Source organism: Emys orbicularis, chromosome 8 (genome assembly GCF_028017835.1).
Source record: "Emys orbicularis isolate rEmyOrb1 chromosome 8, rEmyOrb1.hap1, whole genome shotgun sequence".
Lineage (NCBI taxonomy): Eukaryota > Metazoa > Chordata > Testudines > Emydidae > Emys > Emys orbicularis.
The window spans coordinates 90,672,063-90,816,241 of NC_088690.1; the positions used below are offsets into that span (position 1 = coordinate 90,672,063).

The window sequence follows — 144,179 nt, forward strand, 5'->3', positions numbered from 1 at the left end:
AGTACCCAAATGGAGGATGTATCAGATATTAAAACTAATGCAACAGATTTTTAGCCAAAATGCCAAGATGCAGCAATTGGATGTATCTCAGCTTGGATCCACAATTCTACTAAACCTCATAATTGCTCCTCGCTTCCTCCCCTTTGTGTCCAATCACTCCCAAATTCCCACTCCATCTGACTTCCTTTTACTGCAGAGCAGAGGACATAAAATGAGCTGTTTTTCAAACTCTTATGCTACTATTAAAGTCAACTTTCCAGGCACAGTAAGCACCTTCAAACTGAGAAGTTCCTTAGTATATACCCCTTGCCCACTCCTATGTCAGATCATTATTCTTCTGTTTTTCATCCCTCTCTTCTCATTCCCGCCCCCCATGTATCAACTGATTTTCTCAAGCTTCCCTTCCCCTCTCTTCTCTGAAGTTACTTCTTTTCAGCAACAGCCTCAGGGCTTAGGCCCACCCATCGTCTTTTCTGTTAATCAGGATGTATTGTTTAAGGCATTGTGTTGGAGGGAATGGAAAACATATGTTTAGCTATCTAAAGCAATTCTAGTCTGAGCAAGCTCCAGCAGGATTGTAAAGAGTCAGTACAACTGGGCAAGTTTTGTTGGAACCTCCTTCGCTTTCCTAACCAGACCTAAATGGCAGGTGCACCTATACTAATAACACTGAATCTTTGTAATACTCTAAGTGCTTAGCTACTGGCGATGGTGTTGTAGAAGAACTGTTTATTGCTTGGATTGCTTCTGTTCAGTTGCCATTTTCATCTGTGTGTTGTGGGGCAACTGCAGACTGTGAACCAAGTGGTTGCTGAAAGGCAACATGTTCAGTAGCTTTATTTTTGCTGCTCCATTGCGTGCTTTCAGTTCTCTGTAGCCAAGTACAAATGTGTTGACACTTTTGAGTTGTATATCAGTGAGCTATACATGGTCCCAAAGGCATTGTATATTAATCATTCCCATTTGATTAACAACCCCTAAGCTTCTCTGAAAATTTAAATTAATGCTTGATGTTGGAAGTGGGTGATATTTATGAGGGGTCTGTTCACTTGCATATGTTTTATAACAATTTTAAGACCGCCCTCCACCCCCCGGCTTCTCTTACTGTGGAATGCACCAAATGTACAGGTGAAACAATAACTGTTCTGACCACCTCAGATTCTGCTTGCCACATATGCAATACTCTGGAAGAAGTTTAACCCTTTTCCCTTTCTCTCCCCTTTTCAGCTCAGAGACACTAGGCACCTGCTGTTTTTATGGAACCTCACCACACTGCCACGAAGAACACCAGCTCATCAGGAATGACAAAAATTTGAGACTGAATTGTCATATTTTTCCTCTGAAATCTTAAACAGAGGGAAGAGAGGGCAGGGTGAATGTGTTAAACAAACAAAACCACCCCCACTAATCCTATTGGGGCACCTGTGTCTATTGTACATTTTCTTTGAAATTTAAAAAGATGTTAGGAAATATTTTATAAAACTTTTTTGCAATAAATGACGCATGAGATGGGGAGAGATTATACGAAGTGTTCATGGAAGGAACCACTTGAATTATTAGTATGAAGAATCACTGCGAATATATTTTTTTTTAATGTGACAGTCTAATCAATATGTTTGACAGGCCCCAGTGATGGAGCCAATTGCCTGGAAAGTTGACTGTAACTTTTGAACTTTTGTTTTGATTCTTAACTTTAGCACTGCATTTTCCATTCTCCAAGGCTTAGTTAGTATTTAGTATGGGTGTTAGCAGAGCTATAACCTGTGATCTAAAGCATGTCCGAAAGCAGCTGTATTGTAAAATATGAACAGTCTTGTTAAATGAGACCAATGTTTCCCAGAGAGGTGATGGGCAGGATGACAGCAGTAACTCCATGTATCTCTAATTTATGGGAAAAATCTTCCCCTGTGAAAATGGTTGTTCTATTCTTATGCTGATGTAACATTTTGGGAATTGAGGATTGTTGGAAACGTATCAAGAAAGGCTACATCTCTGACAGCATAGTCATTTCGATTTGCTTGTAATGCTATAGCAGTATGGGATTCAAGAATGGCTACTGCTAAGATAGGATAGCAGTCGTTTGCCAGGTCATTGTTCTCCCCCCCTCCCCCCCCCCCCAGCCCAGAATAGAGCTCGTGCAGGCAGCTAGTACAGCAAGAGTTTCCATTAGTGGTTCTAATGGTAGTTGATTTAATAGAATCATAGAAATGTCGGGCTGGAGGGGACCTCGAGAGTCCAGCCCCCTGCTCGATTCGCATTGCCTCAACTTCTTTGGATACCATTAAATCAAAATTAGAAGGTCAAATCTTTAATCCTCTTTCTTCCTTTCTCCAAAAGATGTTTAGTAATAGTTATTTCAGCTGAAGCTAGTGAATGTTGACCATACTGCTAGAATACTGGCTTGTTAATTTATTTGCCACTGATTGTTTTAATATTGTGTGCACATTTTCTTGACAATATGGTTTCCTGTGCTATTCTTAATGATAGAAGGGGATTCACTGGATGCCTGACTTGGGAGAGTAAATATTTATTTTGGAGAAATGAAAATGTGCACATAATCTAAAGTTCTAATAAAGTACAAGTTCCTCTTTCGATGGAAATGCAAAGACTTGTACTAAACTCTTTTCCTATTTACAAATATTCTGATCTCATCAGGGAATGTAAAATATCTTTCTACAGGTTATCTGCAAAGAGAGCACCTTTTCCAAAAGTCTCTGGTTTCCAAAGGCACAAATATGGTTTCATAACCTGTGTGCATGGATTAAGTAACCTTTGATTTCAAATCATGGTAACCATAGATGTATATTTTTTCCCCGTTGCTTTGGTATTTGGTAACAAATCCATATTTTTAGCAGAGCAGGGGAAACAATAATCCATACCCATGAAAGATATATTGGTAGTACATATAGTCAAAGGCAGTTCTATATTAGAGATTTAGTAGTTACTTTAGTTTGATTAGTGGTAACTTCATAATTTATTTATAAAACCAGAAACCGAAACCATAGCACCTATTTCTTTCAAAAACTATTTTAGCTGCACATTGCTGTTGTACAGTAGATTCAAATTGTGCTACTTTTCATAATAAACTGCAGATTTTTTTTTTTTTTTTTAAATAGAGAATAGTAATTATTGTTCTGCAGTACTCTTCCTTTCTAATGTAGTCAAAGCAGAGGGTCAGCAGTCTGGTCCTGCTCCACTGCCCAAAATGTGACCAAGATTTATTATAAATTAAAGCATCTCACTCTTAGGGTATGTCTACACCCAGCCGCTAGTTCGGCGGCTGGGAATCGAAGTTCTGGGTTCGACTTATCGCGTCTTGTCTGGACGCGATAAGTCAAACCAGGAAGTGATCGCCGTCGACTGCGGTACTCCAGCTAGACGAGAGGAGTACCGCGGCGTCGACGGGGGAACCGCGGCGTCGACGGGGGAGCCTGCCTGCCGCGTGTGGACCGAGGTAAGTTCGAACTAAGGTACTTCGAACTTCAGCTACGTTATTCATGTAGCTGAAGTTGCGTACCTTAGTTCGAATTGGGGGGTAAGTGTAGACCAAGCCTTAGATTACATCTGCACTATGAGCTAGGTGTGTGATGTACACATCCACGTGCTAATTCTCATGGAGCTAGCGTGAGTATAAACAGCAGTGTAGCCGCAGTAGCATGGGTATCAGCAGCAGAGCCATAGCTTAGTGGGGCCTAGACTGTACCCACCAGTCTCAAGCAGGTTTGTATTCAGCATAGCTAAGCTATGCTGCCACTACAACTACACATGCTACCACAGCTACACTGCTATTTATACTCACGCTAGCGTAGTGACACCTCATGCAAAAATGTGTAGGCAAGTTGGGATCACACCCCTAGGTCGTAGTGTAGACATAGCCTTAGAGAGAGAGGGGGACAGGGTGCAGTGAGTTAATGTGCTAGCCGTTTACCTCTGGAGACCAAACCCTGATTGTATTACAAGTAGATGGGGGTCTCATCCCCACTGGGGGAGTCACTTTTATCCACGTGAAAACAAAAAACAAAACCATACCAGACAACATGGCACAAAACAGTTTCTGCTCAGGAAAAAGGCCCAGGACTGTAATAGCAGGGTTATTCCATGCTGGGATTGAAATGATTGACGTTGTGTGTGGAAGCCAGTAGTGCCTGCCTATATGACATCTGACTCTTAACCAGTGCTCTTATTGCCTCTCCTGCAAGAGCACTAGCACACATCAGTTGGAGTATACAGAACATTCTAGTTTGAGAGAAATGCAGGTCTCTGCATTGGAGTATATGGGTAAATTAAGCAAATAGAAAGCTTAAAAAATAGACAAGGTAGCAAACTGTATTTGCTCATAAAAATGAGTTTATTTTCATGGGAAGTAGTGCAGCCATTTTGTTTGAAACCAGATTTTCATTTTGAAGTGAAACTGTCAGGGATATTTTAATGACTGAGAAGTACAGTAATGTATTGCTTTTCACTTTTTGGCTTTAGTTGCTTAATATTTAAGCTTTGCTCCATGCTACCTTTTTGTCTGTATATTGAATGGTCACTATGCCTCCTTCATTTTGTAGACTTGAATGAGGAGGGAAAAAATGATTCACTTTTAAGGTTTGCTCAGAGGTAAATGTTAAAGAATGTTGTGTAACATTTATTCAAATAAAGCCTTGATTTTTTTTTCAGCACTTGTTGAAGGGAAATGATGTGGAACATTTCTATGCTATAATTTTCCTTTATATTTCCTTTTCCTTTCCTAAACCAGCAAGTTTTGATTACATCTTATGTCTGTTACATTTTCTGAATTAAAGTGAGGATGCTGATCTGCTCTTGAGAGTGCATCCTCCAGACTAAATTCCTACTTGACTAACGCTGTCCAACCTTGAGTTTGGCCCATGGTGGCTGGTTCATGTTAAATCTTCCTTGACCAGTTGGATGCTTTCCACAAGAAATAGTAAAAGCCCCCACGTAGACAATGAGAAAAGATACTGTGCACCATGAAGAGGCAGAGACAAAGAAAACATGACTGTAATCCATGGCTGCAGTCAAGGAGCACTGGATACAGCTCACGATGGAGGCACACCATGGCAGATGGGGGTTGCTGTAGCTGAAGGACACAGTGGCTATACCCCCTGCATTGGCCATAGCAATAGGGAGTGGCATAAGAGCTCTGTGCCACCCGGGAATCCCCCTATGGAGTGGGGAATCGTCTGGTGACCAGCTAATGCTGTCTTTGGTACCACTTTGTTCTGACGGCGTTGTACAAAGTAGCTGGAACGCAGGAAAGAGCTGAGGCCTTTGAAGAACAAGATCTGCATGCTATTCAATCACTGGTTCCTTGTGATATTAACAGCTTCAGACAAATCCATCTGTTGCAGGTAAGGGTAATGGAATCTTTCTCCATTTAGGGAGGAAACTCCCCCACATTGAGTTGCATAATCTCATAATTTTCCCTGAAGGAGGTGAACTGGTTATGCCAAAATGGGTAATTCACTTTAAAAAAAGCACAGCATTTGTAGCATTGGGTCAAAGCAGGGTCAAGTTGTTGCGTATCTCCTCAAATTCCAGAATCTATAGGAGCTGCACTGTCTGGTAAAAGAAAAAAATGCTCTCAATTCCTGCAAATTAAAGCTTCCATACTTAGGAAAAACTAGCACATCTTTTATTTGTGTCTAGGTTAATCAAATATAAAGTAGATAAGAAATCTATTTGGAAATGTTTATTAAGCATGTTACTGACTAAGCATTTTCCTCTTTCAATGGTGTACAATTTGTCTGAAGGGACAGATCAACTGTGCAATACAGTTGGTAATAGTCTCAGCCAAATACCTTTCCAAAGTATTAAAACTAATTTGTTGGAATTAAATGATTGTGCAGATGCACTGAGTCTGTTGTGACAGCTACCTTGGATCTATCCTCCATGCTATTCAGACATTTTTGGTCCAGTATAACTGCAAAGTGCATCATATATTCTCTCCTCGAGTCTCTTGTGTGGAGCAGAAATAGGGCATATGCTTTTTCTGTTCGTTTTATAAATGTTCCATTTTCTACTCCTGTTTTGATTATAGGAACTTCCTTCTTCTATTAGTCATTCATTCTTGCAGCAGTCTCTCCGGTGGTGGTTTTCTCTCATTAGGCTTATAGGTGGAAAGAGGAAATCATGCTAAAATGTAATTGATCACTAATAACTTCATGACATTGGCTCTATAGCTCCTCACTGTGGGAGTCATTTGCTTATGCTACATGGCCGTGGAACCTATGAGAGTAATTAACTATATTTCACAGAGTTCTACAGATATACTGATTAATCCTCACTACAGTAGCACTATAATGAAGGTATAAAAGTAACACCATCCCTACCACTGCTGATGTCATGTAGACTCCTGTTTATTACTCCCTGGAAGCATCAACAAGGTGATACTACTCTTCCCTCATTAAGCATGTGTCACAGCTCCTTAATGAACTTCATGATCCAGGAAGATTTTATAAGCACTTGCCAGTTAAATAGTGGGAAGCAGGTATAAAGGGGTACAATTTCCTCTGAGGGAAAGCGGGAAATGGATTCCATCAAGGCCAGCCTTCAGTCATGCAGGAGGAGTTATAGAAAGAGAGGGACTATGATAAAAGTCAAGAGAATATTGGATGACCTCCATACACCCAAATTAGAGATCATCTAGTGAACACTACAGTACCAGAATTGCATTCTAGAAATCTTCATCTATACTCTCAGATGCCACCAAGAAACTCACAGGAGAGGGAGGAGGTACAAAGGTGGCTTTACATTACCTTTGTGCTCTGTGATCTTGGGCTGGGTTAGTTCCAGTGGTGCCAGCAGTAGGAGGGGCTACCCATCTGCATGTGTGCCCAGTGTCTTGGATGGGTACAGAGTCAGGGCACCTAGCCCCTCCAACCACCACAGCTACACTATATTTTTTAGCTTACTATCTTGACCAGATCTAGTGGAAGTTTGTCTTCTCAACCTGGGAATTGCATCCCTATATCCAAGTGCAGACATACCAACACTGGTTAGTTCCCCAGCATAGGTGAACAGTCTGGCTCCTGGTGACCTGATGGAGTGGTCAGCCTGGTGATTGCTGAGATACATTAAAGCCATTTCCATGCCCCCTTTTCCTCAGCCATGCCCTCCTCTCCAGCTGTAGGGGATAGTAGCTATTATGCCTGTTCTTTACTTTTGGAGGACCGTGTTTTCCCCTGATTGAGGTGAATAGCCCATCGTTGGTTATGGCAGCTTTAGGGCTGCTTTGCATAGAGCAGTCCTAATGCAGAGGAGAATTTGGGCCATTTTTTCCAGAAACCATCTTTTCTCTCTTCATCCTCAGTCGGGTGGCAGAGAAATACACACATTGACAAATGCTAAGTGTGCGTGCGTGCAAGAAAACTGAGAATGTCAACAGAATTACATAGCAGTGTTAGCAGCCCTGCAAGCAGCTGTTGGAATATCATCAGGCCAACGTGAACTTTCATATTAACTGCCACTCCCTTTTTTTCCCCCTTGCTTGCTTGTCCTCCCTAAAGTTGTTTTCAAATGGACTTGTCAGTCACCTTCTCACTTATCTCTTCATGCAGGAAGACTGTGTAATAATGACTCTTGAAAGGAAGTGGACGTAGAGATACAGCATGCTGTATGTCACAAGAAAAAGGAACAAACTAATTTCCTCTTTTAGACAGCGCACTGGCAGCTATAATACTTTAAGTGCTGTCTGTAGCCCAGTTTCTGTGTGCCTCTATCCCATGCCCTGGTGTTTCAGTGCTCTTAGGCTGTGAGTCTGCAGCATAAGCAAAGACGATCTTGAAACACAGGCAGTGGAATTTGCAAAGGGAGCAATTTGAATTTGTAACAGGGACCATATATGCTTTTTAGGTTTTGGTGATTCTGAAATTAGGATGAGTTTTCAAAGCCAAGGATTAATGGTGGCAGCTCTGAAATTCTACCCTTCAGCTAAGGCCTGTGACTCCAGCCGAGGGTTCAGGAACTTGATTTTCAAAATGCAGCTAAGTAATTACTGATACCTAGCTGCAGATGTGCTCACTTTTTGGTAAATGCCAGGGCTCTGGGCCCCAAGTAATGAGCAGGGAAACAAGCAGGGACTGTGTGGAATCCATTGTGTAATAGGAAGAATCCACACAGAATTAAGGTGACTGCAAGACATCAGCAATACCGACACTGCTCATATTGTTACTCATGGGTTCACATAGGAAAGAGAAATGGTACAGACTAAAGGCACCATATATTGGGCCACTGTGCCATGCTTTGATCTCAAAATGATGCAGTTTTACTGGAAATGTCAGATCACATCAGAAACCATCCCTTACCAGCAGTGTCTTGGCTCAGTGACTGCGATACTACCCCAGGGAGCACAATCCTACTCACATCAGGGCAAGTTCTGATCTGTGAGCTGCAGTGGGAGAGGGAAACGGATGCTGCTTGTATTAAGTGTTTTGGGATAGAAGTATACATTTGTATTATGTATAGTAGTCACTGTGAACTTGCAACCTCTCTTCTACAGCTAACTGAACCCACGCTGAGAGAAGTGCCAGAATCTAAAATCCCCACACTGAAATGAAACTGTTTGGACATTTGTAAGCCGTGCGCTAGGTCTAAAAGACGATGCACTGGAAAAAGTAACACTGAGAAAGCATTTAGATAAATAGAATGCAAACCTCCCCATCCCCACCCCCCCTCCCTGTGCGTGTGTACACACACACGCACACTTTCCCTCTCTCTCTGCTTTTGGTGGACATTTTGACACTGGGTATCGGTCAGCAGAAGTCTGGGAATGAAATAGGCCTAGATGCTGTACATTCAGAAAGCTTTTCTAGCAGCTAACCACAAAACAGCGATCAGTCCACAGGCCCCTGTCAGTTGATGGATGAGTCAGTCTGAAGCTACTGTGTTATACTACTAGAGCCACAGCAGGACGTAACATATCTTCCTACATCCAAGGCTCTAGCTAAAGGACACATGGCATTTTACATTCTAATACCAGAAGCTGCTGCTTAGAAAAAAAATCCTTGAACAATGTGTAAATATTTATATCAGATCAACCACCATGGTTAATGCTGGGGATTTGAAAAGGCTTCTTGCACTGCAGCTGGCTGCTAATGAGTCACATTCTTTGTCTGCTGTAGTTTGGGAATCACGTTTATATGGGACTGTTAGTCAATCCAGTCACCTAATAAAGGGCTGAAGGACTCACCATGATGCAGACAGCAAGTAGTACAAAATGAAATCCGGTTTTCTAGTCCTGCCCAGGAACAGACTGGATTAATAGTCTTAGTAGAGCTAAAAAAGGTAAACCCATTTCAAGCCCCCAAGCCCCATGTTCAGTTAAATGAGTATCAGCTTTTTAAATTCTCTCTCTCAAGGAGCCAACAGTTAGAGAGAGAGAAAACTGAAGTATGGATTTCCAATGTTGAGTCTCCATTGAAAATGGTCACAGGTATAGTTGGAAAGATTACCCGCCAAACACCCACTATTAGAAGTGAGGTTAATAGTTTTCAGCTGTTTTAAATGTTTAATACACAGGTTTTGCTTTGTCAAGATAGGCTGTAATGACTCTGATGGCTTAAAGCCCCACAAGCCTAGAACCTGACAATTTATGGTGTCTCAAGAAGCTGTTTCCTTGACAAACCCACAGCTAGTCATAGTAGGAGCTGGAAAAGATACTCCCTAGCAATTACACCCTTTGGAGTAGAGGGCTGCACACATAAAAAATAATTAAACATGAACAAGGAAGTCAATGGTGGGCTTATTCCAAAAGAGATGCAAAGCAATTGAATGACCCATGTATTAATGCTGCACATTAAATAAACCTGTGCTAATTTCACCTACTGTTCAAAAGTTAGCACTTTAATGTAATTGGTTCTCAGCTGCAGAAGCCAGCAATCAAACTCAGTTATCAGAACAATCTCTTAAGGCTGGCGTAGCTAATTAAAAGCTTGGGAACGTGTACACTAGCAGTTTTTCCTTCCTGTATGGTTATGTTAGAGCTAATTAGAAAAGCCTCATTGAAGTTCTATTCTGTCTGATAGTGCCATGCAGTCTGGGCAGGATGCTTTGGACCCAGAGCTCACCTCAACCAGTGAGGAACTGGTGTAACTCTGATGGCAATAGTTATTCCCAATTTACTACCCTAGGAGAGGAGAATCAGACCCTTAATCTCATAGGCCCAGATCAGTAAAGGTAGTGAGGTGTTGCGCCACTCACTGTTGCAACATATAACCGGTTAGGTTGTCTGCCACTCAGGGGAATTTCCAGCCCCAAGCTAAATGACCAGGCTCCCCATACAACGTATGGGGATAATTAAGCACCTAAAAAAGGGATTTTCAGATGGTGGGGCAGCAGCCTAAACTAGCCAGGAATGAAATGCCACAACAAGAGGAGAGAGGTGTGGGCACCTAAACAGCTGACCTGGTGCACCTGGCTGACAGGTCAGAGGCAGGCACCTCCCTCCACTTAAGAACCTCAGCCATGAACCCTTGCCTGGCGTTGGGCACCTAAGCCCTAGGAGCTGACATTTTCAAAGCTGCTGCTCAACTGTTGTCTAACTTGGTTGGCACCAATGTCCCCATGAGTTGGTATTTGCAATTCTGGTTAAGTGTTGAGGCCAAGCTCACGGCTAACAAACTGCTCAGCGCCTCAAACCCTCCGAGGCACCGCAGCAGCCAGGCGTTCCCCCTCACTTAGTTTGACAATCTCACCACCCACTGGGCCCATTTCCAGAGTTGTGCTCTGAGCATGCCTGGCACCTGTTACTTGCCAGCCCCAACAGCAGGAGGGCTGGAGGTAGACCATCAATAGGTGGAGGGGGCGCAGAACACCCGCACACCAGCTGCACAAGTCAATGTGGGGAGAGCTATCCAGCAAGAGACAGAACCTTTCACGTACCTTAATGGCAGACTTGTCACCTAACAGGCAGATAGGCATGGAGGGATTTTTAAGGATCTAAGCCTTTGTGCCTCTGTTTCCTTACCTCTGAAATGTGGGTGCTGCTTCTAGCACCTGCTTCATGCACTGGTGCTTCACTCATGTAAATTAATTATCAGCCACGTGTGTATGATGGAAGTACAGCTAAGCTGCCTGTGCCTTAGCGCCGTGTCCAGAGTCTAATAGCCAGATCCTCAGATGGTGCAAATTGACCGTTTCATTGGTCAGTAGAGCTCTGCTGATTTACAGCAGCTGAGGATTGGCTTTAGTGGAGTCCTGCCTGAGCCATTTCATCAGGACAGGGTGGTACAGCCTCTGTGATGCAGGCTGGGCCCTGTGGTGCACAGGTGCTCACAAAGCAGCCCAGCTGTGTGCTAAAGGGCAGTGGGGTCCAGGGCCGGAACTGCCGCCTGGCCCCACACACTGGGATCAGGGTTGCCGGCTGGCCCCACACAGCAGTGGTCAGGGTTGGGGCCGCCGCGCTGCAGCGTCTGGGGTCGGGGCCGCCGCACGGCAGCATCCGGGATCGGGGCTGCTGCCCACCCCACACAGCAAGGGTCAGGGTTGGGTTGGGTCTGCCACCTGGCCTCACACAACAGGGTCCAGGTTCCCTGCCACCAGGGCTCTGCTCCTGGCCCCACTGTATGGAGGGGTCTCCAGGCTGGGGGCACTGGGCATAGTGATATGGGGTTGGGGGCCTGCTGTGGTTCTCAACCTGTGGCCCAGGTAACACACTGTGGGCCACACATTAAGTTGAGAACCACTGCTCTAGTGTGTGCAGTTTGCTCACATGAAGGGGCAGTGGGTAGTAGGGTAAAAAGGGCAAGGGAGAGGGAGGTTGGTGGGAAGCTGTTTCACAGGCTGGGCTTTGAAACACTAGGGGGTGCCCTGCATTAGGGCAGTCAGATGGGAGTGTTGGTGTAAAGATACAAGGCCTGCATACCAGGGCTCAGTACTTACCTTTTGTGAGAGAGGGGGAATACTGCAGCGCTCAGAGAGCTGGAGGCAGTCACACTGTCTGCAGCCTGTAAATGCACCTCGTCTTGCACTGAAGCCTCAGCAAGACAGGAGGAGTTTGAATAGGGCAGTCCCACTCCATCAGGGGAGAGAAAGGAGGTAAGACTATGGAATGGAAGAGAGGGGGGCAGCATCACTGTTGTCTTGTTTACTAGAACTGTTCATAAGTGAGAAGGACCCAGGGAAATGCATCCTCTCTCTCTTCCTTTGTCAAGACTCTGGGAGGCATGAAGGAACCAGCTAGGTTAGAACTGGAGAAGAGGACTGAGCAAGGCCCCCATGCGTGCAGCCTGAAGGAGGCAAAGTGAGCAAGCAGTCAGACTGTTAATCTCAGCATGATAAATAGACAATCATTTTGTGCCGGGGTTGGCTGGGAGCTACAGCTTATTATGTTGGAATTCTCTCCCACCTTGGGCTGCACAACCTGGTGCTACAGGATGAGGGATTAGGAGAGGGAACTGTTGAAGGCATTGAGAGTCCCTCTGGTTTTCTACATTAAGCTACAATGGAGGGTGCTCTTTAAATTGGAATGAACACATTTTGATAAAGTGTTGTACAGCCTGCGATAAAGCTGTTTGCACAGTTGTCTCCAGAGTGTACAGAAGGCTCGTCAAATGGTGCCTTTTCCCATGGTTAAATGGGATTACAGAGTATTTCTCAAAGAACTCACGTGCATCTTAAAGCCCCTCCAAAGATTAACTATTACATTAATTTAGAAAGCCCCATGTGCCTTTCAGTACAGTATCAGTCACCAGCCCCACACAGACTGGGAGACTTGGGAATGGTGTGCTGTCTTCACGGAGCAAAAATTAGAGATGTAACTGCAAGATTGGGCAGGATCATGCACTCATCTGGCAAGTCTCCACTAGTGACGATACACATTAGAACTAATGACGCATCATCACATAGAACTACACAAATGATAGATTACTGAAGTTGTCTTGAAAGAGAGCTTAAGAGGAGGAAAGTCCAAGTGATCTTGGAGATTCTTGTGGCCTATGCACGAAAGGCAGAAAATACCGGAGGGGAACCACTGACTCTGCAACTGGTGTGAAGCTGAAGGTTTTGAGGAACATTGGGACACATTCCAGTGGGAGGGGAGGGTGTACGAATGGGATGGCTTGCATCTCAGAGATGAGCGAAGGGGAGTTAATCATCTCAGTTGGAGCAGCCAAGCGGCCATTAACTAGCCCTACAAGGGAAGGGAGCTAAGACAACAAATTCAGCTCAAACTCAGCATATTGTAAACAAACTCCACTGACATGGCAAAGAATGTGAAATGACAACATTTTTTAGTTTCTTATATACCTATGCTAAGAGCCTGGTAACAAGCAAGACGAAATGGAAATTCTCACTGATGAGAAGAAAGTTAATATAATTGGCATCACTCAAACCTGGATGGACAAGTCACATGACTGGAATATTAAAATCACTAGTTATAGAGCTTGTTCTAGGTTAGAAGGGGAGGGTGGCACTACATTAATACAGTTAGTAGTTTTATTTAGTTATCAATAACTTGAGCCACAGCATCTTGATTGTAGGTGTAGCAACATATGACTACAAAGATCAGGAAGAAGTAGTGGCTGTGGCCTGTTACAGACCATAGAATCAAACCAGAGACCAGGATGAATTACTATTGAAACATTTGGCTAATGGGTGGGCAGAAAAATTGTGTTGTGGGGGAACTTCAATTTTGGCAGATACATGTGGGAGGTGTCATGCAGGCAGTAGTAAAATGTCCAACTTAACACTTTAAATAATTTTCTAACACAAAATATTGCACCTGAGTGAAACACCAGGTAACTATTTTAGACCTCGTTATGATAGAAAATGGGCAGCCACCAACTTCCAGTCCAGTGATTAATGCATCTAAGCACCAATGATCCTCATTATGTTCAGTATCAGCAACCAGCGGCCAGTCCCACCCACTGCTTCAAAAGGGAAATTTTTTCAAAACTGAGGAAAATTATGAACAAAATTGATTGGAAAGAATAAATTGAAACAGAAAAATGTGATTCTGAAAATTGGGAGTTCTTTAAAAAATTGAAATTCTTTATTAGATGACCAAAAAGCCATAATTTCACAATCAAGAAAGAGGGTACCTTTAGCTAAAAGCCCATCCTGCTCCAGTGGTAACAGCAGCAATTAGAAATAAAAAAAGCAATACATAAGAAATGAAAGCAAGGGGGAGAATAGATAGAAATATAAATGAGAAGTTGTGAAATATAGAAAATTGATAAGGTGTGAAGCTAAAGACCTCTGGGAAAAAAATCCATGGCTGGCAGGGTTAAGGACAAGAAGTATGTTAGGGACAAAAGAAATCCTATAAATGGTAGAGGCCCAGGTATAGCAAGAGATGTTAAAATTAAAAAGGCAGAAGTGTTCAATAAATTTCTGTTCTGTATTTAGAAAGAAGTAGGACGATGTTTTTATATCCCATAAGGATGATGAAGTACTTTCCAGTCCATTGGTACTCAGGTGGATAAAAACATCATCTACTAGGGCTAAACATTTTTAAAATCAGCAGGCCTGATAACTTGCAAGCAGGAGTCTTAAAAGAGTTGGCTGAGGAGATTTCTGGCCCGCAGATGTAAATTTTTAATAGATCTTGGCATACCAGCGACATTTCAGAAGATTGGAAGAGCGCTAATGTTGTGCCAATATTCAGAAAGAACAAATGGGATGACCCCAGTAAGTATAGGCCAGTTGTCTGGGATTGATGTCAGGCTAAAATAATGGAAAAGCTGATAGGGGATTCCATCAATATAGCATTAAAGGACAAGAATATAATTAATGCCAGTCAACATGGTTTTATGGAAAATAGGTCTTGTCCAACAAACCTGATTTCATTCTTTCATGCTTCACATTTACAGTCCTTTGTGGAAGTTATTTAAATACCTACATACTGTAACTTACATTTTAAAAGCTTATTCCATGTTCCACGAGTTCATGGTGACTGTGCACTTGCAAAAACCAAAACTAGTAGCATCAGGTAGTCATTCAAGTTTTGTTTTTTACCTTTGTTCTGTAAGGTAAATAATTTCCCCTCATGCATGTAAAATATTTGCCACCCTTTAAAAATCTGAAGCAGGAATATAATGCAGAAAGAAATCTACGCCTTAAATAGTTTGTAAGACAAGGCATCAGGCAGTTAAATCACTGACTGTGCCTTTACACATCTGATGTACATTTGTGAGCACCAGTGTGTTATTTGTTGATTAATCAGCCAGTCAAGAAAAAAGTAAAATTTCAAATGTCCAGAATCAGTTTGGGATGCTCCAGTTTAAAAGTCTACTTTATATTTACAAAAGGTTTGTTATTTTTTCCCTCTAAAGTGGTAGCAGACTGAAGCCTCGGGGTGCAAACTTCAACCCCATCACATCCTCTTTGCATTGCTCTGCTAGTGCAAATAGGCTGTCAATCTTGTTTACACAACTAGCAGAGGAATCCCCTGTTTTAGGCGGAATCTCCAGATGACAAAACCAGCCTAGCACGTTCTGACATCCCCCTCAAACCCTGGCAAAAGCTCTCTGGGGCTGTTGCAGCCAAGTTATAGTTAAAAGCAGCCCTATGGCTGCTCTCAATTACACCAGGATCAACCAGCCCCTTCAGAGCTCCTTCACCTCTGCTGCACCTAACAGAGACTGGGCAGAGGACTGAGCCTTCTGTGAGAAATAAATCCCCATTCCACTAGCGCAATTCATGACTAATGTTTAAACACATGGAAATCCTAGCGGCTGTTTTCTGTTGTTTAGTTAAGTGACATTTTAATTATGCACAAGAACTTAATGTCCGCACAGGCCTCAATGTGAACCACGGCCTTTTCCATTGACAGCTTGGTCCCCATGGACTTCATACACATTCACTGCAGATGTGAGGTAGTTTGCAACAGATGCTACATGGACAGCATGTACCAGGTAGCCAGAGTCAAAACTAGCCCATGAACCTTGCATGGCAGCAGGACAACTTTTATAAATAGCTAAGCAAAATGCAAATCTTCCCAAACACAAGGAAATCAGCAGCACTTAAAAACCCAACAATAAAAGCTAGGAAATAGCTTGAGGGACTGCCCCCTTCCAGCATGTCACTGGAAATGGGTCTCAAGATATGCGAGTACTAAAGTAATCTATGGTGACAGGAAGCTGAAGTCAAGTGCACGCAGCTAGCAAGTTTCAGGAATAAGTTAAAGGAGAGAACTGAAAATAAGTAAATAGCTATCACTCAGTTTTAATTTAATATTTTAAATAAGTGATATTTTCAAATCAATGGCAATTTAAAAGCTCCATCCAGGTTTTGGCCTTACTATTATAAAACTGGGTCAATACAGAAAAAAAACATGCTTAGCTACAAGCTAGCAAAAATACCACAACCCTATCCCAATTCAAACCCCACAATATTTGAATAGTACGTCTGCAGAGATATTTTAAACCTTTCCTAGATTCAGAGACTCCAGTACAGCTTGAGGACCTTTTTGCAATCACTTTAACATAAGGTGACCAGATGTCCCGTTTTTAAAGGGACAGTCCTGTTTTTGGGGACTTTTTCTTATATAGGCGCCTATTACCTCCCACCCCTGTCCCATTTTTCACAGTTGCTATCTGGTAACCCTACTTTAACATCAAGGATATTTGCATCTCATTATCCTAGCACCAGAAAGCTACTTTGTGAAACCCACAACATGTACTGAACCAGGCAGGTGAATTTTACTGACCTCACAGTAAAAGTTAACATACCAAAAATACTAAGGCAGTTTGCAAGTAGCTTCCAACTAGTCTCCCAAGGGTATCAAGATAAAGTCAAGTAGTAAACCTCTGGTGCCAGGGTGCCCAAGAAAAAAATAATGATATAAACTCTATAATAAGACAATGTTAAGATTAAAAGCCTTGCAATTTTTTTTAAACCAGTCTCTTGCAAATTTGCTTTCTTATTTGTAGGTTACTTATGTTTATATTCATTTAAAAATACCATCATTCGAAGGTTACCTCTGGTGAGAGGCCAAAATACAGGACAAAAATCACAAATTAACCCAACAGAAACATCAAGCCTTTATTACAATGAAGATAAATTATACCACAGAGGTCAGCTTGCTTCCACGGCCACTGCCTGTCACACTCACTGGCTGAGTGGAGAGACGCACTTCTGATAGATTTACTAACACCACAAGACACCCATTGGACACACCTGTAATTTGGGTTACAGGCATGTGAGCATTTTGATCCAACTGAATTGCTTGCTAGACTGATGTTGCTGAGAATGAATGGGCCAGGGTAACCAACTTCCTTATTAGGGAAGACAAATAATGCACTTGAAAAAAAAAAAAAAAAACGACTCTCGGCATAAAGCTGTCACCGCAAAAGGGAAATCAAATGACTTGTTTTTTCATCCACATTTTAAACATCTCACCAAAGTGGAAATGTATACCCTCAAGTCTATTTTCATTTGGATAAAGTGATTTTACATGCTAAATGATTGGCTGAACCCTTTTATTGGTAGTTGCAAGCATGGTGTCACAAAGCTTGAAAGCCAGCTTTTTAATAGGAGCAGGCCTAGCTCATGCTATCTGTTGTTATTGTTTGGATTTTGAACAAAGTTGATGGAGTATGAGCCAGTTGAGGAATCCTGTTTGACCTGGAAATTTTCTGTCGACAGGCCAAAGGGTCGAAGAACCAAGTTCCCAAGATCTTTCAGCTTACCTGAAATGCAAAATTAAAAAAAATATTAAACATATAACTCCAGCCTGGGTGTATAGGTGGGTTGAAAGATACAGACGCTCCCCGAGTTACGTAAACCCGATGTACACAAATCTGAGCTTACGGGGGGGAAAAACAGAACGCTTGCGTAAGTCGGGGAGCATCTGTACTGAATTCTCCATAGCTCCACAGGCTGGTTATACTGTCTGAGACAGATGCAGTAGAAATCTCCACAGCCCATTCAATCCTTAGCCTTTGAGACCAATACTTTTTTCCAATTATTGAGATGTAGTCACTTGTCCACTAGGAACTAAAAACAGACCAGCAAGCCAATTGCATATTGTGTCCCCAAGAGCCTGATTCTCAGACACTGGAGACATGGGGATTATATTTTAACTGGCTCTGTTTTCCCTTCCCAATCCTCAAGGCAAGACATTACTTTAGGGCTTGGCTACACTTGCAAGTTAGAGCGCATTAAAGCAGCCCCGGGCTCCCTAACTCCCCGATGTGTCCACACTGGCAAGGCATGTAGAGCGCCTGGACTCTGCAGCTGGAGCGCTCCTGGTAATCCACCTCCACAAGAAGCATAAAGCTTGCTGTGCCCGGCTGAAACACCCGGGCGTCAGTGTGGACGAGGTGTTGCATTACTGCGCTGTGATCAGAAAGATCCCATAATCCCCTGATTCCAGTGGCCACTCTTCTCATTGTTTTGAAATCGGCTGCAGGCATGCAGATATCCCCTTTCAAAGCTCCGTTTCTGACAGCTGGCATGCTTATCTGCTCCGGGACAAAGCAAACCATTACTGTGGAATGCTGCCGTTGTGGGTGTGTGGGTGTGTGTGAGGGGGAGGGATCTGCTGCTGTCTGAACTTACTAGACAGCATGCTGAGACACACTCAGCCCCCCAAAACACACTGTCTCTCCCCCCACATACATACAACACACTCCCTGTCACACTCCATCCCCCCCGATTGAAAAGCATGTTGCAGCCACTTGCACACTGGGATAGCTACCACAATGCACTGCTCATTGTGGCGTTGCAAGAGCTGCTAATGTGGCCACGCCAGTGCGCTTGCAGCTGACAGTGTAAACACACGGCAGCGTTTTCCCTGCTGCAGTCTCCAAAGGCCGGTTTAACTCCCAGCACTTTACATCTGCAAGTGTAGCCATGCCCTAAGACAGCAACAGCGAAGTGCTGCTCTCTCTCCAGCACTTCTATGTGGATTTAACTCTGATAACTGCACCATTTGTTGTTCCATTTCTGATCATTCTGAAAATTCTCAATTCCCACCTGGCTGTCAATTGAAACATCTTCAGTTTAGAAATAGGCTACATAAACATTCATTTAACTTTCTAACTAACCCCAGAGTGCACATAAATCAGTAAAACTGTGTAAATATACCCTTCTCAAAAACAGGTTTTGACAGTTCTCTCATTAGCTGGCAAACAGTGTAATTCCCTTGACTGGATTATGTTACACAGTGTTACTACAGTTAAATTATCCCTCTGGCCAATTAAGGAGCAGCATTAAACGATTTTGAAGAGAGTTCAATCCAGTCCTATTCTAACAAAGAAAATGGCCAAAATCAGAGGCCAATAGGACAATGGAAGGCGTAATAAAGCTCAGAAGACTTCATAAGGATCCTCAGATTTTCAAAAGGAACAGCCACAGACTTCAAACTCATATTTACTCCTTATTTGTGAACTATGATAAGAATGTACATGTTCTAGATAAGTATAGCCATGTGTAATGAACGAACGAAGAAAAGGGAACCTGGTCTGTACATACAAATGGATTTGCACATGCAGACTGAGAATTTAAGTTTCAGTGTATAACCGCTTACTGATCATTTTGTCTGTAAAAGCCTGGTATTTGGTCACGTAAGTAAGGACACGTAATTGCATTCCCACTGTTGAAAATAAGGCCCTCTGTAGCCAACTTTAAAAACAAACAAATGAACAGACAAAACTAACATCACCAGCTACTGTAACTGCAGTGCAGGTAGTAGAACAGTAGTGTAACAGGTATTATATTTGGTACCAAAGTTAATACAAACTAGGGGTTTCTCCTATTGATTTAGTACTAATTTTTCAAGAATTAATATGTTTTGACTTCAGATTCCTGAAACTATTAGTATAATTGGCACCTCAGAAAGATGGTGAATGTGTTTAAGGGCTTGATAGTATCTCCTGAAAGTTTTCTTTACGGACAACAGGTAAAATCAGGCAAAAAAAAAAAAAAAAAAAAAAAAGGATGAAATTAAACAGACAAAAGGGAACAATACCCAATACTGGCCTAGTAACACCAGGCAGAGCCACTGGAATGACGCTTAGACAGCTGCAGGATCAGCAGTAAGCCAGGCAGTTGATGTAGAAAGCTGGTTGGCTTTGAAGGAGATAAGAGGGCAAAGTCTATGCTGAATGATAAATGTAGACTGCTCCCCAGATAGCAAACAAGTTAAGTTTGAAGCCAGCGCTGGGTTTGGAGTAACAGGCTATTTACCCTCTTTAGAAGGGTTTTCTATCACTACATCTAATCATTATCAGCACAGCTTTCCAAACAGACAATGGACATTATTCCAGGAAAAATAGTAAGTGGTGGAACAAAGGAGTTGGGAAAAGAACCACTACTACTATTTTTATTCATGATCCTGTATTTAAGAAACTTACAAATACTGCCCACACCACTACTTGCCAAGAAGTGTACGGATTCAGACTCCATTTTTTTCAGCTAATACCAGTCATAAGAAACGTTCTGTTCTATGCTATTCAGGTTCTTCTTCACTCATAGAGAATATGGTTCATTACTATGCATGGAAGTTTAAAAGCATTCAAGATATGGCCAAGTATGGGATCTTGGAGTCTGATACTAGACTACCATGGACACCATATTTGGCTTCTTCTCTTCTGTTACAGAAAGGGGAACAAGCCTCTGCTTTTTAACATGTCCTGGAAAGAAGTCTTCTGCGCTAACTCCCTACTTTTCCCAAGCAGTGTAAACCTCATCTCTGCCACTTAAAAGTTCCTCACAACAACGTGCAAGACTTTGCCCAATAGTTAGGGCTTTACTATTGAGCCTGATTGTTACAGTGAAGCAGTAACTTCACAGAGTGCAGAGTTTGGCACCTAATGCATTTAGCATTTGTCAAAATCATCATATTAAAGGAGCCCATGATAGTGAACATTGCCTTGTCTGAGAAATGTTACTTTATCTTTGAATTTCCTAGGTTCTAACTTTAACTCCCATTCTTGGAAGGTAACACGCACACTCCACAAATACGCACCTGCAACCTTAACTTCCTCATCACACAGGTGAGTGCGTGGGGTGGTGGGGCATTTCTTAAACATACTTAAATATATCCCTTGCATCAAGGATGTGCAAGCTAGCCTGAGACAAGCTATTCTTATGCTGCACATTGCTAATAAGCAGCAAAGAGAAATTTGATAGCACTTTCAGTCCGAGCTCTCAGTTTGAGTACAACTTCTGCACATCGTTTCAAGACATCAGTAGCAATAAACTACAAAGGTCACGAATGTAATTGCTGGTGAATATGGAGCTCTGCAGGAGAGTACCCAGAGTAATTTCTGGAAACTGTTCAGATCTTCTTTCAGTTTCAATGAAAATGAAAGTTACCACCACTAGTCTTGTCACACTATCCCACTAACAATATTGGTCAGCAACCACAATGGTTTATTACTGTCTGTTTATCACAGTCTGTTTAAGCAGGCTTACATGCATAAGCAGACACTCTTCTAGATATATTTTGTTTAGCATGCTGCAAGTCAAGAGATCAGGCACAGATTTTACAAGGAGGGGAGTCAAAATAAGAACATACACAGACACCAAAATTATTCTCTCACTATGATTTAAGAACTATTGTACAAATTCATAGATTATGAACCCAGAAGGGGCCATTGTGACCACGTAGCCTGGCTTCCTGTATAACACAGGCCATGGAACTTCCCTGAATTAATTCCTGTTTGAACTAGAACATCTCTCTTTATTATATCTATGTCTGCTAGAACGAAGAGAAAATTTCGGTTCTTCATGTAGATATTTAAAGACTATGAACAAGTCGCCCTTAACCTTCTCTTTCTTAAGCGAAGTATATTGAGCTCCTGGAGTCCATCACTATAAGGCAAGTTTCCAATCCTTTAATCAATCTCATGGCTCTTCTCTGAATGCTCACCAATTTATCAATATCTTTCTTGAATTGTGGACACGAAGATTGGACACAGTGGTGGTCTCATCAGTCCCAAATACAGAGGTACCATAACCTCCCTACTCCTCAAGATTCCCCTGTTTATAACATCCAATGATCACATTAGCTCTTTTGTTAAATGACTTCACCACCTCTAAACGACAACAGTCTCATATTTTGCACTGTGCACAATGAAAATGATGTAGCAGCACACAGATCTAGGCAGGATCAGGGCCGCAGTGTGCTATGCACTGTACAAACACCTGATAGTACAAAGTAGCTCATGTATAGTACATTAGATCTCAAAATGCTTTACAAAGTAGGGAAGTATTATCTCTATTTTAAAGATGGGGAAATAGGTGGAAAGAGATGACGCAGCAAGACTATGACAGAGGTGGGAATAGGACTCCGATCTCCTGAGTTCCAATCAAGTGGAACTAAAAGGACTGCTGTATGCTATGACAGTATTTCAGATCAAATTAAATTCCATCTATAATAAACCAAAAATGCAGCACTGTTTCCACTGTGATTTAATCAATCTCAGAGGATTTAGGGTTTCGGGGGGGTGATGGGGAACAGAAAGGAAAGGTAAAGAAAGTCAGTTGCTTGAGCACATCTCCATTCCATGCAGTGGCTGGTCTTTCAGAAGTATAACTGAAGAAAATCATCATTACTTCTACATCTATCCTCCTATTTTCTATATAATTCAGATCTCAGTTCAAAAGGCTAATTCACTAGTGGATATTCCTTAAAGAATTTAGGAATTTAGGTCTTTGGAGATCAACATCAAAATTCTGCAGTCCTGGGATAACTATACTTATACAGAAACGATGCCAGTATTATCAGGCTTTCAGCTTATTTTATCCAGAAAGACCTAGTCTATATCAGAGTAGCTGGTTTTCAGGGCAATCTTTCCATTTAATTCAATTTTCCATCTGGATTAATTGAGACAAGGAGGTCAAGTGAATTGGCTAAGGTCACTCAGTGAGAGGCTCAGCTAGATTAGCTTCCTGGTACCAGGCCTTTGCTTTAACCCCACTAATGAACTATTAAGACAAGTAGTTTATAATTTACACTGCATCCTGAAAGCTTTTTGGTCATAGAACTTGGAAGTTCTTCATAGTGTCTATGTCATCAGGATAAATAGCTACTATTGTATTTGGAAACAAAGAATTGGTCATTGCTTAGCTTCAATCTTTTGGGTGAGCAGTGTCTTTGTCTAATAGTGGAAGAATCTTGGCATAGTTTGGATCTCTGGCACATTCTTGGAGCCAGTTGTAAACAATTTACGAATCATCCATGCACTGCAGCTGGCTCAGGAGCATGCAGATAAGTCCTGTGTCAGGAAACAGTGAAGGGCCTTTTCTAATCAGAGTTAGTGTGTTGGCTCTTTTCCGGTCAGACTGAAGCCAACAAACAGAAAATAACTCTCTTGGTATTCTTATTTGCAAGCTAAGCCATTTGTTTTGGAAGCCAGATGCTGTGTGATATATCTGATATTTCAAGCCCTCTCTCTCTAGAAATCTGCTCAATCATTTAAGCAGTAGTTGGGTCACAGTCCACTTTCAGATTTAGTCTTTTTGAGACATCCATAGCGGCCTCTTTTGTTGCTACTAATTTAAGTCTAAAATGAAGTGAAAGAAAGACTTACTTTTTCCAGGAACTCTGGCCCAGACACAGTTCCTTCTGCTTACAGCACATAAACCCATCATTGTAGCAGGACACTCCGCCCCCTCCCCCCCACTACTGGATTAAGGTTTGTATGTATCTCTCTCTCACACATGCGCACACGCACACAATCTCCTAAAGAATAACTGTGCTTGAAAACACAAGTGACTCAGCCACAAAGGGCATGGCTACACTTGCAGATGTAGAGCGCTTTGAGTTAAACCAGCCTTTGTAGAGCGCAGTAGGGAAAGCGCTGCAGTCTGTCCACTCTGGCAGCTTCAAGCGCACTGGCGTGGCCACATTTGCGGCACTTGCAGCGGCATTGGGAGTGTTGCATTATGGGCAGCTATCCCAGCATGCAAGTGACTGCAACATGCTTTTCAAATGGGAGGGATGGGGTGGAGTGTGACAGGGAGTGTGTTGTGTGTATGTGGGGGGAGAGAGAATGGGTTTTTGGGGGGCTGAGAGCATGTCAGCATGCTGTCTTGTAAGTTTAGACAGCAGCAGACCTCACCCTCACCCCCCGCCTCTCTCTCTCTCTCACACACAGCATTCCACAGTAATGGTTGCTTTGTCTCGGAGCCGGCTGTCAGAAATGGAGATTTCAGAGGCCATATCTGCATTCCTAGGCGAGTTCAAACAATGACAAGAGTGGCCACTTGACTTAAGGGGATTATGGGACGTTTCCGGAGGCCGATCAGAGCGCAGTAACGCAACACCTCATTCACACTGACGCCCGGGCGTTGTAGCCAAGGCGCAGCAAACGTTATTCCTCTCGCCGAGGTGGAGTACCAGCAGCGCTGTAGCCGTGGAGTCAGAGCGCTCTACGTGCCTTGCCAGTGTGGACGGGGAGTGAGCTAGGGCGCCCGGGGCTCCTTTATTGTGCTGTAACTCGCAAGTGTAGCCAAGCCCAAAGTGTTCTTACCTCTCAGCAGTCAAGTGCTTATTTGTCCTGGAGCAATGTCAGGTTCTCCTTTCAGAGAGTTAGTGTTTGCTCACATCAAGGTCATTTTGATGGACATCAGTCTTGACATTTTAAAAAGCATCATTCACACATACTCTACTGTGTCCACTCTCTACTTGGAGTTTAACCATAAGCATTTATTACACAATACATTATAGCTATTTACAGATTCCCCATTAATCTCTCAAATACTGCTGAAATCAACAAATGAGGCGTAGAAATGTGTGTAATCTATTATCATTCAGCTAGATGAAATTTAACTCCCCCTGGCAATCATGATCAGTAGACAGATACACAGGAGTATACTTTGTTAGTTTGTTTATGAACAGTTCTGATATTCATCACTATTGAGTCTTGTAATTCTTCTAATATGAATCTGCCAATGTTACCTGTTTTGTTTAGAAATCAAAAGATAAGCAGAATAGTGCTTTGAAATTTCTCCTGTTCCACATAGCAAACATAATATTAATGGATTTAAAAAAACAAGGCATATTAATTTGCACGATGAGTTTTCATCCGTGAGCAAACTACTGCATTTCTAACAACATAAGCGAACAAGTTAAAAAGAGCAGGGCAAGTCTGCTCCCCTCCCCCAGTCATGCGTTAAAAATGAAGCAAAAAGCAAGCTCACAACTGATGTAGATTTAGTTGCTGACTATTTCACATGATCTCACATTCTCCATACCTGTAATATCAGGGCTTAGCAGACTAGTCAGAACTTCATCAGAGCTTGCCTTCTAGCAGAAAGGAGCAATTTTCATTCTCTTAGGCACTAAATCTAATGAACGTTTGCTGATCTCATATAGCTGGCAAAAGAAGAGGTGCTGAGGAAAGCTTGTGAGAAAGGAGGTCAGGTGCTCTGTTTTGATAGGCTTTCCTACTGGTTAATAATGTGGTTATGCACTAAGCACACTTTGCAGTTTTCTGGTGTGCTCCCATGTATGCCCTTTACACAGAGGTATCCATTACTTTTTATACGATTTGACAAATTTAATGAACAGGAGGAGTTGGGTCAAATAGATTGGCCAACAGTGCAATCTATACAATACTGCCTGCAGATTGTATAGATAGTTTGATACTTCTCTTTTCTTTTTGTGGTACTACGCAGAAAACCTGTACTGCTACCACATAAACTGCAAACTGCTCAAAAAACAGCATTTAGCTCTTAAACTTCCAGTAAATAGGTGGGTTATGGTTATCATCAATGAATCAATCAAAAGAGAAGCAGCAAATAAAAACAAACTGAGATGGGTTACTGCATGTTCATGTCCTATGCAGTACAGTTGTAACTATGTCTGTCCCAGGGGTGAGGTAATATCTTTTATTGGACCAACTTCTGTTGGTGAGAGCGAAAGCTTGTCTCTCTCTCATCAACAAAAGTTGGTCCAATAAAAGACATTACCTCACCCACCTTGTCTCTCTAATGTTCATGTCCTGGCAATTTAAGTTAGGCATAAGGTGTTCACATTGAGGAAGTCAAAAGGAAATAAAAGTCATGCAAATATATTGTAGATCTGCAAAGATTTGCATAAGTTAAGCTTTTGCCATGTTTGTGAAATTGAAAAATAAGCAGAAGTTAGTTTCAAGTGATTATTCCAAACAGGCAAGAGGCAGCAGTCATCTGCAGAGGCTGTCTGGAAGCATGAAAATCATTTAATGTGAATGCCAGTCTTTAAGTAGTTCTACAGTAGTTTAAAGCTTTAAAGAGAAACAGGCATAGTCTGACACCAAAGTGGTTTTTATGTTCCCATCTTTATTGGGTCAGTGGTTTACTGCCACATGCACCAACAGGTTCACATGCAAAAATTCCCAGCCTGGCAATCCATAAGAAAAATCCAGGGAAAAATGTGTACACTGATTTATTTATACACAACTGATTAAGATGCTGTGGTTTTGCGCTCCTGGTACATTGTGCTGTAACAAGTTGTAGCAGTGGAATAAGAGTAAGCTGGAAACACTCTATGCAACACCTGGGAAAGGAGCAACTAACTCTACATATTAAAATGTTGAGGTTTGTTTATACCTACATGTAGCTTTCAAGACAAGGTGTTAGTTTGCTGATTTAAATCTATCCTTGGGGACAGAGTATATTTCTAACTAGAAGAATAAAAACCTAGGAAATTGATGTTACTGGTGGCTTTATCCATCTAAAGTGAGAATTCACTGTGGTGGACAGAATTTAATCTGTAAAACCACATGGAGAATCCCTACCAAAGAATGTGGTTAGCTGCTCTCCAGTACCCTGATCTTGCAGAGATTTAAGTGCATACTTAGTTTTTACAGGAAAAGGGGCTAAGTTGCCAAAGCTTTGAAGAGATGCACTAAATACATTGCACTCTCTTTGACAGCCCTTGAGAAGAGGACTGGGGCAGGGGCCTTCTCATTTCTAGCACGCAAGGTGATCTACCATGTACTCACTGTGTAAGTGCCCTAAGAAAAGTGGTGAAGAAAACAGTTGTCAAAGTAGCTACAAATATGAGAAATTTTCAATCCCTAAAATAATGAAAAGCTTAAATTTAAAAAGTTATTTTTAAAAAAGGACCAAAGCTCTTTTGTTGATGCATAATGTATGTTTGACAGGCAGAGCAAAGAGTCATGAAAACTAATTTATGTTTCAGACAGATGAGGATTGGCTGGGTGAGATTTGATGTAGCTAAGTCTACTGCGCTTAAGAATAGGACTGTCTTGCAACAAGTGAAAGAGCTTGAGCCTAGAAAGCACATACAGGAGGAAGGGGCTTCAGGTCCCCCTCTAATTTCATACTCACTAATTGTAGTAACACTTATCTATCCGGAGTAACTCTGAAAAGTCAGGGTATCTTGTGTACACATTTTAAGTGTATGACTGCAGCACATCCTTCAAATGGCCATGCCTCAAGACTCCTATTCCCAGCTGGGGTACAAGGAACTTTACTGTGAAGTGGCAAGTTCAGGGGACTAGCCTGATCAAAAATCAGTATTCCAAATTTAGTTTTTAACTCTCCTATTGTGCCTATGTATTACAAGGATTCTCCAAACATATCTGCTGCAATAGTGATTGCAAATGGAACAAATAAAATAATACTTACGTGTTACAGAGTACTATTCATGACACAAGACACTATGTCAAGCTCACAGTTTGTCAAGCCCTAAGACTACTATACTATTGCGGATGATACCAAACTGGGAGGGATTGCAACTGCTTTGGAGGACAGGGTCATAATTCAAAATGATCTGGACAAATTGGAGAAATGGTCTGAGTTAAACAGGATGAAGTTTAACAAAGACAAATGCAAAGTGCTCCACTTAGGAAGAAAAAAAATCAGTTGCACACATACAGAATGGGAAGAGACTGTCTAGGAAGGAGTACGGCAGAAAGGGATCTAGGGGTTATAGTGGACCACAAGCTAGATATGAGTCAACAGTGTGATGCTGTTGCAAAAAAAGCAAACATGATTCTGGGATGTATTAACAGGTGTGTTGTGAGCAAGACACGAGAAGTCATTCTTCCGCTCTACTCTGCTCTGGTTAGGCCTCAGCTGGAGTATTGTGTCCAGTTCTGGGCACCGCATTTCAAGAAAGATGTGGAGAAAGTGGAAAGGGTCCAGAGAAGAGCAACAAGAATGATTAAAGGTCTTGAGAACATGACCTATGAAGGAAGGCTGAAAGAATTGGGTTTGTTTAGTTTGGAAAAGAGAAGACTGAGAGGGGACATGATAGCAGTTTTCAGGTATTTAAAAGGGTGTCATAAGGAGGAGGGAGAAAACTTGTTCACCTTAGCCTCTAAGGATAGAACAAGAAGCAATGGGTTTAAACTGCAGCAAGGGAGGTCTAGGTTGGACATTAGGAAAAAGTTCCTAACTGTCAGGGTGGTTAAACACTGGAATAAATTGCCTACGGAGGTTGTGGAATCTCCATCTCTGGAGATATTTAAGAGCAGGTTAGATAAATGTCTATCAGGGATGGTCTAGACAGTATTTGGTCCTGCCATGCGGGCAGGGGACTGGACTCGATGACCTCTCGAGGTCCCTTCCAGTCCTAGAATCTATGAATCTATGAATCAAATCAGCGTCTCTTGCACAAGTAAATTTACTGCATGTAGGGTTGGATGCCTCACCACATCTCCCAGGAATCCAGTCAGCACTTGGCTGCGTACATCCATGCAGCTGTATATGACTGCTGATGGACTTAAGTCATTGCTCAGCTCTGAGACTAGGGACTCTACTCCTCATTTGGAGGTAAAACTCCCAACAAAGGACCAGAGTCTGATCTCGGTTACACCAGTTTAAATCCAAAAGCCAAAACTTCACTGGATTTAGTGAGATCAGATGTGGCCTGAAGTCTACTCTCTGCGCAGGATAGGGCTTATAATGATGGCTTATGTTGCTAAGTCTATTGTTTTAACACAGCCTCAGATGATTAGCAATGAAATCTTTCTGCCATCAGTACCATTAGCAATAATTCTGACAGAAAAACAAGTCCCAAAAAGCTCCAGAGACCTTTTTCACAGATAGATATCTAACTTACTATACTCGAACCTAACCCCAAATCCTGAAAGCAAATATCTTCCTTCTCGAATTATCCACCGTTGTAATTTATTTAGATCAGCACCACACTTTATATTTTATTGATAAATGTTTTCAGCCTCTTACAAATATGGCTGATGAAACTGGTGATGTGCAGCAGCTCTAGAAATCCTTATTATGTGCAACTTCACTTAAGCCTACTGGGAATAGACAAGTACAGAGCGGGAGTAGCTTGAGGACTCAGCTTTCAGCCTCACTGCTCTACAGAGAAGAGTTCAATTTAAGAAAACACTGACTTCAGCAGCAGCTCTTGAAACAATCCTTCCTTCCTAATTTTTTCAGGGATTACACAGTCACACAGCGCACAAGACAGATGGAATGTTTTTACCCAGGCTCTTACTAGATTAGTCAAAGGATAGGGGCCACTTTAAAAAAAAAAAATCACACATGTATGAGAACTTTTTAGCTACTATTGTCAATCTGAGGCTGTCTAACCAGATTAGTAAAAAATTGTTTCTAGATTTTTCAGTCTGTTTTGTGCATTCAACGGCACTGTGTATAGTCAGTTTCAGTTTGTGCCCTGTGTGATCACTTGCCCTTTTATGTATGCATCTTCCAAACAACATTAATAATAAAAGGAGAGAGGATTTTTTATAAAAATAATAAAATAAGGAAAATAAAATTATAAAAGCACCAAAAGTGTCTGGACAACTCTGGCAGGGGCATAGTGCCTACCAACTGCTACCACCTTATTTTCAAACCGACTAGATTTCAATTGACAGTATCCTTTAAATACAAGAGAAAATGCAATATTTGGGCTGCTGAAAATTGCATCCAATATTCTAATTACTATTTTTAAAAAAGTATTCTAAGCATCCAATTTTCATCTGTGTTGAGCCAGGGAACTAGACTTCATACAAGAAGATTACTTACACTCATGAATACCACATTTGAAAACCAATCATACTTGACCAATGTGTACTAAAATAATAATTCTATTTTTTGTGTGTGTGCCATTTCCTTATTTCTGATAATTGCATGCAGGTGCTCAGACACTGCAATCACAGGGGCATATAATTACTTAGGATCTGATTAAATCAATGAGATGACTGTTTTCCCTGAACAATTTCATTAACAGTATCCTTTGGCATAGATTTATCTGAGAGGCAGCATGGTCCAACGGATAGAGCATTGGGTTGGAAGTCAGGAGACTGTTCTATTTCCAGAGAGCTTAATGACCTGCTGTGATGCTTTGGGTAAGTCACTTCACCTTTGTGCCTCAGTTTTCCCATGTGTAAAATGGGGATATTGATATTTACCCGCCTATTTGAGATCCTCGGAGATCTATGGATGGAAACTGTCACAGAGCCAAGTACTTTCTCCCAGCCATTCTTTTATGCACAACAGATTCAGAGATGCATAGGCACTAGAGCTGGCAAAACAGCTTTGTTTGAAAAATTGACACAAAACTGCCTCTAAGAAAAAAATGTGTCCCTGCCAAATTTGTTTTTGAAATTTTCCAGTTTAACAAAAATGGAAAAATGCAGTTACACTGCATTGGCTCTATGACATTGGGGCACTGGGCAGCTATGTGCCCCAACTCCCCGCACCCATAACACCTATAATTGCTTCTAGTCACTCCCCTATCACGTGGGTTAGGGGGTTTAGTCCCAGGGTTCTCCCCACTTAGGCCTTCCTCTTCCTTCTGGGTTCCTGACTGGTTTTTGACCTCCCTCTTCTTCCATCTAGGACTTCCTGGGGGTTTGGCCACCCGACCCGCCGCAGTCGGGGTCGAGTGTTTGATTCGTGAGGGGCCTTCCTTGGGTAGTTGGGTTAATTCCCTGGCTGTCATCCATCTTTCCACCAATGTGATCATTTCATCGTAGGTAGATGGATCATTCTGGCATACCCATTTGCGGAGATCTGGTGGCAGTCCCCGCATGTAATGGTCTATGACCAAAATCTCCTCTGGGCTGCATGCCTCAGGCCATAACCACTTCCGAGCGAGGTGTATGAGGTCGAATAGTTGGGACCTTGGAGGTTTGTTCTCCCTGTATTTCCAGTCCTGGAACCTCTGGGCCTGTACCGCTATCGTCACCCCGGATCGTGCTAGGATCTCTGCCCTCAGCCGGGAATAGTCAGCGGCATCCTCAGTGGGCAGATCAAAGTAGGCCTTCTGGGCCTCTCCGTACAAAAAAGGGGCGAGAATGCTGGCCCACTGCTCCAGGGGCCACGCCTCACGCTGAGCAGTCCTTTCAAATGAGAGGAGATACGTCTCTATATCATCGTCTGCCGTCATCTTTGGCAGACAACTGGTGGCCCTCAGGGTTCACGTCCCATTGGACCCCCAGGCCTGGGTGGTGAGGATCTTCAGTTGGTCCACAACCTCGTGCAGGAAGGCTCGAGCTTGGGTCGCCTGGCTCATTAATAATTGGTTGGTTTCCTGCTGTAACCTCATGGACTCCTGTTGCCCCATCGCCTGAGCCCGGGTTGCCTCCTGCTGGGCTGCTGTGGCTTGCACCAGTGCTCTCACCACCTCCTCCATGGTGGTACAAACAAAAACCCAAAACCCCAGTGCATTTTTTTTTTAAGTAAAAACCTCTTTGTTCCGCCACGCTGTGAACAATCACGATCCCACCCCTGACACCAGTTGTGGCAGAGCTCTGACTTTGTCCCCATGGGTCCTGCGCTTCTAGGCGGTATATGCTAGCCTCAGTGGCTCTCTGTGACCCTCCACGTAGCCCTTCTCTCTCTAGGGCCAGGGTTACAGTCTACTGAGCCCTTTTCATCATAAGCCAGCAAGGAGGTTGGTGAGAGAATTCCCACAGTCTCTGTTGTCCCTAGGGCTTGTTTTAGAACAGTTTAGCCTCCTGTCCTGACAGGGGCCTGACTTCCCCTCCCAGGAGGTGTTCCTGTAGTGGTGGGTTGAGGGGAACCCGGGCCCGCCCTCTACTCCGGGTTCCGGCCCAGGGACCCTAATAGTAGCAGCTGTTGGCAGCCAACCTTTCACTGCCAGAGTTGCTACATTTCCCTGGGCCACTTCCCCACAGCTCTCCTGCTTCTCCCTTACCTTAGGGCTCCCTTATTAATAACTTGAGGGTGTCTTCATTGACCAGTCCTTCAGCCGCACTTCCTCTCCTCTGGCTCCCTGGCTCTCCTCTGCCTGACTGGAGTGAGCCCTTTTTATAGTATCAGTGGGGCCTTAATTAGAGTCAGGTGGTCACATTAGCTTAGTGGCCTCACCTGACTCTTTGCAGGTTAATTGGAGTCAGATGTTCTCATTAGCCTGGAGCAGCCCCTGCTCTGGTCAGTCAGGGAACAGAAAACTGTTAATCCAGTGGCCAGTATATCTGCCTTCTGCTATACCCAACTGGCCTGGGTCTATCACAGTGTGGAAAATACTTCACATTTTTGGACCAGCTGGAATATGCACTTTACAAACAAGATTTGGGTAATTTTAAAAATGTCATCCCATTAGGAAACTGGTAGAAATAGTCTTTTAGGTCTGAAGGGAAAGGAAATTTGGTATTTTTATAGTCCCTTGTTCACATTTATCTTCAGAGTTTGGTATAAAAGAAAACTGACGTTCTTTACGCAGAGGAGACTGAGTTCTTTTCTAGCAGGACAGGTCAGAAGTGTGACACGTCGGCAGCCCTATGAGGTGAAAGACTGCATGACAGAGCTACGTGTAGCACAAGCAAGGAAGAGATTCACTTTTCACAAGTACTAAAAATTTAATTTTTTCTTGTTGAGTGTCTTGGACAGTTGCTTATTTAATTCCTCAATAATGGTTTCAGCAAGGCAATTTCTAGCAGCAGAGTTTTCCATGACTGGGGAGGAGGGAGAGGAGAGAACCGAAAAAAACAAAACAAGCCCCTCTCCCCAAAACAGACATCTAGTAAGATTTTTTCCCCCATTTAAACAACAAGTGCTTTGGGAGACTTGCCCACTTTTGTCTGCAAAGAATTTTACCTAGTCATGCAGTTTTGTTATTTCTACAAAACTTGTCATAAATTTTACTATGCATACAAATTATATGCATGAATTACTTACCTAACATTTCTGACTTTAATCTTTCATTCCGCTCTTCAATCTGTCTAGGTAATCGCTGAAAGAGTATAAGAGAAGACCAGATTCAGAAGGATGCTTTTGGCAATCTTGTCAGATAAACGTATATACTGTATTTTGCATACACATAGCCAGGACATAGACCCACTACTTATGGTCTAAAAGAAATGCAGATGTTAAACAAAGACGCTTTCATCTTGTTTAGAAACCTAACGTCTGCCCTATTAGATAGGGGGAAAAGTGCAATGTTCATTTATAAATCATTTTTCATTTCTATGTTAAGGCAGTGAGATGGTGCCTATTTGTTTTCTAGTATTTTAACTGAAAAGCAAATAGAATTAAAAAAAAAAAGACAGAATAAAAATCTATTTTTAGCTACATCTCCAGCGTGGTATTTATTAGTCTTAATAAAAGAGACTATAAAAAGCCAACTGCAAGCAGGCACCATGTTTAAGTTATGAACACAGACATATTAGGGGTGTGTGTGTGTGTGTGTGTGTGTGTGTGTGTGTGTGTGTGTGTGAGAGAGAGAGAGAGAGAGAGAGAGAGAGGGGAGATTGCTGGGAATCTGGGTCATTTACATGAGATTGTAGAGAACTTCCATTTTATGAAACATTAGAAAATTTCAGATGCTGCTTTTGCCAATGTTCTTTAAATTTGCTATTTATGAACCTCAGGATCTCTTGTTTTAATGAAGAAGCACCTTGTTATGCAAGACATGACACAACCAAATCTGAGAGATGACAGAATGTTAGAGATCAAGGACTCTATCCTGCACGTTCCTCCATGGTGGAGGGGAACTCCAGCACCCATGTGAAGCCCCACTGTGCAGGATCTGGGTCCTAGTTACATACTCTTCTTGCCATTGGTGCAATCCTCAACAATAAAAGCTTGCAAGTTTATTTTAAAACAAGTATATTAGACAATTTTACACACAGTCTTAAATGTCTCTAGCAGTTAAGGATTTCTTTAAATTATGCCTAAAACAGTTGCTAAGCGATCAAGTCAGCTCACACCCTTATAGTGCATTCTACGAGCTCTTGCCAGATGAATACCATGAAAATATAAATGAGAATTTTGTTTCATTGTAAGTGTATACAGTACTTCACCAAGACAGAATTAAGGGATTCAATTTACCACTTTAGTAAAGAAAACGAGGAACAGTCTAATGTACATTGATTCATAGAACCATCACTGTTGGATACATTTTAATTTTGTTATAACAATGTAGTATGGAATACATCCATTCATTGTACATCACATATATATTCCAAGGGTTTTTTCTTGATATTTTTCTGTTGGGCTCATCAGCTTATAACTGAGCATTTGAGGGAGTAATTCTATGCATTGAAGAACTGCAATCACAGCTCTTAATGCTAGCAGCTCTTCTTGCTGGAGACAGACCTATGAAGGAGGAGAGATAGAATAGCTCCAGCGGTAGCCTCCACAGATGCATAAATAACAATCACTGCTTATGATAACAGGGGAGGAATTCACTTCCCACCTGCTCCTGGAACTCTAGAGATCACCTTTATACATATAATTCACTTTTCAGGGGGGATAAGTGAAAACAGCCCCTTCCCTGCAAGTATAAACAGGAGTTGGGAGTGAGTGAATGGGGTATTCGGAGGTAGTGGAATCTCAGTTTCAGCAAAGGGCGGAGATACCAGGTAGGAGGGAGGGTACAGAGTGTTCCAGATTCCCCTAACTATAGGTAGTAGGTTCCATGCATAGTTGTAATATGTCATTAGCAATTCCCTCACCTAGGTAAGCATAGTAGATCCCTAATACTAGCTTTGACATAGACTTAGTTTATTAAGAATCCATATGACATAATGATTCTGCAGCCACAGAGATGAGTGCACAAGAACATCTACAGTAACAAAAGTTGCTATTTATACGCTATTATAAAATTATCAGAACATGTTTTAAAAGATCCAGACCTCTCCAGTTAGAACCTGGCACAGCACATTTGAACTGTCGGAGAATTTTGTGTTTTGTTGGTCTGGATTATTTCTATACACCACCACCATAAAAAACTCTGAAAATAGGGTTACAGTTTCAAAATGCTGGATTTTAAATTATTCTTTTCTTGTAACAGTTTGCTTCTGAAGTTGGATCAAGAACTAGAACTGAAGTTTGCTTCCTTTGTTACATTCTATAACTTAAAGCCTTTCTGAGCCATTATATGTAGGTTTGCTATCCTGACATTCTTTTTATATCTCTCTATAAATAAATATTTATTTATAACAAAGAAAGAAGCTCCTGTAGAGAGAGAGACACTTTTAAAGATTTCTTTGCAGACTGGTAAAAACATGAGATTACAAATAGCATTGGATTGTTTGTTCTGTTTTTGTTTGTTTTGCTTTTAAAAGAATGTCCTTGAAAACTCTAGCTGCCTTTACTGTGCTGTATTAGAGACTTGGCAGGTATGTGGGGGCAAAGATGCCCCTCTGAGTTTCCACCATTACTGCACACATGGAAGAGTGTCTTGCTATGCCAGAGCTTCAATACTAATGAGAAAAAAATAGGCTTAAAAAAAAATCAGAAAAACTGCAGCAGAGAGAAGTCTGTTAGGGTATGGAATAGACTCATTTTCTAGAAGCCCCATTGCTCATTTACAGCTAGATCAGACAGCTGTGCAGGATAATGCACCAAAAACTAGCCAGAAAGGCTTTTCAACAGATATCCTCCAGGGAGTGGCTCCCAAAGAGGAATGCAAAAACCTAAACTCCCTTCCCGCCCCTCAATGATACTGATCCCCACTGAACTAGTTATTTCTGCTAAAGTGAGTAGCAGTGTTAATGAAAGACCCAATGTTAACATTAAAGTGTGCCACTGCAGTGGTGTGTAGACAAGCCCTCAGTATCTTGCAGTACTGCAAATTGGACTAAAGTAAGATAGGTGACAGAACAGGGTATGTAGGCATCACTTAACTTCTCTTTACTTCCTAACTACAAAAATAAGGATAATTATCCAACATTTAAAGCACTTTTGAAAGCTACACATCAAAGAGAGCACTGTGCCCATCCCTGACCAGTACAAGGTGTTGAGTGTCTCATGCAGTCAGGTTCTATGGGCATTACGTACATTTTCACTGGCAAAGGTCTTTTGTGATTCTGAAACTCACATTAGATTGGTTTTGCAGACAGTACATTAGTAATGAGAACCAATTTCTATGGCCTAGTTTACACTTAAAAGTTTTCCTGGCATAGTTATGGTGGTTAGGAGTTTTATTTTTTTCTCAAGTCACCCCCCTACCTGACATAGCTATTCCAGCAAAAGCCCCACTGTAGATGCAGTTATACCAACAAGAGGCGGTCCTTGGGGCAGTATAGCTTATTTTATTCAGGGAACTGGTTTAAGCAATACCGGCAAAAGCATTCTTTAGCTAGTATAAACTGCATCACCGCTAGCTGCTAAACCAGCAAACCCTTTCTAGTGTAGGCAAGACCTGTGACCATTTAAATAAGAGAATTTTCAACCAGCCAAAAAGCCTTCTTTCTTTTTTTGGTAACATACAGTTAAATTTAGCATTAATGATGGCCAATGGTTCACCAACCCTGGTCTGTGGAACACTTGTGGTGGTCTATTGCCACCTGGCTAGTTATATGGCTCCTCTCTGTTTTCAGCTGAGAAACTGCATCTTGATTCATTAGGAGGGCTTTTGACAGACCCACATGACACACTCATAAGCAAACTAGGGAAATGCAACCTAGATAAAATTACTATCAATGTGGGTTCACTACTCAGAGTAGTTCATCAATGGTTTGCTGCCAAACTGTGTGGGTGTATCTACTGGTATCCCATAATGATCAGTCCTGGGTCCAGGTCATTAATGACTTGGATAATGGAGTGGAGAGAGTGCTTATAAAGTTTGCAGATGAAAACCAAGATGGGAGGGGTTGCAGGCACTGTGAAGGAATGGATTAGAATTCAGAACGACCTTGACAAGGTGGAGAATTGGTCTGAAATAAACTACAGACAAATGAAAAACCAAATACACACCTAGCCAGTTATTCCCCAATTTGTAGTTAGTAATACTGCCGAAGAGGATCTGGGGGTTATAGAGGATTACAAATTGAATATGAGTCAGCAATGTGAAGCAGTTGTAAAAGGCTATATGATTCTGGAGTGTATTTAACAGGAGTGGGTCGTGTTAAACACAGGAGGTAATTGTCCGGCTCTACTTGGCACTGGTCAGGCCTCAGCTAGAGTACTGTATCCAATTCTGGGTGACTTACTTGAGGAAAGATGCGGACAAATTGGAGACAGTCCCGAGAAGAGCAACAAAAACAATAAAAGGTTTAGAAAAGCTAACCTACGAGGAAAAGTTAATGAAGCTGGGTATGTTTAGTATCAAGAAAAGAAGACTGAATCTGGGACCTAATAATAGTCTCAAACAGGTTAAGGTCTGTTATGAACAGGACTGTGATCAGTTCTCCATGTCCACTGAACGTTGGACAAGTAGCAATGGGCTTAATCTGCAGCAAGAAAGATTTATGTTAGAAAGTTTTTCCTAATATTTATCTGTAAGGGTAATTAAGCTCTGGAAGCAGCTGCCAAGAGACTGTGTGAAATCACCATCATTGGAAGTTTTTAAGGATAGGTTGGACGAACACCTGTCAGGGATGGTTTCAGTTTACTTGGTCCTGCCTCATCACAGGGGGCTGGGCTTGATGACTTCTTGAGGTCTCTTCCACCCCTACATTTCTATGATTCTGTCATTAAGATGCATTTAGATACACCTTATATGCTTTCTTAATATTACTTTCCCATATAACCAACTGCAGTAGGTATCACACAGAGAGGTTATACAATTTTGAAGGGGAAGTGGTCTACAGAGTCTTGAATGGAAGAAGCGTCCATGAAACGTTCTATAGAGATGTGGTGTACTATATCAGAGTTTGAGAAACTTTGCTATCGCACATTAAGTTTTTGCACAGATTATGTTTTATAATAAGCTGTCTTACCAGGAAACCAGAACTGCAGTATGTACCAGACATTAAATCAGTGAAATGCAGACACTTTAGAGAAGTAAAATACCCCAATATACCCTACATTGCAAGAAGAGTGAAGGGCTGCACAAAAACTAGGAAAGACCTTGCTAAAAAGAGAACAAGTACAATAAGAGCAAGGATGAAAAAGGGATGAAAAGAAGAGAGTATGTATTATAGGAACACACATGTAGTTTAGGGAATATGGTGCTAAAATATAGGATATGCTAGAAGCTACAGAAAGTAAAAGAACCACTGCTTTCTCAATGAAGGTCACCAGAATTTTTAACTGAATTATTAGATTAAGAAGTTATGGCTTCAGCGAAGAGGAAATGATAAACAAGGATAATAACATATTTACGCATGTATTTCTAGAACATAATAGCCCCAGCACATCTGTTACATATGAAAATAATGATGTGTGACAAGCTTGTCAATTCACTAGGCTGTTGCCAAGAGCTGTGTGCTTAGGAAGGTATTCTGTCCTCATCTAGACATATGCAACTTACATTAGCATTAATGGGAGTTATATATACACATATCAGTGGCAGAAGAAAGTCCTACTTAATGATACAGCCCTGAAAAAAGTAGTTTCAGTTATGGTTTCAGGCCAAGGTTCTCTCTGGTTGTTTCCAGTGCTACTCCTATAGCAGCATAATGCGTTTTGAACAGAAAATGAAATTTATTTTAAGTTATACAGTGCCAAATTAGAACATTAAAATTACTTAAATTGATGCCCAAAGTGTTATTACATCAAATCGAACTATACAGAAGTCTAAGTTTAAGCAGTTTTTAAAACCATCAGCAGGTTTTAAAATGTAAGACCATTCAATTATATGATCAAAATGTTCAAATTTGGAGCCTACAGTTATTAATAGTGCTGGACAAATACACGAAGACATGCGTACAAAAACAGTCCCTGCCCCAAGGAGCCTGCAATTGACACAAAAAGGGTAGGAGAGGAAACAGGCACAGAAAGGTCATGCGGCAGGTCAATGACAGAGCTGGCATTAGAATTCAGGTCTCCTCATTCCCAGTCCAGTGTCCTATCCACTAGATCAAACTGCCTTTCAGTTACAGTTTTAGAACTAAAGATGGACACAAAGGGGCTTCAATAGAGCTACACCAATTCACATGAAGTGATCTTCTCCATAACAGGGAGTTAGTATTTTGAATTCAGTGCTAGACCTACATGTTCAAAATTTGGGGTAGGTGCAGGTCATTACTGAAAGCCTCAAAAAAAGATTCAGCTCACATTCTTCTTTTTCCCTGGGAAGGTGTGACTGAGCCCTATGTTAATGTTAAGTGCATTTTTTTAAATAAATTTAAAAAAGTTTAAACATCTGACCCTAAAATTAAGTTCTTAAGTCTTGACCTAACTGACCTAACTCAGCGCCTCCACTTTGCTACCTAGGGAGCCCTACCACTTCACTACTTTAAGACTGGGGCCCCAGCTTCAGCACTCCTTTCTCCCCCCACACTGGCTTCTTCAGTAGATCCCAATAAGCTTGAGCTTGGGCCCCTACTGGAGATTTATCCTCTTGAGAGCTATACAACCAGCAGATATTTGCTGTGACACAGGACAACCTTTTCAAAGCAAAACATTATTAGTCAACTGGAATACAATAGTTAGGGCTATTGGGTTCAAAGGATAAATCAAAGCCAGAACGTGCATCTCACGTAACTTGCCAGCTTTCCCTTGTTTAGTTAGGTCGGTGCCGCTTTGTCCAGGCCTGCAAAGCAAATTATATGCTTGCTGCAAAATGTCCCTAGCCTTCTCGAACCAATCCCGGACTGAAAACCTATGTTCTACCATGCTGGAACATCATTCTCTTCCATGTCTCGTAACACCTCAGTCTTGTGTCGTAGATTCCAGTCATGCTATTTTCACGTGTACTCTCCTTCCCCTCCCCTGCTCTGTGTTGCAGGTAGGAGGTGATTGTTGTCAGACAGTCCACTTGGCTGGCAATCATTAAAGTTAATGGTCCAGTTGTTGGTCTTCCACTGTATCTCCAAGATTGCCAGCATGTGAATGAAGCTGTTCTTGATAGTCCATTCATACCAATCCCGACATGTCTATGTGACACACCCAATCACTTCATCACTTTTACCCTTCACAACAAGCAATATGTATGGGGAAACTGAGTCACATACTTTTTAATAAAAATACAGAAATTTCCCACATTCTCCACAACATATCAAAAGGTAACTTCAGTAAACAATGCATATAAAATAGAATCAAGTATCCCCAGCAAGAGGAAAACAAGGAATGTTTGAGAACTGCAAACAACCAACATAAAAAAAGTATTATGTATTATATAGGAAAAAAAGGATATTGAAGAGAACATGGATAATGCCCAAGGAAAATACCTCAGGCCAGACTACAGACTGGGCGCTCTTTTTGTTTTACATCCATATTAACTGCAGTTTTATTTCAAGTACTGAAGTAGCTGGATTTTTAGTGGGGTGGAGCACTTGCAGCTAGCTCCCATTGCAGTTGATTGAAGCTATAGGTGATCATCTCAACTTAAAATATGGTTACTTAAATTTAGGTGCCTAAATATGGCTTTAGATGCCCAATTTTAGGCATTTTGAACATTTTGTCCATTCTCCTTTAACTAGTAATCAAAAGTAGTTTCAACCCATACACCCATGCTGTTCATAATAGTCACAGGAACGTGCATATCATTTTATAAGCAGATCATCAAAACTAATACTAGAACTCAGAAACAATATAAATGAATCAGCATTCCCACTTACACAAAAACAAACCCATAAACCACAATCCCAAGGGCTAGAGAACATGCTGTAATGAAAAAAATTATGCAACGATGAAGAGGCACTTTTAAAAATACCACCCAATGCTCCTCTTAGAAATGGACAGCTGCTTGTGGGTATGAGCGAAGGGCCTCCAAAACCCAGAATTCAAAAACAAACAGCTCCAATTTTGTAGAGGGCAATCATCTCTGAGCAGTTTTTGGGAGCTACCTTCCCCTGGCAGTATGCTCCCTTAAGGGCTCTACTGTCCCTTCACATGGCCTTGACAGAAGCATGAACTAACTTCCACCTGAAGAGCCAGTGTGCGATGGAATGCACCCCTGTAATCACACCTACACACTATTATAATAATCTTTGTATAAAATATGCCTTGTAAGGTATTATTTGATACCTTACAATAATAATGGTTAATAATATAATGGTGGAATGTATAAATTACATGTACAGTTTTGAATTCTCCCTGAATGATGCTGGTGGCACATGTTCAAACCCACGTAGCCCCAATTAGGCAGAACTGCTTACGCAGGTCTCAAAAGGAATGTGTGTTTACCTCAATTTACATACAAGTTGTAAACAGAATCCTCAGACAGCGAGGGGGGAAGGCAGGAGATAAAGAAAAGCCGCATTCCAGCAAACAGGTAAAAAGAAACATCATGGAACTTTGTTCACCACATGTCATCATGTTGTCTTCTTTACTGTTTTAATAAACTCTGCTTTGAGTGGTAACCTTCAGGAAAATGCATCTCAAAGTGGGACTGGACTAGAAAAGTGAGGGGGTAAAAGCACTCCAAGTTCTCTCTCCGTCTCTTTCACCTCAGAGGACAAAAGAACACAGGCCATTGGTCCTTGGGAGCAGATCCTCACCTGAAACTTGGCCAGCAATGCTACTGGAAACCTGAGGTAAGAACTTCACTTTGAACCAAGTCTACTTTGTTAAGTTTAGAAAGCATTTTATCTGCATTTCTCTTGTAACTTCAATGCCTCATTACTTGTACTCGCTTAAAACCTCTCCTTGTAGTTAAATAAATTTGTTTTATTCTTTAATCAAAACTAATCCAGTGTTGTGAACTGTGTGGGTAACTCCATTTAAAGTGGCAAACTATTGTATCTTGATCCCTTTACAAGGGCAACAGACCTAATATCTGGACGGCCAAGGAGAGGGCGGGACAATGCAAAAAAGACACATTTTTGTGGAAAATACCCAGGACTAGGAGCATATTGGGGTCACCCTGCAAGCAATAACCAAGGCTGGTGGAAGCAGCAGGCTGTGCTGACAGGCTGCTGCGGTCAGAACTGCTGGACCAGGACTGGAGCTGTACACAGACATGCTGGGTGTGACCTGCATGCTGGCAGTCTGTTTGTGAGCAACCCAAGTTGGAAGCTACAATAGCAAAGCATTGCAAGGCACCCAAAGTTGCACGGCAGGGGTGACACAGCCCCTCACTGGTCTGGACTGCTCTGCGGAATGTCACACAGTGGAAAATACAAGCAGCCTCCGAGAGGAGCAGTCAGAGTACCTATCCCTTCCTGCCTCCCCGGACATTGTACAGACTGTTTCTAATCTATCAAATCCACCACCACTTTTCACACTAAGAATTAAAGTGCCAAATACCATCAGAAAAGCACTTCCGCTGGCATTTCACACAAATAGCTGCTTAAAACCTGGAATCAACTGTCCATGGCAGTGACTAAATCCCCATCGACTAGGGACTGTATACAGGTCAGATTTGGGTTCCAGGGAGTTTTAAGGGTTTACCTTTATTCTTCCAATCCATACTGTCCAAAAACCAAAGAAAACATTCTGAGTACTTATTTACACCAGTGGATATGACAAAAGATTCTTTCAAGGTACCTTCAATCCCACAGCTATTTGTAACATTAATTGAAGAGGACATGGGATTTAGTACTAAACTGCACACCTCATTTTGCTCACTAATGAAGAAAGCAGCTAGATCAGGAGGTGCTTCTGTTTATGACCACAAGATTACATTCCATTAAAATGAGAGGACATGCTCTTGGATGTAAATAGCAAGCTTAAACTGCTATTAGCAAAGGTAACTCAAAAGTTTTCAGAAACAAACCACTCAAGATTTTGAACGATCTTTTAGGTCTGCCTCAATCAGAGTTATCAGTTTAGCTACAAGCCTATTTTCTGGTGTCCTCAAAAATTACATGATCAAGACAAAAGTGAAATTATTATTTTGAATTTCAGTTATTTATGTCCATCTCCTTCAGAAAAAAGAAAAGTGTGTTGTAGAGATGTTTGGCCAGAGTCACTATTCAGAAGAATGATTACAGTATAATACCTATGTCTTACAGTATAATAATACCTAGGTCTTACAGTATAGTGCTTTTCATAAATTCCAGCCCACTGAAGAACTAGCAAAAGCAGTGTTATTGTGCGCCTTTTTTCTGATCTACCAATTCCTTCCATCCCAGATGCCTTTGCACATTACTTCTGCAAGAGTGTGGAGGTGGTGTGGGATGAGATTTCCATTCCAGGGCCAGGGGCTCAAGTGCATGGTGCATACTACACACGCCCCGCCCCTGAACACTTGCTTGGCACATATATAGGTGTAACAACAAGTCAGAATTTGAATCAAGATTTTTTAGCTATTTATCTGAATATTATATTGTACAGAGCATACGCTGAAGGGAATCTGATTGTAGAAGCACATATGAACATTCACTTTCAGCTTCATTTCTGACAATTAACATAAGCCTCAATGTTATCCTGCCATGGTTCCTCACGGGAACATTATAAATTATTGCTCATTTTAGGGAAAGAATAAAAATTAAACATCAAACAGAACAAAGATAACAAAGGACTATAGTGTATGAGTGATAAACTGGGTGGGGTGGCTGTTTAACAACAAGTAAAGCATACTTACACATGGTTATTATAGGCCAAGCACCTGCAGGCAGGAACACCCATGTTTACTTTCACCCATTTATAAAGGTTAAACAGTTCCATACTATGTAGATATAAAATTGTTACAATTCTTCATGACCTTTTTTTTTAAAAAAAATATAATGTCATGGGAGAGGGGAAGGGAGGGTGTGAGAAGGCACGAGGAGAGAAACCCAATCAATTTTCAGAACCAAAGACAAAATTTAGTTGTAACTTTACTATTAATACCAACATTAGTCAACTGAACAGTTGAGATCCTGAGTGAACAAGGATATACATCTGGCTATCATGAATATAACGTGATCTGAGATTTAAGCCTGCTTGCATCACTAGTGAGAGTTAAGTTGAGCTCAGTGAGTGACGCAGCTTGCATAAGTAGTATCAATGCATTGCATATGTAAATTTTATGGTCAGTCCTAAGTATGGTGTAAATGCTTACCATGCAAGCTTCTCTCGCGTGATGTACTGATGGATCTTTTTCTAGGACTGTTTTATAATCCTCCAGGGCTTCATCTAGTTTTTCTGTTTTTTCATATAGTTCTGCTCTCCTCAGCAGAGCCCTGATATAGTTAGGATCTAGTTCGATTGCTGGAAAATTAAAACAGAGTGGTATGTTTTAATGGAATGTTTCTACACCCCCTTACATTAATGGTTAAGTGAAAACATATATCTTGAAGTTAATTTATTTTGTTATTTATTAAAATCAAGCATAGTACCAGTTTAATATAAGATATATCTTAATGGGGGTCGGGGGCGGAGGATGGGACTATATTCTGCATTTGCAAGGGAAAGACTCAAAGAGGATTCTTTGCATCTCCACGGCCGTGTCTACAGGGGAGGTTTAATTCAGAGTTTTTGCATATTAACTGGTATTGGATAGCATGCAATAACTGCATACATATGGCCAACTGTTTTCAGATTCAGTACAGATTAATGTGTCTACATGGCCGCATGGACTTTATGCAAAGTAAGTGTGCAGAATTCTGGGCAGGTATCCCATGGTGCTTTGCCTCACTGCTGTGCTCCATGCATCCTGGAACTTTTCTCACTGCACATGTGGGATACATAGCAGAAGAAGTCAGAGGAAGGGACCAGGACTTGGGGTATTATTTATATTACACATAGTAATTATTCTGGACACTTCAGATATAATTTGCAGAGTACCATAAAGCCAATATAGTACAAATACAGGATCTAGAAGATAAAAGGATATCACTTTTAGACAGACGAGATGCAGAGGTTGAATTTATGTTCATCTAATGGTGTAAGTCAAAAGTAACTCCACTGAAGTGCTTCTGAATCTACACTGATAACAGATCAAATCTGGTTCAGTACCTATAAGTGAATGCTTGGACTGTTTCTAGAAATTACGAAAGAAGCACTTGTGGCACCTTAGAGACTAACAAATTTAATTGGGCATAAGCTTTCGTGGGCTAGAACATCTGATGAAGTGGGTTCTAGCCCATGAAAGCTTATGCCCAAATAAATTTGTTAGTCTCTAAGGTACCACAAGGACTCCTCGTCGTTTTTGCTGATACAGACTAACACGGCTACTACTCTGAAAGAAGCATGTTGATTCAATGTATGCTTTTTCATCTCCCTATTCTCTTGACAGACACAACCATGATTACCGGTGCAGCTGGGACAGAATGCTAAACAGTTAGCTTCTGTACAACAGTAACCTGCTAATAAACAAGCTCTCAAGACATTCCTCCACCCAGTTTTCAACATAGGAAAAAGCACCTTTTAAAAAACAAACAAACAAAAAAACCCCAAAAACTAAAATAATTCTTAATGCAAGCAATGCAGCCCAAAATATTCTAGCCAAACATAGCCTGTTTCTTCTTTTTAGAGGGACAAGGACAATGCTGCAGTCAGCAAGATGCAGGTCGTTGTGAATTGCATTGCTATGCTCTAAGTGTTGCATTGCAGCTTGTGAGCCAAGCCCTTAGAGACTGTCAAATGATGGTAACGTTTAAATCTTGTAACGCTGCACAGCTGATTGATTTTCTTTCAGCCAGTACAAAATTAGTAGCAGCATTTAAAAAAAAAAAAAAAAAAACAGGAAGAGGAAGAAAGCAAAGTGGAACAAGCCAGTTAAATGTTGCTACTTTCAAAAAGGCAAGAATACTAGTAACACTTACAAAAAAATGCTTACTGTATAAGCAGTGATGGCACTCAGCTACTGAATTAGTTCTCCATTTGGTAAGGCTGGACTTTTGTCCCAGCTGTTATAAAGAGTATAACACACATCCAGGACCAGACATCTGGGGATTTACATGGGGATGAGTTGGTGGATGCAACAGTACACAGCTGAACAGATTTCATCAAGAGATAAAACTAGGCAGCATGGGAATCAGAGAGCACGAGGTCAGCAATAACGTAAAAGACTTAGACAAAGGGATTTGGTGCCTTTCATTCCAAGGAACCACATAATTCCTTGCACTTCAAGGTTAAAACTCTTCAGATTTGGAGAGCTGGGTTGGCTTTACAAGAGTAGCTGCAGGAGAAAGGGCAGCTTCTATAATAAGATTTTGCTACTATCACACTGCAAACACCACTCTTATTTGCAGTGGAGAAACAGGACATTTCAGGTAGTAAAAGCCTGACAGTCATTTTATAAAGTTAATCCAAGATACTTGCCCCTATCACCATGACCTCCCTCTGAGTTCTTTTAAAAATAAATAAATAAATAAATAAATAAATGCCTTGCCAAAAATTGCAGCCCTACTGAGTGGCATGATTAATGCACCAATGACATTGCGCCACAGCAGCACGTTCAGAATCAGGAAAAAGGATCGTACCTTTGCTGCAGTCACTTAGGGCAGCTTCTGTCTTGTCCTAAAACCAAATCAATAATGTTAAGTTTGTTTACCCCATTTCTAGTGATATAACTGAATACATACTTATAAGTGCCAGTTGGGAATGAATACTTTTGTAGAGACCCATTAAAAGCCTTAAATTACATTAGCAATATGCTAGAGATGTCTAAGCCAGAAAGAGGCCAGCTTTCCATGACAGCAGCTGGGGTCAGAGTCATGTGACTACATACTCATCTAATTTGCAATCAGCAGCTCACACAAGGCAGTGTGCAAAAGGCTGAGTCACTCATGCAGGCCTCTACTCCACTGAAATGTCTACTGCACTTCTCTCCACCTACTGGGATCTGGTCCAGTTGCTTGAGGGGTTAGTGCTGAAGCCATAGGCCAGGGGTAGGCAACCTATGGCATGCATGCCAAAGGCCGCACGTGAGCTGATTTTCAGTGGCACTCACACTGCCTGGGTCCTGGCCACCGGTCCGGGGGGCTCTGCATTTTAATTTAATTTTAAATTAAGCATCTTAAACATTTTAAAAACCTTATTTACTTTACATACAACAATAGTTTATTTATATATTATAGACTTATAGAAAAAGATAATCTAAAAACGTTTAAATGTATTACTGGCACGCGAAACCTTAAATTAGAGTGACTAAATGAAGACTCGGCACAGCACTTCTGAAAGGTTGCCGACCCCTGCCATAGGCCAACACTTCCCCCATACTCCCAACTCAGTCCCTGTCCATGTGTGCTGATCCACTTGACAGCAGATTGCTGTCTTTAACAAAGAGCAATGCAGGAGACACCTTGCAGTGGAAGAGACTAGATTTTAGTGCACATGTGCTCTGCCTTAACTTGCAATGGAAGATGAGAGGGTTTCTGGCTGTATTGGAATGACGGCAGATAAAAAGTTTAAGAAACAAACATCTTATTTTCATCCAAAATAACTGGAGTAACAGAGAACAAAGTCTGAGAAAGAGATATACAATGCAGGAGAAGGATGGCTTCTAAACAGTGTTTTTTCCATAAGGCACCAGCTGGTCTTTCAAGAAATGTCTGATTAAAATATCTGTTGTAGTGCTGAGTAAACGTATCTGTAGCAGGCATAAATTAAAAAAGACTGACAAGTTATTGTGGAAGCCCCTTAAAACAAGGATACTCTAGATCTCCAGGGCATGGTGTTAGCCTAACCAAAAGCCATTATTCTGTTAGGAGTAGGGTTGCCAGGCATCTGGTTTTCAACCAGAATGCCCAGTTGAAAAGGGACCCTGGTGGCACTGGGCTGTTAAAAGTCCGGCCAGCGGCACAGCGGAGGCCCAGGGCTAAGGCAGGCTCCCTGCCTGTGCTAGCTCTGCATGGCTCCCGGAAGCAGCTGCCAGGTCCTTGCGGTCCCATGGCACAAGTGCTAGCTCCACAAGGCCCATTGGCTGGGAACCGCGACTTATGGGAGCTGTGCGGGTAGCGTCTGTGGGCATGGGGGCAGTGTGCGGAGCCTCCCTGGCCACCCATGTGCCTAGAGGCTGCAGGGACCTGGCAGCCGCTTCCTGGAACTGCAGTAAGCACTGCCAGGAGCCCACACCCCAACCCCCTACCCCAGCCCAGAGCCCCCTCCTGCACCCCAAAACCCTCATCCCCAGCCTAGAGCCTTCAACCCCCTTCCACACCCCAACCCTCTGCCCCAGCCCGGTGAAAGTGAGTGAGGGTGGGGGAAGAGCAAGCGACAGAAGGAGGGGAGGTGGAGCGAGCAGGGATGGGGCCTCAGAAGGGGTGGGAGTTTGGTTTTGTGCCATTAGAAAGTTGGCAACCCTAATAAGGAGACATCATACTAATTGTTCATCTCCAACTCATTTATTTCCCTTGTACACTTTGGCAATTACTGGATTAGTTCTCCAGTGACATGGATTTTTAACATCTGGATTGTGAGGATATTTTGCTGTTTATAAATATGCTCAGATAGCATTCATGTTGGAGAGGCTATTGCAGCAGCTGCTAGAGAGAATCTCATTTTATTCTCTGCTCTAATAGTCTGGTAGTATAAAAAGTCTAGGTGGTTCTACCTGAGCAAAAATGGTCAGCTGACTTTCTGGCACTTAATATCAGCTATAGGACAGAGTACACTAATATTAGAGACTGTCACAATGTTTTCTATCCCCAATTCTATCCCTGCATGTTGGACGGTCATGCAAGTTTTCTTCAGGTATTGTAAATAACTGGTGTGGGGGTGGAGAGGAAGGAGGGAGAAAAACATGTGTCTATTCAGAATACATTTAAAAAGCAACAGAAGGAGAAATTGCTTTCTACTCCTAAATTCTTGATTCCACCTCTTAAGCAGTCAGAGGTTATTTATCAACATACACGTGGCCTGTATAAAAACAGTGTTGAAAACTGTATAAGCTTTTCTATGACACATGGTATTCAAGTGCCTTAGACAATTAATTTAGACCAGGGGTTGGCATCCTTTTAGAAGTGGTGTGCCACGTCTTCATTTATTCACTCTAATTTAAGGTTTCACGTGCCAGTAATACATTTTAATGTTTTTAGAAGGTCTCTTTCTATAAGTCTATAATATATAACTAAACTATTGTTGTATGTAAAATAAATAAGGTATTTTAAAATATTTCAGAAGCTTCATTTAAAATTAAATTAAAATGCAGAGCCCCCTGGACCGGTGGCCAGGACCCGGGCAGTGTGAGTGCCACTGAAAATCAGCTCACGTGCCGCCTTCGGCACGCGTGCCATAGGTTGCCTACCCCTGATTTAGACCCACAACTTCCCTGTGAAGCAGGGAAGTATTGCTGAATGCTCACTGTTACGTCCTGCTCCAGTTCCCACTGAGGTCAATGGCATAATTCTCAGGCCTAAATGGGAGCCGGATAAGGTACTAAGGAGTTGTCCTGGCTGGCTCCTCACTCATCTCCATTACCCTCTTTTTCACCACAGTTCTGCAGCAATTTTGGTGGCACATTTATTGTGATGAAGACCATCATACCCACACCACAACTTTTAACTGATTTAAAAAAAAAAACTGGATAGAGGCACAGTTCCCTTGACTGGTTACAAATTATACAGTTGATTTGGTTCCCCACAACAGATTTTCTCCCAACAGCTATGTTTGTCTCCACAGCTACCATGCTGCTTAACAGTGTATCAGTGCATTCTGGTAATATCTGGACAGCTACCCCATAGTGACTAAGCAGGGGATAGAGCAATGGCTCTCAACCTTTCCAAACTACTGTACCCTTTTCAAGCGTCTGATTTGTCTTGTGTAGCCCCATGTTTAGCCTCACTTAGAAACTACTTGCTCACAAAATCAGACATAAAAATACAAGTGTCACAGCATACAGTTACTAAAAAGATTGCTACAAATAAGAAAGCTAGCATAGAATCTTAAAATAAATCAATATAAATATTGTACTTCTATATACTATACCAGTGGTTCTCAACCTCTTTGCAATGTGTTACCTGGGCCACAGGTTGAGAACCACAGCATGGTCTCCCCCAACCCACCCCCGACCCAAGTGCCTCACACCCAGAGACCCCTCCACAGAGTGGGTCCAGGAGTGGAGCCCTGGGTGGAGGGCCAGCCGGCAGGGCAGCTCCCGGATCCTCACCCGCCGCAGCTGTGCGCTAATTGGGCTGCATGTGGCCGTGCGTTGAGAACTGCTGTACTATACACTGAAATGTAGCAGTATAAACAAGTCATAGTTTGTATGAAAAATTTTAGTTTGTACTGACTTCTCTAGTACTTTTTATGTAGCTAGTTGTAAAACCAGGCAAATATCTAGATGAGTTGATGTATCTACCCCCAGAACACCTCTGTATCCCTGGCTGTATGCATGTACCTCTGGTTGAGAACCACTGGGAGAGAGGACATACACAAAAAGCAGAAGCAGTAGCATATGAGGCAGTGTGCTCTAGTCTGTCCTACCACACAGACAGCAGAGACAAAAGAGAATCAGCCAGACTGGTTGATAAAAGCATGGTTAGGAAGTCCTGCCCATGTCATAACGCACTGAACTGGTTACTTGAAGACAATCATATGACAATTTAGGCCTCTAGCAGGGCCAAAACATGGACCTACCAAAGTTACTAAACAAGAAGTAACCAGGTGGTGTGGAGACACTAGCCATGTTTAGAGACAGCCATGCCCACAACTGGTTATAAACTCAGTTAAGAGTTGTAGCATGGACAGAAGTGCCTACAGAAGACTCAACTCCAACCAGTGGGATCAACTGCATTTTTCAAATCAGTTCCCCCCCACCACCTGCCCCAAATCTCCACCAGTATTTCAACTGAGATGAACAACAACAACAAAAAGTCAGTGAATAATAAAACCTGGAAACTATGGCTTAATTCCTTCAAGCTCATTCATTGACTCTTGTATATTCACAATACTCAGAAAGTACATTCACCTGTTTCATTCTTGCAGCAGCTCTGTTTGAAAAGAAAACAGACCTGTCTTTTTGGTAGCAGGCTGGGCAAACCTGTACAGCTTTTGTATAGGAGTCTTCTGCTTCCCCATATTCTGAAGATTGAAGAGGAAAAAAAAAAAAACAACAACAACATTCATTGCATTTGCCAGTAGAATTAGTGAGAGCCACATAGCTTAAACACTCTGGAAAACCATATTCCTCAATATCTGAAGCAACATCAGTTTTATAACAAAAGCAAGACTCAGCCTTGGTCTACACTACGAGTTTAGGTCGAATTTAGCAGCGTTGCATCGATTTAACCCTGCACCCGTCCACACAACTAAGCCGTTTTTTTCGACTTAAAGGGCTCTTAAAATCGATTTCTGTACTCCGCCGCCGACGAGGGGATTAGCGCTGAAATCGACCTTGCCGGGTCGAATCTGGGGTAGTGTGGTCGCAATTTGACGGTATTGGCCAATGGGTGCTCCATTGTGACCGCTCTGGACAGCACTCTCAACTCAGATGCACTGGCCAGGTAGACAGGAAAAGGCCCACGAACTTCTGAATCTCATTTCCTGTTTGGCCAGCGTGGCAATCTGCAGGTGAGTGCAGATCTCATCAGCAGAGGTGACCATGATGGAGTCCCAGAATCGCAAAAGAGCTCCAGCATGGACCGAACAGGAGGTACGGGATCTGATCGCTGTATGGGGGAGACGAATCCGTGCTATCAGAACTCCGTTCCAAAAGACGAAATGCCCAAAAATTTGAAAAAAAATCTCCAAGGGCATGAAGGACAGAGGCTATAACAGGGACCCGCAGCAGTGCCGAGGGAGGGTTGACTGACGACATGGCTTACAGAGAATTAAAATCAACAACGGGGGTGGGTTTGCATCAAGGAGAAACACACATAACTGTCACACAGAATGGCCCCCTTAAGGATTGAACTCAAAATCCTGGGTATAGCAGGCCAATGCTCAAACCACTGAGCTATCCCTCCCCCCACTATTCCAAGCAGAACTGAATCTCCATTAAACTTTTCAAGGTGCCCCTGACAGACCTCACCAAAATGATTGTCGGACGTTGATTTCACGGAGGGAGGGAGGGGGGAGCAAATGAATACAAAACAAATCTGGTCTCTTTCTTGTTTTGATCCACTCCATCTCTCTTATACATCTTAGGCTGGCAGCAGACGGTGCAGTACGATTGCTAGCCATCGTTGTCTCCTGGCCTCTAGCCAGAAGACGGTGCAGTACGACTGCAGGCAGGACTGAATCTCCAGGAGACGAAACTTAAAGAGAATGACCTGGAGTCACTCCCATTTATGTCCAGGCACCCCTGACAGACCTCACCGAGGTCTGCCAGGAGCACCCATGTCTGCCCAGGCACCCCTGACCAACCTCACCGAGGTCGGCTAAAAGAGCACCCAGGAGACGCCAACGATGGCTACCAATCGTAATGCACCGTCTACTGCCAAAAGGCAATGAGCTTCTGCTGTGTAGCAATGCATTACCATGTCTGCCAGCACCTAGGAGATGTACGGTGACGGTGAGCTGAGCGGGCTCCATGCTTGCCGTGGTATGGCATCTGCACAGGTAACCCAGGAAAAAAAAAAAAGGCGAGAAATGATTGTTTGCCGTTGCTTTCACAGAGGGAGGGAGGGACGGGGGGCCTGACGACATGTACCCAGAACCACCCGCGACAATGTTTTTGTCCATCAGGCATTGGGATCTCAACCCAGAATTCCAATGGGCGGCGGAGACTGCGGGAACTGTGGGATAGCTACCCACAGTGCAACGCTCCGGAAGTCGACGCTAGCCTCGGTACTGTGGACACACTCCGCCGAGTTAATGGTCTTAAGTGGGGACACACACAATTGACTGTATAAAATCGATTTCTAAAAAAATCGACTTTAGTTGAAGCCAGCCTAGCACTGATCTGAAAAATCATGACATGACATCAGTACCTCCTCTCAGAACCTAGGGAGGAATCCTGACATGATGAGAGATGCTAAACCTCTTTAAAGAACAGTTCTTCTCTAGATCATACCTTGAAGATACACCCATATCCAAGCTTAATACAGCAAAGGGTAAGTGAAGGAAGGAGATACTTGTTATTAATCACGGTCAGATTTTCAAAAAGTAAAGGACCCAGCAGGCTGATTTTTCTCCCCTCCTGTGTATTCCAGCAATAAGTTTTCCTTACACATTATATCACAAAGTTTCAATCATCCATTATAGAAAGCTCTCTCTAGTGAGCTGTCTTGGAGGCAAGTATCCATTTCTGTGGGATCATTACTCTAATAAGTATATTAATGATACTTTCCTTTGGTGTGCATTGCACCAAGTACTTTTTAGCACTTGGTCTCTAGCATTTATTGTTGTCGATTAGATCTCCCTCCTCCCCTTTGGTTGCTGATGGTTTTGTGGGAGGGGAAAAGAGACCCAAGGGTGATGGAAAATATATCTACCTTAAGGTTTGCCACAGTATCTAATTGCTGATTTAAGTATTAACTAATTTCAGAATTTATTATGTTAAAAGAACATTAACCCACCTCCTTTCTTAAACTGCTCGTTTCCTTTCTCCTTTAACGTTGTGCTCTCCTTTCTTCTTTTCTGCAACAGATCAGAGAATTTCAGTGTCTCACTGGATTTAACTGAAATGAACAAGTAGGTCAGCTAGTTCTGCATTACTATGAAAGAAAATCAGAATGAAAAGTAACCAGGAGAATACAGACAACACCTTTGTAGCTGTCAAACAGTTAATTTACTATTATACATATTGGGTGTATCATCACACTGGATAGGGGCATAAAGGGCTCTGATTTATAAACTAACATATATATAAGGGATATTTTAAAAATAATTTTTTTATGAATGTTTGCATTTTGGCATTTACTGTTTGCTTCTTCTTTTGGAACAATAGTACCTTTCCAGTGCCATTTAATTTCATTCCATTCAAACTGGCTACATAAGATCTGTCTAGTCAGTGAAGTCCTGCAAGTTATTATTTGAGACATCCTGTCCAAGAAGTTTATCATCAGCTGGCTGTGAACCCTGATGAGGAGGGTCTAAGATTGATGGGATGCAAAAAGTGTACTTCCAATGCAGCAGAGACAACAGACTAGTCCAAATGTGATACTGTTATCTTGGAATAGATTTATTATGCAGAAGGATTGGTTAACAGAACATTCTTTTTTCTCCAGCGAAAGTAATGTAGATGTCAGGCACTACAAGCAGCTAGAGGCTGAAAAACGGGTCACTGGCACAAATAAATGGGCTTACTAAGGGAAGAAATACACATTTTCTCCTTGCTGTATCTCTTAGCATTGCTCACAGATGACTAAACAACCAGCCATCAAACCCAAAGGCTGGGAGAAGGTTCCATTAGATAGTGAAAATTGCAGGGGTGTGTTTTCAACCACAAATATCTTAACAGCACTGCTGGCATAAGTGATGTTGGCAAATACAGAAGGATGTCACCAAGCCATCTCCAAATGATCACTAAGGAATACTTGGCACACAAATATAGCTCATGGAAATAAAAACAAAATGTCATAGGGTAAGAGTACAAGGGACCTGAGATTCAAGAGACAAAGTGCAGCTCCTTATTTCTGTGGCAAGTGATCATTTTGACCATTGATTTCTCACTCTCATGTGCGCGCGCGCGCACACAGAGTGTTCAAATTTAAAGCTTATAAATTATAGCTCATTGAGCGATTAAAAAGCCAACACTGGGGAAAGGAGCAGTTTCCTTCCCTGCAGATTGTGTAAATCAAGGATTAATGCAATTATCTATATCACACAGAACATCTCCTTGGAAACAGCTAAATATAGTAGTCTGTGTGGAAAGCTGCATTGTTTCACAGTTGTGACAAGAAGCAGACTCAAACCCAATACAAAGAGAGGGGTTCTTTCTACTGTCTGCTTTGCCCTGGGAAAATAGTTCTCCCAACCACAGACACCACAATGATAATCCAGAAACCACAATAGTTTTCACAGAGCAGACTTCAGGGAACACCATACAATTTTCACATCACAAATAAGTTCATACTCCAGAATCTTGTTCTGATCTTTGGATACATGCTCAGGTACCACAAAAAAACCCCAACAACTCATCCATTCATCATTGGATGAAGTGTGCTCCACAGCGTTCTACTCTACCATTTACAAACCCCATGCATGGTGAGATGCTATAGGCATTGGATTATGAGCAAAGACCTCCATTGTCTTCAAAAGTCCATAATGGAGAAAAGCCAGTTATACATAAGGCCTTATGCAACACTCCAGCATGAAGGCAAAGAGAACATGTGGGCACTTAAATAAAGTGAGTAAGTTGGCACATAAGTGTATAAATGCCTTTTCTACATTCAGGAGTTGGCTGGCCTATTTAGACAGCTACATTTGAAGGCTGAGCCCACTCTTAGGGGAATGCTAATGGAACAGCAGCCCCTGCAAGGTCACTTCCTGATGTATGGATGTTGCATAGAAGAGAAATGTATATTCTTTACTGGTACATGCTTCTTGAGGAGAACAATACAAAAACAAATAGATTTTACAACAGTGAACAAAATATTCAAGTACCAGTATGCAACAAGCTAGCGGTGTTTGCCTCTAAACCTCACTGTTAGGAGGCGATGACCCTACTGGAAAACATGAAGCTGTAAGCTTCCTGCTTTTTACACTGTACTTCCAGCTCAGATGGGTAACAACTGCAAAGTGACTGGTCATCACTTCACTGTGATTATATGAGAACTGTTTTGTGACCCACCAATTTTATTTCCATTATAAGTGGAAAAAAAATTGTAAGGTGACTTGTCCTTGGGACAAATTTTGCAGAATGTCACCCCACTGCCTTATTTTCAGAGTGAGATTTAAGTAGCTGCAGGGCAGATTGCCTGTTCTTCAATCAGTGACAGAAGTGGGTCAGAATGGACTTTCAAAATGCTCTATTGGGAAGGGGGGAGGGTGAGAGAAACTAATCTTGACACCTTGTTTTCCCTGAGGCTTTATTAATATGTTCATTGAATCAAGTATAACTGTTCTGACTTACACTTCATTATATGGTGCTATTCATAAGAGAAATCCAAAGGTCCATTTTCTGCAGTGTAAAAGCCTATGAACAGGGAAATTATGAGCCAGAATAATAATTCTGTGTCAGGAATTTGCCAGTGTCAGGAATTTGCTTTTTGGATGCATGAACTGACTGAAATTTAAAAGAAAAAGCCTAGTGAATATATTAAGTTAAATGCAGTTACTTCTTACAAACTAATCAAGTGATACCTTAATGTTAAGTATGGTCAAAAAGATCCTGATTAAGAGAGGTTTATGAAAATGGGAACTGAAAAAGTAGTTATTGTTAGAGTTTTAAAGGAATTAGAATCACAGGTTAAATCGGTCTGGCAATCAGCAAGAGAGACCGAAGATTAAAGACCAACCCAGAGTAATGGGGAAAAAGTCATCTTGGCCTCCTGACAATAGAGTATAAGCCCAAGAGAAAAACCATCATGTAGTCATATGAACTCTGCTACTTTGTCAAGAAAAAAAAATATCAAAAGTTAAAAATGAAGGCAAAGTAAGCTCGTCTGCTATTGAAAGAAAACAACCTATGCTTCTTTACTTTTTATTCTGCAAGTGATCAGCTTTATAAAAATGCATGAGAAGCTAAATCCCTACATTCATCCTTCAGCTGTCACAGTTAATAGACACCTGCACTGCTAGCCTACAATACTCCCCATTCAGCAACACTCCCCCCACCTCAACTCCTCTGGCTTTCTCTTATAGATTTTATTCGATGGATTGATTTAGCCTTAATGGTGTACTTTACTTAGATCCATTTTTGCCAAAGGCACAAGAAGAGCATGTGCTCTCCCTCTTCTTCTCTGAGGCTATTTGTACAATGTGAAAATGCATCTCTGGGTCTTATACACTCTCTGGTAAGGTCACTAAGTAGCAATTGCTTACACTGAATGAGGTTCTATCACCAAAGGGTGCATAACAAAGTCACTTACGTCGTTAAGGAAATATAAATTTCTCAGCCTCAAATTCCATTTCCTGATTGTAAATCAGTATTTAGCAGCTGTCTGCTTCCCCCTGCAGTCTTATAAAGTCATTGCTACATCATGAATCCTAGCATCTGAGTTTCACCTTAGGAGTATGGTACTCAGGTCAATCCCAAGACTTACTGCAGTTATCAGCAATAAGAATTGTTACACTGACAACTCTGGAGGCATGTGCCCTCCATTTATTAACAGAACAGATATATTAAGTATCTTCTCACAGCCCTATCACTGGTCACAATCCAAGCGTGAGAGGATGAGCTCAGTCTCCATCATGCCCATTAAATCCTTGGCTTCTCTGTTGACAGAGACAATCAGAGTGCCAGTTAGTGTGAAATGCAGGAGTGATGAAGCAAACCTGCAGAGCTGTAAAGTTTCCAAAAGGGAGTACAGTAGCCACTTCACATCAGCATACAAGAGTTATAGACGAAGTTTCTTACTTTTGTGTGCAGAGTGTCTCAAGTTGGTAGAAACTGTACTTTCCAGAGAAGTGAAAACAAAAAACCAACTGAAAAATAAGACTAAATAAGTCAGCTAGGAATGCTGGAAAAAAAAAAAAAAAAACAAGTAGTGACAGTAGCCTGCTATGGGCTGTGTTTTAATTACTTAGCACTGACAAAATAGTATTAATACAATTTATATTTCTTCCACACTTAAGGGTAAATTTTCTAAGGCACAAATGGCAGTTAGGCACCTAATTTAGAAAATCCAGCCCTTTTCCAAGATCAACTCTCTGGAGAAATAGCAGCACAGATACTCTCCAATAAATGAAGTGACAAGTGGGTTTCTTTCTCTAGCTATAGGGCAAGTCTATTTGCGTTATGGACTTCGGTCATCAATATTTTCTCCCATTTGACCAAAACAATAGCATATTTTGTAATACTACTGTCCAAAAACTGCACTCGACCCAAGGTTTAAGAATCTGAAGGGCCTTCCAAAATCTGAGAGGGATGAGGTGTGGAGCATGCTTTCAGATGTCTTAAAAGAGCAACACCCCGATGAGGAAACTACAGAACCCGAACCACCAAAAAAGAAAAATCAACCTTCTGCTGTTGACATCTAACTCAGATAATGAAAATGAACATGTGTCGGTCCGCACTGTTTTGGATTGTTATTGAGCAGAACCCATCATCAGCATGGACGCATGTCCCCTGGAACGGTGGTTGAAGCATAAAGGGACATATGAATCTTTAGCACATCTGGCACGTAAATATCTTGTGACGCCGGCTACAACAATGAGAACAGGCTTCTCATAGCACTTTCAGGTGACGTTTTAAACAAGAAGCGGGCAGCATTAATCTTCTAAAATGTAAACAAACTTGTTTGTCTGAGTGATTAGCTGAACAAGAAGTAGGACTGAGTGGACTTGCAGGGTCTGAAATTTTACATTGTTTTGCTTTTGAATGCAGTTTTTTTGGTACATAATTCTACATTTATAAGTTCAACTTTCACGATAGAGATTGCACTACAGTACTTGTATGAGGTGAATTGAAAAATACTATTTCTTTTGTTTTTATACAGTGCAAATACTTGTAATCAAAAATAAATATGAAGTGAGCACTGTACACTTTGTATTCTGTTTGTAATTGAAATCAATATATTTGAAAATGTAGAAAACATCCAAAAATATTTAAATAAATACTATTCTATTATTAACAGTGCAATTATCACAATACATTTTTTTAATCGCTTGACAGCCCTAGTAAAAATACACCACCATTGCCTAGATCTTGCACTTCTCACCAGTAGATCTCAAAGTGTTTTACAAAAAAGACAAGTATTGTTATCCCCATTTTACAAATTGGAAAACTGAAGCACCAAGAGGGAAAAAGACAGTCACCCAGCAGGCCAGAATCCAGGTCTACCGAGTCTCATTCCAGTGCTCTATCCACCAGAGCTGTCTCCCTGCCCCAAGGAGCTCATGTAATGACACATGTACAATATGAAGGCAAATTAAGACTAAGGGGATTTATTACATTTTTGTCATATTTTGATCAAGTCAGTAAAATGTCACCAAAAAATGAATTAACACTGACTTGGCTGCTCACTCAGCTCTGTGTTCAGTTGCCCTCAACTGTACATATTTCTCCCTATCATTTTCCACTTACAGTAATAAACAGCAAGACTCTAGCAAGACCATTCCCTCCCCTCCCCCCACTTTTTGGGGGGGCACACATTGGTATTCAATTTAGTTCTGAAATGAAGATAGGGCCAGGCATAGATCAAAACCTGTGGTGCCAACTAAGAAAGAAACAGCTTGCTGCTAAAAAAAAAAAAAAAATCCATTACAAAACTCTCCAATATTTATCTGTAGGATCAACTTTGAATGTTGTCTAGATTATGATGTGGATGCTGTTATACAACATAGTACTAATGTATATCCTTCTCTCGCAGTTTCACACAACTCCACACCTTTCTCTTCTTGCATGCCAAACCATCTCATTCTCCTCCTTCAAACTCCTTCTCAAAATTTACTTTTGGTTTTCTGTTCCACCCTAAATATTTGTTTCCACTCTTGTCCCGATCACTTACATTGATCTCTCTCCATGAAAAAAGTTACACAGCCTCCTTCCCTGTAAAATAATGGTCTCTCAAGAGCAGTAGTTCCTTCCCTTGTCATCTGTTGTGCCTCCTCATTGAGCAACTCTGACATTAACCATGATCTGTTATTCAGCATGTTAACTGTAATTTAGATTGTAAACATACTTTGGACAAAGAACAGTGCATTCTTACATCTGTAAGAATGCTGCATCTACCTAGAAAGTTATAAAAATAAGTCTGCTGAAGGAGCCTTTTCACACAAGTTAAAATGAATCAGAATCACGCCCTTCCCAAGTTTTAAATAGTGGATTACTGTACAGAAAAACAGAGACATTGCTGAGAAGCACTATTAAAATTAGCTCCTTAACTGGACAGTCTAATCAGATTTGAAAAGCATGAATCAGTACTTTGAGGACATTTGAGCTATTTTACAGTAGGCCTATGAATTCATCAATTCTGGAATCGTGAAACCAGGCTACATAATAAGCTAACAGAAAGAAAGGCTCTATGTCCTAACACATCAAAACCAGAGAACCAGAGTGCTCATAAAGCAATTTTATAAGATTTGGAACTTGGATTTTTATTTTTCAGTCTTACTTTTTTCACTGTTTGGAAAAATGGACTCATGAAATTATTAAAATATATTAGATAACTTGACTCCTAAATCCTTTAGAAATATTTAAAAACTCTTAGAGCAGCATCATTTTTAGTAAAAATCTCATCACATTACTGAAATGAATATTGTTAGTTGAACCCTAATTTTTAAAAACAAAGAGTTTTCAAGTTAATATTAATAGAAGTGTAGTGTATTCACTGGATTTTTTTTTTTTTTTAAATTAAAAATTTCCCAGACGAAAAAGCAATTCAAACTGCTGCTGTATGGTACTAGGGAATGAGAACCAAATAGAAACTGATTAGTCTATTTCCATTGTCCAAGCTGAATGAAGTGCACGTAAGCAAGCAGCATAAATGGTGCAAAGTGTGTCCACCCAACCTAATTTTAATAATTTGAAGGGATACAGTCAACTTTAAATCTAACTGACAACTTGCTTTAGGAAATTTGCTAGAAGGTACTAAAACTGTCCTGAATCCCTATGCCAGATTTTAGTTTTATAACCACTTTATCTTATTTTGCACGGTGCTTTTCTCCACCCTGTCACTGATCAGGGCTTAACTGTCTAAACAGGGGGAAAACAGTGAAAGTGCTGTCAAATACACAAAGTAAAATGAAAAACAAAACAAAAACCCCAGAACAGATTCCCCCCTCTCGCCCGCAGTCTTTCAGTTATAATTATCTAAAGTTGTTACTTATACCAAAAGTAGGTAAAAAATGCACACAGTTTTTGGGGGGGAGGGCGGGGAGGGGCAGAAGTGAGGGGGGGAGAGTTTGACATCATCCCTTTAGGGTATTCTTAGTGATCCAAATAAAAAAAAAAAAAAAAGGTTAAGTGAATTTTAACTTGCCAGTGTCTTTTTAAAAGTTTAGTAGCATTAAAGGTAGTGTCCATAAACTTCATTTGCACATTGGATTAAATGTATTAAAAAGAGATCAAAAAGAGAAAATGTGTTTAAAACAGATATTAACAAGTTAAAAAAATTGTAATGTAATCTCAATAAAAAGTTACCTGTTTTTCTTCCTCTGGCATATTTTTTTCCAGTTCTAATAAGTATTCTTCATCTAATTCTGTCTGCTTCCCTACAGGATCCTCTCTGTTGTCTCTCTCCTGTTCCATTCCTGGTTCCTTTACCTCAAAGGAGTCATTACAGTCATGAAAACACTCATCTGCTGCTCTAGCCTCTTGGGAAGAGGAATGAAGATCTCCCCGGTCCATGCTTCTTGAATGATGTGCATCTTTGGAACCAGCTGTCAAAGGACTGGTGCTCTCTGATGACTTCTGATCAGAAAGCTTTAAGCCATGGAGCAATTCTTCAGGTGGACTGGATTCTTCAGTCTCTTCCATCTTGAAGGGTTAAGCTTTTGAAAATAAGGGAGAAATAATAATCCTCAGTACTTACAGTACACAGCACTTTCAGTCACAAGACTTCAAAGTACTTCATACATTTTAGTTTACCCTCACATTGCCAATCTCTGAGGTAAACAGTTATCCCGTTTTACAGACAAGGAACTGAAGCACAGTATTTAAGTGACTTTCACTTGTTCAACTCAATCTTGTGAGCACTTAACACATGTGAACAACTTTACTCACAGGAGTGCTTACCACTGGATTCTATACGACTACTCCCACAGGTAAAGATATGCATGGGAGTAAGTGTTCAGAGTGGGCCCTAGCTCATCACTGCATTGTGACAACTCCCTTGAACACGCAGCAGTCACTCGCCCCTCCTCTCTCACAGCATCACCATCTCCCTGGATGCCTGCCAAGCCCCTAGTCTAGACAGCATCGCCACATATGGCTCCACCCAAGCCAGGCTTCCCCACCCATTCTCCCGTGCCACTTAACACAGCATCCCTCACCCAGTCTTGCTTCTCTGTCTTCCCCATCATACGTTCCCATAGACCCACTGGTCCAGCAGCCCCACACTTATCGCCCCCCCAGAAACCCCAGGCACCATCAGGTCAGCATTCCTCCCAGTAGCCCACCCCGAGCCCCAGGTACCCCCAGCTCAGCAATCCCCCACATATGCTATCCCCCCAAACACCTCCAGATCAGCATAACGCCCACTTCTCTCCCCCCCCCCGCACCCCCAGGTCAGCATTCCCCTCACTCGCCCCAGGCACCCCCAGGTCAGCATCCCCCCACTTGCCCCGAGCCCAGGTCCCCCCGCCCCATGAGAGCAGCCCCAGAGACCCCGGGCGAGAGACACGGCTGGTGCCCCGCCCCCACACCTTAGGAAGAGAGCGGGATACCCGTCCCCACCAGACTTCAGCAAGGACCGGCTTCGCTTCAACTCCTGCTGGCGACTGGCGTCCCCTCTGATCTCTCACCTTCTGTAGCCCGGTCACTTCCTGCCTCTTCCAGCCAATAGAAGCTGAAGGTGCGGGGCTTGTTGGGAATTGGAGTCTTGTGATGACCTATGAGGTAACAGTAACTTCCGGTAAGGGGAGGGATCTGTAAACATGGATTGAGTAAGAGGCAGGGGGCCCTGCTGTCTTGAGGGGGGCAGGGGTGGGACTAGGGGTCCTTTACGTCACCCAGTTTAGACGTTCCCGTTGGTGACAAGATATGGGATGGCGACGGAGGCTGTCCGTACAGAATGTTTCGGGGCGCCATCTTGGATTAGGACAGGGAGCGGCCATCTTGTGTTACGGCAAAACAAGAGGGCTGCAGCGAAGGGAAGTGGTTAGTGCCATGCGCTGCGTTCGCAAGGCACGCTAGTGCTGCTGCAGTGCCTGTGCAGGCTGCCTTGGCATCCCCTAATCCAGGGGTCGGCAACGTTCGGCACACGGCTCGCCAGGGTAAGCACCCTGGCGGGCCGGGCCAGTTTTATTTACCTGCTGACGCGGCAGGTTCGGCCGATCGCGGCCCCCACTGGCCGCGGTTCGCCGTCCCGGGCCAATGGGGGCGGCGGGAAGCCGCGGCCAGCACATCGCTCGCCCGCGCCGCTTCTCGCCGCCCCCATTGGCCCGGGACGGCGAACCGCGGCCAGTGGGGGCCGCGATCGGCCGAACCTGCCGCGTCAGCAGGTAAATAAAACTGGCCCGGCTCGCCAGGGCGCTTACCCTGGCGAGCCGCGTGCCAACGTTGTCGACCCCTGCCCTAATCCAAAAGAGAGACTAATGACCAGGGTTGGCTGGCAAGCCCCAGCCGTCACAAAAAGGGCACAAAAAGTCATGAGCTCTAATTAACAGTACTTGTTAATTCATTTTAGCTTCTTTTTAATTTGTCGATTCAAAAAGGGACGACATTTTTGTGGATAACATGAATATCCACAGTTAAATAGTTAATGCTAACAAAAGTTTTGGAAAGGATATTAAACCACATGTTTCAGGGTTTAAACCCTCTCCCACTGGGACTTTCCTATGAAACATCTGGTCAGAAACAGGATACTGGATGAAATGAACCATGGGTCTGAGCCAGTCTGGCACTTGCTATCTTTCTATTGTTTTTCTATTACACAGACAATGCACTAATTATTCCAGAATAAAGTGATTTTTATTCCAGAATAGTGTCCACGTGGCAAAATACCGTGGAATAGCTATGTCCATTGGTTAGGGCACTAGTTTGGGATAAGAGAGATCTAGGTTCAATTCCCTACTCTGCCATAGACTCTCCCTGGGCTTTTGAGCAAGTCATGTAGTCTTTCAGTGCCCCACCTGTAAAATGCGGGTAAATTGTACTTCACCTCATATGGGTGTTGTGAAGATAAACCCTAAAGATTGTGAGGTTCTCAGATACTAAGGTGATAGGGGTCATATAGTTACAGTAGAGAGAGATTCTGGTCAATTTCCCTTTGTAGACACGCCCTTCGGCTTTTCCTACACTGGCTTTTCAATCATGTTTAAACACCAATTGTTTGCAGCCAGACTGATTCCTAATACAATTCACCTGACTGATATCAATGCAGTGTTTTCTTCTTAAAGTCCCAGTTCCTGGAGTCATGTCATTATGTGGAATCTTGGCTTCCATTTAAAAAAAAAAGTTTCCAATCTCCTCCCCCGCCCCAGCATCCCCAGGTCAGCATTCCCCTCACTACTGAAATCAGGAGGAATCTTTTCAGTGGCTTCAACAGACTTGAGATCAGGCCCTTAGACAGCAATGAAGTGGATAAAATTAGAGTTGTCAACAATTTCGTCGGTGGGTAGATATGCCTAGTCATTAGAGCAGGAGTCAGTAGCCAGGAACCCAGCAACAGAACCAGAGTCAAAGGCCAGATACCACAGCCAAGGCTCACAGTAGAAATCAGGAATTAGAGCCCAGAGTTAGAACCAGATTACCTGGAGGAGGTCGGGGATGCAATCACAGATACAGATACAGACACTATCACAGGGGTTGGCAACCTTTCAGAAGTGGTGTGCCGAGTGTTCATTTATTCGCTCTAATTTAAGGTTTCACATGCCAGTAATATTTCTAATGTTTTTAGATGGTTTCTTTCTATAAGTCTATAATATATAACTAAACTATTGTTGTATGTAAAGTAAATAAGGTTTTTAAAATGTTTAAGAAGCTTCATTTAAAATTAAATTAAAATGCAGAGCCCCCCAGACTGGTGGCCAGGACCCAGGCAGTGTGAGTGCCACTGAAAATCAGTTCGCGTGCCGCCTTCGGCACGCATGCCATAAGTTGCCTACCCCTGCACTATCACATCCATGGACAAATAGTTTATGGACAAACTGGTGCTGGGCTTTAGAGCAAACCTGCTAGCTTGCTCAGCTAATGAGATGGGGCATTCCATCAGGGATCTGGTGGATAGGAGACTGTGCAGGTGCAGCTACAGGGCTTTATTCCTGACATCGGGTAACATTTCTTTCAATGTTGCTTTGCATCTGCACCCCTAAATTTTAAACAAACGCAAAATCTCAAAGCAAAATTTTGCCAGATCATTGAGTTTTGTAAATTCTCAAGTCAAAGTCATGAGGAGCTCTGCATTTTGATTGGAAATTACTATGCAAAACCATAAGCCAGCCAAGGAATACTCTGGCTGGATCCATGTTCACCTGAAAAGTCCATAAATGTTAATGACCTTTTCCCCTGGCAAATTCCAATGAAAGACAAAATCAAGCAAGTTTCAGATTTTCTTGTGAACCTTTTGCATAGTTCTAGCTAAAAACAAACAAATAAACCAAAAAGGCAGCTTGGCCAGGGCAAGTAGGCTAGGCAGAATCTAACCTGATTGGATTGCCAAAGAGAGGGGATCACCACCAAGAGAAAACAGTACTATTGAAAGCAGATGGGAGATAAACTTCATCTATATTTCTCTGGGAGCTTCCCACCAGACTATCTGAGAGGAGGCATGTCAGGTTTGCCTTTCCGTTTTCAGAGGCTACCAGCCTCCACTGTTAAACATCATGGAGCATAATTAGGGCCCTACCAAATTCATGCTCCATTTTGGTCAATTTCACGGTCATGGGATTTTAAAAATCATAAATTTTATGATTTCAGCTATTTAAATCTGAAATTTCATGGCGTTGTAATTGTAGGGGTCATGATCTAAAAGGGAGTTGTGGGGGGGTGGTCACAAGGTTATTGTAGGGGGGTTGCGGTACAGCTACCCTTACTTCTGCACTGCTGCTGGTGGCAGCACTGCGTTCAGAGCTGGGCAGCTGGAGAGCGGCAGCTGTTGGCCGGGTGCCCAGCTCTGAAGGCGGCGCCCCGCCAGCAGCAGCGCAGAAGTAAGGATGGCATGGTATGGTATTGCCAGGGCCGCCAAAAACCAGCGCAGCAAGCAGGTGCTTGGGGCGGCCAGCGGAGAGGGGCGGCACGTCCGGTTCTTCGGCAGCAATTCGGGAAGGACCTGCCGCCGAACTGCCGCTGAAGAATGAAGCGGCACAGTGGAGCTGCCGCCAAAGTGCCGCCGATCGCGTTTCCTTCCCCCCCCCGCCACTTGGGGTGGCAAAAACCCTGGAGCAGGCCCTGGGTATTGCCACCCTTACTTCTGTGCTGCTGCCTGCAGAGCTGGGCCCTCAGTCAGCAGCTGCCATTCTCCAGCTGCCCAGCTCTGAAGGCAGCGCAGAAGTAAGGGTGGCAATACCATACCATGCCATCCTTACTGCTGCGCTACTGCTGGTGGGGCGCCGCCTTCAGAGCTGGGCACCCGGCCAACAGCCACCGCTCTTTGAAGGCAGCACAGAAGTAAGGGTGGCAATACTGCAACCCCCCTAAAATAACCTTGCAACCCTCCTTCAATTCCCTTTTGGGTCAGGACCCCCAATTTGAGAAACACTGGTCTCCCCTGTGAAATTTGTATAGTATAGCGTAAAAGCAGACAAAAGACCCAATTTCGTGGGAGAAGATTTCACGATCCGTGACCCATTTTTCATGGCCATGAGTTTGGTAGGGCCTTAAGCATAATAATCCCTGATAGAAATCCACTGACTTCAGTGAAGGTGATACATCACCTCCACTGAAGTCAGTGGATTTCTTTCTTCAGTTCTCTCAGTTTCCATTCTCTTGAATGGAGTTACATCAGAGTCATTTAGCCCCAGGACCTTCATTGTGGACCTGATCATGTGAGCAGCTGAATACCTCCTGAAAAGGGTCTGGACTAAGGTTCAAGTAAATCTTTCCACTGACTTCAACAGGTTTTGATCAGGCCTGATGGGACCACAGACGTCAGCACTTCCCAGAGGCACTCTCCACCTCACAGGTTCAACCCCCACATGAGGATTTGGGAACTAGATTAATCCTGTGTGGATCTCCTCTGAAGTAGACTATAAATACAGAATTACTTCTAAACAGAAACTTTCATAAATTAAGTTTAGCATAACGCCTCAGCAAGTTTAACCTAAAACTACGTGACTAAGAGCCCACCTTAGGAGTCTGTTACTGCCAGCGATGGATGTGAGTATTAAACAGAGTCTGAAATACACAGCAGTAAACTGGCTAGAGCATTGCTAGTTACAATGACAGCCAACAGAATGCCCAATGCTGACTCTCCCTTCCTCCCCTCTTCTTTGGACAAGAAAAGTGGAGTCAGCATTCTGCACCATCCCAGCTGCAATGACTTAGCCCACAAAAATGTCTCTTTCTGCTGTTCTTCTTGTATGGCCACATAATTTATTCTGATTTACAGAAAATGTTTCTGAACCCTCACACTGTCCTATCAAATGTCAGATCATTTTAAAAAGAGAGAAGCCACGATACAAAACTAAGCCAAAGCAATTTTGAAGTGGAGCTGAGACTCCAGCTGGAACTTCCATTGATGTGCAAAGAGCACAGGGTCCGAGCTAGAGTGTCAGCCTTAAAAGAAAATGCACTGATCAGAGTAATACCTTAAAAAACTCAGTCAGTACATATGAAGTATATTTCAAAATGTGTTTTAGAAATACTGATTCATTAACTGAATAACTGTCAGTGGGGCAGCTGGACTCTCAGTGGAAAAATGTTGTTTTATTGACACTTCTCAGCTGGAGTCGGTGAGATAAATACTAAATTTTGCAATGTAGCATTAGTGTTGGTGCTACTCAGCTCCCAAATATTTGCCCATCCAGCAGCTCCCCAGAGCTAGAAGCACATTAGGGCTCCCTCACTTTGTATTTAGAATCTAGCCTGGATTCTCCTCCTCCCATGTGCATAGGAGGGAGAGAAGAACAACAGCCTAGTTGAGACCCCTTTCCCAATTTGTGGTTATGGGTGGGGGGATTTTCTCATAAATCCCTCCCCTACATTTAGCAAGAAAGGTGAAGATTCCTATGGCTCCACTCCCCTGAACCTGCTGATGAGCTAGAGGGGGTTTACAGCCAGGGCTTGCGTGAGGCCCTTGTTAGCAGACGTGATCTTTGGGTCCCAGGGAGGAGAATTTTAGCTTTTATTTTAAGAGAAAAGAAGTTTCTAGCCCTTTGCTTTGCGAGGATCCCAGAAAGCATAAATTGATCCCGAGGGTTGAAACAAACAAGCAGCTGCTGCACTAAGGAGACCTAAAGAGTAAAGATCCCTTTGCACACATTAACTTTGTGACACTCCGCGGGGGTACCCAGGGTAGTGAGTGACCTCACTACCACTTGCCCTTACCATGAGAGAGCCTTGTCTCTACCTGCCAGGGGTCAGCTCCCTGCTAGCCCTGGCCACAGGCAGCACAAGTACGCTCCCCTCTCAGCCTCTGCTGTCCCTTTGCAGGCAAGCAATAGGCAAACACCAATCCCTCTGGAATGCGCAGCCCTTGATCCACTGGACATGCACAGATTATCTGCACACCTGCTTACTAGTTTCACCTCAGGATCACCGCCCTGCTTAACACACAGCCGTTAGATATATTTATAGTGAAAACAATAATAAATTTGTTATCAAAGAACAGAGATTCAAATGATACTGAATAAGAATATTGGAAATAAATGGTTATATATAAATCATAACTTGCTTTCTAGATCATAAGACATTCCCTGTCTCCTACAGGATAGCTTACCCCAAATCCTTTCCCCAGTGTTTTCAACCAAGACGGATGAGATCCTCTTTTCATAAGATCAAGCCCACTGGCAGCTTGTCTTCCTCTCTGCACTCCCACATCTACCAACCAGACCTTTGATCTTCACCTGAAAACAGGATTCCTCTCCACCATCACTGTTTACCTCCTCCTCTTAATTTTCTTGTGATGTCCCTGCAAGCTCTTTAGGGTTTTACTTAGTACGCTAATAGACTTCCATTGGGAGACACACAGTACACAATTAGCTAGGGAGATAAGTGGAGAAGTTTGTTTCAGGGCATGCTGCCTTTGAGTGAGCTGCCTTGAAACATATAGGAAATTATATTTTTAAGGCCTTATAGTTCTTAAGGCCATATATATAATATGTGTGTATATATATATATATATATATATACACACACATAGCTTCTTACATATTATCTGCACATACATATCACAATGACTAGAGTGACCAATGTGACACATTTGCTATTACAACCAAGATCTGCACCTGTGGTGGCTCCACCCGGGCCCGCGCCCTAGGCTTCAAGGCGCATCGCAGCGGCCCTCCTACTTGTCGCAGCGTAGCCCCCGTGGCTCTCATTGCCGCCTTCAGAACGGCGCTCGCCTATCTCTTAGGACCGACTGATCCATGTCCAACTGCTGTTCACATGGAACCCTTCTTCACTTCGGCCTTCAAAGTTCTCTTTTGAATATTTGCTACTACCACCAAGATCTGACACAGGCTTTCTTTAGAGACCTGACATGACATTCTTTGGTGGACTAGTATGTAGACACCAGACCAAGGGGCTCCCATGTATCTTTGTGCCCTCTGCCACTTGGCACAAAGAGGTCCCTGGGTCACACATTTTTATGTAAAAGGAGTCAGTAAAGTTTCGGGGGGATCCCAGAACCATCTTACTAGTCCTCCTGCTAATTCTGAGGCCAGCTTGATGCAGAGTGCTGTGATAATGGCAGACAGGAGTGAGTGGTGGCAAAAACTCATTTCCTAGGAATTCTAAGGCCAACCCTGCCACTTAACATTTTTAGCTCTTCCCAAGACTATCAAAGAGCCAGTTGCTAATCACTCAGGAAGCTACCACACCACAGGTTCATTGTTATGGCCACACTGCTTCTCCAAGAGGAATGCCCCTTCTGGAACCCCTACCAGTGCCGCTAAGAGCTCAAACTAGATGCACCAGGCAGTCACTCCTACATGCTTTCTGGCCACTCCAGCAGTGCACAAGGAGGAAAGGGACAGATGCTGGGGCCGAACTGCCTCAGCACTGCATGTGAGTCTGGCAGTCCTTCTCTCTCTCCTTGTTGGTGCCACTTGCAGCTTGAATTGTTGTTGATGGCAGACAGCCTGGAAGAACCCTTTGCCCCTTTGCATTCCAACCCCCTGTGACAATACAGGGGAAACCCATTCCTCCTTGCCCCCTCATCCTAGCCAGGGAGACCCATCCCCTTGGTCCCCCCCACCCCAAGCTAAGGAAGCTCATCAGCATTCAGGGGAGAAATGTACACCTCAAGAACCAAATGGGATCTCAGTCCCCAAATGGCCAATTCACCCTCCATCAGAGGAGACCTGTTCACCAGCTGGCTGACCATCCCACAGCCAGAGGCCGCTTTAAACTCTCATTAGCTGCCTAATTATGGATGTAGATGCCTGTCTTTAGGCACCCAAGTCTCATAGTGTTGACCTGAACCTCGGTCTGGCTCATTTTCCCTGTACTATACCAATACTTACCTACCTGACAGGGGTGTTATGAGTATCAATCATTTAATGTTTGGAGAGTACTTAGAAAATGCATAGACATGCTATGTATTATTATTTTCAAACATAGGAGCCATAACAGAACATCCATATCCCTGAGATTATAGAGCATCATTTATATCAGCTTTCACCTCTAAATCTTGCCCACTTCAGATGTAGCACGTTTCTGCTTCAATAAGCCTTTTAGAATCCTTTGTTCTACTTGGTAGAAATGTATGAAAAGCTGAAGCTTTTTTATATCCAAAAATGGAAACTTCTTGGAATTTGTTTAATCCACTCAATCCTAAGGGATTCTTCCGAGCAATGATGTTTGTTTAACTGAACACCTGTTGAAGAAATCAAGAACATGTGATCCTATGCAAGTGAATGTGTTTGGATAATAAGGGCCAGATTGTGGAGCCCTGAACTCATGTTTGTGATCACCTACTCACTGACATAAGTGGGACTGCTCCCATGAGTAAGTGCTCACAATGCTCCACTGTCAGTGACACTCTAATGGGAACAAACTTCTTGAGCCAGTGCTCAAATTGGGGAGGTGGAATGGAAGGATGATGCTATTTCTCCGCAAAGCGATTGTATGCTCCAATTTTTTCCAATGTCTCCCTTTCTTTTTTTTCCTCCAAAAGTTTTTTTTTTCTTTTACAAACTGGTAGCCTGCAGAGTATGGGCTAGTCTGGCGTAAGCAACCAATCTGAGCATTATACAGAGTACTAAAAAATACTGATGCTCATGCTGGGCTAACTCAGTTTTTCCCATCTGATGTTGAAAGAAGCATAGGAAAAATTTACTTGAAAGTATGTGGGGTTTTTTTGTTTGTTTTTTCTTTTAATTCCCAGCTTTACAGGTTACCCACAAATAGAGAAAAAATGGATTTGTGCCCTCTTTATGGTGTCTAAAAAGTTTTTGTAAACGTATTTTTTCCTACTTCCTTTTAACATTAAAAAATCAGTTGTTGTCTACCTTAGAAAACTCTGTTGTGACTTGAGAGCTGAAGAATTTAGGACATCAAAAAATACAGAAAAGTGAATGTTGAGCAGCGAGAGGGAAGGGGAATTTTAGTCAGATTACTTAAAACACTTGCTTTTTCATTTTTTTAACAGCTGTTTTACACGAATACTATCTGACATTTGGGAGAAAAGGAATTCTATCTTGCTTCTTAGATTAAGGGAACTCACATTATTAATCTCTGAGACCTCTAAGAAGTTCTCCAGCAACACCAGAGATCATCAGAGTTAACGCTCCTGATGTTCCAAGATAAAAAAATCATAAGCAAAAAAAGCATCAAATAATTTAAAAACATTCTTTGCAGACCATGTAGTTTGAAAATCTCACTGTGACTGTCTAATACAGAATGAGTACAGAGGCTCAAACTATGATGTGTGAAATCCCCCAAACTCAGCAGAATTAAAATATTTTTGTGCTATTATTTGGAATATGGGTGAAATGTGGGCCCAGTAGGTGGCACCATTGCATCTTAAATACCAGCAGCTGCAATCACCTCATATAGATCCTAATATACTCCCGTTAGAGTCAATGACAAAACTCCCACTGATTTCAGTAGTGCAGGATCAGGCCCTTAACTAGCTCAAAGAAAAAGACCAAGTTGTAGCATGACCACCCATGCCACCAGGTCTTCTGCTAAACTTAGCACTGTGATTTCCCCCCCCTATTGGATCCTCAAAGCCTGGAAATCAAAGTTTCGACGCATCAAGCAAAGAACAAAGAAATAATTACTATTTTCAAAAGGTCATATAAAGTTCAGATTCTTTGCTAGAGTAAAACATTTGCACACTTGTCTCAGTGGAATCCGATTATTGGGCTTCCCAATGAATGTTTGAAAGGAAATATTGAAAGAGCAAATTAAAGACTTTTAAATCTATATAATAAAATTTTTACTATATCCACTTTCCAATTTTCACTGAATAAAGGAATGAGTTGTTTTACTTTATTAATTTCTAACATTAACTTCTTTTGTTTCTTCATAACTTTTTATTGGGATTTTAGAGGACGAGCCTGGAAATGAACAGGCTGAGGAAATGTTCTGTTTTGTCTAGACTGACATATTTTGACACAAGAATTTTCATGACAGGCATCAGACTTCCTCGGCTGATCCGTCCATGCTACTTTGCTGCTCTTAGAAAATGCCTGATCCAATACCCACTGAAGTCAACAGAAAGCCTCCCATTGTCTTCACCGGACTTTGGATCAGGTTGAGATGATGTAAACAAAGGCTCCGAGCTATGTCGAGTCATGGTTTTCTTTGCCTTCATTGTGTTTCTTACACACAATCGGTCATAAATACGGGATCAGCTCCTTAGGTGGTATAAATCAGCTTAACGCCATTGAATTCAATAGAACTATGCCGATTTACACCAGAGCAGTATCTGGACCATAATGTGTGGGTCACTTAGGATTTGCCATGAATCAAACCACTTTCTAGAGAAATAGCTTACCCCAGCTGTGGGCAATACTTGCTACTTCAGAAGATACTAATCTGCCGTCCCCCAAACAAACCCACAAACCAGCCAACCTAAAACCCTAATGTATTTAGTCCAGCAGTTCCCAAGCTCTGGTCTGTGGACCACCTCCAGGTGGCCTGCAGAGAGCTGGCTGGTCACATGGTGCTACTGCTGGAAGAAATGAAACAGATGGGAGGGGGAGCAAGAGTACAGAATGTGCTTGACGATCTTCTAAAAGGAAAACACACTTATTGGATTAAAGGCAGCTAAAATACACTGGTTATTTATGGTGATTATTCCATGCAATCAGTTTCTGCAGAGATGTTATGCCATCATGCAGGGGAGGAAAGGCAGCGTGTACAACAAGGAATGGGAAGGGAGGCAACCATCAGAAAATCTCTCTATTCAGATGTACCCCATGCTATGAAAATATTTGAACACCCCGATCTAGGCAACTGTGCAGTGTTGTATGGAGTGGGGTGAAAGCTCAGAGGCAGAGCAAACACACTTAAAATTCCAGCAGCAACAACCTTAAAGTCTGGCAGCCAATTCACAAGGCGAGAAGCCCCCTGTCCAAACCCCTCTAGAGCCTGCCAACTCCTGTCAATGTGTCTCTACATTCTGTTTGTCTCATAACCTTCCCTCTGAGGTCTCAGTACATGCAAAAAATACTGAGAACCTTCATAAAAGGGGTGTTTGTGTGTGTGTGTGGAGAGGGGTTGTCATGTGAAATACATGTCTTGGGGGTGAGCCCTGCATGAAGAGGACCCCAATGCCCTGCCATTCCTTGCTCCAGTGGTGTCCCTGGCAGGAAGCCTTGCTGAGTTACATAGGGGTTAATCCCCAGCTGTTGTTCAGAGGCTGTTCAGGGAAGCCCTCCTAGCCAGAAGCTAATTAGATGCAATTGCACCTATTGAGGCTCACCAGCTTCAAAGAAGGATGTGTTCCTCTCAGAGGCTAAACTCACACCTACCCCTTACTCCTGCTTAGAAATCAGGGCAGCGAGCTCTGGGAAAAACAAACACAGGAAATACTCTTTATCACTTGTACTGGAGCTGGGCTGGGATGAGTTTACGGCTTTTAAAATTACATGAATGGAATATGCAGCTAGAGGCTTCTGCCAAATTAGATTAACCATGAGATTTGACTACTCCTATTATTTGAGTTTACATGTAACAATTATTGTTAGTGATCATAAAATTATCTAGCCCATTTGAAAAAAAAAACAGCCACAGTTTTTGCCTCAGTTCAATTCTGCAGCTGTAAGTCCCATGGCCTGTTATAAATTCCATTTGTGTACACCCAAAAGCATTTTCAATTTGCAGAGATAGATTGTCATCCTAGTCGTGATAGAGATCATGTTTCTCTTTTGTGTGGATTTTAGACCTGTGCCCGTACTGGTACTGGCTGTGAAAGCTAAGTAGCTCAGATGTGCAAATGATTGTTCTGGAATTCCCCAGCTCCAGGAATAAACTACCAATGTAAAATTAACATGAGGCTGCTATTTTATTATGGTCAAAAGAAAACATTCATTAGTGGATGAGTGGAAAAAATTAAAACTTCAATCACATTTTCTTTCAGCTAAAAGTTTTAATCAAACTGCACACCCAAGTGGAATGGACAGTTCCTGAGACTGGGAGCTTTTCAAACAAAAGTCAATAAATTACAAGTGAATGTAAATAAAATCTAACTCTATTCCCCTACAACAAAGGAGAACATAAAAAATGCAGACACGTCTGCAAACACCACAGCAACACAAGTTGACATAATGTCCTTGCTTTAGGCTACCAAGAGATCCTATGGTTATTACTAACCTCAGCATTGCAGGTAAACAATGTCTAAAAATACACCCAAGCTAATGAATGATACATTTTTTCACAAGCACATTCATCAAAGTATCTGGCCAGGGTAATAGAAAACTTGATTCATACAAATAAAAGTTTGAGGCAATTAATATCATACTGTTGTCACAAGGGTGAATTGAACTGACAGAAAAATGAGGTTAACCTCATCTATATAATTCATACTCAGTCTTTATAGTAATCAATTCTGCAAACACATGCTTAATTTTATGCACTTGAGTAGTGTTTAAAATTAAACATGGCGTAAATGTTTGCAGGATCGGTACCTGAATCTTCAAAGCACTCTGCAAACATTAACTCATCCTTCCTCATACCAGCTTTGGGAGATAAACATTCTTGTCTCCATTTTTCGGATGAGGAGCTGAGGCAGAGGTCAGAGCCAGGATTAGAACTCAGTAAATTCCTGATGCCAAGACCCTGCTTGGACTAGCTAGACTATGCCTCTTTCTTGTGTAGAACTCTTTCTCTTGTTCTCATAAAATATTACAATTACATACAGTATCTGCCCATAGATACCAAGATGATGGGTGCCTTTCAAAGGCCATACATGTCGCCAGCTGGTTGATGCAAGAGTCTCTGTAGAGGCCAAAGGAAAAGAAAAGGCCATAGATTTCCATCCTTATTGACAACAAAAGTCATGATTATTATTTTTTCCTGATTGTTGCACTTACACAGGGAAATTATTTCCCTGTTTCAGAGATGGGGTCAGAAATGGCAGATCCCTAGAGACTCATGGGTATTTTTAGATTTGTATGTATATGGAAACTTAAGCAAGTAAATAATAGCTAGAGAAAAACTTCAGTGATTCAGAAAATATGTGCATAGCACCAAATACATCCCCTTCTTACATATTTATGGCATGCTGGCTGAGAAGTTGGCTGCAGTGAGCTAAAGTCTAGGTTCAAAACCAGCCGTGTGGTTTTGCTTTCTTATGTGAGCCTTTGGAAGTTTTCTCCCTTTCTTGACATACTTGCTGAGTTCTCTAACAATGTATTCAACTGTTGTGAGGAAAGCATAAGATAAATTAATTGACAAAGGAAAAAAATATGTGTGGATAACTAAAGAAGCTTGTAGAGTACTGGTCTTAAGCCACCATACCAAACAGGAGGAAATGTGAGTTTCAGGGTTAATAAATCCATGAACCTTGGCTGCATGTATGGAAAAGAGACCCAAGACATGTGCTAACATCCACATATTCCACTGCAGAGTGGTGTCAGTAAGATTCCCAGGAAGCTTGGCTCCTTTGAGAATTGCCTACAGGTGGCATTTGTGAGCAGACATTGTGGGGTTTATTCTGTTGATGAACTCACATAAGTCTCAGGCTATGTCTATAGTGGCAATTGAACAACAAAACTTTTTTCGTTAGCTACCCCACCCCTGAAAGACAAAAGTTTTGCCACAACAAGTGCCAGTGTAAACAGTGCTTTGTTAGCAGGAGCGCTCTCCTGACGACAATGCAAACACTGCTCGTTGTGGGTGGAAGTTTTTGGTTGTCAGAAGAGCCGACAAACAGCGGCTACACTGCGCCACTTTGGCAGCACGGCTGTAGCGACACAAAAGCTGTGTAGTGTAGACATAGCCTTAGTAATCTGCGTGGACTTCAGAGGCAGAATACATACTGGAAATGTCCCATATATTCCATTACCTCAACTGCAGAAACACTTACTTTCAGTAGCATAGACCCAGATCCTCAAACCTATGTAGGTACTAACTCCCAATGATTTCAGTGGGAGTTAGATGCCTAAATGCCTTTGAGGAGCTGAGCCTTTTTCCTCCTGACTTAGGGCCATTCTCATCCCACTTACACTGGTGTAAATCAGCAGTAAATCCACTGAATGGCAAGATGTTGCCTTGTTTTGTACTCACTGCTACACCTCCGCAGCATATATTTTAACTCTGGACTGAAATCTTGACCAACAGTGATTCCTGCTCTGAACAAGCTTAACCTGGGTTGCCTTCAGTTAGTCACACACACATCACCATGGCTTTCCTTTTCCAAAACTGGAACTGGACACCTTCATTGTAGACACAGCTCCTCCTGGCAAAAAATCCCCTTTGGTTGCAAACCATCCACCATGTTAACTAAAGGACAAGTTGTACCATAAAAGAGAATCAAAGGACTACATTTTGCCCTCATTTTATGCCTGTGCAACCCTACTGACATCAATGAGAACTGTAAATGCATACCTGAGGGCAGAATTAAGCTCAAAGTCTTCCTGCTATGGGTCTTGGGGAAGGGAAGGGATAGCTAGAGAGGAGGCAAGCAGGGAAGGAAAGGAAGGAAGAGGTGCAGGAGATTTAATCTCTTTGTTCACAGGAGGTCAGAGACAGAGCAAACACACTTAAAATTCCAGCAGCAACAACCTTAAAGTCTGGCAGCCAATTCACAAGGAGAGGAGCCCCCTGTCCAAACCCTTCCAGAGGTTAAAGGTTCCAGTGAACATTTTTTCTTGTTGCTCCACCCCTCAGCCTTCTGCAAACATTTTTTTCTCTGCATTAGAGTGATTCTAAAAATGACGTGATGGGCCTTCAGGGTAGTTGAGGCATAATTACAGTCTCGTCAAATCTGCTTCATTCAAAGGCTAAAACGACCTTTCTTCCTAACTGCCAGCCCTGCAAACTCAGCCTGGATTTGAAAGTCGAGTTGGATTCTCTCCGTCTTGTGTGTTGTCACCACCAGGCCATGTCTGCCTCATTACATCTACCCAGCCCCATCATCTCCTGAGCAGTTTGGAACTAAGTGAGCAATTCCATTGATGCACAAGCCAGCATAGAATCCAGCTCGCTCTCTCAGAGCTAGTTGGTTCAGAGCTACAGGAGCCACTACCTCAGAACATTCCTTTTTATCCAGTGTAATTTGATGCTTATTTACCCCAGATGGAGATCTACTCCAATGACTCTGAATGCACCCAGAGAGCATTGCTGTAGCGTAAGGAAGTACTAGTTTCACATGCAAAGAGTCCTGTGGCACCTTATAGACTAACAGACGTATTGGAGCATGAGCTTTCGTGGGTGAATACCCACTTCTTCGGATGCACGCACCCACGAAAGCTCATGCTCCAATACGTCTGTTTGTCTATAAGGTGCCACAGGACTCTTTGCTGCTTTTACAGATCCAGACTAACACGGCTACCCCTTTGATACTAGTTTCACATATCACTTTTCAGACTGGAACTTCAGTTTTACAGTATTAATGTGCACTCCCTGCTTTCTCCCTTTCCCACCCCATTTGGAAAGATAACCAACAATTTAATTTCCCAAGAGTAAACAATGCACTATGACCCAGAGTTTCAATGGTATAATCTCATTCGCTTAGATTGATTTTACCATCACCTCTTGCCAAAATAAGAAGCACTCTTGTGATGGATGAAAATGTTGACACCTAATGAGTTTAATGTAGGTGCAGCTGAGCTATAACAATATAGTATGAGCCATTACAGCTGTGTTCTTGACTGAATGGGTTTCTGCAGGCTTCTAGTTAGCAATTAGGCTCCATGTAGTAGCTTAAATTGGAGAAACACAGTATTTTACAAGTGTCTTCTGTGCTAAGTGGCAAAACCACTGAAATGTAAGCAAACCCATTTGGACACCGAGGGTATGCCTACACTGCAATTAAAAACCCACGGCTGGTCCATGCCAGCTGACTAGAGCTCGGGCTAAAGGGTTGTTTAATTGTGGTGTGGACATTCAGGACCCTGCAAGGGAGAAAGTAAATAAGGAAGTGTTATTTACTCCTTCTCATAACACAAGAACTAGGGGTCACTAAATAAAAATAATAGGCAGCAGGTTTAAAACAAGCCAAAGGAAGTATTTCTTCACACAATGCACAGTCAACCTGTGGAATTCTTTGCCAGAGGATGTTGTGAAGGCCAAGACTATAACACGGTTCAAAAAAGAGCTAGACAAATTCATGGAGGATAGGTCCATCAATGGCTATTAGCCAGGATGGGCACGGATGGTATCCCTAGCCTCTGTTTGCCAGAAGATGGGAATGGGTGGCAGGGGATGGATCACTTGATTACCTCTTCTGTTCATTCCCTCTGGGGCCTTGGCATTGGCCACTGTTGGAAGACAGGATACTGGGCTAGATGGACCTTTGGTTTGACCCAGTATGGCCATTCTTATGTTCTTATGTCCCAGAGCCTGGGCTGAAGCCCAAATCCAAATGCCTACACCACAATTAAACAGCCCCATAGCACAACCCCATGAGCCCAAGTTGGCTGGCATGGGCCAGCTGCGGGTGTCTAACTATAGTGTAGACATACCCCTAGTTAGTTTATCAGAGAGGTTATTGGTGCTACAGGCAGAACTACGTGATGGAATATAATTGCATCCTCCAGGCCACCAGAACACGCCAATTGCTATTTCCCCATAGGCTGCAGATATTCTATATGTAATCTATATTCTTTCCTTAACAAAGGGGCAAAAGGGGACTGGTCCCATAAGGCTTGCTGATGATGCTCTACCTTGACTAATTTTTCACCAAAAGAAAGAAGCAGCAATGGAGGGAGGACTTAACGGAGGGAAGATAGAGAGATGTGCAGGACCTCATTTGGGCAGGACTTGATTGGATTCAGATTTGGAAAGATTCTACTGGTACAATAAAGAGATTAGAGTAGATTTCCTCTGAGAAAGGATATGGAGCTTCTGGCCACTTGTTCAAACCCAACCCAGGGCAGCAGTGACAGGAATGTAATCATGATAGATATTCCTCCTGCAGGTCTCCCTACTTTCCTTCATAGGTGGCACGAATGGATTCTCTCAAGTCCATTTTACAGCCTGAGTCCTTCACGCTGGTCTTTACATTGTGTTTGGTAATGGGGTCTCAGATATGTGTTGATGCTGTGATTAGAGGTGAGGTGCTTCTCCCTGGCAGTCTGTCTGCAGGTTCGAACTGTGGCTTGGCACCACTTTACAGAAACCTCACATGTATGTGCAGGTTGCTTCCCAAAGGTGCCAGAGTGGCACCGGAGCTCCATGCAGAACCAAACCAGGCGGCCCAAAATGAGACCCTCCAAAAAGCTGGACTTGGGGTTCTCATGAGATGAAAGGCAGGGAGCCTACAAGTGGGAAGCAGGAAGCTATGAAGAGGAGGATCATGAAATATCTAAAGGGAGGTCATGGGGAATCCAGAATGGCTGTAAAAAAAGAATGAGAGATGAACTGCAAAGAGATGTGAGGAATCCCCACATTTTGTGGTGGAACAGGGTGCCAAATATAGGAATTATAGGATAACAAATATGAATCAAGCTAATGAGACATCACAATTTGTTGAAATAATGTCTTATTTACATGTCAAGTGTCACCTCACCTCATTGCTTCCATTGGCATTGTTTGCTTTCACACAAGTCCACTAAAGCTGTGGGATCAATCACTCTGTAATGCATCCGATGTCATGGCAATAAGAGGTGAAGCTTTTGAACCACTTCTGAATGAGATGCTCCAGGCAAGGCCTGGCTTGCTGAATGCCTACAGTGGACTGTAGAGGAAATGTTTTACTTAGGGCATGTCTACATGCACAGTGCTGCAGCGGCACAGCTGTACTGATGCAGCTGCGCCGCTGCAGTGTGCCTGGTGAAGAGATTAATAAAACCACCTCTGTGAACGGCAGAAGCTATGTCAGCAGGAGAAGCTCTGTCGCCGACATAGCGCTGTGCACACGAGCGTGTATGTCAATGTAACTTATGTTGCTCATGGGGGTGGTTTATTCACATCCCTGAGCGGGATAAGTTATACCAGGGGTTCTCAAACTGGGAGGCGGGACCCCTCAGGGGGTCGCAAGGTTATTACATGGAGGGGTCTCAAGCTGTCAGCCTCCACCCCAAACCCCACTTTGCATCCAGCATTTTTAATGGTTTTAAATATATAAAAAAGTGTTTTTCATTTATAAGGGGGGTCGCACTCAGAGGCTAGCTATGTGAAAGGGGTCACCAGTACAAAATTTTGAGAACCACTGAGTTATACTGACATAAACTGTGGTGTAGACATAGCCTTACAAAGTACAGTATACATTTACTTTTGGCTGGCTGTAACTGTTTGACATTTTTATTCCCATGCTGAGTAAGGGTACGTCTACACTTACCGGAGGGTCCGGCGGCAGGCAATCGATGTTCTGGGATCGATTTATCGCGTCTGGTTTAGACGCGATAAATCGATCCCGGATCGATCCCGGAAGTGCTCGCCGTCGACGCCGGTACTCCAGCTCGGCGAGAGGAGTACGCGGCATCGACGGGGGAGCCTCCCTGCCGCGTCTGGACCCGCGGTAAGTTCGGACTAAGGTACTTCGAATTCAGCTACGTTATTAACGTAGCTGAATTTGCGTACCTTAGTCCGAAGTGGGGGGTTAGTGGGGACCAGGCCTAAGTTAACTTTTCTCTTGTTATCTTCCCAGGTGGCAGGGATCCTAAAACAGAACGTCTCCTGTATTTTTGTTCCTCTTGGAAGGTGGTATCCCCCAACCATCTCACCCGGCAAGCTGCCTCTGATGCGTTGGCTGTGATTATGAAATGGAGGATTTGGGGAGGTACTGGACAAATGGTATGGACTAATGTGAGGCTTTGTTAAGATTTCTTTGATCAGTCTGGGCTTCCTTCTCTGTTACTTGGAGAGAGATGGTTTTTCTGCACTAAAATGACCAAGATTCCCATTTGTAAATTTGAAAAGCTAAATCGGCAGCGATGAATCTTTTCTTTGGATGTTGTAAGGAGTATCCAATGTATAAAAATGACAAGTGCTTATAGATCAGTCCAGCAAGGAGTGGCACAATATCAAATTTCAAGGCTTGCCACAGGTGACTACAGAAATCTCGTTAAAATGAAATACAATTATTTAAGGAGCTTGAATGATTATCAGGGATCAGACAGCTTTTGTTAAGAACCAAAAGTAATAAAAAGAAATGCCAGTCTTTCAAAGCTGCTTTGTTAAAGGCTTTAGAGGAGTGAAATGCTGGCTGTGCTGCACCTTCTACCATCAGCTCTGAAAAGTTCTCCAAAGTTGACAGATGTTGTTTTAGTTTGGGTTTACACTGCATGACTCACCTGTTAAGCTAAACGTAGAAGGACACTATCAAACAGTTAGGCCCAAAATTCTGATCTGTAATCAACAATAATTTACAAAACCTAATGTGACTAGAAATGTTTTTAGAACATTTCCCCCCCGTGGGTCCCCTTCCAAAAATTAAAATGAAAACTTACACAAAAGAACCCCACACAGTCATCTGCACTGTGGGAAAATCAAAGAGAACAGGAATATCCTAGTGCAGCACAAGCGGAAAGCAAAATCGTCCAGTCTAGCTTCCTTTTCTGAGCGGAGTAGAATACAAAAAATAAATGCGTGGCAAAAAGAGTGGAAAGATTTTTTAAATCCTTTCTATTTTAATAAGCAGTGTCCCTTTAAGAGGAAATTGCAACTCAGTAGGAGCAGGTTTGGGCCATTTAAACACAACAGGAGATTTGCCAATGACTTCAATGGGATCAGGATCAGACCCAAGGTGCCGTACATTAAGTCTGTATATGTACTTATATGGCTCTCATCATTGTAGTATATGAGCATGTGATGACCTAGACACAAAACTTCTCTATCTTTGCTCACTGAGCTGGAGGATATTTGGCCCAACCACAGATCACATCCATCTTCATCAACCTAATGAGGGAATATACATATGCAATGAAACCAAGGGAAATGCTCTCATGGGAGTCAACATTGTAAAAACATCTGTTAAGTGTTTTCCGCACATCTGTTTATGGTTCAGCCTCTGTTTCAGTATTCACAAAAACATTGCTAAAATTCCTAATAAGGGAAGCCTCGGGTCAAAGGAAGGAGTAAAGACCAGTTGCCATGGTTTGTACCACTTTATGTAAAAATTCACAGTCGTTAGTTTCATGATTCACACTTAATTGAAAGAGATGAAAACAACTTCCAAACATGGGTTAAAACATATTAGAAGATGTCCTCAGAGATCCCCCAGTTATTACCATGTTATTGAGCTGAAGGATGCAAAGCAAAGTGGGACTCTCATATAACTGCATCCTTTTGATTTTTCCATTTCTGATTTCAGTGACAAAGCAAAAGTCACTAGAAATGCAATGTCACTTCCAAACACTGCCAAAAGCACCAAGTGGGTTTTACTGAAATCCAGCATATTTGCTCTCAGGCTGGGTTATGTGCTTCCAGCGGTCAGTGCTCTTTTGTGCTATGTCTGCAAAGCTGTTTATGAAGGATCTGGAGTGATTTATGGGTTTTGCTTTAGAAACCAGACCCTTTGGTTGCCCGTAAGCTTATAGGACAATTACTAATGTGCTGGCGCACGAATACTGAGCCCTGACCATTGCTGATGTTTTTAAGCTTTCAAAAAAATAACATGGTAAAAGATAGGGGAGTTTGGCCAAGTTGGTTCACTTCCATTTTTAACTCATCGGCAACTCATAACGCTGCCCCAAAGGATATCAGTGGCTATGATGGGAGATCCCACCCCAGCCTGCGCGCACATGCATGAATGGGAGAGTGGGAAAGGAGGCTCTCCTGGAATGCCAATTGGATATTAATAAACAAAAGTGATGTATACATGTGAAGTGACTTTAATCTTTGACATTGTTTGTGGTTTCTAAAGTGCTAGCGTTCAGTGAAGTACACCAACAGGTAAGGTTTTTACAGGCAAAACCAGAAGCAGCTGGTGGTACCCTGAAGAGGTACAAATAAAACCACACTTCCTCTTGACGATACACTCTCTCTCTCTACTTATATAAACTTTCTATAGCTATGTGTGTTTGGCTACTCCACAGCCTTTCCATCAGAGCTGAATATTTGGCTGAGTGCACATCACTGTCTTTATAGGGCCCTTCCCTGCATTGTGCACAAATTTCTGCAGCATCTCTGGCAATCAACTTGGAGCACTGATCTCCCTGCAGTGGTGGGACTATGCCAATATTCTCACATTAGGCTGTCTGCTACTGCCATCCTGGATGAACTCCCTCCCGGCACCATGTCAAGCATGTCTAGATTGGGTGCAGGTTCGTGTCTTTGCCTGGGTTAAACACCAACCAACTTAATGTGTGCAGATGAGCCCAGAGTCCAGGCCCTCCTGCATCCAGGGAACAGCATTTAGAATTTGCTCATTTCAACAGCCATTCTGCAGTCAGCTGTGCTGTTCAGTGTGTCACAGATGGTCTTGCAGCCCCCATTGGGCGAGGCTTGGCTGCCAGCAGCGAGATGTCCGTTGTGCTCGGTTGGGAGCTTGAAGGTGAAGAGGTGGCATGAGTCCTTTCGCCTGCTGCCTTCCTGTAGGGGGCCCAGGAAGGAGCTGGAGCTCTTCCACTCCTGGAACGTGTACATTTCCATGGGAGGGTGAGTGACTTTGCTCAGGTAGCTGGGGCTCGGGTTGGCTGAGGATAATGTCCTCTGACTGCCGCTTAGGAAGCTCCTGCTGTCTTCCAACGAGTCCTTGCGGGAGCGTTCGAAGGAGCCTTGGTTCCAGTTCCTGTAGTTGTAGGCCCACCACCCCAGCCGCCTCCGCTGGCGGCACTGGCACTTCAGGATCCGTATAAAAGCCCTCTTGAACTCTTTGCTTGAGCAGGGGTAGATGATTGGGTTCAAGCAGCTGTTGAAGTAGCCAAGCCAAAAAATTATCTTGAAGATGGTTTCAGGTGGCTTCAAAGCAGAAAACATAGACCCTATCAGGGAAAAACAAGCAGAGAAAGCATCTGAGATAACTGGTCCTGACTGCCTTTAATAAAGAGAATAAGGTGAACCCATGATGTTCATGGACGTTCCTGTGAGGATGCCTTTGTTAAAAAGTTATATCACCCTTGCCACTTCAGTTAAAGTCAACTTGACATTCTTGATATTTCTAAGGTACAAAACCCACCTCCCAAAAAAACTCTTTTGGATAAAGAAGCCTGATTTTCTTTTTTCATCATGCAGCTACAAAAAGGTGCACAAATTCAATTTAAATCCCCTCCCCCCCCAACCGCTGTATATATATTTATTTATTTATTTATATTGCAGTAGCACCTAAAGGATCAGGGCCCCATTGTTGTTGGCACTGTAAAAAACACAAAGAGATAGTTCCTACTGCAGAGAGCCATTTGTAGGTCACCTTCAATAGGGACAGATCTATTTATATTCACAAGGTCCTTTTGTGCTTCTCGTCCTGGTGCGTATCTGTGCTCAGACATAACTTGCCATTTCCACAAACTTGCTATGGCAGCCCTAAGTTTGGGCACTTGTTCTTGCCTGTCCTGTCTAGGTTATCGAAGTCACCAATAGGAAATAATATTAAAAAGATACAAAATCTATTTACGCCTGAAATCAGTTAAAGGTCACACAGGTCTGCATAGACCAGGGCTTCTCAACATTTTTATAGCACAAGCAGAGGGATCATCTCATGAATATTTCCCCTCCCATTCACTATCACATGATTTCCTTGAATCAACTATTGCAGTTGTTACATAGTAGGGTTACCATACGTCCGGTTTTTCCCGGACATCTCCGGCTTTTTGGTAATCAAACCCCCGTCCGGGGGGAATTTCCAAAAAGCCGAACATGTCCGGGAAAAATACTCCCTGGTTTACCTTAGAGCGGGCGCTGGGGGCTGCTGTGCTCCCTGACTCCTGGGCTCTGTAAGAGCCGAGCTGCCCGAGCGCTACCGGCTTCGGGCAGCCCCAATGCCTCTGGACCCTGCGCCCCCGGCTGGGCACTTCCCCTCCCAGGCTCCGGGGGCGCAGGGTCCAGAGGCATGGGGGCTGCCCGAAGCCGGTAGCGCTCGGGCAGCTCGGCGCTTACAGAGCCCAGGAGTTCAGGGAGCACAGCAGCCGCTGGAGCGCGGGAGGGGAAGTGCCCGGCCGGGGGCGCAGGGTCCGGAGGCATGGGGGCTGCCCGAAGCCCGAGTGCTACCGGCTTCACGGTTTGCCGGGCAGCCTCCAGACCCTGCGCCCCTGGCTGGGCGATTCCCCTCCCGGGCTCCAGCTGCGCTGGGGAAGCGCCGGCCGGGGGCGCAGGGTCTGGGGGCTGCCCGGCAAACCGTGAAGCCGGTAGCGCTCGGGCAGCCCTTTTCGCGTGGCTGGGAGGGAGGAGGGGGAATGCGGGGTGCTCAGGGGAGGGGGCGGAGTTAGGGTGGGGAAGGGGCGGAGTTGGGGCGGGGCCGGGGGAGGAAAAGGGGCGGGGCCAGGGCCCTGTGGAGTGTCCTCTTTTTTTATTTTTTAAATATGGTAACCCTATTACATAGAAAACTAATATTAGCAAAGCATTTAATGTATTTAATGTATTAATTCAATAAAATGAAATTTAGTTTGGAATGGAACATTCTGAACAAATGCCCGAAGGCTCTGAGTTAAAATTATGGGCCCCGTTCACACATTTATATTTCTAGCTGGAGCAAGCTGAGTAGGTGGATTCAATATGGGAGCTTAATTTCAGGAACTGGTACTAGATTCTTCTAGGCCTTTTAAAAATGGAGAGATGCATCTGAACCCACATGTCAAGGCTCTGAGAACAGATTCCTTTTACACTGGAGCAGTTTCAGATGATCTGAGCCATGAAAGCACCCAAGTCAGCAATAGCTATCAGACTGCTTTACTGTGGCAGGAGGGATGTGATTGTAGGCATATTTCCCCATCTATCCCAGCAATGCAAAGGCTGTGGTCTCTAGACCTCAAAGCTATGCAAAACCCTGGTTAATGGACACAGCTATGTGCTATTTAGTAGTGGAACAGCTATGTCATTCAGATAAGCATAGCTGCAGCTTTTCCAGTCAGCTTGGTAGGCTTGATAGTAACTACAAGGGGCTGAGCAAGCTTAACTCCCATGAAGCTAGGGAGAGAGAAGCACATGCAACACAGCTCATGCCTCAGCCTGCCTTCCTCCATGCACCAACCAGCATGGCTGAGCTGGTGCAGAGGGGGAAGTAAAGTGCTATTAATAGTGACAAACTGGAGATTACATCCTGGGAGTCAGCATGTCTTGCTTTGGGCAGAGGCAGGAAGTAATCTTCAGTTTTAATAGCACATTACTTCCCCTAGCTCTGAGGGTTTAAGTGGAATTTAAAAGGCGCATAGTTCTTTGTTCATGCCTTCTGCAGTGGACTGCATTTCAGTGCACAAACCAGTCTCTAACCATTGTGCTGCCCCTAATATTCTGCAGGTCTCTCCCTCCCATCTGCCGGAGCTCCCAGGAAGTGATGAATGCAGGAAGTGATAAATGCAGCACTGAGTCTAACACTGGAGAAACAGTGAAAAGTACCCAAAAGATTTCCAACGGACAAACCAAAATAATGCAAACACATTGACTGTCTGCTTAGCATTAAGTACTTTTTAATGAAAGATTCAACACACATTCATGTGCTTCTAGTGAATAAACCATGAAAAGGGTGTGAAACCCTTGTACTGTCTTAGTGAAACTTGATCCAAGCTTATGATTTGAGCCAATATCAGGGCCGGCTCCAGGCACCAGGCAACCAAGCTGGTGCTTGGGGCGGCACCTGGAGGGGGGCGGCGCGGCGATCTGGCCGCCGGAGGGGGGAAAGCCGAGCCCCAGCCGGGGCTCGCCGCCCTGCGCTCTGGCCGCCGGGGGGAGAGCCGAGCCCCAGCCGGGGCTCGCCGCCCTCTCGCCGCCCTCGCCCCGGGGCTCCGGCCGCCCTCCCCCCGGCGGGAGAGCCGACCCCCGCCGGGGCTCGCCGCCCTGCCCCCCCCCCCGCGCCCTGTCCCCGGCCGCCGGGGGGAGAGCGGAGCCCCCGCCGGGGCTTGCCACCCTCGCCCCGGGGCTCCGGCCGCCCTCCCCCCGGCGGGAGAGCGGAGCCCCCGCTGGGGCTCGCCGCCCCCCCCCGGCTCCGCCCCCCCCCCCCGCGGGAGAGCCGACCCCCGCCGGGGCTCGCCGCCCTGCCCCCCCCCCCGCGCCCTGTCCCCGGCCGCCGGGGGGAGAGCGGAGCCCCCGCCGGGGCTTGCCACCCTCGCCCCGGGGCTCCGGCCGCCCTCCCCCCGGCGGGAGAGCGGAGCCCCCGCCGGGGCTCGCCGCCCCCCCCCGGCTCCGCCCCCCCCCGCGGGGGAGGGGGGGGCGGCCGGAGGCTTTTTTGCCTGGGGCAGCAAAAAAGCCAGAGCCGGCCCTGGCCAATATGGGCAAGATACGCCAAGTCCTCCCATACACTCAGTCGCAAACACTTTCAGGATTCGTTTTCTAAACAATAATTACAAATATTTTCCTTTGGATTTGAAGAAAAAAGTTTTGTGATTGTACTACACAAATATGAAAACTGATTATATGGAAGAACTAGTCTGGGGCTTATCCTTTAAAGTGTCTCTATTTTTTTTTCCAGAACCACCATAAAGTCTAGATGAACTCAAGATATTAAGGACCAGTAGGACCAATGAAGGCGCTGAAGAGCACATATTATTGTTGTGCAGGTCCTACATAAACATTGGCTCTTCCCCCCAAGAAACTGGAATATATATATTTAATATTGGAAACATTTAGAATCTAGAAGAAATTCCTCCACCAGATTTTAAAGTTTTGGGGCAGGACAAAATTTGGACATAATCCATTTGACAGTGTCTTTTTCCGTAAATAATAAATAATAGTTAAAGAAGAAGGAAAGATTGCTGGAAAGACTTTGCCTATGGGTAAGTAAACAAGAGGAGCTCCACAGAAGAGATGAGTGGCTATACGTATGGGGAAAGATAAATGGGATGCGTCTGTATGTGCTGTCTTGCATATAAACAGAATACGATACAACAGACTGACACACAAAGCTCAAAGTCTAAAACAAAGCAGTGGAAAAGGTTAAAACAAAACTGAAAAAGTGGGTAATATTTGAAAGAGCTAGTGGAAATGTGTATAGTATACAGTTAAGGAAATAAGGTAACAGGCATGTCTCTCTCACACACTTTCAGGATAATCACATTTTCAGATATTGACTGATGACAATCTCCAGTCAGTCAGTTTGAGTTCTCGTATGTAAAAGGGCAACTTCACAAGGGTGAAGAGAATTACTTCCTAACTGAGTCAAGGCTCTGAGAACAGAATCCTTGGCTGAGTGAGGTAGCATGTGTTCAGTTCTTGTTCTTGAAATGTCACTGCACCGTGGCAGATAATTAAAAAAAAAAAAAAAAAATTACAAAGCAACTACAGTACTGCAGTCCATCCATAATCGAGTGCTTAGCAGCATAGATCTGAAGACATATCAATTTGGAAAGTGGAGGTTTGGACTTAAAAAATGATCTACGTCTAGCAACATTTGAAGGAGAGTTTTGCATATTTCTCTATTGCTTTTTTTGAGTAGTATGGGAACAAGATTAAAGATAGATATTTAAAACATTGGTGATTAAATTATTATGTTTCCAAATGTATTTATTTTATTTCCCACAGCCGCTGCAAAAATGAACAAAAACAGTTCTGACTATAAGACTTAGACCCGTGGAGATAGCACACAACACCTAGAATTCATTATTCACACAATAGCACCCAAGATTATGCTTTTCTGAACAAAGAGATACTAATTTGACAAGTGGATATCCTTCGAGCTATTAAATTATAGAACTGTATGGTAATAGCTCTTTTTTCAGCAGTTGTATAAAACCAGTGACTTCTTATCTGAACAATGCAAGCCTTACAAATATGTAAAAACAGCCCTGGAGGCTAGAGAATTTCATTTAGTATGTAATGCAGGATTACTGCATAGTTTTAGGAACATATTAGATGTTAGGATAATTATTTTGAAGGTGAACTGGCAAACAGAGATGTTATCATACCAAAGGAGAGTTAACAAATTCCTGAATAGAAACATAACTATTTTGCTTTTACACAGCACTTTGCATCTATAGGGTCAACTCAAAGTGCTTTTACAAAGCATCATCATCCACATTTTACCAATGGGGAAACTGAGTCACAGAGAGACAAACTGACTTGCTGAGCCAGGATTAGAACCCCACCTCTCATAAATTCCAAAACCATTGTCTTATCATTGTACCATACTGGGTAGCCAATAAGACTTTGTAATAATGACTCAGATAGGTCCTAATCCCACAAAGCAGAGTTGAGGACACCTGAAATTAATGAAAGTTGAGCACTTTGCTGAGTCATTCCTACAGTTGGCAGTGCAGAGGTCATGGACAAATACAGTAGTTATTGTGAGATCAGCAAAAACCCACATGCTATCTGACAGAGAGGGAATATTGACGAAAACTCAGTGATCATCTGAATGATGATGCCTCTACCATAGAATCCCCCTCTAGCTCTAGTCAGTTTGGATTATGAGCCCAAGACCTGGTTTGGGATGTGAAACTACATCCTTTGGCCCAGAAACTGTGAGCTTGTTATCAGCTAAACCAGGTTAAACCTGCCACATTTTAATGCTTTATTTTCTTTATTTAGGGTCATATTGTCCCTGACCTTTGTGCAGGCACACAGGGTAATGAGAGCGCCAATAAGTTCCTACGTGTCCCACGCAAGGGCCAGTAACAGCCTTAGTCTCTGAGCTCAAAGGAGCACGGACTGCTACTTTTGTGTGTCCCCAGAGGAGAATCTAATCCAAAGAGGGCAAAGATGGAGGAGGAACCCTGCCAGGCAGAGCAGGCTACACCGTCCTAAAGTTAGGTGCACTGTGTACATTTCTGCTGCACTCCTGGCAGCTGAGGGAAGGATAATCCTTCCCTAAAGTCTCAGTGGAGTAGGGAGCTCCATAGCAGCCCCAAAGCATGACTGTAACAATAGATGCAATCTAACCCGCAGACACTCACTAATGGGATTGAGACATTTGGTTAACTTACTGCTGAACTTGTAAAGACTGAACACAGTTTCTTCTCTTACTGTTGCCTAAGATCAAATGTAGTATCACTTTCTGTTTAGTCCTCTGTGGGGAGCCTAGGGACTGTGTCCAGCTCCTATGGGGACACACACAATGATCTAGGGTGTGTCCATCTCCTATGTTCCCAATACAGAACTACTGATAATATTTAAATGTTTTCTTTTTTTTTTTTTTGCAACCCAGCAAATTTTACAGTTGCAGTAATGGAGGCCCATTGACAATCTGGCCCTCAGTAAATATATCCATTATTTAAGTGAGGATTGGTGTTAGAAAGACAGAATTCACTACACAAAGAAGCTTCTCAGGACAATCCGTTGCCTTAGGCAAATCTTTAGTCTGCTGCCCCCTCCTGCCTCTGTAGAAAATTGGTGGCAGGCACCCAGTGCCTCCCCCACAGCTGTCATCTCCACCTCCAAACCTCGGGTAGTCACATTGGAGGCTGACAGGGCAGACAATGGCCTGGGGAGGCAGAAGCTGCTGGGCCCCAGTGACAGATCCCATGGGATGAGAGCAGTCTGACAGTCAGGCACTGGCCAGAGCAGCTCCCAGCCAACGTTGTAGAAGTGGGGAGGCCAAGGCCAAAGTGCCCCCTCCCTCTCCATGGCTGGCTGCTCTGGCGATGAGCCACCTGCCCTCTCTTCTGGTGCCACAGCAGGCCCTGGTGGGCAAAAGGTGTAATTGCAGCACCTCCCCAGGAGAATCTGTTCTGCGGGGGGTAAAAAAATCTGCGGGGGACATGAATTCTGCGCTTATGTTTATTTTGTTAAAAAGTAGGGGCTTATGGCCCTCCCGCTTTTAAAAGTGGGCGGCCATTGCCCTGGCCCCTCCAGTTCCAGCACCGGTGCTCTCAGCCCATGGGTAATGGGTAATGGGTATTGCAGACCCCTACCCTGTACAAAGCAACCTGGGCTGGGGACAACAATCCCTCTCACACAGACGCAGCAGGCTCCTTCTCACTGGACACAGTGGGAGTCTCTGTACCTCAGCCCCCACACCACTGGCCTGGCCCCGCACCGCCAGTCCCCTGCCCGGCCCACACACACTGCACCTCCTGGCTGCACCCCCAGCCCACCCCAGCCCACACCATTTGCCCAGCCCCCCACAGACTCACATCTTCCCGCCTGTGTGTCCTGTTGTCGGGCTCGTAGCCCACATCACGGCAGTGCCTCCAGAGCCCGGACACAGTGGTAGGGAAGTGATGATACCTGGGCCCAGAGACTGCCTGGGGGCAGCAGGAGACAGGTGTAGGTTGGCTGCCAGCATGGACCTGGATGGGTCACTGCACTTGTGGCCAAAGCCCCGCAGAGCTCAAGCAGCCCCGAGCTATGATGTTACCCGTTCTGGGGGTGGGGAGCAATTCCCTGGGAGCCCGGCTGTGGTTCCTGCTCCTTGGAGCTCAGCCAGCCCAACAAGCCTTATCTTCCGCAGCTGCTGCCTAGTCATCTGCCTATAGCTGGGGCAGCCTCTAGGGTTACTACCTGACTGGTAGTTGACTGGCCTGGCTGGTTTTTTAAATGGATTTGCCAGTTGCCAGAAAAATAATTTAATCTGACGAGGGTTTTTTTGTATGTGGGTTTAAAGATTGGCATTATTATCACAATACACTGGAATATCTAATGTTAAAAGTTTCTGTGTCCAACGAAAGATGCTGCCGTGTTCCCATTTCCACAGTTTAAGTGATAACAAATCAAAACAGTTGAAAATACAGCAGCTGTCTGCCCATGAACACGCAAGCTCACTGCACGTGTGCGTGAGAGGGGGTTTGAGTCTTGGGAGAGCGAGGAGACTGGGATGTTATCAATCTTATCTCCATGTGTTATCTCTCCAGATACTATAAGTGAAGGGGGGGTTGTGGAATGCCTTGTGGTTGGGGCTTGCGGTTGTGGCCAGGGCCGGCTCTAGCGTTTTTGCCACCCCAAGCAGCAAAAAAAAAAAAAGAAAAGAAAAGAAAAGAAAAGAAAAGAAAAGAAAAGAAAAGAAAAGAAAAGAAAAGAAAAGAAGCCGCGATCGGCGGCAGCTCTACCGCCGCTTCATTCTACAGCAGCAATTCGGCGGCAGGTCCTTCGCTCCGAGGGGGAGTGACGGCCCCGCCGCCCAATTGCCGCCGAATGGCAGGATGTGCTGCCCCCCTCTTCATTGGCCGCCCCAGGCACCTGCTTGCTACGCTGGTGCCGGCCCTCGTTGTGGCGGGCTTGCCTCATGTGCGGGGGTGGATGCTGGATTTTTTTCATTTCAAAGGTAGTTACTCTTGCGGCCTTTGAGTAGGCAAATAGCACCCTGTGCACTTTATGTTCCCTTCAGGACTTTAGAAAGTGTCTCAGGTTTCATATCCTCTCCCCCTTCTGCATGTGGGACCTCCAAAGACATCAATAGGAATTTCCCACAAAGATAGAAGACCCTTTGTTATTAGGAAATTTAGTTTGATCGGGGCCTCTGTATGAACCACTTCATTCTAATCGTGCAGTCCTGGGCACAATTTGGCCACTGTTGCACAGAGCTCCTTTGACACTTATCCGACAGTAAAGATAGGGAAAATATATTTTGATTAGCTTGTATATTTTTAACATCACCCTTTCCCCCCGCCCCTTCCTTGGTATAACAATGCCTTTTATTTCATCATGCATCCATGCCTTACCTTGTAATTAACCTGCCAGGAGGAAACAACTGTGGGCTATTTTGGTACCTTGATAAAATAATAAAACTAATCCTACCAGGCACAGTCTCCAAACAACAAACTAATATTTCCTACTCTAATCTCTAGCTATTTTCCCATCACAGTCTGATAAACAGATTAAATATTTCCCAGTCCTGATTTAGATTGCCTTTCAGAATAGCTGAAAAAATGTCGCCTATAATTATCTCGTCAGTGATTTATTCCTGATGGGGAAGCCAGAATAACTCCCCCACTCTAAACTAACTGTTTCCTGGCACTTCATGTTCAATAACTTCCCAGCCAGGGAATGTATTTTTTCTTCTCTTTTTATTTTTATTTTATTTATTTATATTTATTTTATTTATGATGGTTTATATTGTGATTCACTAAATATAGCATTGCATATGATTTACCTCTGTCTGCAGCCTTGACACCTTCCCCTTCTAGCCATTTTGCAAATCCCCTTATCCAGTAATAATGCAGAACAGGAAATATACCAGGAACTCGATCAGTCGAATAGTTTTTGATGGCATTTTGAAAAAAAAAAATCCCTAATCATTACCAACTGTACACACCAGACATGACAGAGCTATTCAGGTTGGAAGGAGACTGAACAAAAGTGAATAACATAATTAGGAATTAAAAGGTATTTTGTCTAGTGAAAGTTAATTTCAATTAGAATGTCATTAGCATTTCAAGCAGTTTTTAATGAACTGTTTATTACAGTCAAACTATGTAAATCACCCTCAGTGAAATTGGCGAAGGCTGTGGGAAACAATCTACGGGATTAGCCTGTCATTACACATTTTGAAGCATATCAGACCAGCAGAGCATTGGGTAATTGAAATGAACCTATCACTAGCTCTAGGGTGACTGTTCCTCATCAAGGGCCTGATCCTGGAAAACACTGAGAGGTACTGAGCACTTCATAGGATCAAGCTCTAAATAACTTTGTTATGTTCTACTATTTTTATAGCACCCAGGCTCAGCCCCTGAAAATGGGTCCAATCCTGCAGTTTGTACACATCACGGCTCCTGTTAACATCTGGGATTTTGCCTGAGTAAGGACTGCAGTACTGGACCCAGGGCTGTGCAATACAAAACATACGCCTTTCTCTTTTTTGCTCTTCTTTTCTTACCTGATTATATTCTTCTTCTTTTCCCAGATGGAAAAACAAAGCATAGAAAATAATTCAGCACACACAGAAGAACACCCAGCCTTTCCCCACAGAACTGCTAAGGAATAGGTAGCGATGGGCTGGAGCTGAAACCATGGGGGCAACTACCCTCCAACACTGGGAAAGCTTGGATGCAGGTCAGAACTTTGTGGTCAGTCCCATCTCTGCAGTGACCCTCCAAATCTGAGCATTCTGAAACATTGGGGCTCAATGTTAGGGGCCTAATCTATTGCACATTGATTCCATGGGAGCCTTTGAATGAGATTTGGACTTCAGTGGGCTTTGGATCAGGCCCTAAATCAGCAGGGCGAACAGTAGGAAGATCCTCTGGATTTGCCAAATCCTGACACACATAACCGAACTTCACATTGAGGACAGTTCAGATATAGCCTGCTAGAGAGGAGCCACAAACACTGTAATCTCTCATGTTCTCTCTTGCTTTTTTGTTTTCCTTTAATCTAAAGTAAAAGCTATTAACATTAAAAATACTCTGTGTCTGGAAAAACAACACAGACCACCTTTAAAATTATTGGCTGTTCAGGCTTGGCTGTTCAGGCTTATCCGCAATCTGGTCTGTTACAGGAAAAGCCAGATATATAACAATAATCACCACTGCCATATTCTGTATCTTGCATTAAAAGCTAGATCGGAGTATTTCCAGAGTATGGATAATCACAGCTAGAAAAACAAAATTATTTGTGGATCCGCTGACACCTTAACTAGCAGATTTCTAGGAAGGGCATTTCTTCTCCAAGATCTAGATCCATTCTCAGCAGCCTAATATGGTATAAATATTTGCTCAATAGTTTCCTGTTACCTCAGTCCACCAGTAACTATATTCCTGTAATGTGTGACAGCAAGATGGCAAAGTTAAGACTCTTCATTTAAGTACAAAGGATAAATTTATTCTACTGGATACAGTACATCTGAGAGGGTCCTGTTCTCATTTTTGTAGGAAAGAACTGAGCGTAAATAGTTAGACTAGCCAAACTAAACCAAAAAACCCTACCTCAAACAGAGTTTTTACCCTGAAAAGGAGGGCACACGCCAGAGACTCCATGAAGCTCAATAGGGTCTTTGCTATTGCTATTGATTTTTTATTGGTTAAGGTGCTCAAATGCTGCAGTGATTGGCAGCAGTTTAAACCCCTAAGATATAGGACGTGTCTGCGAAGGAAATGCTGTTGAAGTTGGCTTATGCCAGGCAGTTAATTATGCCATTTCCATTCACGCAAAAGGAAATAAATTGTGAACACCATATAAATCAAACTGTTCATCATTTATGACATCATAGACCTCAATTGTGTGGCTACATTTCCTTTCATCTCCTCCTGTGTGCAGGGAATATATTTTATTTCTGCTGTGATGGGCTTGAGAGCCAGGCAGCCTCTGGGTACATATCAATTGATTTACACCTTGTTTTAATGTAAGTGGGTTGATAATCTTCATGCATGGGTGTTCTCGGAATATAGATTTGCCAAGAGTGCTTATATATTTCTCATTTGTGCCCAGCCCGTAGGAAACTGTAAACCATTTTTATTCCAAATTACTGGCATTCTCCTCTTTTCCTTTCCTCCTTCTCTTTACCTCCCCCGGCGTTTCTTTTTCTATCTTCCTATTTTCTGCTTTCTGTCACTTTTCTTCTCTTATTCCTTTCTTCTCTTCATTTTTATCATTTATTCCTTCCCCCCTCTTCTTCCCTCCTACCTAGTTTTTCTCTCCATCTTCCTAGTTTTCTATTTTCTAATCACCCTTTTCTCTTCACAGTTTATGATTTTCCATTAGCCTAGCACCCATCTTTAATTACATGTTGAAGTGGTCTTAAACACATAGGTTAATTACTCATTATTACAGTAGAAACACCTGCTCTGGCCAGACAGATGAAGTACTGGAGATTAATCATTTTGCTATTTTGGCAGATGTATGATCACACAGTAACAAAGTTTTGGTGGATGTAGGTTCTCAGATGTCACCTTTTCTAGCTATAAGTGATAAAGGGACCATATTAAAAAAATCTTATACATTTGGTTTCATATACACTGGGGCCCACTTAGAGAAAAATCTATCTGTTGTCATTTATAGGAACAAATGGGAATCATTTGTTCATACAAAAGTAGGATGATGATCTGGAATTGCCGTTCTGGTAATAGCGCACTTCTTACAGAGAAATGTAATGTGAAAGAATAACTTGATAGTGAGAAAGTTTCACTGGATAGATTTTTTAAAAGATTAAATCAAAGCACACAATAGCATTTAGCAACTACCTGAGTTGGAGCGTAGTCCAGTATGAATGAAAAATCAAGAGTTCCAAAGTTCCAAACACTGAGTCAGGAGGGTTCTATAGACAACACTGTCACCTTCTTGTGTGAATGCCACAGGCTAGGACTAGCTGGGGGTGCTAGTTACTACTGATTCTGAGTGTGGGTGGTAGAATCTGATCCTAAGTTTTTAAACTTCCTAGTGGTGTTGTAGGGGTAGATGTAGGAAATATAATTACTAGGTGCAGAGAGGCTGAGTGTATTGCTGAGCAGAAGAGGGAAATTCCACTTCACGAAGGATTTTAAGATTTTGAAATTTGGCTTCCTTCCAAATTGGAAAGACACCTGAACCTTCTGAAATTCTCCATGAAAGAAAATTAAAAAAAAAAATCATTTCAGATCAATTAAAATGTATGATATTGTACAACATTTAAAAAAAAAATTGAAACAAAAAGTAGCTTCAAACCCCCCCCCCCCCCCCCCAAAAAAAAGAAATGTTTGTTCCGACAATGCCAAAACGGGATGTTTTGACATTGTCTGAACTTTTTTTCCTGGTTTGCTCCTTAGTGAAATTGCAGTTCATGAAGCATTTCAATTTTGAGGGCAATGCATTCTCTGATAGAAAATGGTTCTAAGTGTTTCACATGTGTTCTAGAAGAGAGACTTGTTCAGTGTCACACCATGTGTCATTCTCAAAGCCCAGACTAGAACCCGTCACCTCTTTTCCAATCTTCTGCTCTGCTCACTATCTCATGCTGCCTCCCTTAATAAGGATGAACTAAAAGCCAAGTTTTTATTACTGTAGTTAGTTATGGCATTACACTAGCAGTGAGAAAAACTGGCTTTTATGGGGTTGAAAGTCATTGCTTCCTATCTGTAAAAGGCAATGTTAAGCTAAATAGCAATAAAAGGTTAAACTAACATTGTGTTTGCCTAAGGGTAAAGGGCAGACACTACATGCGTGTGGTAATTAGGTTCTTATTGGATAAGTGAGAAGCATGGAAGCTAGCTATTACCAGAACTGTTGCAAGTGCTGAATATATGAAAAGCAGGAAGACACGCTGAACTTTGCTAGTTTGCTGTAGTCCTTGTTACAATGTACTTGGCCAAATCAGCATGCCAAGTTTTTAATGTTAATTGGATTCCTGAAGCTCCTGATTTTTTTGCCTCCAACATTCAATATTGGTTTACATTCCTCTAAACTTATATAAAACAGAAAAAATCCCTAGTTTACAAACATTTGGTAATTGAAGTCACAGACAGAGGCTCTGTTATCTGTCTCAGTGGTTTATGAATGATGCATACTCATGCTTCCATCCTGTTATAATTTGGAAATGCAACTTGTGCAAACCTATAAATATTGTCAGCATCATTAAATAGCCAATAGCATTTACACACATAGAGCCTGATCTGTATTCTTTGCGCACACAAACTCCTCAGGGAATTCTGTGGGAGTACAGGGCGTGCAGGGAATGCAGAATCAGACTCTGAAAGAGCACTTCTCTGTACTAATACCTTGGTAAACAGGACAAAAAGCTCTGGCAAGGGTAGTCCCTGCCTTCTGGCAGCCTGGAGTAGCTTTGTTTTTTGTCCTCTTAGCCTAATTAAAATCCACACATTCAGATGCCTTCTCTTATCATCCACATCATCTATCTGTGATTAATGGTGCGTCAAATTCCAAGTGAACAACTCACCCTTGCAAACACAGTATGATTTCATTCTGCACTATACAAGGCTCCAGCTCTAGGGACTTGTCTACACACTGGCCAAAACTTCACTGGAGGATGCAATAGTGGAAGCTATAGCGTAGACAGGGTTCAGGCCTTTTTACCATTTGTTGTCTAACACTGCCCAGAGCAGAGCCCTGTCTTCACTTTTCAGTGGTGGCTGACATGGTCCTTGTATGTCCCATATGCTGCAGGCATTGACAGAATGGAGTAGATAAGATTCTACTCCCACCCATCTACATCTTTAATGGTCAGTCCCCTGCCACTCACCCACTCAGTCCTGGAATGTAATAGAGGCACTGGGAATGACCAATGATAACCCTCCTAACATGACAGAGAGTCATTGGCTGGCACATTCCATGATGCCATCTAGGGAATGGGGCCATCTCTGAGGCCCCACCCTGCAATTCAGCCCACGTATGTAGATCTTCAGATGAAAGATGCTGTCAAACTACAAAGCATTATTGTTATAATAAAAGGCTTGATATCTGAATTTAAGATTGGCACAATCTATACGAGGGCTGAAGGACCGATTGATCAAGGTGATCAAGGTGATGGTACAATAGCCCATTTGAAAATAGGTACTAAGAATGATTTCGTAACAGGAAGGACAATGGAAGCTTTCTCTTCTGGGGAGAAAGAAAGAAAGAAAGAAAGAAAGAAAGAAAGAAAGAAAGAAAGAAAAGAGGAAGCTAATATCTTAAATAAAATACCACTTGGAATTCTTTGTGCCCCATCTGTAATATTGTAACTATCAGCAGAAATACAGGACATTTTGTGGATAGCACAAATTCTTTCAAGTTCATTCTCCCTTTTATTTACATGCTGTTAAAACAGTCCTTAAAAATGCATAGAGGGAAATTCAAGCAATAACTTTAATGCAAATAGAAATCTGTCAGCCAGATCCTCAGCTGGGGTAAATCAGTGCGCCTGCACTGAAGCCAATGGAGCCATGACGATTTCTACCAGCTGGGAATCTGGGCCTTTACGTTTAAGTTGTCTTCCTCTCCTGTTATCAAGACTTTCATTTATGGTATTTTTATATTCTAATATAATGTTCTTAGGGCCTAACCTTTCTCCCATTGAAGCCATTGGGAGTTAAATGGGGACAGGAGTCTGATCTTATTATTTTTGGCCAGAATAAAACAGTTTTGCAGCTGGCTAACTGGATAGGATATGGCCAGGGCTTGCTCTTGTTTTGCAAAGGATTAGTTGATTAGGGAAAAGCTAATCTAAGTCTGCAGACATTTCATTTATTACACTTATGCATTTTCAAGTACTCGGCTTGCTTTATAAACAGTTTTTTAAAACTTCTTATTCTTGATGTATGGCCTAAACATTCTTTCTTGGATATCTCTTTGGTAAAGGATAACCCTCTAGCTGGGAGACCTAATAGGAGAGCTATAGAGAGGCTATCTTGGCTTCCATTCTAAATTCTGATATTCACACCTTGATGATCATGGCTTTTTAATTAAGCAGGTTAGTGCACAGGTTTTTAGGCCTCAATCCCAAAGCCATTGAAATAACAAAATATCCCCATAGCATTCAATGGGTTTGGGATCAGGCCATTTGTTCAGATGGTGCTAAACCCTGTACTCTTGCCCCTGACCTTCATTTAATAGATCTGTCCATTTTTGCATTAAAAAGTACCTATCCCATACAGCTACTATGGCACTGATCCGGTAGGCACTTGGGCATGTGTATAAATTTACTCACATGAATAATCTCACTGAAGGCAATAGGATGTGAGTAAAGTTACACACGTTCACAACATCTGCAGGATCAGGACATATGCCCATTGCTCTGCTGGGTGTTGATAGCAATATTCCTCACTAGAAAAATCAATTCCTTCCTCTGTTTAAGTTTAATAGCTGCCCAATGGCTAAATCCCCATATTTCTCCTTTGAATCTTCTGGCTCAATAAAGTATGAGCCTTCCCAACAACAGAGAAATATATTGCCCTAGAAAATAAGAAGATATCCATATTACCTCCCTTCTTGAGATTTGTTATCATTTTTACTGAGGCCAGTTGGTATCACCAGAAATCAGAGCCTCTCTTATCCTGCGATGTCTGTTTAGAATTTGTAGTGTTTAGTGCTGATGTTTATCTTTAGGTGACTAATCTCTGGATGTTCATACAATTTCAGGTGTTCTGACAAACAGCTTTGCTTTGAAAATAAAACATTACAAGCAAAGTAACTAATTGCTTTGGGTATTTTGGATGAAATTCACCACTGTGCAGAAGGGTCTGAATAGGGCTTAAGTGGAACTTGAGTGGTGCGTAGGCCTTGTGCTGCAATGAATCATTTTGAGAAGGGTAAGTACTCCATACATGGCAACGTGTGCTGGGCCTCTGCAGTAACTGTCCATCATGATCTTTGGCCTCATGTGCATTGGTCAGAGAATAGACTGAACTGTTTTGTCCTACAATTTGAGCTATTGAACTTTATTCCAAAGATTTGGGCTGAAACTGAGCATATGATTAAATTGCTATTCTAAAGAGCTTTAATTTGCTATTAAAGGGATTAAATTGCTATTCTACTGCTTTTCTAAAGGGCTGAAATGCTATTAGACACTGAACTGGCAACTTGAGGACACCAATCTTAAACAGCTAGACTAAAGAGGGTTATAGGAAGATATAGGCCTAAAGCGTTTAGGAGCCTACATACAAAGCCAGGACTAGACCTAAAACCTTTGATAAAATATGATTTCCATGGAAAGATGTGAGACCTGATCCTCAATTCCTGGTGCACCGGGAATGCAGAATCAGGCCCCAAATAACACAAACTTACATTGTAACTTTGTACTTATTGGTTGCTTGTAGGACCCCTAATATTATTACTTATTTTATTGTCCGATTTAAAAAGCCTATTAAAAAAAGGCTTTTTTGAAAGTAACATTATTGCTGTTTTCTTTTACATATCTGGTCTCTCATGCTGCGGCCACTGATGTCAGTGGGAATTTTGCATCTCATTTCAGTGGTTGCAGAATCCGAGTTTATTTAGGCCTGCAATGGGTAGACTCCTTGTACCTGTCTGGAGCCCCAGTGAAGTCAAGTTGCAGGACTTGTGTCTTACATGTTAATAATTTTTAGTGCTGGTGGTGGCTTTTTTCCTTGCAACATATGTTATGTCGTGTATAAGCTTTACAGCTGGGCTTTTCAAAGGAGCCTGCAGATACTGGGTGCCAAACGCGTATTGGTCAAATTGTGAGTTGGACGCCTAATTCATTTACACTTCTTTGGAAAGCTCTGACTAATAATTCACCTCATAGAAATAGCATTGACTTGCAACTTGTAGCCCTGCTGTACCATATAGAGCCTTTTCACCCTGGATGCATTTCTTTTTATACATGTAATGGCTCAAAATTGGTTCCACCTTATGTAAAAGAGGGTCTGGATCACCAATGGTTTCAGACTTCTTTTCCCACTACTCTAGCTAAAAGTTGTCTATTTTTATTTGACATTTTTCAACAGTGAGTGTTTAATATGTTCCTGATGCCTTTGAATATTTTTGGGTGAAAAAAAGAAATATTTATTTTGAAATAACCAAGATATTTACATTTTGAAATTATGTTGCTGAGTTTCTGGAGCTACCAATTGCCTTGACAGCATATATGCCTTAATTTTATTTATTATACTGCATCACACATAATTTTGAATAGCAGGATAGCTGGCTATATAAACTGAGTGTTTATAAACATGCACAAGAGGGATATAATGTAGGCCTTATTTACATGAAAGAACAGCTGGTACCTCATGGGGAAAAAAAACTTTGCACAGTATTCTGTTTGGAAACAATTCTGGTGCGTGCATCATCCTATGCTTAGTGCTGGAAGCAGCATGGTCCAGTGGTTAGAGCTAGGTGTGGGCGTCAAGCAATCAGGGTTCTATAGTGACTGGTTGTATGATATGTAACAAATCACAACCTCTGTGCCTTAATTTCTCTGTTTGTAGAATCAGCACAGTACTTTTTCACCTTTGTAAAGTGCTTTGAAGTCTTTGGTTGAAAAGCACTCTGTAAATGCGAAATATTATTTCTCTTCCTTTATTCTTTATTACAAGGAGCACATTTATTAAAACAAAATCTTTGTTTCTCAAGAATTCATCTGATCCTGCTGCGTATTCCCACCCCCGGTGCGCCAATGTTATAATCCTTTGTTTGGGACAGCACAACAGGTAGCTGTGGAAATTATTGCAATGTCACAACCAAAGGATTAGAACTTTAGCTGGGGAACAAGCAGCAGGAGCGGAGGAACTTTTGAGAAAAAAAGAGCTTATTTACATACAAGCAGAATCATTTGTCAAGGCAACATTTTTCAGTGTCCCAGGATTCAGGCATAACTGTACCGTTGTAAAGTGTTTCAAGATGCATTGGGTCAGATTCTGATCAGTCTTACATGACTGCAAATCCAGAATTGCTCTATTTTACATCCATGTATATTGTGGGGTCATGTCATCACTGAATGAATCAGGAGGGGAAAGCCGGATGATTGCAAAGGCGTGTGCATGTAGCTATGACTAGAAATAACGGGTTGGACTTCGGAAAGGGAAAATGTAGGCTGAACTATAAAGAGAAACTTGCAGGGAAGTAGAAGAAGCTGCTTTAAAAACTAGTTTGGACCCAACAGCAGAAAACGTACCATAGATAACAATCCTGTATTGATCTTATGTTCTTATGGGATGTGGCTGACATAACAGGCCCTTTTCACCTTTAACTTCTATGCATTTTCAAAGCACTGCAGAGGTGAATCTAAATGGCCATCCATCAATGTGGAACAACTATGTATTGTCAAACAAATAGGATTGTGACATCTCTGAATGAATTAAGGAAGATCAGGTGAATTACGACCTGATACACCTTCTGTTTCTGGTGATTAGCAACAATTGAAAAAGTAATAAGAAGAAAAGTACACAGCAGTTAAATAGGCTTGGCTAACATTTTTCTGGGGATCAGCGCATTGAACAAGGATTTGGGCTCCTGCAGTGGGCTGGCAGAGAGATGAGGTTGCAGACACAGACGACTGGATTGCTATTCTAATGTACTGATGAGTATGTATACCCTCTAACAGGAATGGATACTGACAGCAAAAAACATCTCATAACTGATCTAAGTAGCAGCACTTTCAGTATCCCAATCCGGTGAGGTGCTCTCAACTCCTCATTTTGTTCAATGGGAGTTGTGGAAGCTTAGCACCTTGCAGGGTCAGGCCTTAGAGCCCAGGTGCCAGAACAGCTGTTTTCAGCCAGATAGCTTCTCCTCAGCCCCTGCTTTCATCTCTGAATCTTTGTGTCTCCAAACACAGTGTTGAGACTTTTTGATCTGTCACTCCACTTGCAACATCTTGGGCTCATGGTTGAGACAACAGGTGAATTGATGTTTTAAATTCCTCACTCAAGTGTCTTAAGCAATAATTCATTAGCCATCCCATGGGTGAGCAGGGAGCCTGCAGCGGCTTTTAACCTTTCTCAAGGCAAAATGAAGACATGTCAAAATATGGCCTCTCTTGACTCCATATCTATACTACTCTTGTTACTATGATTTTGGGGTAGGTCCTCAGCTAGTGAAAATCAGCAAGTGAAGCTACTGACTTAAAAGGCTACACTTATGCCAGTTGAGGATAGGCTGACCAGATAGCAAGTGTAAAAAATCGGGACAGGGGTCGGGGGTAATAGGAGCCTATATAAGAAAAAGCCCCAAATATCGGGACTGTCCCTATAAAATCGGGACATCTGGTCACCCTAGTTGAGGATCTGTCCCTTTACATTTAAGTATGCCAGGATATAGCAGTGATTTTTTGTAAGGTTCCTACAGCAATCTAAGCACAAAGGGACTGAGCTAATTTACTTTATCAGAGGGTCCTGAACCACTGGATTCTACTGCCTGAGTTTGGAGATTCTTTATATCTAGACTGTAATGTTGTACTTTGTAAACATGCTTTGCACAACACATCTACCCTGTATGGATGACATACGTATTTTCCCAATGATCGGTAGCATTATCCAGTATGGTGGAACTTTCTCTGACAGAGGACAGCGTTTGACATCAGGGGGGCTGAGGTCAGGAGACCTTAACTCAGAATTTCCCTGCCCTTGTGAGTTTGTCACACCGGTAACCTTATGTCTATGTAGGTGTTTATATGATTAATTTTAGACACATCGAGACAGATCTTCCCAATTTTCACCAGCTGAGAATCTAGCACAGAGAATAGCACACCCATAGTTTGATCCAGTAAAAATGATAAACTTAAAACTTTTAACCAGGATCCCTAGATCTTTGACACAGTTTAGAGACAATTTGTTCAGCAGGAGTCAGGGGACCATAGGTGAAATGTATAAACAAATTCTTTAGCTTACCACAATGACTGGATTAGAAATATTTTGTTTTACAGTGACTAAGTAAATATGAGACACAGAACACCGAGAAGGTTATTTTCCACCTTCTTTCATAGTTAGCCAGTAGGATCATTTGCTTTGCGTAACAGCTGATTTTGGACAGAGATTTTAGAGAAGAAGTTTTAAGAATTCTGTGCTAACAGGTTGTGAGATGTTGTGCTGTGATGCTGATTCAAGGTGGTGAATAATATTACAGACAAAAAGGGAGAATGTCGAAAGGATTTCAGGAAGGCAGCCCTGTGTAAGGTTATGTAGGATGCTTTGGTAACATTTTCAGTTAAATGTACATAGTTTTAGAGCATTTAAAAGTAAAAGAATTGATTGCTAGAAGTTCCAGCTGCAGCCTCTTCAAGGGCCTGATCCAAAAGCCCTTTGAAATCAATGGGAGACTTTCCCTTGGCTTTGGATCAGACCCCAAAAGAAGAGACGCAGTCAAGTCACAGTGTATGGATCCAGATCTAGATTCTGAATGCCCCATAGTTCAGAGGTGTTTGGATCTAGAGCTTTGGATCAGGCCATTTCTACTAAAAATGTTACAACCTAGTCTGTATTATTAACAGCTGACAGTATAACATGTTAAAAAGCTTTGTATGACATCTGAATGGGCTGCCTGCATCTGTTCAATTCATGACTTTTGCTATTCAGCATGCCACAAAAATGTCCATAAAACATTTTAAAATAAAACACTTATAAATGGAACCTTAATATAAAGTGTTAAGAAAAAATATGTGAAGGTTTTATCCATGTGCCATCTGTCTACCTGACAACTGAGCTGATTTCTTGCAGGCTGCAAGACACTGCAAAGTTTTTGCATGACTTTCAGCAAGAACAGTGTCAGAGGGAAATTATGATGTAGTTCTATCTATCTATCTATCTATCTATCTATCTATCTATCTATCTATCTATCTATCTATCTATCTATCTATCTATCTATCTATCTGCAGTTCTAATGCATCTGTCTTTATGGCATCTAGACACCATTCAGCTGATTTTTATCTAACATTTCTGTAATAAACAATTGACCCTCATCCCTTGATCCCCAACTTACCTAGAGGCAGAGCTATGAAGAAAGGTAGCCAGCACAAAATAAACATGCCAACTACAATTCCCAAGGTCTTGGCTGCCTTCTTTTCTCGAGAGAATTTAAAAAGTTTGAAAGCTATGGAGTTTCTGGGGTGGTGCCCCTTGCTCTTGCTGCTGTTGAAAGTGTCCTCGTGAATGTTCCGGGAGTGAATCCTTAAGGTCAGCTCCTTGGAATCACACATTTCTTTCATGACCCCAGCTTCCAGGTTTTTAGTTGTCCTTTTGGCCACTATGTAGACTCTACAGTACATCACCAGTATGACAATCAAAGGAATGTAAAATGACCCCAAAGAAGAAAACAAGGCATAGAAAGGTTCTTCAGTGATGCGGCACTCTTTATCATCCTTAGGTGCTGGTTCCTTCCATCCCAGAAGAGGTCCAATGGAGATTACCGTGGAGAGGACCCAGACACTTAGGAGGGCAAGAATTGCTTTCCTCCTAGTTACCAAAGTCGGATACTGAAGGGAATAACTCACCCCTATATATCTATCTATAGAAATTGCACACAGGCTTAAGATAGAAGCAGTACAGCACATCACATCAACCGCTGCCCAGATATCACAAAATATCCTCCCTAAAGCCCAATAGCCAAGAATTTCTAGTGTAGCAGAAAATGGAAGGACAGTAAAACTCAGCAACAAGTCTGCTATTGCGAGGTTAACTATGAAGTAGTTCGTAGGGATTCTTAAATGCCTATTGCAAGCTACAGAGAGAATTACCAAGATGTTACCTACTATAGCGAAAAGTATGAAGGCACCTAGGACAAGCCCCACAATTATAGCCCTAGTGATATCCAAGGCAGGTAAATTCAGATTGCTTGCTGACTGATTAGAGTTGTTTTCAGTGAGACTCCCATTACTTAGTACAGAGTAGTCCAAATATCCAGGTAATGATGAATTATAGTTATCATCAAGGTAGGTATTCATCTTAAAAATCATGCTCCATAGCAAGTTGTAATTGGATCCCCTGGACAATGCACAAAAGTGCTTCAGGTCTGTTGAAAGTTATCTCTCCACTGAAGAACTTGCTGCAAGGCAAAGCCCAGTTTCAGCGTGAGAACTCATCGCCGCTGTAGGTTACGAGCCACCAGCATGCAGAGTTTGCACAGCATGAAATCCTCTGAAGCTTGTCAAAAAGTAATAGGATGCTCAACTTGGTTAATTTTCCATGTCAATTCATTTAAACAGAAATTAGCAGATGGAACTCTTGGACTGAGTAGCAGTTTGGATCATGAGGTCTCTGAAACAAAAGGCTGGTTTACTATCCTCTCGTGTGCATTTGTGGCTTTGTTGGAAGGATGCCCCTGCCTAGCTGTTATGACATGCGTCTCCAAGAAGCGTTTGTAAGCATTTAGGCAGCTCTGCATGGAGTGCCTGCCTTTGCTTACACTGGCTGCTCTAATGACATCACTGGAGCCCTGACACATAACAGCACTAGAGGGCAATGCAGTTTAAGTTAAAACTTCCACATCCAAGCTTCAAAACTAAACAAATGGAATATATCAATCTTAATTAAAGCATTTGCCACATAGAAATCTGGATTGGAAACCTTAAAAAAATAGTTTCATTATCTGAAAAAAATATACTCAGTGGGATATGGAGAAAAAGCAACTGCAGTACAAAAGGATATAGCATCCTAGGACTTTCACTCACTAAATAAATATCTTGTAGTTTATTTTGTAATCAAAATGAATCATGTGCTATTTGACAGATCTAATGATCCCCTACCTTGTAACGATGAACACACAGAGTTGGGAAATGCAGCATTTATGGTTTTGATGGTCAAATATAGATAGACTTAGTATTCAAAAGTGACACAGAATTGCGCATGAGCTAGTTTCATTTCAAAGGCTGTTTTCTCCTGTAAATTAGGAAAAAAGTGCCAGATGATGAAACTCAAAATCTGTGGCAAGATCTTTGATGATGATTCTGTATTGTATTATTCTGGATCCCTCTCTCTTTAGACCCCAGTTTTGCAAGCTGCTGAGTGCCCTCAACTCCATTTGAAGTTAATGGGGATTGAAGGTCCTCAGTACTTCTTAGCAAGCATTCAATATGCTTAAATACCTTGCTGCATCTGTGCCTTAGGGCACGTCTTCACTACCTGCCGGATTGGCGGGTAGCAATCGATCTATTGGGGATCGACTTATCGCGTCTAGTGAAGACGTGATAAAATCGATCCCCGATGGCTCTGCCGTCAACTCCGGAAATCCACCACGGCAAGAGGCGGAAGCGGAGTCGACGGCGGCGCGGCAGCGGTCGATTCGCCGCCGTCCTCACAGCCAGGTAAGTCGACCTAAAATACGCAACTTCAGCTACGCCAGGGGTCGGCAACGTTCGGCACGCGGCTCGCCAGGGTAAGCACCCTGGCGGGCCGGGCCAGTTTTATTTACCTGCTGACGCGGCAGGTTCGGCCGATCGCGGCCCCCACTGGCCGCGGTTCGCCGTCCTGGGCCAATGGGGGCAGCGAGAAGCTGCGGCCAGCACATCGCTCGCCCGCGCCGCTTCTCGCCGCCCCCATTGGCCTGGGACGGCGAACCGCGGCCAGTGGGGGCCGCGATCGGCCGAACCTGCCGCGTCAGCAGGTAAATAAAACTGGCCCGGCCCACCAGGGTGCTTACCCTGGCGAGCCACATGCCAACGTTGCCGACCCCTGAGCTACGCTATTCACGTAGCTGAAGTTGCGTATCTTAGGTCGACCCCCCCCCCCCCCCCGTAGTGTAGACCTAGCCTTAGACTGTGAGGTCTTTAGGACAGGGACTTGTTATTTTTTAGCCACAATGGAGTGCAGTGTATGCTTACAATACCACATAAACAAGAATTTGAATAATAAGTGATTTGTGCTAAGCTGTGGAACTAGCATTTACCCCTAGCATTGCAATGGTGGTAAGATCTTTATTCTGAAAACTGTCACCGCCTAATTTTGTGTAGTCTTGGATCACCAGATGCAGGAAAGTCCTGCAGCTTCACAGCCTAATACCATTAAAAAGTAAAAGCAAAACATCAGCTAAGCATAAAGCTGCCAAAATACTGTTCTCTACTTTCTATCATTATATTATATCCTACAGCTGTTGTCTGAAGAACTCTGAGTAACCATATATTGGTTTTTCTGTTACAAAATGTACCATGTTTAAAATAAAAGGTTTATTTTCAATAAGGCGACAGTGAATGAACAGGGACGTTGTTTTGAAAGACATATTTTGTACACAAAAACTCTGCTTGAATTTTATTTCAGAAAGCGTATGACATGTTTGCATTGCACTTAAGAATGACAGTGACAATGAGAAATAACTTGTGTTTAAAAGCTTTTCTTTGAAGCACCTACAATAACAAACACAGTGAAAACATGTCAAGAGACCACTGGAGTGATAAAAAAAACATTCAATTATTTTATGAATATCTGTTTTCCTGGTTAGACTGAAATATTTTAAGTTCAGCCACCTTGGGACACCAGGGACTCAGGCTCAGCATTGCAAAGCCTAACTGTAAGTGCCTTTCCACCTAGTGGAATCCACAGCTCTGAACCGGGTGCTCAAGATCCCTATACAATGCCTGGGGAGAGTTAGGTGGCTAAGGCCTGGTCTACGCCGGGGGGGGGGGGGGGGTGTTGATCTAAGTTACGCAACTTCAACTACGTGAATAATGTAGCTGAAGTCGATGTACTTAGATCTACTTACTGTGGTGTCTTCACTGTGGTAAGTCGATGGCTGACACTCTCCCGTCAATTCTGCCTGCGCCTCTCGCCTTGGTGGAGTACCGGAGTCGACGGGAGAGCGCTCGGCAGTCGATTTATCGCGTCTAGACTAGACACGATCAATCGACCGCCACTGGATCGATCGCTGCCCGTCGATCCAGCAGGTAATGTAGACAAGCCCTAAGAATGGGATCCACAAAAGCCAGGATGCTGAACAGGGCGCCACCAAAGTTAGCCAATAGGAAATGTCAAGGAGAGAGGTGTGACATAGGCTCCACCCTTCTCAGGGACTTAGATCCCTAACTCCGGGTTGAAGGGAAGCACCTATTGCCACTTGGGATTCCCAGCCATGACTGCTCTCCTGGAGTTAGGCACCTAAGCCAGGTCAGTCCTTTCTTGCAAAAAAACAAAGAGGAGGTGGTGCGTCCTCTGTACCCACTATCCACCAGGGGTTAGAGCACTCACTGAGGGTGTGGGTGACCCAGGTTCATACCCCTCTTCCGGCCATGAGCAGGAACTTGAACCCAGGTCTCCCACTAGAGTACCCTAAATCCCTGAGCTACTGAAGCTGTTCTACTTTGTATAAAGCACATACATATTCATTGGAGCAGGGACTAGAAACTGATTCTCCCACATCCCAGGGGAGTGCCCTCCACGGAGCTAGAGAGTCACTCTCACTGGGCTATAGAGTCATTCGGTCTCCAGCTATATTTTGTGCAGGGCCTGATCCTGTGCCCGTAGGTGAGATAGACTGGGGGAACACCTACCGTGAGCTTCCTGCTAGGGCTTAGGCATGAGCTAGGCACCGGCATCAGGACTTAGTTATGTGCATGCCCACTGGGGAAAATGGAGGTGCCTAGGGGACTTTACCAGTGGAAATGCAGATGCCTAGAGAATGTAAGTGTCTACAGGGGCTGAGTGGGGGCGTTGGGAGTGGCAGTTAGCTGCATAAATCCCTTTGTGGACCTAACCTCTTGCCTCTGCCCTTTCTTGATAGTAAGGAGATGTCTGGGCCATAAAAGCAGGATTTGTAGCTTTTGCTGGGCAGACTTATATTTTTCATTTATTCCTCACATTTTGCTCTATTTCACTGGAATCCCATATCATTCCTCTCAAGTTTATTTGTGATTTGTGATTCTGTTTCCCACCATTTGTCTTGTCCATTCAGATTATAAGCTCTTCAGGGCAGGGACTTTCTCGTACAGTGTGTGTAAACAGTGTATAGTATCATGGGGCATCACTCTCAATTTGTTATTCATCAACAATAATAATGAAATTGGCATGCAAACAGTAAAAATCAGTGTAAAATGAAGAGAGATTAAACCAACAATGCTAGTAAGGGAGTGAGTTTGTTCTAGTGGTTAGAGCAGAAGACAGGACTATTTTACTCTATGTTCTGCCACAGAGTTACTGTATAGCTTTGGGTGAGTCACTTTACCTATCCTTGTCTCAGTTTATTCATCTGTGTAATAATATTTACCTACCTCAGTAACTTGTGAGGCGTAACTGATTAATGTTTTCAAATTGCTTTGAGATCTTCAAAGACAGGTTCTTTAATAAAGCATTGTTAGTGGAGAATGTGCACAGACATGGATATGAACATTAACTCTTTACCATCCTTTGCATGGATAAGAGGAACAGGTACATTTAGGAAACAGGCTTCTTTTCCCATCATGGTTAAGATAGATTTTTATGTTACTGCAACTGAAGACAGAGAAGGTCAGAGAAACATAGATCCTATTGATTGCAAAGTTGCTTTTATCCTGTAATTCAGATATGTCATGTTCCCTGAAAAAAGATTTCTAGAGTTTGGAGTTCCTATTCAAAGCTGTAGGACAAATTGCTGTTCCTCTTAGCCTTTCAAAATGAGTGTGCTATGGTCAAATTGCCAAAGCAACGAGAGACTGAATATAGAACACTTATTTGTGGAAACAAGGAGTACATCTTTAAAGGGACACCGACTAGTTTGAAACTTGAAATGTGCTGAACTCTTTAAAATATATTTTACCTTATCAGATCCAGGATGCAAAAAGATTCTCATCAGGGCCTAGCTTTGGAATTAGTTGAGTTGCTTTTTAAAAAAGTTTTCCAAAGTGCTTTTTAAAATGTATCAGTCTTTTGTTCATTTTGGGCCAGATTTTTAAAGGTATTTTAGTGCCCTAATATAGTTTCTATAGCTCTGGAATAGGCTTGCAAAGGAGGTTGTGGAATCCCCGTCACTGGAGGTTTTAAAGAACAGTTGGACAAACACCTGCCAGGGATGATCTAGGTTTACTTGGCCCTGCCTCACTGAAGAGGGCTGGACTTGACGTTTTGAGGTCCCTTCCAGCTTTACATTTCTATGATTCTAAAGATGCAGATAGGCACCTAGTGGGATTGTCAAGAACACCTACACCATTTATCTCTCCTGGGAGCAGTGGTGGAAGTATGGCGGTACGGTCAGGTACGCTGTACCAGCAAGCTATTTATAGCCGGTACGGCGTACTGGAAAGACACAGGAGGAGCAGAATGTGGGGCTTCCACGCAGCTGCATGCCTGCGTCTCCTGCCCGGGGTCTGTCCCGGCGAAAGGCGAAAGGCGCAAAACCCCATGCTGGCAGCTCCTCCGGTACGGCTGTACTGCCCCCAGCCCTGTCCTCCAGCGGGACTGCTGTACAGACCCCAGACAGGACTCAGGAAACACAGCTATGGGAAGGACTGGGGGCGGGGCTTGGGTCAGTACAACCACGCCAGAGGGGCTGCTGGTGTGGGGCTCGGTTGCCAGCGTGTCTGAAAAAAATATTCTCTGCTGTTAGAGGGAGCTGGCTTGAAGTTCTTCTGCTGGCAATTCCCAAAGCAGGTGCTACTGTGAACTGGCTATTGTTCCAGAGAGCAAGCCCTCCTCTGCTCTTAGCAGCTCATACAGCAGCTGTGCCATGTCCACCCACTGGGCCTGCTTCCCGCCCCCCAGGTAACATGGGATGGATCATGGGGAGGGGAGAGGGAGAACACGGGACCCCGGGCTGGGGGTGGGGTGGGGTCACGTGAGGAGTCACGTGAGGGGTCACATGGGAAAGTCACGTGACCCCCCCCCCCCCCTTTAGCTAGTGCAGTATACCGGTAAGAAATGAATTCTACTTGCACCACTGCATGGGGGTTAGCACCTGGTGGGATTTTCAAAAGAACACCCGGTCAAAAAGGGACCCTGGCAGCTCCAGTCAGGCCGTTAAAAGTCCAATCAGTGGCACAGCATGGCTGGCAGGCTCCGTGCCTGGCTCTGCGTGGCTCCCGGAAGTGACTGGTATATTCCTGGGGTCCCTAGACACAGGGGTGGCCAGGGAGGCTCCGTGCGCTGCCCCTGCCCTGAGTGCTGGCTCTGCAGCTTCCATTGGCCAGGAACCATGGCCAAGGGGAGATGCAAGGGAGGTGCCTATGAGTGGGGGCAGCGCCCAGAGCCGCCTGGTCACGCCTCTGCCTAGGAGTCGCAGGGACATACCGGCCCCTACTGGGGAGCTGCCTGAGGTAAGCGCCACCCAGAGCCCACAACCCAAATGCCTGCCTTAGCCTGGAGCCCCCTCCCACACTCAAACTCCCTCCCAGAGCCTGCACCCTGTACCCCTCCCACACACCAACCCCCTGCCTCAGCCCAGAGCCCCCTCCTGCACTCCAAACCCCTTGGCCACAACCCTGAGCCCCCTCCCGCACCCCAAACCCCTCATCCCCGGCCCCACCTCAGGGCCCGGACCCCCAACAGGAGCCCTCACCCCCCTACACACCCTGACCCCAGGCCAGAGCCCCCTCCTGCACCCTGAACATTTCATTTCTGGCCCCACCCTGGAGCCTGCACCCCCAGCCAGAGCCCTCCCCCCCTCCCGTACCCCAACTCTCTGCCCCAGCCTGGTGAAAATGAGCAAGTGAGCAAGGGTGGGGGAGAGCGGAAGGAGGGGGGAGTGGAGTGAGCGGAGGCAGGGCCTTGGAGAAGGGACGGGGCAGAGGGCAGGGCAAGGGTGTTCGGTTTTCTGCAATCAGAAACCCTATTCCTGCTCTGAAGAGTTTATAATCTAAGTATAAGACAAGAGATAACAGATGGATACAGATGAAACCTTCGTAATATCAGACTTTACTGCAGCACTGTCTCTGCTATTAAATCTTTCCTGAGAAGTGGGGTAAGCCTGCTGCTTTTTGTGAGATATAGCAGATTTGAGGCTAAGGGAGAATTAGTGACATGCTGGGGTCTGACATTTGACTGCAGCTTAAAAAAAGGATTCCTTATAAACAATGTCAGCAATTTTACTCACACGTGTAAGTTAACATTTAAACAAGATATGTAGAAAATGATAAAACTTTTGTCTGTTATCATTGGACACTGCAACATTACTCATCTAAGCTGTCTGACATTAGATTCTGTCCTTTTATTGCTTGCTTTATTAATTGCAGGTGGTGCATAAAATGGTATCACTAGTTTGATATGCTTGTTTTACAATGTTTTTGAGATCTGTTTTCTTTCCATAAGAACCCCTGACATGTTCAGCCAAACTTTTAAAAGCCAGAGACAGTATTTTAAAAAAACGTCATTAAACTGTCAGATATCTCTTCCTTTCCTCTCATTGCCAATTAACAAGATGTTGAGTATAGAAAATCAGTTGGCATTAGAGAGAGTTGTGCAAAAAAAAAAATCCACTGAAGTCCCAGTATCGGAGTGTTTTTGTATTTCACTGTGAAACTGAAAATTGCTCCATTTTGCATTTTTTTGTACTTATGCTCCTCAAAAAAGGGTCCATTTTCAAGATGAGCTGAGAAAAATTGCATTAAAATGGGTCACATTTCAAGAAACATTTGGCCTATTTTTGAGCAAAGGCAGATTCACTTGCACTTTCACCTGTTTTTGGTATGAAAAAACATGAATAAAAGCAAAATTTGCTGGCTTGAAATAAACTGAAACAAAATGCAAACCATGTTGAACAGTCTGTATTTTCCAGTGCCTCAATCCAGTGCCATCACAGTCTTTCCCATGGCACAATAGTTAAAAAAAATCCGCCTTGGCTAGTTAATTTTTAAAGTTATTAATCATTTCAGGCATCATCTCCAGCCCATAAGTCCCCTCCCAATTTTTATTTTTACACTTGCATTTTCTATTTTTAAAATATTTTTCTCTTCCCTGTTGCTGCGCCTAAGACCTACACAATTAACAGAAGGCACTAATACAAACCCCAGTCCCCAAACAGGTGAACCTTTTCAGCTGTGCCGATCCCATTGACTTCAATGGAGCTCTGTGTGGGCACAGGGATCGACCCACCTGTAGTCAGTTGTGGAATGGAGGCCTAACTGAATAACAGCCCAGGGGAAGGAGTGAAACTGACTCTGCCCAAAGTAACAAACTACACAAACATTTTAAATGGTAGGCAGCACTTTGAAGGTCAACAATGAGTATTGTATCATGAATTGGACAGGAGGGTAAGGTGATAATAATAATAAATGTACAATGCCTAGCACAATGGGGTCCTGGTCCCTGACTGGGGCTATACTGCAATACAAGTAATAAATACTACTACTAGTAGTATTTTGTATTTATATAGTGCTTCATACTGAGAGGTATCAAAAGACCCTACAAAGGGCACAAATCCTTTGATAAACACTAATGCTAGGAACAGAAAGGCACAAAAATGTATGCATGTATATTGAAGTTGTGGTAAAAATCTGCTTGAAAGTTTGCCTGTGTGTGTCAGTGGGTCTTTAAAAATAAAGGGAAAAAAGACTGCTTAGCTCTATACCAGCACAGGCGCGTGCGCGCGCGTGTGTGTCTTTAGATTCACAAACTCTGTGAAAACTGATGGGCAAACCTGACTCATTTATAAGTCATTGCTCACCTTTGCCAGTCATTGAGTTAACACAAGAATATGATGATATGACAAAGTGGAACTATTCTCTGTGCCTATAAATTATATCTATATACAAATTCAAAAAGAAAATGCACTTATGGCATAATCTTTCATACACATTAAGTTAAAACCACTCTTTTACTGCACACTGCACTTTCTCAGAATCATTTCATGCAGAAAACTGGAACCAGCAGCACATACAGCTCAAATCAATCAAAATGCAATCTTGTCATGTGCCTGCATGTAACTGTCAGCCTGCCAACGCTCTAATCAGAGCCTCTCACAGACATACACTGTTTTCTGATGTCTAAATGTATAGGAGTGTGACTTGCCTTTCAGAAAGTGCCTGAGATGAGTCCAAAGAAAAACAGAACAACAAAAAGCCTCAGAGATCACAGTAATACTGTCTCAGGGATTCCCACTCACTGTCAGGTGGGCCCAGTCTCCATTTGGACAAGCTCTGGCTTTCCTCGCCTTCCCCCAGCATCCCAGGGCACCACATTAGAGTCCCAGAGAGTGTCAATAACATCAGGTTGTCTTGGCCACCCCAAAATGGGAGCTTTCAAGGCAAAAGAGGTGCTGCAGCTAGGTTCTTGCTCTAGAGATCTCACAAAAGAAGGGCAGTGTGCACTTCCTGTCTACCATCACAGGGCGCTTTACTCCTACTGTGTATTTTACATCTCTACAAGCCACCTCATGCTGTTGTTACATGTGCCCCAACATCACCAGCCCTTCTGAAACAGCCACCTCTCTCTCTCCATAGAGGAGGATGCACTGGAACTGTGACGAGCCAGGGCCAGTATCCTTCAACTGATTCCTGTGGCCCAAACAACTCCACCCCAAAGCAATGTTCCTCCCTGCACAGAGTCCTGATATCAAAGGAAAACATCCAGAGGCCAGGAGCACCATTGAACAGCTGTCAACACTGCCCTTCAGCCACCCCTGAAAAAGCCAGATCCAGCTTCTGACCTTTAAAAACTCACCCCTTCTCTCTGCCCCAAGGGAATGTTATCTGCAGCTGGTCCTGCAGAGGATGCAGCTACAGACAAGCATCACAAGGAAAATGATGGGGGCAAGGCAAAGACATGAAAGATGGTGAAGTCCTGATCTTTCCTGTTGCCTTGCTGGCAAGCTGGCATGCAGCATGAGCATGCCATTCCTTTATTATTTACATCCCTCTTATCAGTTCAAACAATGTTTTTCCCCCCCTCACGGCACTGCGACTATCAGTGGAACAAATGCAAGTCTCTGTGGTGCAGCACCCCCCAACCTGCTAAAAATAAATACTAACAATCAAAATAGATTTCTACAGAGACAATAACTCGTGTAGTGCTTTTATGTAATGCACTTCTGCTCTCAAGTATTCCTACTTACTGGTGTCAAAAAACTGCACATGTTTGGGTGCTGTAGTGAGTCGGTGTGGCTCCCCGCCGCCCCGGAAGGGGAAGAGCCCATCCGGAGGCCGGAGTGGGCGGAGCTAGGGAGTTCTGAGCCCGCCCCTCAGAGGGTCAGGCGGCGACCCGGAAGTATAACACCGGGCCCCCAGAACTCATTCTGGCCCCAGCAGCCGGAGAGACCAGACGTCTCTAGCCTAGCTCGGGGCTGGGAAACCTCCGCGGACCGGAGTGACCGCCAGGACCCGCTGGGCCTGCCCTGCGCCCGCTACCCAGAGGAACCGCCGAGCCTGCCCGGCGCCTACTACCCAAAGGAGCTGCCGGGCCTGCCTCAGCATTTGTTGCCCCGCCCTGACCTAGGGCCTGGGCTAAATACTTTGTTTACTGTTGCTCAACCCTGACTAAGGGTCTGAGCCCTGACCTAACGCTGGTGCCCGCCCTGAGCCGGGGTCGGGCTTCCTGTATCTTTCAGGACTGCAAGGGCTGCCGGGCGAGACCCGATAGCCAGACAAAGCACTCAAGCCCCAGCAGGTAGTGAGTCGGTGTGGCTCCCCGCCACCCCGGAGCGGGTCGAGCCCCGGCCAACTCCTGTACAGGTGCATAAAAATGAATTCTTGTGGTGGATGAGGAGGATTTCATTTTTATTAGATCTTCTCTGACATGTTCCAGGAAGGCATGCTGTCTTGAAGTTAGCTGAAAACAGTGAAGAGATCATGGAGCTATTATAAAACCATATTAGCCAAGTGTAAATCTGGTCTTCTGACAAAGGAAGCAATGATAATGAACTACAAATGTTTTCATAGTACATTGCTCATCTAGAGCTGTGGGGCCTTAGAAGCTGCAGAACATTAGAAACTGGGGGCCATGTTCAACATGTGTTTGTAGGATTACTGGTACTACACACGTGTTTTTGAGGATGCAAACTATTAAAAATTTGGCCTAGAAGCCTGGGTACAAAGGTGTCTGCAAAAATGCACTCATGCTCATTGAACTTGTGCAACTAACTACCCATTTATATGCACGGTTACTCAGTATGTGCACCAATAGTTTTTGTTGCATCCTTTCTACCCATATTTGAAAGTTCAGGCATCACTGTTGCTGTATAAATAGCTCTGTTTTGATAAGTCACAATACATTGTGACTTGAATTAAGAACATAATATAAACTACACTCTGAAACGTATAGGCAAATCATTGCCTCGCTGTATTTGTTGCTTGAAATGTGGATTTATTGAAAGGAAAATAAAATAAAATAAAATAAAAAACCAGGCCTTGACATTAAAAAAGACACAGAAGGCATGCATAATACATGGGGTCTCCTTGCCAGTTTCATGAGACATATAGTTTGGAGCCTAAATTGGACCTTCCCTTACCACTGAGATAATCTGACAATTTCTCTGTTTTCTGGTTTTCCACAACACACTAATTACAACCCAAGCAGTGGGAATTAAAATGCAGTTTACTAGCACGTGAAGCTTACTTAGCTTTGCCTGCAGTGAGCTCATCTTGCAGTCATACAGCTTTACATAGACTAGTTAAGGAGTCATGATTGAGGCACAGGGCACTAACCGATGGTGAATTCATAGCCTGCAATGAATTCCCAATTAATTGACTGGTACGTTGGCTAGCAAGAGTCCAGTTCAATTTATCTCTTTCATCTCCCCTTCTCAACTCCATTTTATGATAATAAATTCTTCTAACCCTGACTACAACTTCTTTAAATACGTTTAGGTGATTTTATAAACATAGCAATCTCTGGGGATTTGGGGGCGAGAGTGAATAAGCAGATTAATGTCCAGCATTTAATAACGCTGAGTTTTGCAGTATTCCGGTGGAAGACTGCCAGGAGCAAGTTCCAGCACAGCCACCTGTTTCCAGGGAATTTAACTTTAAGTTAACTATTGGGATCATTACAGATGTAATGAGGCTGGATACATAAAGGAGGACTATAAAGCTTCTGTCATTTGAGGGAACAGCATTTTAAACAAACAATAACAGAACAGCTAAAAAGTTTTCTGCAATGACATTATTAAGAATTAACTGGTCCTAGTTTGGTGAGCATCAGTAAATAAAATTGTCACTGTGTAATAGAGCAGTGGCCAAGCTAATCTGTTTGGTATCTTGTCTCCTACAGTAGCCAATACAGGATGCTTCAAAGGAAAATGTAACCCCTCCACCCCACATAATTCACCACACTATGCTGTACTGTACCAAGGAAGAAGAATTTCTTCCAGATCTCATCTGGAGATCAGCCCTCAACCTGAGGACTGAAGGATGATTAGCTTTGTGATTTTTATCTTAGCTAGTGTCCCTGAAGGCACTATTTTAGTCAAATTAGTGTCCAGTCCTTTTATGAAATATACCAAGCTGCTTACCTCAGTTACAATGATTCTGCCTGTATGTATAATTACACACAAAAAAACGATGTTAAAAGAACTGTGGCGTTCCCCTCTGGTGCTATCTGGACCGGTGATCTGCTAGGTCACTCCAATCCTTGACTCTGGGAGCCAGCCTTACCCTGTTCTGCTGTGAGAACCCCTACTCCTGGGCTGTTCACGCACAGCCTCTGGCATGTAAGCTGCTCCTTGGATTGTGCAACTGAATAACACTAGCCAATATCTCCGTCCCCAGACACAACCCTAGGAACCTCCGTCTTGCAGTGTCCAGTTATGCCCGCTGGATGCTGGAAGCTTATATGAGTTTGTCAATTTAACAAAGAAATTGATATGTACCAGGCTTGTTATTCCACGGGGAGTCTCTGACAAGCTTCAAACCAAACGCACTGCTTCAGGTAGAATAAACAAACAGATTTATTAACTACAAGGATACATTTTAAGTGATCATAAGTCAAAGCATAACAAGTCAGATTTGGTCAAATGAAATAAAAGCAAAATGTATTCTAAGCTGATCTTAACACTTTCAATGCCCTTACAAACTTAGATGCTTCTCACCACAGGCTGGCTGGTTGCTCTTCAGCCAGGCTCTCCTCTTTGATCAGCGCTTCAGTTGCTTGGTGTGGTGTCTGTAGATGTAAGTGGAAGAGAGGGAGAGCATGGCAAATGTCTCTCCCTTTTATCATGTTCTTTCTTCCCTTTTGGCTTTGCCCGTCCCCCCCTTCAGAGTCAGGTGAGCATTACCTCATCGCAGTCCCAAACTGACCAAAAGAAGGGGGTTGACTCACTCGAGAGTCCAACAGATCCTTTTGTTGCTGCCTAGGCCAGCGTCCTTTGTTCCTGTGAGGCTGGGCTGGGTTTGTCCCATACATGCCCTGATGAGGTGTGAACTGCCCCTCTGTTCTTAGAGAGTTTTTGCCTGGGCTTATTTTAAGCCATGAAGACACATTTTCAGCCTCATAACTATATACATGAAATTATAACCTATAACAGGGATTGGCAGCCTTTGGCACACGGCCCGCCTTGGTAAGCCCCTAGGTGGGCTGGGCCAGTTTTTTTACCTGCCACATCCTCAGGTACGGCCGATCACAGCTCCCACTGGCCGTCGTTCGCCACTCCAGGCCAATGGGGGCTGCAGGTAGTGGTGCGGGCTGAGGGATGAGAGCCACAAGAATTATCTGAGATCTGAAAAACCTGTTGTGATGAACTGGGAAATAGCTGTATATTTTTTTTTATGAATATGGTCCATGTCTATGTGTTTGTTTATGATGGGCCACTTTCTATGGAGTGAGATCAAAAGGGGTTGCCCAGAGCAAGCAGGAAAAGTAAAACAATAGCCTAGATAAGGAGAAAACACTCAAACCCAATAGCCAGGTTTATCGCTGTGAAGAGGCAACTCCTTGGCCCAATGCTGGTGACAGAACTGTTTTGCCGGAGCTGAGAAGAGAGATCCAAGGAAACACTAGAACATTAGAGGAACTTGGTGTGACGAACTGGGACTGTTCTTACTGTGGGCTTTGAATGCTGACAGGGGAGTGTGGCTAGGATAGTCTGCATTGGGGGATGGGAGGCTGACCGACGGAGAATACCTGAGCATGTAACATGAGAACCCAGGAAGGGGTTAGAGGCGAAGTGACACCTTTGCCCGGGAAACTGAACAAAGGCTGTGGGAGGGGTCGCTGAAGGCAGAGTTTCAGGAGCTGGCTAGTGACCATGGCTGGGAAGCAGACGGGGCTCTGACCTCCCAGGGGGGCTAGGGTGCCCGGGGACCCCAAGATGGACCTAACTGAGGGGGTCCTGTTGTCTGTGCCTGCAAGACCTGTCTTGGACTGTATTCCTGTCGTCTAAATAAACCTTCTGCTTTACTGGCTGGCTGAGAGTCATGGTGAATCGCAGGATGCCGGGGGTGCAGGGCCCTGAGTCCCCACATACTCCGTGACAACTGGTGGCAGCGGTGGGATGTACTGCACCCCGTGGACGGCGCATCCTGCAGTAAGTGACTGGGGAGCAGTAAAACGAAGGGGGATCGACGGGGACCAGGTGGGCTGAAGAGTCAGAGAGAGACGGTTCAGGGGGTGAGTGAGCCCTGGGAGTGTGTGACCAGAGAGAAGGACTGTTGCGGAAACAGGGTTCCCCGGGGAGTCACAGCGAGCGGTCCCGGGGCGGAGGAGTCTGCAGCTCGACCCTGGCAGAGAGGTGGTGACCTGAAGAAGGGCTGGCACAGTAGGGGTCCCCCTGGAATGGTGCAAAGCGGAGAGCGCAGGCCGGCGAGTGGCCAGCAGGAGGATGTATGCTAAATGCCTCAAGAGTGACCTGGTGGAGCTGTGCAGGCAGAGGGGGCTGCGCATTGGGAGGTCCACCAAAGAACAGCTAATTGCCCAGCTGGAGGAGAGGGATCGCTTGGATGAACCGAGCCCTGTCCCTAAGAGAAGCCGCCCGGCGGATGCAGCATGGGCCCCGGGGCCTGACACGGCTGGGAGGGGTCAGACTGCTGCCGAGGACATCCCGAGACCCTGCCTACCTATACCTAGGGGAGGGGTTGGGGGAAGCCCACCGAATACCGAGGGCACCCTGACCCCGGCAGCCAGCAGGGGATCGTCCCGGCGGAGCTCCCCGTCCTGGGAGCGGATGCGACTGGAATGTGACAGGGAGCTGAGACTGAAAGAGCTCGAGCTCGAGGTAAGGCGGCAAGAACTGAAGCAGGAGCGGGAAGAGAGGGAGAGACAACGTCAGCATGAGCGGGAAGAATGGGAAAAACAGTGTCAGCATGAGGAGAACCAACGTCAGCATGAGGAGAACCAGCGTCAGCGCCAGGCTGAGGAGCAGTGGGGCCCCGGCTGCGGTGAGTGAGGGGGGACCCAAGACTGCAAAGAGCTTTGATAAGTGCTTGCTGGCCCAGCGTAAGGAGGGGGAGGACATGGATACCTTCCTGACGGCCTTTGAGAATACCTGCGAGCTGCTCCAGGTTGACCCTGCAGACAGGCTCCAGTTTCTCATCCCCTCACTGGACCCCACAGCCAGGGAGGTGTACAGCCGACTGAAAGGGGCGGAGACAGGGGACTATAAACTGTTCAAAAAGGCCCTGCTCCGCGAGTTTGGGCTGACCCCTGAGATGTACCGGCAAAGGTTCCGGAATCAGCGTAAAACCCGTGAGGTCACATACCTGCAACTAGCCAACCGGGCGCAGGGGTATGCCCGCAAGTGGACGGCTGGGGCCCAAACTATGGAGGACCTGCTTGACCTATTCGTACTGGAGCACGTGTATGAGCAGTGCCCATCCGACCTGAGGCGATGGTTGATGGACCAAAAGCCAAGAACCCGCAGCACGCAGGCCAGTTGGCCGACGAGTTTGTGAACAGTCGGGCAGGGGATAACAGGGAGGAGAGTCCCAAAGGAACAGTCCCACCACAACACAGAGCGAGAGTCACCATGGGACCTCCCAGCGGGAAAATACGGAAAAACCCCACCAAAGGGGAAGATCCAGCGTCAGGTCCATCCAACTCACTCGAGGGGACCCACGGGACATGGGCTGCTATCACTGTGACCAGAGAGGTCACATACGGGCCCAGTGCCCCAGGCTCAGGGACAGACTGAGCAGACCGAACCCACAGAGGGTTGACTGGGTAGAGACCCAGCCGGGCGAGAGGCAGCATTCCCAGGGAAGGGGGGCTGGCAGAGTACCACCTGCTAAGGAGGGAGGAGAGCTCCAGGCCAGCTCCTCTGGGGGGCTGGATGCTCCAGACTCAGGGTTTTTGGTTTATACGGTGGGCGCGGGGCGGTCCCTCCGGAGAGAGTACCTTGTTCCCCTGGAGGTGGATGGGAGGAAGGTCAATGGATACTGGGATACGGGCTCAGAGGTGACACTGGTCCGGCCCGAGGTGGTGGCCTCAGATCGGGTGGTGCCCAACACCTACCTGACCCTGACGGGGGTGGGTGGGACTCCATTCAAGGTACCTGTGGCGAGGGTACGCCTGAAGTGTAGTGTGCAGATGATACTAAACTACTCAAGATAGTTAAGACCAAAGCAGATTGTGAAGAACTTCAAAAAGATCTCACAAAACTAAGTGATTGGGCAACAAAATGGCAAATGAAATTTAATGTGGATAAATGTAAAGTAATGCACATTGGAAAAAATAACCCCAACTATACATACAACATGATGGGGGCTAATTTAGCTACAACGAGTCAGGAAAAAGATCTTGGCGTCATCGTGGATAGTTCTCTAAAGATGTCCACGCAGTGTGCAGAGGCGGTCAAAAAAGCAAACAGGATGTTAGGAATCATTAAAAAGGGGATAGAGAATAAGACTGAGAATATATTATTGCCCTTATATAAATCCATGGTTCGCCCACATCTCGAATACTGTGTACAGATGTGGTCTCCTCACCTCAAAAAAGATATTCTAGCACTAGAAAAGGTTCAGAAAAGAGCAACTAAAATGATTAAGGGTTTAGAGAGGGTCCCATATGAGGAAAGATTAAAGAGGCTAGGACTCTTCAGTTTGGAAAAGAGAAGACTAAGGGGGGACATGATAGAGGTATATAAAATCATGAGTGATGTTGAGAAAGTGGATAAGGAAAAGTTATTTACTTATTCCCATAACACAAGAACTAGGGGTCACCAAAAGAAATTAATAAGCAGCAGGTTTAAAACAAATAAAAGGAAGTTCTTCTTCACGCAGCGCACAGTCAACTTGTGGAACTCCTTACCTGAGGAGGTTGTGAAGGCTAGGACTATAACAATGTTTAAAAGGGGACTGGATAAATTCATGGTGGCTAAGTCCATAAATGGCTATTAGCCAGGATGGGTAAGAATGGTGTCCCTAGCCTCTGTTCGTCAGAGGATGGAGATGGATGGCAGGAGAGAGATCACTTGATCATTGCCTGTTAGGTTCACTCCCTCTGGGGCACCTGGCATTGGCCACTGTCGGTAGACAGATACTGGGCTAGATGGACCTTTGGTCTGACCCAGTACGGCCTTTCTTATGTTCTTATGTTCTTAAGTGGGGGGCCAAGGAGGGCCCCAAGGATGTGGGGGTACACCCGTATTTGCCCACTGAGGTGTTGATGGGGGGGGGACTGGAGGACTGGCCAAGCAACCCCCAGGGTGCCCTGGTTGTGACCCGCAGTCAGAGCCGGCGAGGGGCACTGCGCCCTGGCCCTGGGGAGGGTGCCTTGCCTGAGGCGCAGGACCCTAACTTGGTGGGGAGGGAACACTCAGGGACACTGCTCAGGGAGGCGGCGGCTTCTGGCCCAGCCGGTGAGGGAGAACAGGTGGCCATCCCTGTCCCAGCTGCTGAGTTCCAGGCCGAGGTGCAGAAAGATCCCTCCTTGCGGAAGATAAGGGACCTGGCCGACCTCAGTGCGGTACAGACCATGGGGAGAGGTGGCCAGAAAAGGTTCCTGTGGGAGAAGGGGTTCCTGTACCGAGAATGGGCTCCCCCCGGGAAAATGGAGTCAGGGGGGTTCAGGAGGCAGCTGGTGGTACCCCAGAAGTATCGCCACCAGCTGCTGAACCGGGCCCATGACATTCCCCTCTCAGGGCACCAGGGAACCTGGCGTACCCAGCAGAGGCTGATACGGAGCTTTTACTGGCCTGGGGTCTTTGCTACTGTCCGACAGTACTGCCGATCCTGTGACCCCTGTCAGAAGGGAAGGAAGGCCCGGGACAAGGGGAAAATGGCTTTAGGACCCTTGCCCAGCATAGAGGAGCCTTTCCAGAGGGCGGCCAGGGTAAAAAGGGGGACTCTGACCCAAGAGAGCCCGAATCACCGACATCCAGACTGGAACGCTGGGAGAAGACCCCAGCCCAGTTGGAACCCCAGGGGTATTGGGGTGGGAAAAGGGCACAGGCCGCATAAACCTTCCCACCTGTGAACTACGAGTGCCATCGAGCACACCCGACCTAAGGGGGGGGGGCGTGAAACTGGAGGGGCCTGGTGTAATTCTCACCAAGGAACGGGAGGGATGCTGGGGCATCCATGGGAACGGGGGTAGATTCGAACTTCCCCGGGTCACTGGTTAAAGTGACCCCGCTCAGTTCGTTCTCGAAGGGGGGAGAGATGTGACGAACTGGGACTGTTCTTACTGTGGGCTTTGAATGCTGACAGGGGAGTGTGGCTAGGATAGTCTGCATTGGGGGATGGGAGGCTGACCGACGGAGAATACCTGAGCATGTAACATGAGAACCCAGGAAGGGGTTAGAGGCGAGGTGACACCTTTGCCCGGGAAACTGAACAAAGGCTGTGGGAGGGGTCGCTGAAGGCAGAGTTTCAGGAGCTGGCTAGTGACCATGGCTGGGAAGCAGACGGGGCTCTGACCTCCCAGGGGGGCTAGGGTGCCCGGGGACCCCAAGATGGACCTAACTGAGGGGGTCCTGTTGTCTGTGCCTGCAAGACCTGTCTTGGACTGTATTCCTGTCGTCTAAATAAACCTTCTGCTTTACTGGCTGGCTGAGAGTCATGGTGAATCGCAGGATGCCGGGGGTGCAGGGCCCTGAGTCCCCCCATACTCCGTGACACTTGGTGCCTAGAAAAGGGTGGGAGTTGAGTGAGTGATGAGTGGCAGCCCAAGGAGTGTCAGTGAATGAGGACAGGTTGGCAAGGAATTACACAGTGATAGAAAGAGTCTGCTGAGAGCAAGGCAGTCTGTTTCTTCCAGCCAGATATGGGGGTTAGCTGGGCTGAGGGAAACTTACAAAAGCTGGCAAAGAAAGATTAAGGTATAAGCAAATTACAGGCCTTTATTATTATTGCCCTTTGCTGTATGTTCATTGTACCTTTGGGGGAATTAATAAATAATGCTTTGTTTGGAAGACGCTGTTTTTGAGTCGCTTTAATCAGCTCACTGGTCACAGGTCCCCAGAGTGAAAGAGTGTACAGGTACCAAATGCATTTGGGCCTGTCACATCAAACATGTTTGGGAAACAGGGGCGTTGTAGTCCAGGGATCCAGTCTAAGGCCTGGTCTACACTGGGGGGGGAGGGCCGATCTAAGATACGCAACTTCAGCTACGAGAATAATGTAGCTGAAGTTGACGTATCTTAGATCGACTTAGAATCACTTACTTCGCGTCCTTAGAGCGCGGGATCGACGGCCGCCGCTCCCCCGTCGACTTTGCTTCTGCCTCTCGCCGAGCTGGAGTTCAGCAGTCAACGGGAGAGAGATCGGGGATCGATTTATCGCGTCTACACTACACGTGATAAATCGATCTCCGATAGATTGATTGCTACCCGCCGATCCGGCGGGTAGTGTAGACATACCCTAAGCGTGGTTGGACTGCATGGTCCACCTAGAGTAAGGTGCTGGATGCCAGTTCTGTCACCAGAGGGATGCACTCACAAGGGACTAAAAGGGGGCTAAGGTACATTTCACCCTGGAACCATGATACCTGCCTTTCAGGGAGAGACTAAAGCAGCTCATTCTATTTAGTTTATCTAACAGAAGGTTAAAAGGTGACTTGATCACCATCTGTGAGCACCTACAAATGGACAGTGTTTCTGATAGTAGAGAGCTCTATAATTAAGCAGTCAAAACATAACAAGATCCAATGGCTAGATGCTTAAGTTGGACACATTCAAACTAGAAATAAAGTGCAAATTTTTATCAGTGAGGGGAATTAACCATTCGAAATAACCTACCTAGGGGCATGACGGATTCTCCATTATTTGAAGTCCTTAAATAAAGATTGGATGTCTTCTAAAAGATATGACCAGAAGTTATGGGTTTGATGCAGAAATCACTCAGTGAAATTCTATGGCCTGTGTTATGCAGACTAGATGATCATAATGGTCCCTTCTGGCCTTAAACTCTATGAATGTCCACCATGTGACCAGTCAGATCTCCATTAGCCTCCGAAGTGGGTAATCTGTGTTTGCTGCTAAAAGTCCAGGAGCCCTTTGCCAGAGTATGCAGCCATACTGCTAAATCACTGGCCTGGGCAAGTTATGTGGATGTAACAGGGCCAAGAGGCCTGGGGCTAGGCAATCCTGTTTAATAAGCCCTGCTTTGCCACACCTGTGCTGTGTGTAGGACTTAAAAAAAGAGGAAGCCCATCATTTAGGGGCTGGCCATGGAGGAGAGACGTTGAACTGGGTGAGGGCTGGAGAGCTGAGGCAAAGGGGTGGAACTGACTCCTGTGATAGCCCCTGGAACCAGGGACCTAGCTTTAGGGAAGCAGTCCTGGAGCCTGAAAGATGGTCTGGTAGTGTTTAGTTTTGTCTGTAATGCTGGACATCTATTGGGGGGCCCAGGAGAAGCCCTGGGACCTGCTGCTTTGTGAATGAACAGTGGTATTCTGTTTGATTTAGAAAGACTTTGTTGGTGGCCAAAGGGGAAGCTGGGTGAAGGGGTGTTGAAAAGGCCATCTGGGAGAAGCTAGCTTAGGGCCTGAGCAGTTACAGCTGGACTTGGAATCTTGGATACTCCAGAAAGGGATTCAGCTCTTAAGAGGGCTAGGCCACATAAGGCCCAGACAGAGGTGACCAACAGGGGGTGATGACCCAGGGGAAGGCACAGCAACTCTGCACCCAGCCACCAGGGAGTGCTATCTGGTGAGTCACTTCTGTGCACATGGGGCTTGCTCTGGGGTGGGACCTGTAGCAAGGAGTTAAAAAAAAACCCTAAATCATACAACTGGATTTAAGGTTCCATTGGGTCTTTATTGTGACATGACAAAATAGAGCTGATTGCATGCCATGGATTGTTGCTCCTAAAGGGTAGAATGTAAGGTATGATTTAACAGTGCAATTATTTTAATAAATCTCACAAAACCCCTCCCTACAAAAATTGCTAGGCCTGTTTTGCTTGTTGTGGTTTGCCATGTAGGGTAGCATTAAACTAAACAAACAAAACCACACCCAAAAATCTACCCACCAACTATGGATTAAAAAAAAATGAAGAAATTTATATCAAAGCATTAACATTTTCTACAGCCTTATCTTGAGTTTACTTTGCATGAAAACAGGATACAAAAAAAGGCAGAGAGAGAGGTCATCTTTTTGACTCCTAACTGGGCTTTTGCGGGACTGCTGTCTCCTAGGTCCTCTCCTATCTCTGACTGTTCTTTCAGTGGGTGTTCTCCTGCCTTCTGCTACTGGTGTGTGGGGAGGATGCATCCCTAGGAGATCTGTCCTTGTCCCCCTGCTCTTTTCAATTTACACTGTGTTTCTATGCAGTCTCATCCATTCACATGGCTTTACTTGCCCTCTCTCTGCTGATGACTCATGAGCCTACTCATCCCCCTTATGCTGAAGCACAAGGCCTGTGCATCACTTCAATCCCACTTGAGTCCTATTTTGAGGGTTTAAGTGGGATTCTCTTTCCATTCATTCCTGCTTCTCAGCCTGACTCTGACATCTCCTCTCAGCTTAAATATTAAATGTCCAAAACTGAATTGCTTCTCTTCTCTCTTAACCCTGCTCCAATTTGCCCTTTATCTCTGTTGACAAGAGCACCATTCTCTCTGTCACTTAAGCTTGTAATGCAGGGGTTATCTTCCTTTCCCTTGACCACACAGCCAGACCATGTCCCCATCCTGTGGGTTCTTCTTCCAGAACATTGGTAGGAGACATTCTTTTCTTTCTCCACTATAGTGTCTCTCTTATTCAGGCCCTCATTTCCAATCTTGACTACAGCAACATTTCCTGTCTGGTCTCCCAAACGCCCATATTGCCCCTAGTCTAGACAAAACATTGTCACCAAAGTTCTCTCCCTTGCTTGCTATTTTGCCCCTCTTCGAATCCGTCCACTTCTGCTATCACATCAGATTCAGTCTGTAAGTGGCATGGGGGCTGTATACTGAGTATTAATGCCCTGATTATCCCCTGCAATCTATAACACAAAGCAGCTAGAGGGTGGAAACTGGTCACCCATACCTCTCAACCAATGAAAGAGTAAATGTATAGCAGGGCCCTCAGATTTGTAGCCAAGGACTGAAACATGAAGACTGAATATAAAGGCTCAGTCCCTGGTTGCAGGTGAATGTCCAAACACTAAAGTTGGAGATAGAATAGGGAGCTGATTTACCCAGAATCCACTACAATGTTAAAGAGTTTCTTGATCACATGGGGATTCTTGCTGCATAAGAAGACTCCCTGGGTGGTATATAGCAGCTCGCTGTAATCCCCTTTCATGCTTCTGAAGTAGGGAGCGGACAAAGGGGGCACAGCTGCTGTGCTTTTGCACTGGGACAGTTGCCAGGTGCTGGAATGGAACTGTGTATATTTTAAAGTCGGCTGAGTTTGTTCTAAGATGTGCTGGGGGCTGAACTAGCCCCTGATGAGCCCAAGGATCAGGAAGCCACACATGTGGCACAAAGCCTTTTCCTCCACTTCTCTGGTCCTGCACTGAATCCAGCAAAGCTGGACCAGAGAATCTCGGCCTGTGGCTCTAGAGAACTGGCAATCCAAAGGAAAGCCAAAGAAGAAAGAGAATCTTCTGCATGAAGAGGTATATTCTTTCTTTTTGTAACAGGAAACAATATTGGAGCTAAAGTTATGGAAAGCCCTGAATTCTAAGACATGGTTCTGGCTTCTAATGGTTTTTGTCAAAGTATACTATCACCCAATGTATTGGACACGGAGAATATGTTTGATCCTGTGAAGACCATTGAGTGAACATCAGGGGTCCCGGATTGATGTCAAGGATGAATTTGACCTGATCACTGTCCCCAGGAGCTCACTATATAGGATGTATCCACATCTCAAGTGCAAATGATAGATTGTTGATGAGATCATTTATATTCCCTGAGACAGTTATATAAACAGTAACATATTTGACAAAGGGTCCTAATGCAGTTTTACAAATACTATTGGCTTTACATACCATTGGCTTTCTAAATAGAAAGCCACTAACTGTATTCGCTCAGAACAATGTACCTCAATTCCTAAAATGAAAACCTCCCCTGCAATTTTCCCTTTGCCCTAAATTAATTATTTTAGGATTAAAATGAATAAGAACATTCTAATCCCCTGTAAAATTTGTGACTGCAATAAATTAAGGAAAGGTTTGTCACTGAAATGTTTGCCAAAATATTATTAGTTTTAATGGAAAAAGAGTTGTTTTGCTTTGCCAAAGATTTAAAAACCTGACAGTTGAACAATGCATCCTGTTCTGTAGGCCAATGCCTGACATGGCTTTGTTTCGAAAACTACAATACAATTTTCATGTACTTTATTTCAAGAGCTCTTTTCTTTATGTTTTTTAAAAGTAAAGAAGTTGTGATCCATCCTGCAGGGTTCTGAGTAGAGCTGCAAGAGAACCTGATTTTGATTTCATGGGAAATTCTGCGATTTTTGAATTTTTTTCCATTTTGAAACAAAATTTCCCAGGAAATGAAATTTTTTTTTTAAAAAAATTTCAGGTCAGCTAAAATGTTTTGTTTCAATAAAACTGAAACATTTAGTTTTGATTTTGACCTCTTGTACAATTTAAAAATGTTTTTCATGAAAAATTCATTTTGAAAAGTAATTTCAAAGCAAAAGAATCAAACAATTTTAACCCAGAAATATTGAAATTGGGCATTCCAACATTAGAAAAAAATAAAACTAAGCATCTTGATAAATGAAATTTTATCTAAAGCCACACTTTTTGCAAAACATCTCAATTAAACAAAAAAGGCATTTTTTGTCAAGAAGTTTCATCAAGATATTTCCATCCAGCGCCAGTTCTAAGTGTTCTTTACTCCCAGTAGAGTCAAGGGCAGATGAGAGTCCAGTATTAACACAGGACCAGGCTCTGTAGGTTAAGTAGTTAAATGGAAAAAAATTCAGGAGAAATCTCTCTCATAACTTGAATATTTGATTGCCTAATTACTATGATTTTTGACTCGGGGTTTTAGTCTCTGTAGTAACATCTGTTCTACATCATAGAGCTAAAGACCGATGTATTTTCTTTAAAAAAAACCCATATTGCTCAGGCATTTTACTAAAACAATCTCCATCTGAAATATTTAACATGACATTGAAAAGCAACACATTTAAAATTGAAAAAAGGGTACACACTTTTTTATTTTTTTTAACACAACACATAATTAGCTGGAGTTACTCATTGTCATAAAACAAGTCAGGCCAAGAGCTCAGTAGGAATCTGAAACAATTAGACATTTATATGGGTAATAAAAACATCCACAGTTAGATTAGATCAGATGACAAAGTGGATGTAAACCTTCATGCTTCAGGGCACAAACCTGCAGCTAACACAGAGGTTAGGAAAAAACTTCCCTTATTGGAAGATTATTGCATAATTATTCACTACTATGTTTCTTGCACCAGCTGCTGAAGCAATTATTAATGGACACTGTTAGAAACTGTATATTAGGTTAGGGGTAAAATCTTCAAAAGTGACTACAAGCCAGATTTTCATAGGCATTTAGGCATCTAAAAATGCAGATATACACTTATTTGGTTATGTGCCTACTCCCAATTGAAATCAATGGGAATAAGGTGTCAAGCCTTTTTAGGCATGTCTGTAAAACCTACTAGGCTCCTATTTGCATCTTAAGGTACCTAAATATCTTTGAAAAATCTGGCTTTTAGATAGTCTGAAAATTTTATCCCTGATCTGTTATGATGGAGCTGGGCCAGCTGCTCTTCTTTAACCATTCCTGTGTTCCTAAGAAACCAAAGCTGAATTTTGCCAATGGTTTCTGTATTTATAATGAGCCAAACCAAACCCGGGGTTTAAATGCCCCTAAACTTTGGGGTGATTGAAATCGGAATCTGAATTTTGCAGCTCAAGCCAATTTAGTTAAATGATTGGCTGCTATTTTGCCAATGGTTAAAAAAATAATAGATTTTGTGGTTTCTTTCCTGTTGTTGCAGACATTTTACTTTCCAGGCCTGCTAAGTACATTAGCATCACATTCAGTATTTGAACCTACAATCTAAATATGTTATCACTGCCAATTAAATAATGAAGACTCATTATTGTTGATAGTGAACTGCAATTTGCCATGCTTGCATGTTGGCTCATTAGATGTTTTGCCTTCATGCATATACTTATAAGAGCAAGAGACTGAGTTTTGTACATTTAATATTATAGTTTCTAAAATGACCGTAAGTGACATACAAATCCTAATTTAAACTAGTCTTTGGCAATATTTCAATCCAATTTAATCTATTACTTTCCATAGATTTGTCATTAGATATCTTCCAGGATGTCTTTCTTGGAGCCAACCAACTTATTTATTCTTGAGGAAGCATTTTAGAGTTCCACTTGTGTTAAAATAATGCAGACTCTGAGAAAGCAAATATCTCAAAGCATTAGCTACATGTTCTTTTAGTTTCCTGGTACAGGTAGGAAACTGGGAAGGATAGATTGTGCTTCGTCTCCAGGCCCCAGTGATAGACTTTCCATTTGCTAATGATGCAAAATTCTCAGTGCGTAATCATTACATAGGAAAAGGGTAATAACACAGCTCAGAATGATTTAGACCAGGAAAATGAGCAGATGAAGAGTCTGTGCAACTCAGTGTAGAGAAAATTAAGGTAATAATGAGGCAAGGTCCAAAAAACAAGATGAGGGAATGCTTCATTCAAGGTCAGACTGCATAACATTAGGCCAAAGGATGAAACTCAACCCTTCAGTATTTAGCAGGAGACAAAATACAAACAAATTCTAGGATGCAAAAATATGTCATATCTAAGGTGGAGAAAGTTATCCTGGCACTGCATAAGGGACAAGTAAGAACACGTTTGCAATGCTGTATGTACTGTCAGTCAACATAATAGGGGGATTCAAGAAACACTATGGGGGAAGAGAGGAAGAGCCTACAGAATAGGGATCAAGGTCTAATGGAATAAGTTTCATTGTGTGGATGGTTTGCAGCAGAGAAGTGTTTGGGGAAACTCAAGCAAAACAAAATAATGCTAAAACAATCCTTCGACATCTGCAGAACTGCTACATACAATAGTTCATCTAATTTTAAAACTGACATTTAGCCAAAGCCAGAGAAACGAGTCATGCATAAGGCTAAACCATTCCTTTTTTTCAACTGGGAATAGCAAAAAATTCTACAAATTCACTAGAAAAAAACTGAAAAATGAGCCATCTCACAACACATACTGCCTCGTTTGCTCTATGGATAATTACAGCCCCTCGTTTAAGCAGTGAACAGAATTGTTTCTTATAATACACTTTTTAAAATTAATTCTCTTAAAGGTTCAGTGTGTGATTCAGATATTCAGGTGGGGCAAAAACACCCTCATTCATAGAAAACAATACTTTGCACTTATGTATTGCCTTTCATCTAAAGATCTCAAAGTGCTTTACAAACATTCACTGATTGTCTCCCAACACCCTTGTGAGATATTACAGATGAGTATTACGTACATTGGAAAGGTGAGTGTAAAAAGAGGCACGCACAGATAGATTAAGTTTCTTGCCCAAGATGACACAATGAGCCAGTGGCAGAGTTAAACACATAACCTAGGAGTCCTCTGCTCTAATAGACCATACGAATCTCTAGAAGAATCCCAATGTTGGAGCTGAGAGTTTCCAAGAAAGGAATTTAAATTAAAGCCTTTCATAAAAGACATCTGGGTTTATTTTGTATAGTTCCTTTGAAATGAATGTGACTCTTCTTTGCATTAATGCTAAATCATCATGAAATTTGCTACTTTCCACAAAAGTTTTATATTGTTTTCTCAGTAAAGCCTGTCAAATATATTAATTTGTATTTCTCTAGAAACAATTAGGTAAATATATATATATTTTTCCCCTTCCTGTCTTATGCTTATTCCACATCTTGATGGTATAATATTAGTCACCATGAAAGCCTTTATTTTAATTCTCAACATAAGCAGAAAGCAGTTAAATATAGAAAAGAATAGGCGCATGCATTGCCTCAAAGTTTCTCAGTAGTGTCAGATCAATGATGTGGAGCTTTATTCTATGCTCATCAGCAGAATGAGAAAGATCTCTGCTGCTTAAATATTACTTTGGCTCACCTGAAAATTTGCCTTATTCTTTATTTAACAGGGTGGCATGACATATATGACTGTTGCTTATCCAAGCACAGCCAGCTGCAATTGAAAATGTAGCACAAATCTGGGTACAAGCCAGGGAATTCACATGATTTCTTTGTATTGCAAAGGGGGAAAAATCCATTTTAATTACCATACATTCAAAAATCTCTCCTGTTTATTAACCATTTTTCAGTTTGCTTTATGATCATGTTAATGTTTTTACAAGAACCTAAGTTGTCTCATTTGATACCAGCTCCCACCAAAATACTACATGTAAATGTTTATTATTTATTGCACACATTTATCTGACACCCACCAGTGAACTGGGCTTGCTCTATGTGGCTTAAATTAAAGCAAAAATATTTCCCATGTGTGCAGAATTAACACACCATAACCCTTTTTTAGCACCAGGAATTAAAAAACACAAACAGAACCAATGAGGGAAAATGAGCTGTTCATTATTAAGAAGCGTTGGCCATGCTTCCTAACTATAATGACCTGGCTCAGGATTAGGCAATTTCTATATATAGCAAATTCCAGATAGGAGAGTCTGCTCCCTGGCTCCTTTGAGCCTCATTTTTGAGACAGTGAATGTAAGTGTTCCAGTGATGAGTGCAAATTGTACCACAGGACATAGAAGGAGAGCCAATCCCGGGGATAGTTGGGCCTCAGGACATTTGGGACTCTATAGACTGTAACCAGCAGAGGTAAAGAATTACCTTAAATTTTACCTAAAATTTTGCTGGCAGCATCAGAGTTTTGTGTTTAGAATACATTCTGTAGTTCAGCGACACCCCCTAAGTCTGTCTCTCCATAGAGTTGTTGACATGTCATTACATAACCAACAAAAGCCAGGGCACCAGATATACAAAATAAGTGCATGATACGGCAAAAACCTAGAACCACATGCATATTTACTGTTATATGGGCTCCCTTTGACTCCATATAACAGTGGCACATTGTAACACTCCGGAGATTCATGTTGAATGAGAATACAGTATAGATGAGGCAGTGTAAGGCCTGGGTTATAGTAAATAGGGTTTTAGAGGTCTTTGCTAAAAGATATTGTTGTTTTTAAATAGGACATTTAAAATTATGACTGTTTATATTTTGTTTTATTTTGCTCAAGAAAATGGAAAAATGTCTAGTCCCTAGGGAGAAGGGTCACATTTTACACACCCATTCCATGAAATGTTAATGGGAATGATGTATCTATATAGAGAGGAAAATAGACCCTCAAGTCATTATGGGCCAGATGGATATGTGGGATGAGGCTCTACAGGTTGAGATATACTGACTTTGGCCTGTCATTAACAGCTTCACTGGTACCTTGCAAGATAGTTCTAGGAGCTGTTATCTTCCCAAGGCACCAACTGCAGTCTGATCCAGGAAGAATCATAGCCACCAGCCCTGGGGAAGATCATATGTCTTTTGTCCAGACTGGAGGAAAGGCATTGTGGAGGCAGAACTTATAATGTGGAGTTGAGAACTGGTCAATGACTGACTTTGTAACAGAGGATGGGTCATAGACAACGCAAGCTAGCTGAAGGCTAAGTTAATAAGAGAATCTGCACAAAGGGCCAGCTGTGTAAAGGTATTTAGGCACCTAAAGATGCAGATAGATGCCTAATGGGATTTTCAGAAGTGTCTAGGCATCTGATTCCCAGTGACTTCAATAGGAGTTAGGTGCCTAGGCACTCTCAAAAATCCCACTAAGCACATATTTGCATCTTTAAGTACCTAAGTACCTTTAAAAATCTGGCCTTAAAATACTTTAGTTACATTCTCAATTGATAAAGCTCCACTGAAGAAGCCAAGAGCTAAGCTGATTCCCACTGACTTAAATGGGAAGTGCCTAGATCCTTTTGCAAATCCCACTAGCAGGCCCAGTGCTACTGGGGTGAGGGGCAAAGGGGACATTTGCCCCCCCCCAGTGATCTTTAAGGGGCCCCAAATTATTGTCAAAAGACCAAAATATGTACAAAGTTATCAAATGTTAAGCAGTGCAACAGCAGCAGATTGTAGAGTCTTCATCCTTTCTATAAATTATAAATCACAGCAAAATACAGACAGAAGTCAAATTTTAGTCCTTTAAACTCTTATACTCCTGAAAAATCTTGGATTGTAACTAGCCCCTGGACTCCTGGAAGGTGTGGGCTTTTTGTCTTTTTTTTTTTTTTTTAAAATCGTGACATCCAGTAGCCCCCCAGTACCACTTGCCCCCTCGGAAATGGAGCCTTAGGACTAGCTCGGCCCCCTAGGTGCCTATCTGCATCTTTAGGCCCCTAAATACTTTTAGAAATCTGACCTCTGGTGCTTTGCCTCTTTGTTGGACAGTTACTTGAACTCGATGTATTTCAGACCAACTGGAAACTGTGGTTCTGAATAAATCAACTAATGAACCATGGTTGATACAGTGTATGCATCATATTTTAGTGACCTCTGCAGGTTCTTGCTTGAGGAAACTGTCTCAATCCATGGTCTATTAGTCAGGTTAACTTTTGTTTTTATTAAAAATGACCAGTTTTTGACTCCAGCATGATCTATTTCGTTCAGAGAAAGACCTTGCATCAAGGCTTCTAGAAGGTAACAAGTTAGAAATGCCAAATGAGGTCATTAGACGCTTGTGTTGTGCCTCTTTCAGCAAGGCATAATCTCTTCTGATTAGCAAATTTGCTTTTGTTCTTAGGAGTAACTTTAGGATGCTGGGTGATGGAGACTGACAGTGTGCACCAAGTATCTGATGCCCCCGGCTTGGCATACTGAGCATGACGAAGCGTACTCTTTTGGGGAAAAAGAGAAGTGAGTCTAGACCTCCTAGAGAAGCCACCCAGGATCAGCTGCTGAGAGAACCAGTGAAAATTGGTCCTCAATTCTAGAATGTACAGGAGCAGTCAGAAGTCAATCAGGGCCCAGAAGTGAAGGTAGAAGGAGCTGGCTCCTTCCTCCAGGGTGCAGTCCTGGGAGAAGCTGGAACATGGCAGAGGGGAGTGAGATTTCTCATCTTAACCCAAGAACCCCAGCCAGACCAGGGAGTTAACTCTGACTGCACCTTTTTGGTTAGACCAGTGAAAGACTGTTCCATTTGACACTTGGGAATGTAAAGCCCAGGTAGCCACCCTGAGTTGGCCACATCAATTTACTGCTGTCAAATTAAAGGAAGTTTGCTTCGTGAGATGCATCACTGGCAGGGCCGGCTCCAGGGTTTTGGCCGCCCCAAGCAGCCAAACAAAACAAACAAACAAACAAACAAAAAAGCCGCGATCGCGATCTGCGGCGGCAATTCGGCGGGAGGTCCTTCGCTCCGAGCAGGAGTGAGGGACCGTCCGCCGAATTGCCGCCGAACAGCTGGACATGCCGCCCCTCTCCGAAGTGGCCACCCCAAGCACCTGCTTGGTAAGCTGGTGCCTGGAGCCGGCCCTGATCACTGGTTCAAGTGAACATGTGATGGAGACCCAGCACAATAATCTCTGGGGAACATCAAAATTGCTTGGGGAGTGTCATTTGTAACTGCAAACTATTTCTTTAACAACTCTCAGTTATAAAATAAATCACATTTGTTTAAGGGCATCTATTGTGTGGAAGAAATATAGAATCTGACTTATCTCTAAAACGATCCCAGCTTCTGACTTTTCAGAATGAACATTCAGCCATAGTGATGATAATGGAAGAAAATATGTATGAGAATGAGTCACTGACGTTTTAGTTTGAGAGGCAAGACCCAGGTTCCCAAAGGATCTTTATTTATAGCCCAAACCAGTTCAGTTTAAAGCTTCAGAGGGACAAATTAAACAGCATGATAAATTAAAGACGTGCATAATGATAACTCAGATATTTTATTTCCACCACAATACATCACAGCACTGAGACTGCAAAGGATCTGTGACTGGTTTAGTGCAGCAGAACCCCGCAGGAGCTTTTTGGAAGACAGACTTGAGGAAAAGCTTATTAATCTCATTACTTGTTTCTCAATGTATCTGTTTACCTCTATATTTATATAGACATAGAGGGGTGTGTGTGTGTGTGTGTGTGAAATATATAAAATTGAAAGATACAGATACAAAGATGAGCTGCAAAGTAAAGGTACAGAGGTGTAGAGATACATCTATATCTGCACTCTGCATCTCATCTCTGTATCTATCTTTCTCCACTATCGCTTCCCAAATACATGTGTGAAATTTATCTTAAATCAATTGAAATATATTCAAAGGGAAAAAAGTATATAAAATTATGTTGATTAAATCAGACCATCCCAGTATAAAACTTCCTTCAGTTATGACTTAGTTCTGGGACTAAAACAATTGCAGGCATGAAATAGATTCTGCACTATTCCAAAACTGACCTCTGAGAGACATTTCATGCGTATTTAGTCCAGTGGAAACTCGTTGGGCAGTAGGATTTTACTAATTTGATGCAATTGAGTTACACAGGAACAGTTCCAAACTACTAAGGCATTAGAGTGAAAACTTTATTGTGTAAACATTACACAGCATCACTTCTCAGCCTTTTGGCTAAGATCAAACGTAGAAGCTGTTATCTGATCAATATCTAATACATCCCCCGTGTGGGGCCAGTATTTGAGGCAGTTTTGCCTAGTGGATAGAGCACTGTCTGGGACCCGGAGACCTGGTTTCTATTCCCAGCTTTGCCACTGGCCTGTTAGGTGACCTTGGGCAAGTCACATCTCTCTTTGCTCAGTTTCCCCAACTGTAAAAAGGGGATAGTGATGCTCACTATTTGTGCTTTGACATTCGCAGATAAAAAGTGCTATATAAGAGAGAGGCAATTTTGTTGTTGTCACAAGGGGAAAAGCAATGATTCTACAGGACTTATATATGTGCTCTAGTGCTGGTGTGGTGTTCTCCTTTATAATGTGTTCACAGATCATTGGTTCTATCGGTGTGAAGCTTTCAGTGGACACAGACACACACTCTCTGTGTAGCCTCTTACACATACTAAACAGGGGGAAATCCCTGTTGATGCTGTAGCCTACCATTCTTCTGTGGTGTTACTGAGAACATTGTAAAGAGAAATAATATTAGTGTTTCCTAAAGTTCTTGGGTACTTGTTTATTCCATGCAGCATTGCCTGTGAACTCCTTCAGGCTTGGAGAACTGTAGCTGTTTGAACGAGAATTTGGGCCTTTTCATTTGCTTTTAGTTGATTCATTGATCTGCTGCAGCATGTGCACTGTCTGTAACAAAAGTATTTTTGGAAGAGAAGAACTGGTGATTTTTCTTGGCTTTCCTTGCATGTCACTGTGATCTCCGGGGTGCTGGATATGTGATGTATCACAGGCTGCAAATCTCACTAACAGCAGCTGTGCGGTGAATGTAAACTAGCAGTAACAGAAATAAAGGTTACTTCCAAGCTGAAGATAACTAACTTCCTCACTCTGTTTCATGTACCACATGCCGGTAAAGCAGGGGGAGGGGAAGACCCTGCTTCTAAAACTCAACTGGCTCTTTATTAAGAGAACTGTTTACAGAGATGCTACAACTGCAGCTAGGATTCTAGCCACACTCTGTTAAGTGGTTTTGGATCAATGCAGATCCTCAATTTACCTGATGGTTTTCTCATCATTGCTAGGCTACTAATTCCCTCTGAGCTAGTCTCAACAGGTGTAATGATGCCACTTCTTTGCATGGTTGCCTATACCGGGAGTGGCTCCACCAGGGTTAATGCATTCAGTAGTTTTACAGGCTGCACATTGGGGGTCTACTTCTAACTCCAGCTTGCTATCTGGGTGTCCATCTCCTTGAAATATGTCCTGACATTCTGTTAGAATGCTGGACAGGGCCCTCGGTTCCTGTTCTTCCTCCTCTCACATTGAGGATATTCTGGTATTGTACTGCAAGCAAATCCATGGTTTGCACTGCCCAGCAGTGGGTGGTACTCCAATGTGTCAACTACTATAAATTCCAAGTTATGTCTCTTGTTTCATGGGTTTCTTATCAACAGCCTGCATTTGCCCATTGGTCTCAGAATGGTTTTATTGCACTTGGGTCATATTCCTCCAGTCTAATATTGATGCTTATCTGTGTTGCTGGGTTAAATTGCAGCTGGCTCCACGATCCACCTGGAATCTAACTGGTCATTGATCTAATAGCATAGTTGCAAATATGGCAGTTGAATGGCTGGCTGCCTTCTTCCTCAGTGTGTGTACACTGCAGGTCTTTGGGTCTGCTAGAAGTGCACTGCAGAAACTTCATTGGAAGTCTCTACATCCTCAGTCCCTGCATGTACTTCTGCCTTCTTTCCAGTATTGGGACATAAATTGGTTCTGTTTCCCACATCCTTTGCACCACTACCCACAGGCTGGGCATTTTTCTTTCTGCCTTCAGTGTTGCTTTCCAAAGTATATACACTGCAGCATGATGTCTGCATTCTTGGCTGGTCAGTCTCTGCCCTGCCTCCTGGGTTCCTTCAGCTTGAGCCTGTGCACTTGTTCTGCACTAGTGATTGTTGTTACTTTGATCCCTTCCATGGACAGTTCAGCTGCCCTTGCTATTTGCAGCCACTTCTCCAGGGTTAAATCTCCTTCTCCCCACACTCTCTCCTGTTAACGGGAATCACGTGTCCCACAAATAATTCTTTCTCCAATTAGGGAATTTCTAATGTCTCCAAAGCTACATGTGGATGCCAAAGTTCTCAGCTCTGTAATGTATCGATTTCCTCTTCGGCTTCTTGGTTTCAGGTTAAAAAAAAAGACTCTCTACAGCGATAAGGTGGGTGAGGTGATATCTTTTATTGGACCAGCATCTGTTGGTGAGAGAGACAAGCTTACACAGAGCTCTTCTTCAGGTCTCTCTACAGTGTCATGCTGTTTGGGTTTACAGTACTCAGACACCTTTATCAGCTGTTCCAGTGTTTCAGGCATTATTAGAAAGAATGTCTTCTCACATACTTCTCATCCCTTCCTCCAATAAAATAGTAAAAAAGCACTATCTGTTCCTCACCTGTATCCCCTGTGGTCAGCTCTGTATGAAGGTATAATTCTTGCTTCCATTGCTTCCATTCCAATGAAAGTTTTTTTGTTGAAAAATCTAGCATTTCTGGTGATCCTAGTCCTCTATGCTGCCTGTTTGCTGATGCTATCTATTTGCCTGCTAATCACACTCTCCTCCCTGTTATGGGGCTCACTAGACTGAGTTGCCACCATGTTTCAGGTACCATATGCTGCATAATAACATGACAGGTCTCCATGGTTCTAAAACTAAATTGACTCTTTATTAAGAGAACTATTTACAGCCATGCTACAACCACAGCTAGAATTCAAGCCATGTGCAAAACAAATTGGCTTCCTTCCTCTCTTGCCTTCTCCACATTATTTTCTCCTGCTTCTCCCTCCATGTTCCATGACAATTTGCTACATTTTGGACTCTTAAATAGGTGAACCTTAGTATTGTTTCTGTTTGCTTTAGAATTAAATATAAGCTAATGGGAGTCATTCATGACCTGAATTATGAAATCTATTCACTGCAAGACTTTTAGTTATCTCAAGACATTTTGTCTCATTCTAAGATCAAAACAAAATTAAGATGTGCCCTACACTGTGGTACCCAGGCTTGTGGACTCAGTGTTTCCAAGCCCATGCTCCAGCGTCCACATTGCACTGTAAGACTGGGTTTACAATTGCTGGACCCAATTCTCACAGTTGTGCTAATGCATCCACACTGCACTACACACACCTTCTGACTTGGGTCTGCAGCTTGACCTGCATCCACACTGCAAAATGACAGGGCTTGGACCCAAGTCACAGCAGGACAGAGCCGTAACAAGGAACTTTTGCCCCCAAGGCAAGGGCTGGCTCCAGGCTCTTCGGTGGCAATTCGGCGGCGAGTCCCTCAGTCCCTCTCAGAGGGAAAGACCTGCTGCCGAATTGCCGCCGCCGCCTCATTCATTCTTCAGTGGCAATTCGGCGGCGGGTCCCTCAGTTCCTCTCGGAGGGAAGGACCTGCCGCCGAATTGCTGCCGAAGAAGTGGTGGCGGTAGAGCTGCCGCCAAAGCGCCGCTGATCGCAGCTTTTTTTTTTCTTCGCCCCGCTTGGGCGGTAGAGCTGCGCCCCTCCGCTTTGCGCGCCCGAGGCAAGTGCCTCACTCGCCTTTCTCTTGTTACGGCACTGCAGCAGGACTCAGGCTCTGACACACACACACCCCTAGCAGGGCCCTAGGGCTTGGGATCTTAGTGTTTGCTGACCTGAGTCGCACTGACTTGTGTGTGGACAGGTGCGGGGCTTGGGCCCAAACCTGAATCAGAGTCTGGGCTTAGTGTGCAGTGTAGACATACCCTATGAGCAGAGAGACACAGGGGAGGCAACTTGATCCTCCCTGATCATGGGGCTCTCGGAGGCCCATTTGGCACCTGGTACAGGTTAGGGCAGCTTGGAGGTCTGGTCTAATTTGGGCCATGGTTGCCATAGTCCCTATGAACATAGTGGAAGACAGAATAGCCTCCTCCTGTTATCTGCCTTGGAGTCTTCTGTGGGGGTGGAGAGTGTACAGATGCAGAAGTCTGGCTGGGTTTATTTAAGCATCATTTGCTCTGTGCTATACTTTTCTGGTTCCTTTCCATATTTGATTTATAGCTCTGGCTCAGCATCCCACAAGTTCATGTAAAGCAAAAGAAATAAACAGGCAACTGCACAGCTAACAATTTTCGGAATATGGATTTGGGGGCCAAGTTCATTCTAGTCTAATGATGGGCATTCCAGAACTCTCCTGTCTCCGAGCTGTGCTGGTGCCACCAGCTAGGGATGGTTGAGGAGGAAGGCGCAATTAATTCCAGAAATGCTGGCTGGGAAAGAAATGCAGCAAGGCTTCCTTTTCCCAGGCTACTTCTGATGCCACCAGTCTGGGTGAGAAAGGCCCTCAGAAACTCCCCTTTTTTCTGGGCCACTCTTGCTGCCAGAAGTTGGAACAGATGGGAAGGAGGACTTCCCCTATCCCTGCTATCCATCCTTCCTCCCTTCCTTCCATTTATCCTCCACTCTCTTTCTCTCACACACAGAGTGAAAATGAGGGCAAGGCATGTGGCTTGAGGAGGGAAATTGAAAGACAATGAGTAGCGGAGGGGTGGTGATAATGAATGTGGGGTTCAGAATGAAGGGTCAGTGAAGTAGAAGGAAGGACGAGGTAGGGGAGAGAGGAGGAGGAAAAAGTGGCAGTGGGAGCGCCTGTCCTCTGAGGGTGTTTATTTGAGCTGGGAAGTCATTTGTTCTGCAAAAGTGCCCAATTAGGTTAGGGACCCAATTCCCATTAAAAATGGGATTTAGGCACCTAAGTCACTTAGGCATCTTTGAAAATGTTACCCGTAATGATTTAGAATATGAAAAAGAATAAGTGGCATATGTGCACTGAAAGTTCACTTCATAAAACTTTTCTTGGCTTCTCCATTTTTGGAATGGAACATGAAACTTGTTAGAATTTTTTTAGTCAAGGTATTTATAGTTACTGAAGCCAAAATATTGTTAGTTTCACTTACATTCTTTAGTGCACCACAAGTACATGGAACGTTGACAACGCAACCAGAGGAACTAATATATACAGTATCTAGAACAAAAGTATAATGAAAAAAACCGAGAGCTATGTATATGACTATGGAAAATATCGTAATAAACCCAGGTTACTATAATTGCAAACTACCACACAGCCTGCTTACTTGATGGGGGTCCATAGGTAAAAGGTGAAAGAAGAAAAGGAAAATGTGAGGATTGCGGATCAGTAGAGACAAAGGCATAGGAGGAAGACAAGGGAAGGGAAGATGATGAAGAGGAAATGAATCTGAAGAGGGTGGAAATGAAGAGAAAGGGGAGATGAGAAACAAAGATAAGAGAAACAGAGAAAAGGGATAACAGGAGTGGAGGCATAACAGACTGACAAAACAGTGGAGAAGGTTAATGGTGAATCAAAGAAAAAAAGACAGGAGGAAAAAGAGGGGCAGGTAAAGGTGAAAAGAGAAGGAAAACAGAGGGTGAATGGAGAAAAGGTGGAAAACATTTTTTTTTTCAAGTCCATCCCCCAAAATATAACCAACACTTGTTCACTGTGATTACACCATCATGCATAGGGTTGGCCAAAGGATGTTGGGGGACAGTTATATGGATCTTTGAGGCATCCCCAAATTTACC

General features: G+C 43.4%; 2 protein-coding genes and 1 non-coding gene across 6 annotated transcripts; 1 reads left to right on the forward strand and 2 right to left on the reverse strand.

Annotated features, from left to right (window-relative positions):
* Window positions 1-16,975: 16,975 nt before the first annotated feature.
* On the reverse strand, window positions 16,976-62,572 carry TTC1 (tetratricopeptide repeat domain 1). 4 transcript variants are annotated; one of them, XM_065409187.1, is made up of 8 exons: window positions 62,500-62,572; window positions 61,178-61,527; window positions 53,508-53,568; window positions 50,957-51,069; window positions 46,530-46,566; window positions 44,165-44,313; window positions 33,025-33,079; window positions 16,976-17,636 (listed from the first exon to the last, which is right to left on the reverse strand). In XM_065409187.1, exons 2-8 carry the CDS (start codon window positions 61,511-61,513, stop codon window positions 17,500-17,502), a joined length of 888 nt encoding a protein of 295 aa, XP_065265259.1. In that variant the 5' UTR covers window positions 61,514-61,527; window positions 62,500-62,572; the 3' UTR covers window positions 16,976-17,499. The 4 variants fall into 4 exon arrangements, with proteins under 4 accessions (XP_065265259.1, XP_065265258.1, XP_065265255.1 ...); XM_065409186.1 differs by having other exon boundaries at window positions 62,437-62,509; XM_065409183.1 differs by having other exon boundaries at window positions 62,432-62,509.
* Window positions 62,573-83,767: 21,195 nt separating this feature from the next.
* Window positions 83,768-106,688, reverse strand: ADRA1B (adrenoceptor alpha 1B). Its single transcript, XM_065409496.1, has 2 exons — window positions 105,716-106,688; window positions 83,768-84,336 (listed from the first exon to the last, which is right to left on the reverse strand). Exons 1-2 carry the CDS (start codon window positions 106,686-106,688, stop codon window positions 83,768-83,770), a joined length of 1,542 nt encoding a protein of 513 aa, XP_065265568.1.
* Window positions 106,689-138,541: 31,853 nt separating this feature from the next.
* Window positions 138,542-138,732, forward strand: LOC135883176 (U2 spliceosomal RNA). Its single transcript, XR_010561619.1, has one exon. It is a non-coding gene; the product is annotated as a U2 spliceosomal RNA (small nuclear RNA).
* Window positions 138,733-144,179: the final 5,447 nt, after the last annotated feature.

Coding starts and splice junctions, on each gene's coding strand:
- TTC1 (XM_065409187.1), bottom strand. CDS start 61,513: ATGGAAGAGACTGAAGAATCCAGTCCACCTGAAGAATTGCTCCATGGC. Junction 44,314..46,529: donor CCTAAGTGACTGCAGCAAAG/GTACGATCCTTT, acceptor TTAATTTTCCAG/CAATCGAACTAGATCCTAAC. Junction 33,080..44,164: donor ACGCGAGAGAAGCTTGCATG/GTAAGCATTTAC, acceptor ATACTCTTTCAG/CGATTACCTAGACAGATTGA.
- ADRA1B (XM_065409496.1), bottom strand. CDS start 106,688: ATGATTTTTAAGATGAATACCTACCTTGATGATAACTATAATTCATCA. Junction 84,337..105,715: donor CTTCATAGCTCTGCCTCTAG/GTAAGTTGGGGA, acceptor TTTCCCTGATAG/GGTCTATGTTTTCTGCTTTG.